At 41.8% G+C, this 122,350-nt stretch overlaps 1 protein-coding gene across 5 annotated transcripts; it reads left to right on the top strand.

Annotated features, from left to right (window-relative positions):
• Window positions 1-3,527: 3,527 nt before the first annotated feature.
• On the top strand, window positions 3,528-91,730 carry Irf2 (interferon regulatory factor 2). 5 transcript variants are annotated; one of them, XM_048330902.1, is made up of 10 exons: window positions 3,528-3,740; window positions 15,708-15,863; window positions 49,028-49,120; window positions 59,580-59,679; window positions 60,375-60,551; window positions 60,861-60,907; window positions 69,418-69,535; window positions 80,955-81,119; window positions 89,221-89,267; window positions 90,687-91,730. In XM_048330902.1, exons 3-10 carry the CDS (start codon window positions 49,034-49,036, stop codon window positions 90,993-90,995), a joined length of 1,050 nt encoding a protein of 349 aa, XP_048186859.1. In that variant the 5' UTR covers window positions 3,528-3,740; window positions 15,708-15,863; window positions 49,028-49,033; the 3' UTR covers window positions 90,996-91,730. The 5 variants fall into 5 exon arrangements, with proteins under 5 accessions (XP_048186859.1, XP_048186858.1, XP_048186856.1 ...); XM_048330901.1 differs by lacking the exon at window positions 15,708-15,863 and adding an exon at window positions 4,151-4,227; XM_048330899.1 differs by lacking the exon at window positions 15,708-15,863.
• The last annotated feature ends 30,620 nt before the right edge of the window (window positions 91,731-122,350 follow it).

Genomic DNA, 122,350 nt, shown 5'->3' with positions numbered 1-122,350 from the left:
GGTCAACCAACAGTCAAAATCTGCAGTATGGTTTCTAGTAAATAAATGTATATGCCCTTTTCACCACTGTGTGATTGGAAAATTGTAAATAGAAGGATTGGAAATTGAGAACTGTTGGTGATGTATTTGAAGCTTTGGGTGTGGAAGAAAGTACCCAAAAAGAAAAGTGCAGAGAATGAGAAAATAAGAGGGTTGAGGAAAGAATGCTTGGAAACACCATAATTTAGGGGGCTGGCAGAAGAAGAAGAATGAGCTAAGAGAGAGAACAGGACACAAGGATATAAAGGCAGGGAGAGCAGAAAGCACAATCAACATTACTACACCGTGTAGAGACACCTTAAAAATTACTAGTAGGAAATACATACAAATAACAGATGGCTACTCTTTGCCCTGCTTTCCTCCTTCGCTCCCTTTCTTCCTACTTTGCTTCCTAAGGGGATTGAGCCCAGGCTTTGTAAGCTATGCAAACACTCTACTACCAAGCTACACCTCCATGCCCAAGTATTGTTTCAGTACTAAGGTTTAAGCTGAAGGCTTCATGCTTGCTAGACAAGTGTTCTACTACTTCAATCATGCCCCTAGCCCTTTGTGCTTTGGTGAATTTTCAGATAGGGATTCATGCTTTTTGCCCAAGCCTACCATCAGCGCCTGATCTTCTACCTATGCCTCTTGCCTCACTGCCACCACATCTGGCATGTTCTTTGAAATAAGGCCTCCATAATTGTCTGGGTTGGTCTCAAGTCTCCCAAATAGCTAGGCTTAGTAAGTGTGAGCTACTATACTCAGCTCAGTCCTTAGTTTTTTGAGATAAGAACTTTGTAAACCAGGCTTGCCTCAAACTAGTGATCCCTCATCTCTGCCTACCAAGCAAAGTGTTTATAGGTGTGTATCACCTAACCATATTTTCTTTTTTTAATTCTTTTTTTTTTTTTCTAGTCCTAGGGCTTGAACTCTGGGCCTGGGTACTGCCTCAGAGCTCCTTTTTGCTCAAGGCTAGCACTCTACCACTTGAGCCACTTCTGGCTTTTTCTGTGCTTAACTAGAGACAAGAGTCTCATGGACTGGATTCAAACCATGAGCCTCAGATCTCAGGCTCCTGAGTAGCTAGGATTACAGGCATGTGCCACTGGCGCTCAACTTAGCCATAGTTTCTTCTTCAACTTTTCTATATTTTCTGAGTTCTGCCCAATAAATATTAGCTACATTTATATTGAAACATTGTTGAAATATAAAACAAATTCTAATATAAATATATTAAAACAAAGTGTATATATAAAACAAAGTCTAAAATATTTTACAAGCAGTTAAATAAATGAGCAATGTTCACAAATACTTAAGTACCTATGTGCTGCTAAGTGTCAGGGTAAGGATCAGACAGGGACTGAAGATGCCTCTGATCTCCTACAGTAAGAAGGCAACTAGTTTGGAAAGGGAGAGATGTAGGGCTTGCCAGGCATGAAGCTAGAAAAGCAATCTGCCAACAAATTACAATGGACTTTAGGCATCTTGTCAAATAATATGGCCTTTATTCTGAAAGCTACGGAGAGGTTTTGACCTTCCTAACTTGGCTAACAGTCTGGTCACTAGCTTGCAGGAGTCCAAGGGCATGGATTGGAAGCAAGATTCCCAATAGTTACAATAAGGGAAGGCAGAGTTCTAGATATAGACCAGGTCCAGAGACTATGCACGTGGTATCACAAAGCAATAGGACAGGACTGACTAGATGTGTATTGTGGGCAGGAAGATAGCAAAAACAAAGACTGACTTTGGATTCAATCCTCAGCACTGCAAAATCAGTCTTAGAGAAGTGCAGATACTGTCTAGGAGGTCAACTATGGTAATGTACCCAGCAAGTCAGCTTCTAGCACTATCCTTTCTGCATGGTAATAGGAAGTTATGATGCAGGGTAGATTTCTATAGGCATGGCCTTATCCTAAATTCATTCCAGAGGCACCTACCTGTCACAGACTTCAGAAAGCCATTATGAGCTGGCCAGCACTTGCACCCAGAGGCTCCTCAAGTGAAATTAGAGTCTCATGCATGCAATGAGCAAGAAAAAATAATAACAATAAAAAAGATCACCTTGAATCCCTCACCTTTCTCCATCTCCTTCCCCCTCCAAGGAAAACAAGTGCTTTCTCTGTCTTGTCCAGGACTGGGGATCAAACATAAGGCCTCAAGCTTTCTAGGCTAGTGCCTTACCACTTGAGCTCTGCCTCCTTGCATATAATTATGGTTACTGATGTATGAGCTATGAATGCAACTGTTATTAAAGAATAAAGAATAATGTGTGAAATGTGATCTATTTTGAGATAGCCACAAGATAGTGTCATAAACCTTCAGCTATTTCCTTGCCACTTGCATAACTTAGATACTTTTCATTTTCTGGTCAGTAGAATTCAGCATTTCCATGACAGAGGTGTTGGTGGAGATTTTTTTTTTTTAGGAAATGTTTACATTATAGCTTGCTTTGGTCTCCTGGGAAAGATTTTCTCTAGTTTGTAGACAAATTAGTATAGAAAGCTGATGAAACTGTAAATCAGGATACAATAGCTAGAACTAAGTGTCAACCTATACTTTCAAACCAAGTGATCTAAAAAGGAGTAGACCCCAAGCGAGCTGTGCTAGTTGGGATAACAGGTGACAGTGGTAGCACCTGCCTATCTGCTGTACGGTATCATGTATTCTCTCGAATGTGTTTCCATTGGACAGAGTGGAAAACTGGTCAAGAATGCCCAGCTAGTAAATTAAGAAGGCCAAATTTGAACTTGGCCTTCATCCTGCAGTAAGGGTCCTGGTGTGGCACAGTGGACGGTCACTCTGGACAGTGACTGACAAGAGGCAGGCCTTTCCTAAGTCCGAGGGTGGGAGTATGGGATGTCAGACAAGGCTGGCCTCTCAAACAGGGGACAAGGGCCCTTGCCAGTAACGCAGAGACACCAGGAATGCTGCCATTTCATCAACTTACTACTTGATTCCTTGGAGGCAGGCTGCGTTCCAAAAAACTGAGTTCCTGTTCACCGAGCACGGACGCTGTAAGCACCCCTTAACTACCCGCTGTATGGCAAGTGCCCCTGGGCTTACCCGGGTACCCTCCGAGCGCACTTTTCTCCATGCAGGTGGCTCTTAGGATGGAGAATCCTTTATTCCCTTCCCGCCTGCCACAAGCTCCAAGGCCCACACCCATTGCCTGTGCCCGCCACCCCAGGACCCCCAGCCAGGGCGAGGGGGCGGGAGGGGGCGCCGGGAGGAAGAGGGGCGGGAGGAGGGAGAGCTCCAAACTCACGCGCGGCTGCTCGCTGCTCACGGACGAGGGGAAGTGAAAATGAAATTGACTTTTCCGAGAAAGGATGACAGCGACGCGGCCGGCCAATGAGCGGCGGCGGCGAACTTCCGCACCCCCGCGGCCTCCACCTCCCGGTTGCACAAGCTTGAAACAAACACTGGGGAGGAAGGGCGGCGGGAGGCGGGCGGGGGAGGGGGAGGCGGGGGAGGGAGGGAGGGAGGAGGGCGGGGGGCGGGGGGATTTCCAGCCGCCGCTCCTCGCAGTTTCCTCTCCTTGTTTTGCTTTCGATCTGGACCGTTCTCAGGCGGCTCGGGGACTAACTTTTAGTTTTGCTCCTGCGATTATTCAACTGACGGGCTTTCATTTCCATTTCACACACCCTAGCAACACTTAAACCTTGCGGGATTGTATTGGTAGCGTGAAAACAAACAAAAACAAAGCAGCACACTGAGAGGTAACATTTTTTTTTTTTAAGATAATAGTTGTGACTGTGCGTGTTGTTTCTCTCCTGGGCATGTTTCCGAGGAGCTTGTGTATGTCTGCGCGTGCTGATGTTTTGACACGGTGTTCTGCAGAAGTGTGTAGGGGGGATATATATATATATGTATATATATTACATAGCATAGGTATATGCATGTACGTATATACGCCGGGGTTTATAAATAATCAATACTGGTTTTTGGAGGAAACTGTCGGCGCAATTCTGGATCCTCAGATTTTAGGGGAAGCTGCTTCTGTTGCCGTGGCTGCTCTTGGGGCTGCTGAGGCTGCAAGGAGGAGGAGGAGAAGGAAGAGGAGGAGGAGGAGGAGGTTGAGCGGGAGGAGGAGGTTGGTGGAGGTTTGATTTCACTTTTGGATTTGCAGATGCGGGGAGGTGGCTCCGTGGACCCAGAGACCTGCTGTGTGATCATGCGCCCTAGGAACAGACAGTGCGGGTGCAGGTCTGCTGGACTCGGGCCTCATTTAAAACAAAACTGTCGCGTGTTTACAGTCACTGTGGCCACCCGATAGGAAGGACGGGCGCGGGTCTTTCTCGGTGGCCCGCTGGCGGCGCCGGTCTGCGGGCAGTTTCCGGTGTCAATAAGCCAGCCCACGCCGTCCCCGGCTGCCGGCGCCCCGGCCCCGGGAGAGGCGCCTCCAGCCGCGGCGAAAGGGAACTTGATGGCGCTCGAGGCGTCCTCTAAGACCGCGCTCTTGACTGGCCCGCGAAGGACCGTGGGTGTCGGGTGCCGGCGATCGGAGCCAGCGGGCAGGCTCCGAGCGGTGCTGGGCACGGGGCCTGGTCACCGCGCCCGGCTTCCCCGGGGCCGCGGCCGCTGCGGGCTGGGTCGTTACACTTGTCGGGACGCGCGTGGGCTTTAGGGGGCGCGTCCCCAGTGGAGGTCGCGCCGGGGGCGGGGGTCCTCGGCACCCAGCGCGGCCTAGCGCCTCCGGGTCCCCGCCGGCGTCCCCCGGCCGGCCTGGCGCGCGCTGGGCCTGACCCGCCCCGGCTACGGAGCGGGCGAGGTGGGGGCGGGGAGCCTCCGGGGACCGAGCGGCGCCCTGCGGGCCGGCTCGGGGCCCCGCGGGGTCCCGGGGGCGCGGGCGGCGGCGCGGAGCGGACGCCAGTGCCCGCCCCGTGCCCTCCGACCCGGCTCGGGGCGCCGGGCGGCTCTCGCCCGCCGGCCGAACATGGTTGGTGCAAAGCTGCGGCCGCCACTTCCTTTCCGCCCCGCCGGCCGGGCTCGCCCACCGAGCGATGCCGGCCGCGGCCAATCGGGGCGCCCGCCCGCCCGCTCCCCGCTCCCCGCGGCGCGGCCTGGGGGCCGGCGCCCGAGAGCCGCCCGGGAAGCTTTCCCTAGTGCCCGGGTTCTCGGGTGTCACTCATCCGCTCACCCCGACGCCCCGGCCTCCCACTTCGGCCTCGGGTCGTGGCCCGTGGGGCGCCCTCACCCCTTTAAGGGAGGAAAGGGAAGGAGGCTGGCCCGAGCCGAGCGCCAGGATTGCGTTCGGGCACCAGGTGAGAAGCCCAGGTCCCCCGGTGTGAGGCTGGACCCTCGCGGCTCGGCCGCGTGCGACCCCGGGGCGGGCGAGAGAGGTTGTCATCTCTCAGCGGGGGAGTGTTTATAACTTGGGGTCCGGTTCTCCGCCCGCCCGTCCCCCTCGGAGCCGGGGTCCACGTCCCGCCTCCCCACCGCCTCGTCCGGGCTCAGGAAGTAAGATAATGCTGGCGTTTGTCTCCTGCCATTGGCCTCCCTGAGGCCGTGACTCCGTCTGCTTTTGATGAATGTTTCGGGAGGGTGGAGGACAGTTAACATTTCCTGTTGTGGATTTTCAGGAATCTCCAAGGTTGCCATCAAGTCTGCAGTCTTTATTAGTTTTGTGGATGGACCGCCAGGCGCAGTGGAAGTGAGTAGCCTGCACTGACGGGCGCTTCAGGCCAGGTGCAGGCAGGTCCAAGCACAGACCGAGAAGCTGGATGGGCTGGACACAAGGCCGGCAGGCTGTCCTGCCCGGGTCCCACGGGGGGCTGTTTAATCTCTCTCTCTCTCTCTCTCTCTCTCTCTCTCTCTCTCTCTCTCTCTCTCTCTGTTTTCTCTCTCTTCTCTCCTCTCTCTCCTCTGTCTCTCTCTCTCTCTCTCTCTCTCTCTCTCTCTCTCTCTCTCTCTCTCTCTCTCTCTCTCTCTCTCTCTCTCTCCTCTCCTCTCTCTCCTCTCTCTCCTGCTCTTCTCTCTTCTGCTTTCCAGAAGGGGCAAAAAACTAAAATCTAAAAAAAAAATTTTTTTCTAAGCCAACTTCAGCAGATGGAATAGTTAGAACATAAACCATTATCTAGGGTAGCCTCAAACCATTATCTATTGATTGATGTGACAAAGTCCGGAATTTCATTCTTAGTGAATGATAATAATTTATGACTGCCTGTTGTGTAAAATGTTAGATTTTGGCCTCTTAGATCCAGGAATTATTGTCTGTTATGATTTGCGACTGCTTCAAATTCAGCATTTACGTGTTTCTTTCTCACTGAGTTTTTGGTCGTTGTTGACCTTCAAAAGTCAGAAATAATTCCACGTTTTTGAAATGTCCCTTGAAGCAAAAGTAAGGATTCATGGTTAAATTGGAAGCAAATGATGGCCAACAAGTAGTTTGCTCCCGGCCCTGATGCACTATGAACTATAGTCCTACTTGTCTTTTCCACACTTCCTGAAATACTTAAGTAGGCAAAGATTTAATAGACCAGAGCTAGATGAAGCTGTTCAAACTTAGTATGGAAGATCTGAAACTTTGGATAGTCAATATTTTGATGTGCATCCTTTTTCTCTTGCAGTAGTTGATATGAGCACTGTTGGGTTTAGAGCTCTTTTACATAATTTCCTTCTGATAAGTAAGCAGACCACTGAACTCTGGCTGGGTATCTAGGTCACAGTTCCTTTATCTGCCTCCTGCCAAAAAGGGCTTAAAAGCAGTCCAGGGGAATTTATGTGTTCATTTTGTAAATATTTAGAATATCAGCTGTCCAGGCACAGTGCTAGGCTCTGTGGATTCAAACGGAAACAAGGAAGTCTTTACAGTCCACAGAGATTACATTCTAGTTGGTGAGCTGGCAGTCTATAACAACCAAAAGTAAGTTGAATTACCTTGTGGGGTTAGTTCCGAGAGAGGTAATAAAAATACTTGAATGTATTTGTAGGGCTGCTTTTGGTAGCAATTGAAATACTATTTATGATAGAACATTGTGTAAGTTATAGTAGTCAACAAATGTGTCAAGTATTTAACTTTTCAGAATTCTATCAGATTATTGTAATTTTGCCAGTGTTGGGGTTTGAACTCAGGGCCTTGGGCTTGTTCTGCCATTAGAGACACGTCCTTGTTTTTTTGTTTTTTTTTAAACTTGTTATTCCGATAGGATCCCAACCTTTGGCCTCAGCTTGGTGTTCTTTCATCTTCCTCCTGTGTAGCTGGTATTACAGGTATGAAACACCATGCCTGGCTTGTTTGTGAAGATACAGGCCTGCCTGCTAACTTTTTTTTTTTTTTTTTGCTTAGGCTGTTCTCAAACTTCTGTGCTGTCATCTCTACCCTACTAAGTAGTTGGGATTACAGGTATGAACCATTGTGGTTAGGCCTATATCAGATTATTATTAAGGGAAAGAAAAAAACCCAGAGAATCACAACTGGATCAGACTTTGTTTTTCCTCATGTAGAATTTCCAGCAGAAGGAATTTTACTTCTGAGAGGATATAAATAATGATGAGGAATTAAACATAGAATAACTAATATGTACAGCATCAAGAAAATAATAATGTAATACAATGTTACCAATGAATTTTTTTTCCAGCAACAGAAATGTTAGGTGGTATCCATGGGACGCTAGATGACGTGGCAATAACTGATTCAACCAGTGTATTTTCCCTTTTTAGATCATATTAAACATCTTCCCAGGCCCTCACTGTGCTTTGGTCTTAATTTCCTTCACTGTTGTGCCTGAGTCTTGTCTGTCATTACAGATGTCTCCTCTACTGAATTCAGTATGTTGCTATGCTCCCTACAACTTGGATAACTTGCATTTATTGCGTACTTATATGTGGGGAAATAATATGTGATGTAACATAGGAAAATAGATGTTAGTAATATAAACTTCTATAAATATACGTACGATCTGGGTGTGGTGGGGCAGACCAATGGAGGTAGGAAGGTGTTGAACAAAAGCATGAGATCCTATCTGAAAAGCTTAAAAGCAGGACTGGGAGTGTGGTATAGAAGAGCACACTGTCAAAACAATAACAACAACAAAGTCCCCAAACATAAAAACAATACAATTGATTACTATAAAAGAACAAGTATTGGGGGCTGGGAATATGGCCTAGTGGCAAAATTGCTTACCTTGTATACATCAAACCCTGGGTTTGATTCCTTAGCACCACATATATACAAAAAGGTCAGAAGTGGCGCTGTAGCTCAAGCCAGGGACAGTGCTCAGGCCCTGAGTCCAAGACCCAGGACTGGCCAAAACAACAAGAACAACAAAAAAAGAACAATTATTAATAAAAAATCTTTTTTTTTTTTTTTCGGCCAGTCCTGGGCCTTGGACTCAGGGCCTGAGCACTGTCCCTGGCTTCTTTTGCTCAAGGCTAGCACTCTGCCACTTGAGCCACAGCGCCACTTCTGGCCATTTTCTGTATATGTGGTGCTGGGGAATCGAACCCAGGGCCTCATGAATACGAGGCAATCACTCTTGCCACTAGGCCATATCCCCAGCCCCAATAAAAAATCTTAATCTGTATGAGACCACAGATTCCTTGCTTGCACATGTCAGGACTTTGTGCTTCTGCTCTGCTTGTTCCCTGCTTTTAGTGTGCATGAATCAATGTATACTGTAGAATGTCAGCTTAATGCAAAGTGGGCTGAACCGAAAACTGGCACTTAGGGTGAGGGTGGCTCATGGAATATGGGGTGAAGAGGTTTGGTTAAACTTCCATTTAGCCACAAAGAATGATAAACTATCTATAGGGACCAGATTTAAACCCAAAGCCAATATGTTTAAATAAAATACTTAGAAATAGACACAATCCAGAAATCCATCCCCCAAGTAATAGATGCAGGGCCCATAGCTTCTCCTGTCCTATGGCTCCCCTTAGGATGCAGAGCAAAGCAGCAAAACTGTAATTTTCAGCTTTTATTACACAGGTCCCTGTATACCCATCCTCTCTCTCTGTCTTCTAACAAACTAGCTTTTGACAGACTGCCTCTGAAACATTGTGTTTATCTAGTAGGCTTTCCTATGCCTTCTTTTTTCCCCTAGAGCTGGGCCTTGCTCTCAGGGCCTGAGCACTGTCCCTGGCTTCTTTTGCTCAAGGCTAGCACTCTACCACTTGAGCCACAGTGCCATTTCTGGCTTTTTGTGTATATATGCTGTTCTGAGGAATTGAACCCAGGGCTTGGTGCATGTTAGTCAAGCACTCTGCCACTAAGCCACATTTCCAGCTCCATATGCCTATTTTAAAAAATGACTTTTAGGGGTTACTCTGACTTGAATTTAGTAGTCCTGGTGTTAGCTTGAAAAAACTAGTCATATCTTTTTTTTTTTTTCTTTTTTGCCAGTTCTGGGGTTTGGACTCAGGAGACAAGCACTCTTGCCACTAGGCCATATTACCAGCCCCAAATTTTTCATTTTTAAAAGACAAGACAGACTTTGTTTTATTTGTTCACCTCTTTGACCAGGAAGGTCATAGAGAATTATTACTGGATTTTTTTTTTCTGCTTTGTTTCGGTTCTGGTTTATAGTTGCTTTTGTCTGCTTAATATTTAGCCCCAGCAATCAAATAAAAAGTATTAGACTTGAGCAAAGAATATCTCTCTGGGAGAGATAGAAGTCTTATGGATGGGGCTGAGGATATGGCCTAGTGGCAAGAGTGCTTCCCTCGTATACATGAAGCCCTGGGTTCGATTCCCCAGCACCATTTATACAGAAAACAGCCAGAAGTGGCGCTGTGACTCAAGTGGCAGAGTGCTAGCCTTGAGCAAAAAGAAGCCAGGGACAGTGCTCAGGCCCTGAGTCCAAGGCCCAGGACTGGCCAAAAAAACAAAAACAAAAAACAAAAAACAAAACAACAAAAAAAAGAAGTCTTATGGACGTCTTTCTGGTGATGGGGGTCGAAGTACTTTGGTCCCAAGGGCAAGAACAATTTAGTTCAATAAAGATCGTAATTTAGGATTTTGTGTGATAAAAGCCTGTCCGGTTTCTATTCAACAAACAGTTTTGAGAGTTCACCACTTGCTATGTAATTTTCATACACAATTTATTTTCAAACTTACTTAGCATTCTATTGCTATCTGTAAAGCAGCATTTGATATAGCACATTTTAATATGATATAATATATTTAATATAATATAATATATAAATATTTATATTATTAATTTACAATCACATTTATAATAATATTATTATAATACAATATAATGGATATTATAATATAATAAATTAATTAATAATATAATATAATTAATATAATAACGTTTATATTATTAATTTAATATTATATATGAATATAATATGAGCTTACATGTTAACTTGTGCTCATTGAAATTATGAATGTCAGTTTATGGGAGGATGCAAAGAAGGACTTAATAGATAGATCTTTTCTTGGCTCCATAGTTTTAAATCCTTCAGACGTTCCCATTTCATGAAGTTGACATTTTGAGCAGGAAGGAACTACATAAAATACTTTATTTCAAATAAAATCGAACATCATCAACATTACTTTAGTAGTACTAGGGTTTTAAAGCTTCATGCTTACTAGGCAAGCACTTTACCTCTTGGGCCATGCTTCTAGCCTTTTTGTTGCATAAATTATTTTGTTGGGTCTGTTACATTTGGCCAGGCTAGTCTGGACCATGAATCTTCATTATTTACCTTCTGTGGGGAGCTTGAGATGGCAGGTGTGTACCACCATGCCCAGCTTTATTGGCTGAGATGGACTCTCAAGAACTTTTAGTTTGGAGTGGCCTTGAGCCCCATCCTCCTGATAGCCATCCATCCTTTGGTTGCTGAGATTACAGGTTACTTTGAAAAAGGTTTCCCTCCCTCCCTCCCTCCCTCCCTCCCTCCCTCCCTCTTGCCTTCCTTCTTTCTTTCTTTCCTCTTCCCTCCCTCCTTCCCTTCCTTTCTGTGCTTGTTCTTCTTGCCTTACACTTACTGTAGAAGATAAGAAAAGCTTTATAGAAGAGAAGGGAGTGTCCTAACACCTAGATATAAGGTGTTAGTGGTGTGGTAGAATAGGTGTGGAACGTGAAAGTCGGAGAGTGAAGTGACTAAAAAAAAAGGAAAGTAGGTAAAGAGAAGAGGGGCTGGGAATATGGCCTAGTGGCAAGAGTGCTTGCCTCATATACATGAAGCCCTGGATTCGATTCCCCAACACCACATATATAGACAGTGTCCATAAGTGGTGCAGTGGCTCAGGTGGCAGAGTGCTAGCCTTGAGCAAAAAGAAGCCAGGGGCAGTGATCAGGCCCTGAGTCTAGGGCCCAGGACTGGCAAAAAAAAATAAAAGAAAAGAAAAAAGAGAAGAGACAGGCGATTTTTCTGACTTTGAACATGTGTCATTGAAAGAGCTTCTGGAGATGAGACGAGTAAGTTGGTATTTCTTTGTAACTGACTGGGGTGTTCCAGTACCAGTAGCTGCACTGGATGGTTCTTGCTCTTGACTTTGGGCATCACCTTTTTCTTCAGAGGATGATTAAGTTTGGTGGGAAGACTGAAGGCATCAGCTGACTTTCTACAAGTAAACATGAAGTTGTGGGTAGTCGTCACTTGGGCCAGGTGGAGGTCACCTTCAAGTAGTAGCGTTGGGGTACTGTTTGGAAGTTAATATCCACCAGTAAGGCCCCAAATTCAATCTGAAATTGCCTTTGGAGGCCACCATGGGCCCCAAGGAAGATGCCTGTCAATACGAGTAACCAGAAATATACTAATTACTCTCTCAGTCTCTACCTTTCCTCCCTGCTGGTCTTTCTTAGTCTTATTTATTTTTGTCCAGTTATAAGAGATACATATGGAATCTGGAAACAAGAATGGCTGATACTGGCCTCCTCTCTCTTTCTTTCTTTCTTTTTTTTTTTAACCAGTCCTGGGGCTTAAACTTGGCCTGAGCACTGTCCCTGGCTTCTTTTTGCTCAAGGCTAGCACTCTTATCACTTGAGCCACAGCACCACTTCTGGCTTTTTCTATATATTTGGTGCTGAGGAATTGAACCCAGGGCTTCATGTATTTGAGGCAAGCACTCTACCACTAGGCCACATTCCCAGCTCAATGCGGGGCTTTTCTAAACAGGAATCATGGCTTAACTTGGGTTCAACTGAGGGCCATAACTGGATACTGCAGGTCATTTCATAATAGAGTTGAGATTATATATAGAAGGAAACTTGCCTTAAAGTCTTTACAGTGTTAAATTTTCTGAGCAGTAGGTGTGGTGGTACACACCTGTAGTAATCTCAGGGCCTAGGAGGTAGAGGCAGGAGGATCTCAAGTTGGAGACCAGCCTGGGCTACATAGTGATATTTGTGTTGTAAACCAAAGCTCTTGCCTAGCATGTACAAAAAGCCTTGGGTTCCATCCTTGGTTAAACAAAAAAAGTGAGTCTCTGTTCCATTGATTCTGCTTCAAAGAAGTAAAAACCTATTTAGCTGAAGACACCAGGGATAGGAATAAATATTGAATTCTTTTCTGTCAGATGAGAAATTGGAAACACTTGAATATCTAATAGTAGAAACAAATAAATGAATCACGACACATCTGGAGAATTTAACAAAGTTCATGTTTTTGAATAGGATCTAGTAATGGGAAAATTTACAATGTATTAAGTTTCCCTAATTATGTTTTAAATTGTATATTTGTGTATAAAATATCAATTAAAATTCTGGAAGAAATCATGTCATTTAATGCAGATTGTGGGTACTTGGTCTTTTTTTTAACCCCCTTGAGATGCTTTTGTGTTTTTCAAGTTAAAACAGAAGGCATAGTTACTCTTGTGACAGAAAAAAAATGTTCTTGAGATAATATGAAAGTGTTCTCTCTGACCATGTCTGGCACAGGTAAGATTAGGAAGGCCAAATTTTGTTGAAAGGATATGAAATTTGAGAGGACTTCACCATTGCCCAGCTCCCTTTTCCATCATGTGCAGATTGAGGCTCTAGAATCAGGGCTTTCCAAAAGTATCATTGCACCATACAGTTCTTGCTACTTGAAATGGCCGGTAGTTCCAAGGGTGATCGGGACATGCATTTTTTGTAAGGTCTGTAAAGGTCCTGAGATGTTACAGCACATCATGGTCTGTTGTTTAGATATGAAGCTAAAAAAACACAGATTGCCTGAGTAGGAGGAAAGAACTCCTTGCTGATATTTATCACCTGGTCAACCAATTAGTGATACTGCAAGGCAGGTTAGTCCCTCATTCCCAGACTCTCAGGAGATGCTGTGGTGCTGTGAAACCTCATTAGAATGAGGGTGTGGTTTTCACTATGCAGATAGGGACTGAGCAACTGTGTCTCTCCCATCCTAAAGAATGTGTGTGTGTGTGTGTGCATGTATGTGGGCATCTCCAAACTTTGAGGCTGTATAACTTCTGCAATCTAGGCTTGTCTCCAAAGTCTAGCTTTCATCCTTTTTTTGAGTTAAAAATTGCCATGAACTCTGATTTTTCACAACTGAAAAACTCTAAATACTTAGTTTTTAAAATCTAAATTAAAAATATAGAACCATTTCACTGCCTTTATGAATATGGAGATATTTGGGGATTGTTAGGAAAGTAGGGTTGAGTTGAGTTCAGAATCCAAGTACCAAAGCACAGTGAAAGGTTTAAAGAAAAAACTTGATTAGGTTGTGATTCTGTACAAATACAACATGAGACATGTGTACATCCTCAATTTTCCAGTTGCCATAGTTGAAAACAGTAAGAGGAGACAGGTGAAATTAACCTTAATAACAAAATTTTCTGCTCAGGAAGCAAAGTCCCTATGAGACTCTTCATCTCCAGTTAACCACTCAAAAACTGGAAGAGGAACTATGGCTCAAAGTGGCAGAGGGCTAGCCTTGAGCAAAAGAGCTGCGAGATAGCACCACCAGGACCTTACTTAAAGCCCCATGTGATGGACAAAAAATAATTTTTTTCAATGTTACCAATGCAACATTAGATCATTAACATTCTCTTTTCATAATGAGTCTTCAAATCCAATGTATGGTTTTTTAATGTCCATTGTTTTTTATATTATTAATTAAATTTTATTGACAAGGTGTTGTGCAAAGGGGGTACAGTTACATAATAAGGTAGTGAGTACATTTCATGTGATATCTGTTAAACCCTCATTTTTCTTTCCCTTCCCTAGTTCAGGTAGGCATATATACAATATGTAGTGTACCAAAATCATATACAGTAACCACGTAGGGTACGCCAAGGGAAATTCACCTAGAACATTAAACATAACGACAACAATAGAATCCTCCTGTGTCCTTCTCTTGGAGTTCTTTTTGCTTATCCTTGTCTTATATAATCATGTGTATATAGCTGTTGAGCTATTGTGATCCACTGATAGGTCTATCCTAGACTTTTTTATGTTTGTTTAGTAGTTGTTTGGTTTTAGATACAGAATGTAAAGTTGATGACCCAAACATGTGGAAATACCATCTGAAAAGAAGTTTGTTATTTGTGCATTGTGTTTTAATTCAGCTTCCATATTCCAAGTACTCACTAGGCACATTGTGCATAGTGGCCGCTATATTGGATGGTGCAGAATTAGAAAATGAACCAAAATGTGAAGAAAACTATAAATACAGGGACTAAAAGAACAGAAGGAAAGCAGTTCAAGGGGTTATTTTAGTAATAGTCTCACTAATTTCCTTTGGTTACTTGGGCTTTCCCTATCTGTGACCTGCAAGTTAGTACATTACTTGAGAACTAAGATCATATTGTGTTTCTTTGCATTCCCCTATAGTACTTGATAGGCGGTAAGAACTGGGTACAGATTTGTGGCTTTGATTTTTCAGTTGTAAAGCAAAGGTTAGCACAGAAGGCCGAGTTCCAGCTCATAAGGCTTAGGCTCAGATTTGCCAAAATGTTGGAAACCTAATGGCATATATATATTTAGTATACAAATATATGCATTGAGACTTGTCATTTTGTGTGAGGATTTGTCACTGTGTATGAGGAGTTCAACATCCAGAAGGTGAAAACTTTTATTCTAGCTGTTGTACTCAGACCTTTAAAAGTATCTCATCAATTCTTTCCAAAGACATTTCTGTCCTTGTGATTACACTTACACCTTCTTATACAAAGAAGATATGATTGATATCTGAGATAATATATTTGCTAGTTGTTCCTTTCTCTACAGGTTCCGTATTAACAATATTAACAAATACTATTAACAGATATTTTAAGTCCTTAACACGTAAGTAATGAAATTCTTTGAAAACCAAGTGCTGTGTTGCACAGTTATCTTGATTTGCTCTCTTTGTAATTGTTGGTTGAAGCAGCAGCTGTGTCCACAGAGCTAACGCAATTTATTTTTACTGAAGCCTACCTAAGAAGTGCTTAGGTAGCATTCCTCTGCAAGATTAAATGCAACCTTTATGGAATCCTGTAAGCAGAGCGAGCCAGCAGCTAGAAAAATAAAGACCAGACCGAACCTTTGGCAACAAAATTCCCAGCTGCTCAGTGGGTCTGAGTTTTTCTGATTACTTGATTCCAATACAAACACTGTAAATTAGTTTTAAGTGAATTCTAGTTGGTTTGGGGGATTTGCAACTGACAGAAGAACAGGAAAGTGTAATCTCACTTTGAAATAATAATCCTGCAGGCACCAAGTCTAATTATTGACTCTTCTTGGTATATTGGAAATTTGCTCCGATGGGAAAATTTACACTCACATACACTCGTTAGCCAGTCTTTCCAGGTAAGGACCTCAAAATAGGAAAAGGAGAGCAGCGAAGTCAGACCTCAGACTGTCATCCCAAGAGGACACATCTGGGAGTTTGGAGTATCCCCAAGAACCCAGTACAATGTGACTGTTCCTCTTTCTTTTACATTGTAGAGTGAAGGTAGAAACTTGGTGAGTCCAAAAGGGAGGCCTTAGTAGGGAATGTAGATGAACGTCTCTTTCCACTTTTGGGGTGTGGTCATACTGATGACTTATGAATTCAGAGTGAGTTGAAAATATCATAGGGGAGTAATTGCTTCTCTTGGAGATGACTTAAATCACCCTTTGTAATGTGAAAATCGGTATAGTTTGGGACATGGGGTAAAGGAGGGTGATGAACAGAAACAGTTGGCTGTTTTGATTACTTAGTCATCTAGTTAATGGACTTTATTCTGACCTACTTACGTTGAGGGAGAAAGACAAAGACGAAAAGTAGCCAAGAAGAAAGGTGATCAATCACATTAGTTAGGTAGGTGGATGATTTAAATTCTCATAATTATCCATATAGAGAAAAATGTGATCAAGCTATCAGTCAGTCACTACAGATTATCTGTGAATCCCTGTTAGAGTTCCTCTTCTGTGGGCCACAGGAGGCCCATACAGAAGAAGCCACAATACTAAGAGGACAGATTTTTTTTTTTTTGCTAGTCGTGGGTCTTGAACTCAGGGCCTGAGCACTGTTCCTGGCTTCTTTTGTTCCTGGCTAGCACTCTACCACTTGAGCCACAGTGCTACTTCCTGGTGCTGAGGAATCAAACCCAGGGCTTCATGTATATGCAGCAAGCACTCTACCACTAGAACATATTGCAGCCCAAAGGGACAGATTTTTTTGTTTGTTTTTGAAACAGTCTCTCCATAGCTCATCTGGCCTTGAACTCATGAACCTTCTGCTTCTGCCTTCTGAGCAGAAGCTACCTTGTCTGGCTGCTAATGGGACAGATTATTGACCAAGTACGAGCTCACTCGCTCTCCCTCTGTCTCTGACTCTTTCTCTTTCTCTCTCTCTGTCTCTCCCTCTTCTCTCTCTCTCTCTCTCTCTCTCTCTGTCTCACTGTCTCTGTCTCTCTCCCTCTTCCTTTCTCTCCTTCTCTCCCCTTCCTCCCTCCCTCCCCCCGCCCTTTCTGTCTCTCTCTCTGGCAAGACCAGGGTTTGTATTAGGGCTTGGGCAATGCTCAGCTTGCTTGCTTAGCTGGCACCTTACCACTTGAGACACACCCTCAGCACTCATTTTTTAAAAACAGATTTTTAGTAGATTGTAAAATGCACATGAAACAGCATACATTATTTGCCGGTACTGGTGTTTTCCTACCATTCTTTGTGTCTGCTGGGAATTTGGTATCTAAAGCCTTTGGTGTCTTTTGTCATTAAGGGAAAGTGACTAACCAAAGTCTTGATTGGTCTTCTCCATGCTCTACTTCCCTCTCCCTCAAAGTAGAAACTGTTTCTAGCCTGGCTGCTAAATAAATGCCCCTGCCTTAAGTCCTTCCCTGTGGGTTTATGTGGGGAGAATCTAGCTCTTTGCATGAAAGCACTAAGGGAGAAATTTAAAAGATGCTTTATATAAATGTGTGTGTGTGTGCGTGCACGCGTGTACGTGCAGGGAGATCTGTAATGAATACTTCATTACACCTGAATTAAAGCATAATTACTGTAAGAAAATAGCAGCAAGTAATGAATTATAAATGCATTTTCAATCATCCTTTTTTTTTTTTTTTTTGGCCAGACCTGGGGGCTTGAACTCAGGGCCTGAGCACTGTCCCTGGCTTCTTTTTGCTCAAGGCTAGGCTAGCACTCTACCACTTGAGCCACAATGCCACTTCCAGCTTTTCCTGTATGTGTGGTACTGAGGAATTGAACCCAGAGCTTCATGCATGGCTAGGCAAGCACTCTACCACTAGGCCACATTCCCAGCCCCCTCAGTCATCCTTTTTCATTGAAGTAAAATTTAGACCACAAAATTTTCCCTTATGATCTTCAAGTGTTGAGTTTAGTGGTATCGAGGATGATTATAGTGTTGAGCAGCATTTCCCCCAGCCACTGCCAGACCTTTGTCATCATCGCAACCAGAAACTCCATTCACACTTAATAGTGACTGTTTTCCTCAGCCACTGGCAAATGCAGTTCTACTTTGTGTCTCCGTGTCTTTGACTGACTATTCATGTATGTGGAATCATACAGTGTTTCAGATCTGTTTCACTTAGCAGAATGTTTCCAGGTTCATGTACACTGTAGTGTGTGTCAGAACTTCGTATCACTTTAAGATTGATTAATGCCCTCATCTGTTGATGACCCAGGCTTGTTGTTGTTATTCCCTTTGGGCTGTTGTGAGCCATGCTGCTATGTACTTTGTGGAAAATGGGTTGGAGTCCTAGTGTTCTCTTCTTTCAATGCAGTGAAATTGCTGGGTCATATAAATATATTCAACATTTGGATGAACCAAACTGTTTTCCCTAGCTACTGTATCATTTTACATTCCAACCAGTACTTCACAAAAGAGACTGTTTCCAACATTTGATATGTGTGTATGTGTTCATGTATATGTGTGTAATGTATGTAATATATACATACATAATACACATATATGTGTGTATACATATATGTGTGTATACACAGACACAGACACACAGACACACCCACACACACACAGATGAGCCCTCCTAATGGATATGAAAGTTATCTGCTGGTTTTGGGGTTGCATTTTCCTGATGACTTATGACACAGGTAATCTTTTTTGAGGGGAGAAGCTTCTCTTCAAATTCTTTGTCATATTTTGCATATTGAGCTGTTGGATCAAGTCATTTTGTATATGTGTAGGTTTCAAAATGATATGTTAGCATGATCTGGAAAAAGAGCTCCAAATATCTTTCTGTATAGTCTGTGTAGCATGTGGCACAAATCATTATCACAATTTTGAGTTTTTTAAAGCTGATAAAATGCACTGTGGGGAATGAAGTTGTGCTGGAATGGACTAACACAGAGTACACTTGGAAATTGAAAACTGGATGAAAGTATCTAACCTTCTCCTATAATCCTGGAATTGGAAGTCTCCTTGCTTTCTTGTAGGAATCATGTGGCTTGCCCAGGGTCTTGTGGCTACATTGTTAGTTTTGTTCAACTGTGTGGTACATACTTTTTTTCTATTGTGTTTTATAATTCTTCAATTTCTAGAGTGAGGAAAAGCAGCAGGGCTTAAATGTGGTAATGATTCATTGTAGATACTAACTGCCTCGAATGGTGAGAAAAAGACCCTTGACCCCTGAGACTCAACTTTTATAGGAGCTCGGGATAAAGGTGAGTCAGAGAGACTGCAGAATAACAATTAAGGGCTTAAGAATTTCAACATAATTTATTCAATAATGATTCAATACTACTACCTGAGTGGATGGGAAATTTTTCCCATTCTAAAATAACAAGTCTCTATTAAGTAGAATGCATAAAAGCATTTGAGTATTTAAAGCAAACTATCAGCAGAACTAATATAGTTGATGAAGTAATTGAGTGACATTATCAGCCATATGGAAGCAGAGCTCTTGCTGGCTTCCTCATATGGTCTGCACAGATATTTTCATTTCACTCAATCCTGAAATGTTGGTTTTTATTGGCTAACATTGAATGGCAGACTAACATATGGATTATAACTAAGTGAGTTGTAAATAATTGCGAAGAAGCTATGCAGTGTCTGTGTTTGTCATGAGTCATAAAGTAAGGAGACTTGCAACATTTTTATTCCCTTTAGGCTTGGGACAAAGGTTTAAAAGAAATTCCTCATTGTGAAAACAAATATGATAGTGATGACAGTAACTTGAAGACTTGTCTGTGAATAAATAAGCAAAACTCTCAGAGGAATGATTAATTTCTTTTAACAGTTTTGAACAGCTGTGTGAAGCACTCTGCTATGAAGATGTAAAATTGAAAATTTCTGACCCATGTTCTGAGTCTTAGTTTAGTTAATGAGACAAGCGAGTAAACAACCACCTTTAGCTTAAATACAACACACACACACACACACACACACACACACACACACACACACACCCCCAAAAAACAAAATAGAGGTTTCTAGTGGTATCGTAGCAAGCAAAAGGCTAAGGGAGTGAACAAGAAGGAACTGAGATTGGGAATCCCTCAATCTGGACTTTTGGAAAGAGCAAGACAATTCCAGGTGGCATAGCAAATAGGACAGTGAAACATATTTGGTTGAAATAATAGCACGAGCAAAAGAGAAAGAAAGCTAGAAAGAAAAAGAAAAGGGGAAAATCTCCTAGTGCCTCGAGAGCCCTTGAGTAGGGCTGAAGCATGGGCAGAGAACGCCCAGCCCCAGCCCTGAGTAGCCACAAGAGTCTGATTTCAGATCTGCATCCCTGTATGTGCTTCCCACTAAGGAAAGGCTTTTTAAGACAAATTGGCATGTTTGGAGTTTGGAACATTTTGCCACTTTTCATTTCAGAAAATGATACATTTTAGTAGCTGAGTGTGTCAAACAGCTATGCGCCCGCAATGTATGTGAGAAGGTATCAGGGCCTGGGTTTGTGGTCCATGGGTAAAAAGGGCATCACAAAAAGAACTAGCTTCTGCTTCTCATCAGCTTGTCTTTGAGGTGCTTCCTTTCTTCATGTGCTTAGGGTGTGTGTGTGTGTGTGTGTGTGTGTTTTGCTTAGGGTGTGTGTGTGTGTGTGTGTGTGTGTGTGTGTGTTTTGCTGGGGCTGGAAAGGATGGTTTAGAACCCAACAGTCAGCCCCGAACTCCTGAGGTGTAGAGCTAGACTTTCACCCATTTCTAAGAAGTGGTAACACTGATGCAAAATACTGTTTTGGTATTTATTTACTTAGTAACTTTTTTGCTTTCTTGTGGTGCTGATTGAACTCATAGCCTTCTATGCCTTGTGCATGCTAGGCAAGCTCTCTACCATAGAGCGACACTCCAGTCCTTGTATTCTCCTTAGTTGGTTTTGATTTGGTGTAAGAAGAGATGGAAGTGATTCTGTATAGGTTTAGAATATTCAAGTCAGAGAACACTTAACCTACAATTAGGATCAGAAACCCAAGTTAGAGAGCAAGAGAATTGCAGGGTGCCACAAATGAGTCTGTTGGAGGGCCAAAAAGTTTGCAGACCTGGGCTTACTGGGAGAGCCGTTCACCCCTGCTCCTCAGCAGAAGTTGCTCTTCCTGAGCTTCTCTTCAGAGGCTGGGCCCATGGAAAGCTTTAGGAGAACTTGGCTTATTTATGTTCAGGTCTAAACTAGAAGGGACGCTGGCAGACAGGAGATGGCTCTCTGTTGTCTATGCCTCCTTGAGGCTTTTTCCTGGTTGCTTTCCCAGTGTGTGTGTGGGGTGTGAGGGGGGAGGCCTTTGGGGGTGTGTGTGGAGGCTCTGACACCTGGGATTGCCCTGAGATTATTCATTATAGATGTGCTGGACTCTTACTTCACTGTGGAATAAGGTTTGGAGGTCTTACCTAAGACACTAAATAACTGCCTTTTAAAACCAGATGTGCAGTTTGAAGTGCAGTGAAAGTGTTTCCACAGGGCTGAGCAAGGTGACTCATCTGTACACAATACTATAATACTTGTTGGTAGAATTCAGATGGAACAATTGACTTAGTTCTCGTTGGGTTTCCAGTCCAGACAGAGACCTGTCCTTAGCACAGTAGACATAATGGGGATCATGAGCTGTGTTTTCAAGTAAGGAACAAGGACCAGACAGCAGGTGGAAAACACAGCAGCCATGTTTTCCAAGCCTCGGGTAAACTGTGTCTCTCTCTTCAGTCAACAGGGATCCTTGTTAACCTGCTTAGACAATGGAGCCTTTGTTAAATTCCGCAACCCCCCCCCCCCCATGGTTGTGGGGCTTGAACTAAGGGTCATGGTGCTGTCCCTGAACTCTTTAGCTCAAGGCTAGTGTTCTACCACTTTGAGCCACAGTGCCACTTCTGGTTTTCTGATGGTTAATTGGAGATTAGAGTCTCATGGACTGTCTAGCCTTCCAGCCTGGGCTGGTTTTGAAGCCTCAGATTCAGCCTCCTGAGTAGCTAGGATTACAGGTGTGAGCCACCAGTTCCCAGCTTCTTTGTTAACTCTTCATTAGCCTCAGTCAAGCTTTTTCCCAGCTGTTTCTCTGCCACACCCCTCCATTTTCTCTGTGTTAATAATCATTCATATGCATCATTATATTTCCTCCCTCTTATCAACTTGCTTTTTATTCAGAATTTTTTTTCCTTCCTTTCCACTCAGGACCTTGCCTTCCAGGTCCAATTCAGTTCTTTTTCTCTTCTTTGAGGCCCCTCAGAGACCTTCCCGACACAAATTTCCACCTGTCTAAAATGCAGGATCATGTTATTGTGAAATGATGGAGATGAGTCTAATGCCGCGATTGCGCTTGGAGCTAGCTGTGTTAAATGTTCCTGCTTAGTTTCCAGCACATGCATGGCATCAGGCTGATGCATGGGCACAAGCTTATCTCCAGTATCGCTTTCATGACTTGGCTTTGTGTTGATGTTTTCGTGCCTGCACCAGTGCAGTGTGCACTCACTCTTTGGGGTCAGAGGCCATGTCTTCATCTTCTTTTTGTCTCCATGGAGCTCTTCATAATGCTTGGTGCATAATGTTCTTCATGTACTTGGCTCAGCAACTTCTTGGGGGATGAGATGTTTTTTGAATGAATAGTTGTAATTCAAGAGTTTGTTAACATAGCTTGATTTCCGTGGAACGCATCATGGAAATAGGAAAATGATCCTTTTTCAGTTTTGCATGCTTTTGCAATCATTATGCTGCCCTTCGTTTATTGTAAGTTTATCCATCATAATATTAGAGTTAGCAATCATCTACTTCTCCTTCCCTTTTACCGTCACTTCTCCCAGAGAGATTCATCTGCTTCCTTGTCAGTAATAATTGTTGCATATTATTATTATGTGCAAGGTGCTGTGGTTGATGACTTGGGAAGTTCAAAGATGTATAAGATGGGGCTCTTGCTCATGTGGACTTCATACAGAGATAAGGCTGTTTTGAAGTACAGGAAGTTATGAACTTTGGTTGGATTAAAAGGTGGAAGGAGGGCTGGGGATATGGCCTAGTGGCAAGAGTGCTTGCCTCGTATACATGAGGCCCTGGGTTCGATTCCCCAGCACCACATATACAGAAAATGGCCAGAAGGGGTGCTGTGGCTCAAGTGGCAGAGTGCTAGCCTTGAGCAAAAAAGAAGCCAGGGGCAGTGCTCAGGCCCTGAGTCCAAGCCCCAGGACTGGCCAAAAAAAAAAAGGTGGAAGGAATCATTGGGAGAGAAAGATTGGAATGGTGAGATGAAGGTTAAGTATAGTGGTGTCAGGAATCCACATTTTTTTTCCAGTAGGTATTGTGGAGCCATTAAAGAATTTTGAGCAAAATGATGAGATAATTGGGGAGATTCAGTTGGCACACACTTTGCAGGGGAGGAAAATATTTCTACCTAGACAATGGACCCTGGATGCCTTCTTCCTCCTTGTAATATAGTCTGGTTCTGTCCTCTCTGCTATTGGAAAAAGCATTGGCCCCTCCATTTGAAGTTTCTTTGGAGAAATGAGATCATTCCATACTTTTCTTCCTAATGGAAATGACGCATTTTTTCTTCTAATGGTAGCTCTTCCAAGTTCTATTAATATCCTTAGTTGTGGGAGAGGAGACTCTACTTAGAGAAATTATAGGGTGTAAGTGATAAAGGTCAAGTCCAGGCGTGTTCAGCCTCAAAACTGAATTTTCTCCACCATATAATGTTTCAATAAAGAGAAGGAATGAAACTACTGTGGTTTAAAAAGGTGTTGGCAAAGTAGAGGAAGTGGGACCATTACAATGGTGTCAAACTTTCCAGAACCATTTGGAAATTGTTGACAGGCAAGGAATATATCCTAAAATATTTGAAGACAATTCTGGCTCACAGGGGAAAGATGTGTTCTTGCTTCACAGATATTACTGTGCTTTGAATGGGTAGCAATTTTGGCTCTTTTCTAGTTTGGATGAACTGGTTATCTGGAAGGTTTATCCCAGGAATGATCAACCTAGTGAACACTGTAGCACATTAATTTATGGTTTGTATGTTGAATATTAACTTGATTTCTCCATGAAGAATTGAGTCTCACTGTAACAATTACACAATAATAATTACAATCATAAATGGATAACCTTTATGAAGAGTTTAACTGGCAAAAGTACAACTCAAAGGAAATCCTCAAAGGAAAACTGACAGCAAGAAGGAGGTGGTCTTAGATATGGACAGAGAAGAAATCAAATTCTCATCTTATTCGAGGGAGAAAACAGGGAGTTGCCTTAGGCAATTGTCTTTTGGGGGATGACTTTGCTTTTCAAGGTGGTCTGCAAGTTATAGGCTTAAAATCACATGGAAGTGAATAATTTTGTTGCTTTAAGCAGATGGTTTTCTTTGATTTCAGTAGGCCAGCCCTTCCTAGAGTTCTGGGTATCTGTCCTTTCCAACAAGTAACTTGGCACATTACTATCTCCTCTCTTCTCACTCCTCTGTCCTTTCTGGGAGCCTAGTAGGGAAACACACTGTTTATAAATCTGTTAAGTATAAAGAGCAAGTGAAATGTAAGAAACTTAGAGAAACTGTAGGTCTTCTCCATTTCCCACCATGCCTTCTTCTTTCAATCCAGGATTATGATTCTCCTTACACTGTCCCCGAGTTTTTGTTTGTTTGTTTCCTGGTAGTACTGAGATTTGAAACCCAGGGCCTGTCCTTAGCCTCTTTGTGCTCTTCTTTTACTTATGGCTAGTGTTCTACCACTTGAGCCACAGTGCCACTACCGGCTTTTTTTTTTTTTTTTTTTTTTTTTGCTTATGTGACTGATGAATGGAACCCAGGGCTTCATGTATGCTAGGCAAGCACTCTACCACCAAGCCACATTCCCAGCCCAGCCTTAGTTGATTTTTAGATAGATTTTGTGCTTTTTGTCTGGGACCAGCCTTGGACAGAGATCCTTCTACCTATGCTTTTCCTGCTTAGCTGGGATTGTACCACCATGCCTGGAATGGATGATGAAGGACTTATCTTTTTCTTGGGCCAGTGCTATGTGGCAGATGATGATGGGCAGATGATATGTAGTGATGCTGGCAGTGCAGTTAGCCTCTGCTCCCAATCAGCCATATGACCACAGAGGAAACCACTCATATCTATAGTATGCTGTGTTGGTTGGTGAGGTGTATTACATGCATTCTCAGCTTCCCGTGGGTTTGTTGGGATGTAGCCCTGTTGTAAGTTGAGGAGTATCTTGTTGATACTTTCCTGGTATGTGTGAGGACAAGGGAGTCTTTTCTGGGCTTGGGTACTGCTGACTTTAGTTGGATAGAGCCAGGACACCAACCTTTTAGGAAAGAGTGGCAATCTCAATCCACTTACTATTTAATTCCTACTAAGGAGAAGCCGTGCTCGAGGTTGCTTTCCTTTTCCTGTACTCTAAGACAGCAATCCTGGGACGTGATGGTTCACTTTTTTTCTCGTCATTTTTATATGGAAGGAATGTTAGGAGATATCTAGAATGAGCTTGAGCCTGCATGCTTGGATGTCTATTGGATTCTTGCTTTGCTGAATTGAAAAAGTTGGGGTCATCTGTATGCTGGGAGCAGGGTTCGAATGCACCCAGTGGCCCTAGCATGAGTTTAATTTCTAGGATATTTTCAGACATCAGTCTTTCCTTTTTGGTCTCAATTGCCTTCTATCTTCCATCACTTGTTCTGAAAATACTTCTTTAAAACATGATTTAAATAAAGCTCATAGATTTTTGTAAATTAGAAATATACATCTAGGAAGTAATTTATTTGTATAGCTTCACACAGCTTTTTTTTTTTTACTATTTTTAAATATATATATATATGCAACAGATTAAATAATTGTATTTTTTTAAGTATGCTTTTTAGGAAGCTGATAGACGGGCCCTGAATTTGAGGCAAGCCTGGGTTATATAGCAAGACCCTGTTCAAAAAGAACAAAACAAAAACCCTAAACTAAAACTCAATGAAAATGTTCCAGATATGATTCAATTTCTTGGGAAACATTCCTAGAATGGGCATGTCTCAGTTCTAGGGTGTTTATTTAAAATGGTTGATACCTATGGCCACAAGCTACTGTCTGGAAATTTTGTACTTATTTATATTCCAACTCATAATGTGTCTGAAAATGTAAATCCTTATTACAGCTATTTTGTTTTGCTTTTTGTTCTCTGAGATAGGGTCTTTCTCTCTACCCTAGCTTGGCCTCAAACTTACCATTCTGTGGGAAGGTTTTACAGAGTGAAGTTAAAGATTTCAGGCTTTAAACTGAACTTTATCATTGTTGCTTTATTTGTTAGGATGGACTGCAAAAACTGTGTTTGTTTTTTATCAGCAGAGCTCTGGGGTCATAAAGGGTCAAAAGACTTCCTCTTTTAGGAAAAGCCCCAGGACTACAGGCTTATCTTCTTGTTCCACCTGTTCACTGGGTGATTTTTATTGTTCATTGTTGCTCTGAACAAAGACTGAACCAAAAAAATGTATTGGAAAATTGTACAATGAACAGTTTTGGCTTTGTGGGCCTGGGGCCTTTTTGGAGTTCCTGACACTAAAGATTTAAAGACTTAAAGATTGAAGCTCAGTTTTGAATGATAATGCTCAATATCCAAGAATCAGTTTGAGCATGGGCCTGAGCTTTAGCATCCTCTTAAAATGAAGGCGGAGGGTGATTGTGAGGCTCTGTGAGAAAATGCTGAGTTAAAGCCAAATGAATTCTGTCCTGTAAGCCCCGCCTCTCTTTATTGCCTGAGAGTGTTTTGTTTTGAGACAAATTTTGACGTGTGTGTGTGTGTGTGTGTGTGTGTGTGTGTGTGTTTGTAAACAGTTCAGAACTAATACATGTAAAAGCTGGGTTAAGTATTTGGTCCTTAAAGTAGGAAGGTATCTGGGAGTCTCCTCCTTCTATACTAGTGGTATATTTTCTTTCCAAAAAATATAATTTGTTAATATTATTGTTAATATGGTTAACATTAAGGTGTTGTACAAGGGGTTGCCATTTCATAAGTCAGGTAATGAGTACGATTCTTTTTTGGACAATGTCGTTCCTTCCTTCACTTTCGCCTAGTTTCCTCCTTCCAACACTGTCCCCGTGTTCTAGAGTTCATTTTCCACATAGTATCTACTGGATAGCATGATTACATTTGTTCATTCTTCCTCCTTTCCTTTCTGTGCTCCTTCTTTTGCCCCCCCCCCCCAAAAAAAAAGGAAAAGAAAAACAAACACTGCTACCACAAACATAAAAAACTCATGTCCGTTTCCTGGAATTTGTTTTGTTTTTTCTTTCTTTATGTATAGACTGCTAGGAGAAAGAAGGTCCCCAGAGATTTCTGAACTGAATTGCTACTCAACTCTCATTGAACCAAGTATATTTTTCTAGTCATATTACAGTGATGCATTTGCCCTTTCAAAATTAAGTGCTCAAAATGCTAGAGGAGCTAGATGTGTTGAGGTCTGCCTGTAAACCCAGCACTTGGATACTGAGGGAAGAGGATCATGAGTTCAAGGCCAGCCTGGGCTACACAGGGAGATCCTGTCTAAAATAAAAAAGATTCCGCAAATAAACAGACTTCAGTTTTGGGGGGATACAGTTGTGCTCTTTCCACTATATGTATTTTGTTTTCTTATTTTATATCATGGCTTCCACAGAGGAGTAGGCTTATATTAATGGAACAGTAGCTCCAGCACTAATCTCAGTAAAAACAATGTGGACTGCATTTATATTGCATATATAAACAAAGAATGAACTCAATTTAATTGGATACTCAGTGATATTCTTCACAGTAAGTTCAATTTTTGGAATCAAGTATATAAATTACACAGTAAAGCCAGGCCCTGGTGGCTCACTCCTGTAATCCTAGCTACTGAGGAGGCTGAGATCTGAAGATTGCAGTTCAAAGCTAGCCTGGGCAGGAAAGTCCATGAGACTTCTTATCTCTAATAAACTACTCAGAAAAGCGGTGCAGTGGCACAAAATAGTAGAACACTAGCCCGGAGCGAAAAGAGCTTAGGGACAGTGCCTAGGCCCTCAGTTCAAGCTCCATGACTGAAAAAAATAAAATAAAATAAAATCACATTGGAAAAAGGACAGCAGCACAACAAATGCCATTGTAAAGAAAACATCATATTTTAAAGATGTTTTGAATCTTACTTAAATCTTTCCTTACAATTAGATTGGTAAAGTAGGGCAGTTACTCCAATGGTAATTAAGTCTTTAAAGATAGTAGTCATTTAAGTGACTACTTAAGATTTCAGGTTTTATAAAAAATACCCCAGAAACGTATTTACCCACCTTCTAATAGGTAGAAGCAATTTTTATTAAACTTTTCTATTTCAGAACTAAAACATACTGTTCACTAAATTAAGCCTACTATGTGCCAGGTTAATTTGTTTTATAAGCATAATTAAGGAACAAGATTCTGATTTTCCTGTGTAGGCTAGAAATAGCAGGTCCCAGAACCCTTATTGGCAATCCAAACAGTTCTGAAAGTTGAAAGTTATTATCCTGGCTCATTTGGCAGTGTAGTCTGTCCTGAACTGACATAAGCTATTCATAGCTTTTATTCATTCCCATCACTGTGAATGTACATGTTCTGCTGCAGTATATTACTGTGTTAAATTAATAGGTTCTGCCCTAGATACTGCTGGGAATGTTTATGTTCCATTTGGTATAGGCACCATTTTGAATTCAGAAACATCCGTGGCCCAAGATTTTGAATAAAAGTTGGCAAGCTTGTTCCAGTGCCAGTAGCTTCTACAATGAGAGGACTTCACATTCCTGAATTTTCCAAGGATAGCCCTGCTACATATTACCTATTTAGTTTTGAGACAGGATCTTCCCATGTAGTGTAGACTGGCCTTGAGCTCTCTATCCTCTGGAGATCAGTGCCTCTTTCCCATCTGTTTCCAGGACAGCCATAAATAAGTCCCTGTCTACCCTCAGAAGTGTCCTAACTTGAGCCAACAAATTATATGCTCACTGTATTAACCACTGATAGTCCTTGGCAATGGGCATGGTAGTATTGGTGAGTATTGATAAGTTTCTTGTGGATTCTTACATCCTAAAACTTGGAAATTTTTCAAACAAGATTTAAGACTATACTTTGCAAACTTAAAATAATAAGGCACCATTTATATTTGTAAAGAAAAATTTCAAAATGTATTTCTCATTGCATTCCTAGAGTAAATACCCCTAAAGAATGTATGTATGTTTATATCTATGTATGTTTGTATGTTTTTTGTGTGAGTGTGAGTGTGTGTGTATGTGTGTGAGTTTGTGTGAGTATGTGCTCATTGCCATTGCCAGTATAGAGGCTTTCCCTCGCTAGGCTGCAATCTCCCTTAGCTTGATGCTGCTGCTAAGATGTGTGTGTGTGTGTGTGTGTGTGTGTGTGTGTATGTACATACCCACATATATATGTATATGTAATGTATAATATATAACGCACACATATGTAATGCACACATGTATATACAATATATAGTATATATAATACATGTATTTAATATATATTATATATAACATAATATGTATGTATATGCATACATATGTGTGTATATATGTATATACATGTGTATATGTCTTCACACATTGCCCCGGGGTTACCAGTGGATTCCTCCAGTGCCACATAGTACCGAGCCCTGTACACACTAATTTTTCCTGTGAATGTACAACTCTCACAAAAGTTAATATATTTAGGCACAGTTAGAGATTGATAGTAGCAGTAATAAAATAGAACAATTGTAACAATATACTGTTAAAGGCTATTTAAAACTTTTTGTTTGTTTCTGGAACTTTCCATTTCACAGACCATATTGACCTCAGGTAATAGAAATAATAAAAAGTAAAACTGAGGATAAGAGGGGGACTTATTTATTAAAATTTTTTGTAGCCAGATAGTGATGTATACCTATAAGTCCATCAGTTCGGTGGCTAAGGCAGGAGGATTGTGGGTTTGAGGTAAGCCTGGAGTATAGGTGAAGACTTGTCTAAAACAAAGTGATTATACACACACACACACACACAACCACACCACACCACACCACACATACATATGTATATATAAATATGTATATATATGCATAACACACATTTGGGTCTTTTCCATTCTCTAGGCAATGGGAACAGAATTAACTTTAGTTTTCATGGAGATTCTTGTCTAGTGGGACAGATAAAGTTGCGACCTGGCCCGAACAGTGGCTTGTGGTGTGGTGAGGGAGGGATAGATTTTTGAATCTAAATATGAACTGTGAGTAAATTAGCCAGTGAATGGAGACACTCTTGAGGCCTCCAGACAACAGAGGCTCTGAGTAGACATCCTTCTGCCCCTGTGGATGTTTGGGGAGTAGTTAGAGCACAGGAAATGAAAGGGAGCCTGTACATATGATATCAGTGGGCTTTTAGCAGCAGAATGGCGCTCTTATTTGTGCCTTGCAGGGTGTGCTGGCTGCAGGGCGAGTGCTGGATCGGGGGTGGAGGCCGCAGATGGCAGGCAGAGTGGCTGCTTGGTACAGCCTTTGTAGAAGGAAGCAGTTGTTCTGACCCACGGCTTCACTTTCATTCTCACAGTGTCTCGGCTGTTCTCTTGGACAATGGTTTACATGTACTCTGAGGCCAAGGCAGTGAATGTAATTTCCAGTCTGGCTGGGGCAAGTAAAAGGCATGCTTTACACAGGCTGCAAATGGGGAAATGTTGCAAATGCAGAACAAAAAGCAAAACCCCTTATTCATGGTGGGTGGGAACACTGGCATGCCCCACCTGCCAGGCTCATGATGAGCCTTTTTTGAGTTAAGTGGCTGAAAGGCTTTGGGATTGTAAACTACAGTCTTGCCATGAAACCATGCTGGCTGCCTGCTGTTGGGGCCTAGTGAAAACTTGGAGCTATTTGGAAAAAGTCCTGCAGAGAACTCAGGTGTGGGACCTCTAAGGGCAAATAGCTAGAGTCAGAGAGCAGTGGCAGCATGGGGATGGGTGGGTGCTCTGAGGTTTTTGCTTTATTGACAGCTTAATGTATGAGGTGAAATGATTGATGCTGCTGAGAAACAAACCCTGTGTTTTAAATAACCTCACTTAACTGTTAGTATAGAAGTTAGCCTGGTGAGAAGTCTTTGATGCCTAAATTTGAGAGTATACAGTATACATTCGAGCTTTTGCTCTTCTTATTTTTAGGTTTCCCCACAACTTAACAGTTTAAAATCAGTGATGGACTATCATTGCCCATCTATCCCAGGAAATGAAGATCAGAGGCTCCTTGTTAGGATAATTGTTGTTTGATGAGTTGGCTCTTATGTGTCAATGGATAAAATGGTTGTTATATGTGCTTAATAGAGTCCTGGTGCCTGGATTAGGAATAAATGGACAGCAGTTTAATTTAAGCTCCACAAAGGGAGTTTCCTAGAGTTTGTTGCACTTTCAGAAATGCTTTCATCCTCTACTACCACTGTAAATCAGTTACTTACATTGCTATTGTCTTTCTAGCCAAGTTTTTCTTTTGAGCTAATTTCAGACTTACAGTGAGGTTGCAAGAATAGTACAAAGGGTTGTTGGTTTTTTGGGTTGTTTTTTAACCTGTGGGAGTAGCTTGCCAACAATGATGTCCTGTCTTTCCTGAATACTGAGTATCTTACCTACAACCAAGGACACTCTCCAACATGATCACAACGTGACCATCAGAACCAGGAAAGTAACAACTGTGTGGTGGTTAGCATTAACCCATAGACTCATTCAAGTTTGCCAGATGTCTCCATAATGTCCCTTCAAGCAGGAGTCTGACCCCAAAGCCAGGCATTGATTTTAGGTATCTTGCTTCTTTAACCTTTCCTTGGCTTGCATTAACTTGAAATTTTTGACAATGACAGGTCATTATTTAATAGAATGTCTATCTGTTTGGGCTTGTTAGACATTTTCTCATAATGAGAGTCCTGCCACCTCTTACCCCCCCACACCCCCGCCAGGAGTATCAGGCATGATGACTTGTTCTTACATTCTTGCAGGTGACATAGAACCTGTGTCCCCCTTCATTGATTTTGATCATTTTGTTAATGCCATATCTATTGGGTTTCTCTGTCATAAAGTTACTTTGTCCCATTGTCAAAGATATTTTCTAAGTGGTAATTTATGATGATGTAAGTAAATATCCCATTTTTCTCAGCCTTTCACTCAGCACTTAGTGTCTGTTGATACTTGTTGATTGAATAATTACCACTTTGATAGCCACCCCATATTGATTTTCTGATTCCATCATTCTTTCTTGTTTATTAACTGGTTTCTACATTAGGGAAAAATATTCTTGTGGGCTGGGAATATGGCCTAGTGGCAAGAGAGCTTGCCATGAAGCCCTGGGTTGGATTCCCCAGCACACATATATAGAAAATGGCCAGAAGTGGCGCTGTGGCTCAAGTGGTAGAGTGCTAGCCTTGAGCAAAAGGAAGCCAGGGACAGTGCTCAGGCCCTGAGTCCAAGGCCCAGACTGGCAGAAAAAAAATAAAAATAAAAAATTTTTGTGTTATATATGTGTACAATATCTGAGAAGCCACATATTGAGGATCAAATCTTGGAGTTTTTATTAGAGTATTATCAGTCTCCAGGCAGTCAGTTGCTACAAAGACCTGAAGTCCAGAAATACACTTAACACTAGCAGAAAAAGGCAAGAGAGGGAAGAAAGAACAAAAACCATACCAACAAACCAATCCAGCTCCAGTGGAGAGCTGACTTGGGACACCATGATGACTGGAGACAAGCCAAGAGACAGGACACAGGACACAAACCAGGAGACATGGCGCCTTTGCTACCCTGACCCTAAATAGGGTCAGATCAGGGGGCTGGGTCACAGGAAGCTCCCAGACCCAGGCACTTGACTGACAGGTTCAGTAACCTATAGGCCAAGTGCCCACTCCTGTCTCAAGGGACTCAGGAACACCCATCACCTGGGTGATGGGACTTTTCCTTCTAGGATTTCAGGCACACCCATCAAGACAAGATGCCAGATAGTACAACTCACCATGTGGCCAATGATGGTGCTAGCCAGATCTGACCTCCATATTACACTTGCACCTCTGTTTCTGTACTTGTAGATTTCTACATTTTTAACATTATTAATTTTGATGTTTAAAGTCTCCAGATTTGGCTAGTATGAGTTCCTTCAAGTTCAAGTTGAATTTTTCTGTATGCTCTATCATCTTTTGAGGACCTCCTTGCTTTCTGACCCCAGAATACTAAGTGTAGACATTCAGGTTTAGGCTTATCTTTTACTTTCCCTGTCCCAGACTTGGAATCAGCCCTCTCTCTAGGAACATGGAATTATTCTCCCTGGAAAATGGTACTGAGAAAATTAGATTTTGCTGTTATATATGCTCTATGTCATACATGGTACTCCCAGGTCCTTTCCATGGAAACAGCTAGAGAATATGTGTGTTTTCGACAGAAATATAAATATATAATATATCTCATACACATTTACATGATTTTTATGTCTATATGTTTTCAGATTAATAGAAAACTTTGAATTCACACTTAATTCCTTCTACTCTAATCCACAGTCTGGCTTCTTTGAGCTCCCTCCTTCCCTCCCTCCCTGTACTTGTAACTTCCTTCCCTTTTAATCACAGTATATGCTTTACTCTGTTGCCTGTGCATGTCCATTGGCAGGTTTCCATGGCTGTCCCACTGCAGTGAGGACACTCTCCTCCTACCTCCTGCTCCTAGCCCTGTACATGGCTGCTGTCCTCTAGCACAGGAGCCCTTCTGCCCCTCTGTGCACTGCTGCTCTGTCCTGCATCTCCTCACTAGCCCAGTGGACTTCATCACAGGAAGTGAGGCAGCTGCCGCCTTCTCTCCCAGTGGGTGTGTCTTGTGTGTCTTTAGGCAAGTCCCCTGCAGTGTCTCCAGCATTTGTTTCCTATGGCTGCAGAAATAAGTGGCCGTAAGCAAGGCAGTGTAACACAACAGTAATATAATCTGTCACAGTTCTAAGGCCCAGAAGTCTAGATAAAAGTGTCGGCCAAGCTCTGAGAGACAATCTGCTTGCCCCTCCTAACTCCTGGGGGTTGCTAGCAGTCCATAGCATTCTTTGGATGGATCACTCCAATTTCTGGCTCTGTTTTCAAATGTCTTTCTATGTGTGACAGTGTCCAAACCTCTCTCTTCTTTGAAAAAGAGCAGTTAGATTGGACTTGGGACCTATTGGGGTTCAAGCCAGCCCATCTCTGTATGACTGAAGACTGAATATGCCACACCAAAATAATTTTTGGGGTTTATTTTTTTTTTCAGGCAGGAGAGAAAGTTTATTACCGAACTGCTGGCCTGTGGCCAAGATGATCCATGGCCAGAGAGAAGGGAGAGAAGGGAGAAAAGGGACGACCCCCACCCAGCCCATCTAGGGCAGGGGCAGGGGGTATGGCCAGGTGGATTAGGATGTGACCTCAGGGAAAGGGGAGGTAACTGCCTCCAGGTCTGCTGGTTACCCAGGTAACCGGGTAGAGACTTAATGAGGTGGGGGCATCTACATGGAGTCTTCCAGGGACGGACCTTACATTCCAGCCTTTTAATAGTTATGAAAAAGGACGAAGACTCTCTCTGGCTGCTTCCTGCTGGCAAGGGGGCATCAGCATTTGGGGTAAAAGGCAGATATGTGGCCCCTCCTGGAGAAGGCAAGCAGCAGGGTCCCTTGGTGGTAGATGCCAGTCCTTGAATGAAGCCTGGAAGAAGTCTCATGAGGCAGGGGCTGGACAAAAAAAAAAAAAAAAAATTAAGGTAAAAGGAAGGGTTTAGGGCACAAAATTAAAAATTGGATGACTTGGATAGTTCTTTTTTTTTTCCCCCTCTTTCTCTTTTTTTTTTGGCCAGTCCTGGGCCTTGGACTCTGGGCCTGAGCACTGTCCCTGGCTTCTTTTTTGCTCAAGGCTAGCACTCTGCCACTTGAGCCACAGCGCCACTTCTGGCCATTTTCTGTATATGTGGTTTTGGGGAATCGAACCCAGGGCCTCATGTATATGAGGCAGGCACTCTTGCCACTAGGCCATATCCCCAGCCCAACTTGGATAGTTCTTATACTCAGGTATGGACATTAGATGGACAAGCTACTATCTCTTGATCCCCGCTCTGATTAACTTTGATAGGGCTAGACAAAGTGACTCCATTTAGGATGTAATCCACTCCATGATCCTTGGTCCCTTAACTGGCTGAGTCCCAGGGGTCTAGGTGCTTGTTGCTGGGATGGCTTGCCCCCCCGTTGCTGGTGGTGCCTGTTAAACCCAATATCCACCACGTGGTCAATGGTAGAGAAAATAACTTTTAGATATCTTTGCTGACAAAGCACATTGGTGGTCAAGCCTGATTCGGAGGTCTGTGGAAAGAGGCAGCTTTGTGAACAAGGCACATAAGGATGGTACGACTTGGGAATTTTATAAAGTAAGCAAGCAAGCAGGCTTGCTTGAGAGAGAGGGAGAAAAAGGAAGAGAAAGAGAGGAAAAGAAAAAGAGAGAGCCTGAATATAAGTGACTTCTGACCATTTACCATTGCAGTGGCAAAAACTGTATCTGTGCGAGTATTTCGAGCAGGCCCCATTGCACTGTCAAGAGGCGTGCTAGCAGTTTCCCTGCTCAGGTGTTGACTGTGATGCAAAAACCCAAAAAGCACGGGAAGGAGATGCCTGATGAGTGGATGAGAGCTTACCGGGCGGAAGCGGCGGACGGAGCGGCAGAGAACCAGAGCAGCAGCGGTTTCACTCACCAGGGTAGACAAGTGGTGTGGAGGTGGAGGTGGAGGTGGAGGCCAGCAATGGGATTAGTGAAAAGTGCCACGTGGTGACTCGCAGCAGTTCGGTTCGCAGAAAAAGGGCCGTCAGGACTGGGGATACTCCCAGAAAAAGGTGGAAAATAGAGGGGAATTCCGCCTGTCCTGACTCTTAAGCCCCTCTCGAGTCACGGCACCATATATGTTAGGTTTTTAAAGTAGGTAGCTGGTAAAGGAGAACACCACTCGGTATTCAGGCAGGAGAGAAAGTTTATTACCGAACTGCTGGCCTGTGGCCGAGGTGATCCATGGCCGGAGAGAAGGGAGAGAAGGGAGAAAAGGCAGCTTATTTTGAGATGATTATTCTGAGAAACTACATCTAGCTCTAGAATACTGAGATTTTGTTATAAAAGAATTATCTCTATAAAGGAAATCATACTAGTGAGACTAATTTGTATTATGAAGAACATTGCCTCAGAAAACTTTTGTTACCTGAGAGACCTTACCTAAGATACAGCTTTTCCTCACATGGGATTCCTCCCACACCCACCCATAAATTATACCCCCCAGAACTGGAAAGTTCCATGCTTCCCATAACTCAGGATGCTGTATCAACTTCAGTCATCTGCTTCTTCCACTCTCACATTCTGTAGGACACTTTGCATATATAAGAAATCCAGTGTCAATCTATTTTATGTCACCTAAATTCATAGCCCAGTCAAAGAACCTAGAAGTATGGAAATGATTTTTCCTTCTGTAGAGTAAATCTGTTCTAATCAAAGTGACTTCTTTTTAGCTTGATCATATCTGCAGAGATTCTCTCAAGGAAAGTCACACCCACAGTTCTTGGGTCAGGGCAGACACTGTTGTACCCATGCATCTGCTCTGTGTGGTGGGAATTCAGATCAGACCATTCACATAGGCAAGGGAGAGAAGAGGACCAGGTAGAGGGATGCTCTTCTACTTCTTTTAAGGAGAATGTTTTTATTACCCTTTTGTTTTTATTTATTTGTTTGTTTATTATCTAAAATTAGGACACTTTGCTGACCTCACAACTGTCTTAGAAAACTTGGGACTCGGAATGAGCATGTGCTGGCCATCATGGTTCTGGTTTCCCCTTTCAGTGGGGGTGGGGAACCTTTGTATGCCAAGAACAATTGCCTGTAGATAAATAGATATATACACATATGTGTGTATATATATATATGTGTGTGTGTGTATATATATATATATATATATATATATATATATATATATATATAAAACATCATTCACAGGCAATTCAAAATTACCAATACAAGGTTGTCTATAGCTGATAAGAAGCCTATGAGTCTTTCCCATCAGGTACCAAATGATCTTGAGGTCCTTGTATGACCTGCAACCTAAATGTTTCCCACTCCTGCTAGTGTGGCCACCTCCATTTCAGGTGGTCAGGAAATACCTTTGCCTTCTATATAGGCTGCCTAGGATTTGAATATGATGTCCTCCCCATTCCCCGCCCCCCAAGCCTAGTTCTAGGCCAAAAGCTGTCTCTTGGTGCTGTTGGCAGCTAAAGGTATACCTTGTGCTTTGCAAGCATTGTCCAGCTTGAGCACTTGTTGGAGAAGATAACTGTCACCATGTCTCCACCGCCCCTGGGGCAGTCACCTACACAACAGGCCAAGCATCCCCTGATAGTTTTTGCTTGGTCCTTATTGGTTCAATGGTTTTCAAAACCATCCCTTCCTCCACTTTTTTTTAAAGTTTATGTATATATATATATATATATATTTTATTATCAAACTGAATTACAGAGAGGTTACAGTTTCATACATAAGGCACTGGATACATTTCTTGTACTGTTTGTTACCTCGTCCCTCATTCCCCCCTCCCCTTTTTTTACTTTTTGTTCTGAGCATTTGTATACAGAATAAATGTTCTTCTACAATCCAAATATTTCATTATTTGACCATACCACATTTTATTTAAACGTTTTCCTCCTGTCTGGATGTTTTGATATAAAGTCTGCTATTATAAATAATGTCTCTTCAGGAGTCTTAATCATAATTTTTTTTGAGCCACAGTGCCACTTCCAGTTTTCTGGTGTTAGTTAATTGGAGATGAGAGTCTCAGGGACTTTCCTGCCCAGGCTGGCTTTGTTTGTTTGTTTGTTTGTTTTTTTGGCCAGTGCTGGGCCTTGGACTCAGGGCCTGAGCACTGTCCCTGGCTTCTTCCTGCTCAAGGCTAGCACTCTGCCACTTGAGCCACAGCGCCGCTTCTGGCCGTTTTCTGTATATGTGGTGCAGGGGAATCGAACCTAGGGCCTCGTGTATCCGAGGCAGGCACTCTTGCCACTAGGCTATATCCCCAGCCCCCAGGCTGGCTTTGAACTGTGATCCTCACATCTCATCTTCCTGAGATTACAGCTATGAGCCACTGTTGCCTGGCTTGACCACAAATTTTGAATCTGCAGCAACTGTTAGTTATTATCTATCAACTATTTTGATCAGATAGTAGACTAAGCACTTACAACAAAGTCTGAGGCAGTTATTCCCAATTTTTAGAGGAGAAAATCAAGGCCTAAAGATCTTGTGTTCTGTTGCTCTCTAATCTCCTATCCCATTTCTATAGTTGTGGAGGAAACTAAGAAAGTTTGATTTTTTTTTTTTAAGGATATAGCAGGTTGCTTGGTCCTTTAAGGTCTCAAATTCTACCATACAGGGCATAGCAATCAAGTCAGAGTGTGAGGCATAGCTTGTTTCCTGCCTACGTATGGAGGATACAGGAGCCCTGGAGGTCTTCCTTTGTCACTGTCCTGCCCACGGGTGGCTGTACTATCCTGGAGGCATGCTGGCTGGCAGACTATGAGGATCATCTGTGCCCTGCATTGTGGTTGCCATCCTACTCCATGATAAGTAGGGGCAGTGATGGACCCTGTGGAGGTCATAATGACTCAAGAAGGTCCACATTGCTAGGTATGGAGGTGCACCCTTGTAATCTCAGCACTTGGGAGTCTGGCAGAAGTATTAAGAGTTTGAGGCCAGCCTGAGCAACATGGACAGACCTTGTTTCTCCATACAGAACAAAACAGACATCTTGCATTGTATATTCTGTGAATTAAAAGTTGTGATTGGTGCCAAACACAGGAGGGAAGTATTTAAGACTTGGGTTCATGGCAAGAAATTTAAGAGAATGGTTGCTGCTCATGGGGAATAGAGAATCTCCCATAACTCTTTTTGCAATTTCATGTATTCGTCCATTCTGTGTCTGGAGGTGAGGAGGGGCCACTTTTCTGGAAGTTGAGACACAAAATTCTTCATGTGCAGTATTGTGTGCAGTATTCAGGAGGCTACTTTAAACCTTTCAAAAAGCTATGTAGTTTTTTTTGGAAATATAGAACTTTTTCCTGAAGTTTGACTATTTTAGAAATAGATTTCACCCAAATGAGTGTTTATGTTGTAAATGTCATCCTGTATATTATATATTAAGTGGTTCACTTAAGGTGTTAAAAAAAAAGAACAAAACAAAACAAAAAAATTCCAAATTGTCCAATTAAAAGCGATGAAAATTTGCTTATTATTAACATTCAAATTATCTAAGGGCCAGATGAATTTGATTGTTGTTAACATTCACGTATTTATCACTGTGACGTTAAGAGTTATGGCACCAGTTGAATCACCATTGATGTAGGAAAGCTTTCTTGGAATGGGAAGGTCAGAACTGTCCCTCCTAGGCCAAGAGAGAGAGGTGCAGTGGTATTGGACAAATAGGATGTTGAGACAAAGGTTGGAATAGATTTTTTGGGCATGGTAATTTGAGACTAAAGAGGTCTTGATGTTAAAAATGGAAATTATTTTGAGTGGGAAGCAAAATGACCACATCGCCATGCTTTTCATATACACTGAAATGGCAGGGGTGGAGATGGTCAAATACTACAAGTACGTTGTCTGTCCTGTAGTGGTTTTCAGAGCATTGAATAAATGTGAATGTGAGATTAACCGTTGGGTAGTGGAACATTAGCTTTCTGTGGGACTTATTTATGTTTGTGAAATAGTTCCCCAGGTTAATCAGTAACAAGCTGGGCAGGGCACACTTCCTCCTCTGCTTTCGACAGACCTTTCAAGGAGCAGGTGGCCTGTGCATCTAGCCAGCTGACCCTGCTTCATGAGGCAGAAACTAAAATGAAGCAACTGGAAAATACACCCAAGTGATGCAACAGGAAATCCCCTCTGGTTCTTTCCTGGTACCTCTTAAAGAGTGGAGGGAGGGAAAGAGTACAATAAGATAGTTTTATTTTGGAGTGTGACAGTGGGGAGATACTGTTACTGGTGCAAACTACAAGCAGAAAGCCCTGACTAGGCTATGCAATAGGTACTGCTGATTTCCACTTCAGGAATGCATTGAAGGGGCTGGAAATGAGGATTTAAAGGGCAGGAAGTGAGGGTTTAAAGGGCAGGAAGTGAGGGTTTAAAGGGCAGGAAGTGAAGGTTTAAAGGGTAGCTGGGTAAAGGAGGTTAAGTAACTGCATCCTATTCATCAGGTACAGCTATTGGAGTTGGTTGTGCTTTGATGGCCCTGCCTGTGGCCCCTGACAGCTAGGAAGTTTTTGAATCCAGGCCATCTTTGCTTTCTAATGTGAACCCTAACTTGGCTTGAAGGTGTGTGTTTCTTGTAGAGTCTACATAAGGGTCCAAGATGCCTGTTCAAACCCAAGCTCGCCCCTTACTTAGCAACTCTGTGATACTGAACAAGTTATTTAATCATAAATGTCTCAGTTTCCTCATCTATCAAATGAGGTCTATTTCAGGACCTACCTTATAATACTGTGAAAAAAGTGCGATAGTTCTCCTAATGTGCCTGGAAGTCACCTAACCCTGCTAGGCACTTCACTCTCATTAGCTTCTATTAATATCCTAAGGGCACAGCATGGACAGAGGCTGCCCTTGAAGCATATTATATTGTGTTCACTTGTGAAGTTCCCCCTTTGCTTCTTCCAAAAAGTGATTAAGCTAGCAGAATATGAGGAGACATTTGAAAACAAAGCTTTTCTCAAGAGAGTATAGTTTTTGTGTCACAGGTCTAACCTCGCCTCTTCAGAAACTCTAGCAGGGTGTCTGGTATAGGTATTTGTTTCCACCAGCTATCTCAACAGGTAACTGATTTGGGAGATTAGAGCTGGCCTTCACATTGTCTTGTCATTGTTGGTGACAGAGGTTTCCTTATTCATGTTGGCTACCTTGTTAGACCATTCACATAAAGAATAAGTGCAAAAATCCACTAGATAGCACTGGTCAGTATTTCTTGGGCTCCTGCTGGGTGCAAAGTATACTCTAGTCCTTCATTAACACTAGTAACAATGTTAACGTAGATGCTAGCTTCACAGGGACATTTCTTTCAGTGGATTATAACACATGAAAATAAAAATCAAGACTGAGGGCCCTTGTAAGGTTGATGTTAATTAACCTTTAGAGGCAGTGTGCTTTATAAATTCAAGGGCGGGGGGGGGGGGGGATGCATGTGACCTGAGGTGTGAAGATAGTTGCTGTAGAAGAGCTGGCATTTGAACAGTCTTAGTTCTAGCTGCTTTTCTAGTAGGGTGCTGGAAGTGGGCTTCTTAAATTAAGTAGGAACTACCCATGTGAGATCTTTGTGGTGGGGTGGGTGCTGTCTCACAAAGCGCAAGTTTGCAGGAACGGGATGTGTTATATATGTATTTAGGACTTATTCTTTGCGGCTAGGGATGGGAAGGGTAAAAAATCTAGAAGAAAAATGGAAAAGGTGACATTGATCAAGATATATTGTATCTATAACCTCACTGCTAGAATTGTCACTTCTTTGTACAACTGCTTAAGAATGGTAATGAATACATTTTAAAAAGACTTACTCTTTGAATAAAGAACTCCTGTTCATGTGAGGCTGCATTGAGACTGTTCATGTCCGGAATGACCACTTGGCAGTATGCTTGTCAGCACTATTCTTTACTGGGAGCACACAGGTGGAGGCCTGCATCAATTTCTGTCTCTGCTCCTGGGTGTGAGTTAGTGGTGCGTGTTATTGTGGGAGGCTAAATTATACTGCTTCGAGGAACAGGAGGCTGTTGATATTCCTAGTTTTTTAAAGTAGATATGGTAATGTTTTCCAAACAGACATAAAATGTGCCGTATTGTGGATAAAATCATAACAATGCTAAACTATAGTCTGAAAAATTTTTTGCATAAGGAAATTGTTTTCATGACAAGACACTTTAGGATTTTAATTTCCTATGCACAAATTATGAAATCTTTTCACCATTTGCCTCCTTCTTTCCTCATGATTCATTGGGAGATGATGATTAGATATCTGGGATCTAGAAGGTCACTGGGCTACAGGGTACTAAACAGCAGTGATTCTTATCTATCAATATTACTCCAGGATAATAGAAAGATCCCTGTGTCTAAATCCTTAGAGATTCTGATTAGGTTGAGGCTAAGGATTTTTTTTAAGTGGTTGGGTACTAATGTTACATAGTAATTTTGAGCTATTGACATAAATAGAAAAGAAAAGTATGACAGTAGGTTATTGTGTTTGGGGTGGTCTTGTAGCAATCCTGTCACATCATTCACCCTGAACAATCCACCTCATAGGAGAATTCAGGGTTGAATTCCTTGACGCCTTTTAAAAAAATATCTGGGGGCTGGGAATGTGGCTTAGTGGTAGAATGCTTGCCTAGCATGCGTGAAACCCTGGGTTCAATTCCTCAGTACCACATAAACAGAAAAAGGCAGAAGTGGTGCTGTGGCTCAAGTGAGTATTAGCCTTGAGTCAACAGAAGGTCGGGGACAGTGCCCAGGCCCTGAGATCAAGCCCCAGGACTGGCAAAAAAAAAAAAAAAATGTGTTTTGAAACAAATTCTTTAGCAAATCTATGAACATGTATTATATTATAAATTCAACAAAACAAAACAAATACAAGAAATAAGGGTTATAGCAGTGATACATCTAGTTTCTGTTGCTTAATGACTTTCCTGAAGTTCAATACCATTTTTAAAAATGAGGTACTAGGTACACTAAGAGCCCTATTTTCTTCTTGTGTCTGCCATTCCATATAAATGTCAAAGCAGCTCTCTGCTTTCCTGACTGGCAGTTGTTGACTCAGCCTCCAGGGTCCCAGCGTATGAAGAGTGATGCAGAGAAATACTAAGCATAGCCAAATGGGTAGGTCCCACACGTCTCCTCTGCAATACTCCGTCACATTGTCTGCTTTGAACAGGATGTGTTCATGCCAACCATATGCCGTGAATGCTTCTCTTGTACATTTATTCATACTGTACATTTTATTTTTATCTCCCAATAGTCAGTACAGTACTAAGGGTGAGTTTTCTTCTGATCTTCCTGTATCCTCATGTTCTGCTTTGCTTCTCATTCCCATTCTCTCCCTCTACCTGCCATCCATATGTGCACACACATTTGTGCACACACATCTGTGCATATTCCCTTGGGAAGCAGTTCAGCATAGTGCAATGGTTCATACATTCTTTTGACAATAGTACTACACGTAGAACTTTGAGACAGAACTTTCTTTTTTTTTTGCCTTCTAGACTTTTTATTTTATTATTTTTTGTAATTTATTTATTAATTAAACAAAAAATTTTTGACAAGGTGTTGTGCAAAAAGTGTACAGTTACATGGTAGGGCAGTGTGTACATTTCTTGTGATATCTTACACCTGTTTTTCTTTCCCTTCCCTAGGTCAGGTAGACATATATACAATACACAATGTACCAAGAACATAAACAGTAGCCACGTGGTCTACACCAAAGGAAATTTGCCTGGGGCTTTAAATGTAATGTCGACATTAGACAATATGTCGACAGTAGAGACAGAACTTTCACTAAACAGTTCTGACTTGTTTGTGGTACTATCTCATGTTTTCTACCCTATTATTTTGATATATTAATATTAAATAAAAAGTGCTGCTCTTAATCCAGAAGTGCTAAACTGAATCTACAAAGTAGATATTTATTGCCATCTAATAGATCATTCCCATAGGTTTGGTAAAAACAAAACAAAACTGTTTTCTCATGTCTTCTAGAGGCAGGCTTATCAGGATTTGAATTTGAGCTTTACCTTTGAAACAGATGCTGAGCTTTATAAGTAGCTTCATACCCCATTTGCAGAGTTGGAGATAAGACCTAGTACTTCATGGAACTTGCTGGAAGATTAAATGAAATACTGCACAGGAATTGCTTGGTATGTGGGCCTTGGGGAGGTGTTGAACAAACAGTGATGACCTTCTGTTGCCCAACTCACTTCATACAATTTGCATGCAAAATCTTACTTTAGCGGAGAATATACACAATAAATAATGTGAGAGGGATAGAATTTTAGGCATAAAGAACTTGTATTTGCAGGATTATTGTTTGACAAGAAAAAGTACTACTAAAATTATCATTCTACAAGTGTATAGTGACTTAAAAATAAAAACTTTTCTTGTACATTTTTTGTGTCAGTTGTGGGGCTTGAACTCTGGGCATGGGCGCTGCCCCTTAGCTCTTCAGATCAAGGCTAGTGCTCTACCACTTGAATAACAGCACCACTTCCAGTTTTCTGGTGGATAATTTGAAATAAGAGTCTCACAGACCTTTCTGCCTGTGCTGGCTTTGAACCACAATCCCCATATCTCAGCCTCCTGAGTAGCTAGGATTACAGGTGTGAGGCACCAGCGCCCTACTCCTGCCCGGTCTTATGGTTCCATCTTGAAGCAGAATCTGTAGTTTTTGGCTTACTTTTACATCAGTTTGGCTCTGGATATAGTGCTGCTTGGTTCATGATATTGAAATGTGGCTTTTCTCAAAAGATTCACTCAGCATTAGCTTGCATTGACAAATGTGAATTTTAACCAGGTATGTGAGATACTTCTGGAAGACCTAGGTTCAAATTCTTTCTCTTATCTAGAAGCTTGGTGACTTGTCCATCTTCTCTTCCTTCTCTTGCTTCCCCCCCTTTATTATTATTATTATTATTATTATTATTATTATCATCAGTAGTAGTAGTAGTAGTATTTAGGATGGGAGACACTTTTAGCTCTACCTTTTTCTCTACTTTTTTCTCATCTTTAAATGGGAATAATAGGGGCTGGGAATATGGCCTAGTGGCAAGAGTGCTTGCCTCCTACACATGAAGCTCTCGGTTCGATTCCCCAGCACCACGTATATGGAAAATGGCCAGAAGGGGCGCTGTGGCTCAGGTGGCAGAGTGCTGGCCTTGAGCGGGAAGAAGCCAGGGACAGTGCTCAGGCCCTGAGTCCAAGGCCCAGGACTGGCCAAAAAAAATGGGAATAATAGTATCTAACTGGCTAGTTGAGAAATATTGGTGTTAAATGTCTTTTAAGACTTGCTTCTCAGATGCTATGTGACTCAGGAAGTCCCACCTACACTGGTACATAAGTCTTTTGCTCTGTACACACCAGTAAATACATCTTCCTCAATCCTGCCCTGACCATGAATACCAACTTCATATCTTACCTGGCTTGCCTGCTACCTTCTCTCAGCCTCCTCATCTAATAAAGCTTCCTTTACCACAAAGCATTTCCTTACAAACCCAATTAATAATGATTTATGTATTTCTTATGAACTACTTAAGTTAGTTGGCAGTTAGTCTTATACTACCTCCTGATCTCCATTGCATAGTTTTGTTATTATAATTACAGTGTTATTAGTTAGCTTTATGTGATTTATGTCTCATATCCCCAGCTAACTGATTAGTTTCCTGAGGGTGGTGATCACATCTCACACATCTTCCAGTCCACCGCAGCTCTTATTTTAGCACAGTTCCCCAGAATACTATATATTTTAAGAAGTACTTGTGAATATACTTGGTGACAGCATATGCCAAAAGAAAGGAGAGTTAGAGTGGTTAGCATCCTGAGAGTGGGTTTAGTGAATAAAAACTGATTTAAGGTAGCTTTTGTTAGAAGAGAAAAATATCAAGATTGATAAGAGGAGTGGGCTTGTGGCTGGCTGTGTAGAGAAGGCTAATGGGTGATAAGAGTCCTCACCGGCACAGAGAAAGGATATAGCTGCAAAAGCTCCAGGGCAGGATGCTGCTTGCTCCATTTCTATGACAGATTCAAACCTAAGCCCTGTTCTTAGCAAATTAGTCCCCACCCCAGTCTTCACTGGTGCCCAGTTTTGACCATCACACTGTTCTGTTACTGAGTTAATGACCATTTCACATAGGCTAAGTTTTTTTTCCCGTAGAAACTTGCCTTACAGAAGAACAGGTATCACTTTGTTCTCTGGCATCCTTGCTGTTGCTGATTGATGTGGGTTGCTTGTTCTCCTGCCTCCAGGCATTTGCCTTGTCTGCTCCCCCTTCTCTGTTAGTGTGTTAGGGCTACTATAGCAAAGCACCATAAACTGTGTGGCTTAAGCAATAAAAATTTATTCTTTCATAGTTCTTAAAAAAATACAAAAACAAAAAAACAGAGTCCCAGCTGTCACAGGGCCATGCTATTTCTGATTACTCTAAGAGGAGGATCTGTCCTTGTCTCCTCCAGCTTCTGGAAGTTCCTGCCCTTCTTTGACTTGTGATATCTTGACCCTAATCCCCATTTCCAGTTTTCCATGTCCATCCGCCTCCTGTGTCTGTGCCTTCACATAAGGTTCATTTTTGTGAGTGTGTGTCAACAATTCCCTCTTTATAAGGCCAGTAGGTTCCTGTAAGTCTCTGGTCACAGCATTTTCATGAACCCATCAGTATTTATCTTTGGTTTTTGTGTTTTCTATTTTAAAAATACCATATTTAATATTCACCATTGACTGGTTGATACTGAATTCATACCTGAGTGTACCTTGTTTTCCTGCATGTGTTTTCTCTATAAGACACAAGGCAGCCTTATTGTGCATAGAAATAGTATGTAACACTCAACACCACTCTTGGGTGACATTTTAAGTGCCAAAATGACCAAGATAAAGCACAGATGTGTGAGAACTATCGGACTAAATTGGCCATGAAAAAGACATTTGTTTGACCTAAGCTGGGAATGTGTGCACCAGGTGTCTCTCATTTTCTCCCTCTCTGCCTGTCTGTGCTGAACACAAAAGCACCAGGAATATTGATTTTATTGAATTTTTTTCTTTTGCAGTTTCAAATAAGCTTTTATGAGCAGGCAAATTCACCTGTGCAGGACTTATAAATGATTTACATCAATGGTAGCTTCTCTCACAGAAAGCTTTTGGAAATATGTCTGGGGATGATTATTTTTTCAAATGAGTTACTTTTGGAAAAAGTATGGGAGGAAATAATATTTTTGTGATTATGAGCTGGAAACAGGGCCCACTCATGTGCCCCCACCTTCCCTGTTATCCATATACGAGCGGCAGCAGTACTGCTATAGGTTATATCCCCTCAGAAGAACTGGACTCTCACTTTCTACTCGTGACTCCTGCAATTGTCCCTGCTTCTGTTGTTTCCTCTGTTCTCACTCTCCTTCCAGTCTTCTTCCATGGGAGGATCTGACTGTGCTGATGGCCGCCACCAGGGTAGAGTCTTTGCATGGTTGCTATACGTAGTCTATGTGCATGCAGCCTTGCCCCATGCTCCAAGAGCTTTTCTCTAACTCTTACCAGCTGCACAAAGGACTCTTCAGTTTGGTAATTCCCTTCTTTCCTGTGTACTGTTTTAGCCTGGGAAGCAGGAAGGAAGGAAATGTTGTTTTGTTTTTGTTTTTTTCATCTTTTCCAGTTCTGGAGCCTCTTTCTCACTCCATGATCCTTGAATAGGTAGATGAGTAAATGAAGAGTGGATGTAACAGTTTGAGACCATGAACAGAGAGCAGCTGTACTGAGGCTTTCTCAAGGCCATTCCATGCCTTTTGTGTGTGTGTCCTGTTACCACCTCAAAGAATGGGGGCCTGAAGCCTGAAGATGATTAGCAGAGCATCCCTGCCTGGGGTGAACTTCAGAACTGGCATGGTCCTTGTACTGAACATTTCCTGTATCAAAAACCACATTTGGCTTTGTAGGATTATGTACGAAGTTCTACTCTTAAAGAATTTAAAATTCACATAGGAAGAGAGTTGAAAGGTTGAAACAACAGAAAAGTTCATGGGTAGATTAAGAGGCAAGATTAAAGATTTATAATAGTGCCCCTAAAGCACTGTTTGATTTCCAAGTGAGTAATGTCAGTTCTGGGTAGCATACGAGTTGGAGGAGGCCTTACTTCAGCCTGGTGTGGTCTGGGAAGGCTTTGTTGAGAAGGAGGGTGGACGCTGGGTCTTGGCAGATGGATAAGGATTGGCAGGTTGCGGGAAAGGTGTACAGAGCTTGCCATAAGCAAAAGCAAGAGGTGTCTGCAACAGTGAGTGTACTAGAACTGTGAGAGGAATGCACTAGAACAAAGAAAAGGCTCTCTCCTATGGGCAAAAGTGAGGCCTGTTGTGATTGATATAACAGTGTTTGTATGCTGGCACTAACTCAGGGCAGGACACAGAGGAGAACTTAGCACACTCAGGGAGAATTATGAGACATTGACCATATCAGGCCATGTTCATCTGAACAGAACTCTCAGTCATTTTTGTAGGAAATGAGTGGCAGAAACAAGAGACAACTTGGGGTTGAAAAGAAGATTGTAATGTTCCGTTGTCTACAAAGGCCCATAGAGTGGAGGCTTGAGTCACCACTGTTTTTGTTTTCATATTCTAGATTCAAAGTAAATTTAGGCACAAATAGAGTTAAAGACAAGAGGGGACCCTACTGTGACTACTTTGGTGAGCAAGGGAAAGACTGTCTTAGGAATCTGGAAGGAGTGGGGAAAGGCACATGTGGATTGCCGGAGTAAAATGGATGGACAAAGCAAATGATTTTCAAAGAAGTAGGGGAAAAGGATACTGTCAGGTGGGAAGGGTTGGTGTGGAAGAAAATATGTGAGGGAGTAAAAAGATAGATTTGGGTAAAAGCCATGGCAAAGATGAAGAAAGTGCAAAGTGCACTTAGCTCTGAAAATAGATTTTTGTCAGGAGAAAAATATTGAGAGAACCAGATTAATTGATTCCTTTGTAACTTTAAGTGACAGTTGCTGGGAGTTAAATCACTTCTATCACTCAAATGTCCAAAAGGAACAAATTGATCACTCTAACTCATTTTCACTAGAGTGTTTCTCTTTGGCTGTGCTTAGCTATTGAAAGGAAAAAGATTTGTAATACCAAAGTTACTGGTCTTCAGACTGCTAGTTATGTTTGTTATAAATGCAGCCAGGAGAGAAGGCGTTCAAGCTTAGCATAAGTTAAAGTCACAGGGTGGTATATGGGTCCTCTATCTGGCTAGCTGTCAGGCCTACCATGTGTATAGGCTCCTTCAGCTGGAAGCCAGCTCACCTATAACAAGCCTGGTCCTTTCCACCACTCTCTGGAATGGGTAAACAGGGTGGCTAAGCAGGTGGCTGGAAGGCAGTACCCCCTGAGTGTCTTCACTTACCCTCTGCTCGCACCAATGAAGGGTCACAGAAGCCTGTAGAACTTGGCAGTACAAACAGGACAGTCAGTAGCAAAAAAACCTAATGTTGCTTTTCTCTTTTGTCAAAGGGTACCATGCCAGTGGAAAGGATGAGAATGCGCCCATGGCTGGAGGAACAGATAAATTCAAATATGATACCAGGGCTAAAGTGGCTTAACAAGGTAAGTTGTGTGTGTGTGTGTGTGTGTGTGTGTGTGTGTGTGTGTGTGTGTGTGTGTGTGTGTGATGTAAATGGGACATTGTTGCCCTTCCTGAAAAAAGTATGGCCACAGGATCAACCAAAAGTAAAATTATTATTAGTGTTTACAATCTTATACTTGCTCAATACAAAAACCACATAACCAACAATGATCATAAAGCATCATACTATCCTATCAGAAGGGTTTGTGTCATTTTCCCCAGGGGGGCTCCAGATTGGCATTGACTTTGAATGACTAGGAAGCTCCTTGCTGGGCTCTTGTGATGACCCTTGCCCTCTTTCTTTTCCCAAGTTCCTTCCTTGCTCTTCCTGGCTGTCCAAAATGGAAACCATACTATCAATTCAGAGTAGAATACACTGATTTTCTTTTGAAAGTGTTCTATGTAAAGAACTTTTGTTTCTGTGTATAAGAAAAGTCTTAGCCGGATACCAGTGGCTCACTCCTGTAATGCTAGCTACTCAGGAGACTGAAATCTGAGGATCTCAGTTCAAAGCCTACCCATGGCAGGAAAGTCTGTGTGGCTCTTATCTCCAATACTGAAAGTAGAACTATGGCTCAAAGTGTAACCTTGAGTGATAAAGCTCAAGGACAGTTCCCATTGGCCCTGAGTTCAAGCCCCATGACCAACAAAAGAAAAGTCTCTTTATCTTTTTGTGAAACTCTGTATGTCTACTGTCCTAAAAGAAAGCAGTAGTTGTTTGTCTTTCTACTGCCCTCTAACACCTAGATACTATGTATACATACTACCCTGGCTAACCTCAGAACTCCCAGTTCACTTGAACCTTGCTGTTGGGGTGAATCAGGAAAAGATACATGTAAAAACATATATGTCTAGAAAAGCAACTAAATATAACACATCAGGCCTTTCTAAGGAGGCCCAGTGGAAAAGGTTCTCTTTTACTACCAAGCATCCTTGCCATGCTTCTGAGCAAATGTCTTTGTCCATTTGTTCACCTCCTCCTCCCTTCCTCTTTGAATCTCAAAAGATGAGTAATTTAGCTGGTCAGGCTTTATGTTGGGACAGAGTGCCAGAGCCAAGAGCCAGCTTGCAGGCTGGGGCCTGCTTCTGATGAGAGAAGAAGATAATGTCACATTTTTTAACCTTTTCCCAATTTTCACTCCTGGCTCCATTTTATGTATAGCAATATTTCTCAAATCTTACATTTTTTTTGCTCTCATCCATTTGTTTTGAATTTAATGTCACTGTGTTTGAATATGTATTTAAGTGAGTTCTTTCTAAAATGAATGAGGTATAAACAAATAACCGTGTGCTTATTTGAGGTGGCATCTGGTTCACCTTAAGGTTGATGACAAGCCATTTATCCTTTCCAGGCTTGTGATAGCTAGAGTGATGTAGATTTAGATATGCAATTAGCCTTTTCCAAAGGAACCATAAAGAAATCAGGTGACTTCTTTGCTTGTTCAGTTAGCAGGCATGTATATGGAGCTACAAGGGCAGTTAGAGAGGTACAGAGCACTAAATGATAACAAAAGCTTAGGTGCTATATACTATGTAGCCATATGCATATGTATCTGTTCACATAATCTCTACTTTGAGAAAGCATTGTTACTTTCCATTTTCCACGTGAGTAAAGTGCAAGAGAAGTGAATTTATGTGGAATTATCCTTTAACAAACAAGATAACATTGGTTTGCTGTTGTTATTTTTGTGCCAGTCCTGGGGCTTGAACTCAGAGTGTGGGTGCTTGCTGTCCCCTGAGCTTTTTTGCTCAAGGCTGCTCTACGACTTGAGTCATAGCTTCAATTCTGGCTTTCTGGTGGTTATTTGGAGATATGACAAGAAATGTACTCACTACCTTATTATGTAATTGTAACCCCTCTGTACATCACCTTGACAAAATTTTAAAAAATAGTAAGAGTCTCACAGACGGACTTGAACCATGAGCCTCAGATCTCAACCTCCTAAGTAGCTAGGATTAAAGGTATGAACCATCAGTAGCTGTCATTACCTGTTCAGGGAGAGTGTGAGTTTAAACAGATTTTTCCTTAATTCTGAAGCAAGCCATTTCCCCCCAAAAAAACTCATGGATAAGTGAAAAACATACAGCATCATCAGGTCTCCTGTATATATCATGTATCATATATATATGATATATCACATATGATAGCATATATATTCATATCCTGCATATCTCCCTTTATATCCTAGCTGTCTGGTACAGTAGCGGCTCAGAAAATATATACCATATAACTTCTGGAGCCCGTGAATGTGACTTTATTTGGAAAAAGAGTTTTTGCAGATTCAGTTAAGGACTTCAGGATGATACTTGGATTATCTACCTGGCCCCTAAGTCCAATTCCATGTGTCCTTTTAGAAGAAACAGAAGAGAGCCAGGCACGTGGGGCGCATGCCTGTAATCCTAGCTACACAGGAGGCTGAGATCTAAAGATACTCAAGCCAGCCCAGGCAGCAAAGTCCCTAAGTCTAATTAACCACCAGAAGGGGAGTTGTGGCTCAAGTGGTAGAGCTAACCTTGAGCAAAATCGCTCAGGAACAGCACTCAGGCCCTGAGTTCAAGCCCAGGACCAACATACACCAACCAAAAATAAAATACAGAGGAGACCACACAGAGAGAGAAGACACACACACAGAGAAAAGACACAGTTGTGACTGGAGTGATGTGGCCACAAGCCCTAGGGATTGATGGGCATGAGCACCTGGAAGAGACTCTGCTAGAGTTTTGGCTTCCAGAGCTGTGAAATTACACTGTTAGTGTAATTTGTTTTAGGAATTTATTTTAGTGTGAGTCTCCATTGACATCACTCTATGTATTTTTTCTTCTTCCCTTCTCTCATTTCAGTGTTTAGCCCAAGGCCTTAAAGCATGTGAGGCAAGTATTCTAATACTAAGCCACAACACCAACCTTGTATTTCTCTAATCTAGGACCAGAAGGCAAATAACTAAACCCTTAGTCCCTTATAAGGGACTGTTCCCTGCTGAGCTTCCTTCTTCCAATTTGTGGTACAAGAATTCTCTTACTGAGGAAGACCAAGGAAAGGGACTCTCCCATCTCTACAGGCTCCTCTGCTAGGGCTAGGCATGAGTTTGGCTGATGGAAGGCAGTGGACCACTGGCTGCCAACCCTGCTCCCTCTCAGGACAGTGCCAGTACTGTAGTCCTGGGGCTGCTGAATGGCCTGAGCGTCTTCACCAGGCAGGCCTGGCGTATAGGTGTGTTATGAACTCAGGTACTGCTGTGCTGTCACTGTCATGGAAGGCCTTTGAAGGGGACAGGATGTTTTCTTTGCTTACCTACAACAGCGGGCATTTTTTGCTTCTAATTATAGACTTCCTCTAACTTAGGCTTGTTGGCACAGTAGCAGGGTCTCCAGGGTCCATATTTTTAAGTAGTAAACCTTAGATTGTGGATGTACACTTTGTTTCCAGAAAATTCTATAAAATCAGTTCTTTTTACTTGTAGTTTCTTTTATGGGAACATCAACAACTGCATCAAGCAGTTTTGTTCTCTGGTTTTCTTTCTTTCTTTTTTTTTTTCAAATTTTTATTATCAAACTGACATACAGACAGGCTACAGTTTCATACGTTAGGCATTGGATACATTACTTGTACTGTTTGTTACCTTGTCCTTCATACCCCCTCCCCCCTCCCCCTTTCCCTTTCCCCTCCTGAGGTGTTCAGTTCACTTACACCAAATAGTTTCGCAGGTATTGCTTTTGTGGTTGTTTGTCTTTTTTTACCCTGTGTCTCTCAATTTTGGTATTCCCTTTCAATTTCCTAGTTCCAATACCAGTATACAAGGTTTCCAATATACTCAGATAAGATTACAGAGATAGTGTAGGTACAACCACGGGAAGGTGATACAAGAACATCAACAATAATAGAAGCTACAGATACACAGGGGATGTTGAAAGTAGTTACACCTGTGATATAACAATTGTCTCCATAACATGGAGTTCATTTCACTTAGCATCATCTTATGTGTTCATAAGGGTGTAGCTATTGGACCTTGTGGTGCTCTGCTATGTCTTGCCTAAACCTGTACTAATTATTCCCAATAAGGGAGACCATAGAGTCCATGTTTCTTTGGGTCTGGCTCACTTCACTTAGTATAATTTTTTCCAAGTCCTTCCATTTCCTTACAAATGGGCCAATGTCATTCTTTCTGATAGAGGCATAAAATTCCATTGTGTATATGTACCACGTTTTCCTGATCCATTCATCTACTGAGGGGCATCTGAGATTCTCGCTATGACAAATTGTGCTGCGATGAACATTGTTGTGCTGGTGGCATTACTGTGATTTTGTTTGTGGTCTTTTGGATAGATACCCAAAAGTGGGGCTGCTGGGTCATAGGGGAGTTCTATATTTAGCCTTCTGAGGAATCGCCATACTGCTTGCCATAGTGACTGAACCAGTTTACATTCCCACCAACAGTGAAGTAGGGTTCCCTTTTGGCCACAACCCCTCCAACAATTGTTATTGTTAGTTTTCTTGATATATGACATTCTTACTGGGGTGAGATGGAATCTCAATGTTGTTTTGATTTGCATTTCTTATATGGCCAGTGATGTAGAGCACTTTTTCATATGTCTCTTGGCCATTCTCAATTCCTCATCAGAGAGTCTCTTTGTAAGTCTTTAGCCCACTTGATGAGGGGGCTATTGGTTCTTTGCGGTTTTGTTTTGGAAGAAGGTAATTTTTTTAGTTCTGCATATATTTTAGATATGAGGCTTTTGTCCGTTGAATGGCCAGTAAAGATCTTCTCCCAGTCTATGGGCTTTCTGTTTATCTTGCGAGCTATGTCCTTTGCTGTGCAGAAGCTCTGCAGTTTGATGCAGTCCCATTTGTCCAACCTTTCTTTGATTTGTAGCCTTTCTGGGTCATTGTTAAGGAAGTTCCGTCCTGCGCCAAGGAGCCCAAGTGTTTCTCCTACTCCTTCCTTTAGTGTTTTCAGGGTGTCTGTTTTGATTTCGAGGTCTTTAATCCATTTGGAATTGATTTTGGTGCAGGGTGATATATAAGGATCTAGTTTTAGTTTGTTGCATGTGTTGAGCCACTTTTGCCAGCACCATTTGTTAAAGAGGCTATCTTTCTTCCAAACTATTGTTTTAGTTCCTTTATCAAAGATTAAGTAGGCATAGTTCTGTGGGATCATTTCTGGGTCTTCAGTTCTGTTCCATTGGTCTTCAGGCCTGTTCCGGTGCCAATACCAAGCTGTTTTTATTACTATAGCTTTATAATACAACGTGAAGTTGGGTATTGTAATTCCTCCAGCACTATTCTTTCTGCTTAGGATTGTTTTTGCTATTCTAGGTCTTTTATTGTTCCATATGAATTTCTGGATTGCTTCCTCTATTTCATAAAAAATTGTGTTGGGATATTAATGGGTATTGCATTGAATTTGTAGATAGCCTTTGGCAATATTGCCATTTTGATTATATTAATCCTCCCAATCCAGGAGCATGGGAGGTTTTTCCATTTCCTTAGTTCTGACTTAATTTCATTTTTCAAGGTTTTAAAGTTCTCCTCAAAGAGGTCTTTCACTTCTTTGGTTAAGATTATTCCTAGGTATTTTATGTTTTGGGGGGCTATTGCAAAGGGAGTTGCTTTCCTGATTTCAGCCTCGGTCTTCAGGTCGTTAGCATAGAGAAAGGCCGTTGATTTTTGAAGGTTTATTTTATATCCTGCAACTTTGCCAAAGTTTTGGATCAGCTCTAGTAGCTTGGGGGTAGAATCTATGGGATTCTTTAGGTATAGGATCATGTCATCTGCGAAGAGAGAAAGTTCAACTTCATCTTTTCCTATTTGGATCCCCTTTAGATTTTCTTCTTGTCTGATTGCTCTGGCTAGGAATCCTAGTACTATGTTGAAGAGCAGGGGAGAGAGTGGACATCCCTGCCTTGTTCCTGATTTTTTTTGGCCAGTCCTGGGCCTTGGACTCAGGGCCTGAGCACTGTCCCTGGCTTCTTCCCACTCAAGGCTAGCACTCTGCCACTTGAGCCACAGCGCCGCTTCTGGCCGTTTTCTGTATATGTGGTGCTGGGGAATCGAACCTAGGGCCTCGTGTATCCGAGGCAGGCACTCTTGCCACTAGGCTATATCCCCAGCCCCTTGTTCCTGATTTTAAAGGGAATGGCTTTAGTTTTTCACCATTTAGAGTTATGCTTTCTGTTGGTTTGTCATAAACTGCCTTGATTATATTCAGGAATGTTCCCTGGAATCCCAGTTTTTCCAGGGCTTTTAGCATAAATGGGTGCTGGATTTTGTCAAACGCTTTTTCCGCATCCAGAGATAAAACCGTGTGGTTCTTTACCTTGCTCCGGCTGATGTGGTGGATTACATTAATTGACTTGCGTATATTAAACCAACTTTGCATCCCTGGGATGAATCCAGTCTGATCGTGGTGTATGATTTTTTTTGATGACCTGTTGAAGTCGATTGGCCAGAATTTTGTTGAGAATTTTTGTGTATATGTTCATCAGGGAGATCGGTCTATAGTCCTCTTTCCGTGATGAGTCCCTGCCTGGTTTTGGGATGAGGGTTATACTGGCTTCATAGAATGAGTCTGGAAGTGAACGTTCTCTTTCAATTTCATTGAAGAGTTTGAGAAATATTGGTGAGTTCTGTTTTGAAGGCCTTGTAGAATTCTGCAGTGAATCCATCTGGACCTGGGCTTTTCTTGGATGGGAGATCATTTATTGCCATTTCTATTTCAATACTGGATATGGGTCTGTTTAGAAGGTTTAAATCTTTATGGTTGAGTTTGGGGATATGAATTTTTTCTAGGAGATCATCCATTTCTTCCAAGTTCTCGAATTTGTTGGCATAAAGGTTTGCGAAATAGTCCCTTACTATTTTCTGAATTTCGGTTATTTCTGTGGGATGTTACCTGTTTCATCTCTTATCTTGTTTATTTGAGTGTGCTGCCTTCGTATTTTGGTCAGGTTTGCCAGGGGTCTGTCTTATCTTGTTGATTTTTTCAAAGAACCAACTCTTTGTTTTGTTGATTTTTTCGATGGGCTTTTTCATCTCTAATTGATTTAATTCTGATTTGATTTTAATTGTTTGCTTCCATCTATTGACTTGGGGTTTGGCTTGTTCTCTCTCAAGGAAATTAAGGTGCTTCCTTAAATTATTGAGTTGCTGTCTCTCCAGTTTGTTGATGTATGCACTCAGAGATATAAATTTTCCTCTGAGTACTGCCTTTGCTGTGTCCCAAAGGAGCTGGTTCTTTGTGTCCTCAACTTGGTTGAATTCCATAAACATTTGAATTTCCGTTTTAATTTCTTCAATGACCCTCTGATGGTTCAGCAGTGTGTTGTTTAGTCTCCATGAATTGTAGCATTTTCTGTGGTGGCTGTTTGAGTTGAGCTCTAATTTTATTCCATTGTGGTCTGAGAGAATGCAGGGAATGGTTTTGATACTTCTGAATTTGTACAGATTTTCTTTGTGTCCTAAGATGTGATCTATTTTGGAGAATGTTCCATGTGCTGCTGAAAAGAATGTGTATTCTGTCGTTGCTGGGTGGAATATTCTGTAGATGTTGGTTAAGTCTAGTTGGTCTATGCAATTGTTTAGTTCTGTGGTTTCTTTGTTCAGTTTTTGGCATGTTGATCTGTCCAGAGGTGATAGTGGAGTGTTAACGTCCCCAACTATCTGTTCTCTGGTTTTCATGTACCTTAAAAAAATAACATTTCACTCAGCTCTTTTTGATCCCTTGATCTTTGGCCCACCTGAAGAAAGACTCTGTGGATGGTGCAGAAGGAATGAAGAGGAAACTATGGAAAAGTCTCTCAGTTTTAAGTTCCTTACAAACTGGCTTGTAAAAATATGGGAGAATTTCCCCTGCTAACAGTTTTTGGAAAACTCTCTAACTTTCTGAAATATTTTCTGTCTAGCTGTTATGATTGATTTTGTATGGGGTACCAAATGCTTTGGGGGACAGTAGGAAGAGCCCTTTCTAGATTTTACTGTGTGAGAGCAGAGGGGTGGGGAATCCTTGCTGATATTTCCTGTTTCCCCAGAGTGCAATGCTGACATTTCCCCCACTTCCCTGTTGAGTAGAGCAGAGGTTTCCTCCACCCAGCAATCTCTACAGGTCTGTCAGGATAGAGAATCTGCTACATCTGGTACCCCAGAGATAAAAGTATAAAAAAGTGTGAATATAGGATCCCATGACCTTTCATTTGGACTTAGATATGTTCGACTGTAAGTTCCATCAATTAAAATCATGTTTACTCTTGTGATCCTCTGCTGTGACTAGCCTAAACCTGTGCTAATTATTCCCTATGAGAAGACCATAGAGTCCATGTTTCTTTGGGTCTGGCTCACTTCACTTAGTATAATTTTTTCCAAGTCCTTCCATTTCCTTACGAATGGGGCAATGTCATTCTTTCTGATAGAGGCATAAAATTCCATTATGAATATGTACCACATTTTCCTGATCCATTTGTCTACTGAGGGGCATCTGGATTGGTTGTTGTGCTGGTGGCTTTAGTGTGTTCTTGTTTGTGGTCTTTGGGTAGATGACCAAAAGTGGGGCTGCTGGGTCATAGGGGAGCTCCATGTTTAGCCTAAGTGAAAGGAACTCCATGTTATGGAGTGATATATCACTGCTGTAATTACTTTCAACATGCCATGGGAAACCGTAGCTTCTATTGTTGATGATCCTCTTGTATCCCCTTCCTGTGATTGTACCTGTACTATCAATGTATCTTATCTGAGTACATTGCAAACTGTATATACTTGTATTAGAACTAGGAAAGTGAAAGGGAATGCCAAAATTGAGAGACACAGGATAAAAAGACAAATGACTATAAAAGCAGTACTTGCAAAACTGTTTGGAGTAAACCAACTGAACAACTCATGGAGGGAGAGGGAAAGGGGGAGAAGGGAGATAGGAATGAGGGAGGAGGTAACAAACAGTACAAGAAATGTATCCAGTGCCTAATGTATGAAACTGTAACCTCTGTGTACATCACTTTGACAATAAATAAGAAAAAATGCATTAAAAAATAAAGTTTCACTGAAGATAGTATGTAGTCACAATAGTTAAAAAAACACACACAAAAAACCATGTTTACTTCTGTGCTTCAGTTTCCTGGGCCATAGAAGGAATTTCTAACATATATTCAGTGAAGTCCCATGTAACTTTGAACTTTTGATGGTTAAAGAAATTAAAGGGATCTTAGTCAAGTTATTGACTTTGAACCTTAGGACTATACAAAGGGCTGGCCGATCCTCCTTGCTTTTCTTTTCACACATGTAGTTTCACCCTGAAGGTGACCTTGTTTCTGAAAGTGTTTCTCTTTAGACATTTCTCAGGGTTGATTAAAGCATTGTAAGTTAGCCTTAGACAGTAAGGATGACAGAAATGGAGTCTGATCCAAGGATTGCAATGAGTAGCATTTCACTAAAGAATATACAGAATGTTGCCTTCTTGCTAGTTCATGCAGGGTATGGACCTAATATCCTATTGGGCCCAGAATCCTCTATTTTTGTGAACACATAGGCACATAGTGATCCTTAATATTATCTGTGGCAGTAGCCTCAGATAGACCTGACTGTGCTTTAGCAGAGTAAAGAGAGTAAAGGGGGTCTAGATTATTTTGGAGACGAATTTAACTTTTCACTTACCCAAGGCAGCTGGAGTAACTGTTTACCAAGTGATGAGAAGAAATAAGAATAAGCATTAGAGGTTTTTGCAGGTGGCCAGTTGTCTGTTGTGGCTATAGTAGAGGGTGCTGGTGGCTTATGTCTATAACCTTAGCTACTTAGGAGGCTGAGATCTGGGGATCGAAGTTTGAAGCCAGCCCAGACAGGAAAGTCTGTGAGACTCTTATCACTAATAAACTACTCAGAAGAAGCCAGAATTGGTGCTGTGGCTCAAGTAGTAGAGTACTAGCCTTGAACAAAAGTAGCCTAGGGACAGAGCCCAGGCCCAGAGTTCAAGCCCCAGGACCTAAAAAAAAAAAAAAAAAAAAAAAAGAGCAGTAGGGCTAAACATGGAGCATATTGGTATACATTTCTGCTCTGGCACTGTCAGGGAGACTTTTTTTTAGCCAGTCCTGGGTCTTAAAGGCAGGGCCTGGACACTGTACCTTAGCTTCTTTTGTTCAAGGCTAGCACTCTTCCACCTGAGCCACAGTGCTACTTCCAGATTTTTCTCTTTATGTGGTCCTGAGGAATTGAACCCAGGGTTTCATGCATGCTAGGCAAGCACTCTACCACTAAGCCACAATCCCAGCCTTAGGGGAGACTTGACTGTCCTCCAAAACTTAGGATTTGGGACTCAGCCAGCAGGTGTGTTTGTTTTACAGTTGTTTTTATCAGACACTAGCAAACTCAATGGCATTTAGGGGGAAATCTTACAAGTAGAATGGAAAAACCCATTCATGGTTACAAACACTGAACTTGAAGTCCTTTGCCTTTCATTCCAGGAGAAGAAGATTTTCCAGATCCCCTGGATGCACGCAGCTAGACACGGGTGGGATGTGGAAAAAGATGCACCCCTCTTCAGAAACTGGGCAATCCACACAGGTAGTAACCCAGCACAGTGCACCGGAGCAGGTGCTTCACTTCACTGCTGCTTTCATTACATATGGAAAATATCCTGCCTGATGGCCTCATAAGTACAGTTCTGGAAATCTCATCACTTATCCCAAAGTACATCTAGAATAGAGTCCCTCCCATCCCATAGTTCCTTAGTCCTACAATTCCCCTTCAGTGTGGTATTCTGTGAAGTCTCTACGGGTGACATGGGGAATATAAATTCATCTGCTCTGGAGCTATCAACTGGGGTTGAGTTTATCTCCACCAAAGGTAGTAAAGAAGATATTTATTCATTACAAAAAAATAAGTAGGTTGCTGTTTTCACAGATGGATTTTTTCTTAGTATTTGAAAGTCAGAAGTTAGTTCCACCTATTGGACTTCCAGCCTTTAATTCTTAGGGTCTGCATTGATGATCTGTTTTCCATTCTAAACTATTTGGTAGAATCAAGATGAATAGCTTGTTCTCTTGTGTCCTAAACTCTCTAAGTTTTAAAAATAAAATTCTAACATCCTAAGAGCCTTCTCTATCCCAGAGTAACCATGGTGGCTAGTCTTTGTAGGTAGAATCTGAAATGTAAAGACGTTTCTGTTTTCTTCGCCAACAATATCATGTTGCTAGAATTTTACAAATTCTGTACTTAACATTTTTCCCCTTTTTCTTAACCTTTGGCTATTTTGTTAGGAAAGCATCAACCAGGAGTAGATAAACCTGATCCAAAAACTTGGAAAGCCAATTTTCGATGTGCCATGAATTCCTTACCTGACATTGAAGAAGTTAAGGATAAAAGTATAAAGAAAGGAAACAATGCCTTCAGAGTGTATAGAATATTGCCCTTATCTGAACGACCTGCTAAGAAAGGTAAAGATACTTATTGACTAGAGAAATAATTGCTTTGTATATACCACAGGCCCATTGTGGTTTATTTCTGTGTTTGTAGTCACTTCAGGGTAAAACACTTGTTTATTTGGTAGTTGGGAATTCTGCCCTTACTCAGCCTAGAAAAATGACTTGCAGGGGACTAAAGGAAGTATAAAAAATACATTTGGAGTTTTGATCATGACAAAAGTAACAGGTTTATTGAGAGTTTCAGAAAGAATTGAATGGAAGGCAGTGTTCCTCTCTACATCCTTCATTAATTAATCCCAAACTACTTTTTTGTCACTACAGGAAAGAAACCAAAGATAGACAAAGAAGACAGAGTTAAGCACATCAAGGTAATCTTTGGTTCTTCGGAGAGAAATTACAAAGTTGTGAGCCTATTAATGATTCATGTTCTGTTTCATAAAAACAAATTCTATGATTTCTGTAAAGGGCTAGTCTTTCTTCTTTTGCTATTGTGTTTTCTGTGCTCTATATGTCTCCTCTTTGACACGTATCCACTTGCAGACATGAGTGTACATGTCCCCCGCTTAGTCCAAAATCTCTGAGAAATGTGTGAATACAGCCACAAATTCACACAGAGCTTAGCAGTCTGAAGCCTCTATTTTTTGTTCCAAAGATGCTGCAGCAATCAGCTTATGCCCAGTACTATGAAGTATATTTCCAGATTCAAATATATTTTAATATATAGTACATGTCATATTGTACTTCTATTAAAAGGTCTTTACTATATTTATACACACACACGTATGTTTCTCCATTGGCCGTTAGCTTGAGGACACAGTAGTCAGCTCAAGCACTGTGCTGGTGAGGTTTCAAAAGGGTTGGTTTCTATAAGGATGAGGATGTGTGCAATGAATTTCTCAGTAGGCTAGGTAGTCAGGATTGCACCAATGTGACATACTCAGTGCATGGATCAGGTAGCCCTAGTTAAATAAGAGAGGGAAGAGCCACATATCTCATGCACAGTGAGGGCCAGCTTCCGTTGCTAACCAAAGAGCAGAAAGTGCAACTACAGCCCCATAGACTACCTAAGAGAGGATATCGTCACCAGCTTCCCTTTGCAGAAGAAACTGAGGTTCAGTTGAGTTGCACTGTCCAAGGTCACATGATTGTTTAGAGCTGAACTTGAAGTAATATTCTGACTTCTAATCCAGAATAACAGTGGAAGAGAATAACCCAAATTATCCAGATTTTTAAAAAATAAGCCATGTAAGGGAAGCCACATGTAGAAAGCTCAAAGTAGACCCTAGCCTATCACCATGCACCAAGATCAACTCAAAATGGACCATAGACCTCAACATCAGACCTGAAACGCTGAAACTAATGAAGGACAGAGTAAGAAAGACACTAGAACTTATAGGCACAGGTAGGAACTTCCTGAACAGAGTCCCAGGGGCACAACAGGGGAGAGACTACTACAAAATAAAAAGTTTCTGTACAGCTAAAGACATAGCCACTAAACTAGAAAGACAGCCAACCATATGGGAAAGTATCTTCACCAGCACAGCAACAAAGGCCTAATATCCATCATCTACAGAGAACTCAAGAAACTAACCCCCTCCAAATCCAGGAAACCAATTATTAAATGGGCAAAGGAGCTAAAGAGAGACTTCATAGGTGAAGAAATAAAAATGGCAAAGAAACATATGAGGAAATGTTCAACATCCCTGGCAGTAAAGGAAATGCAAATCAAAACAACTCTGAGATATCACCTCACCCCAGTTAGAATGGCCTACACTCTGAACTCAGGGGATGGAGGGGATGCAGGGAAAGAGGAACCCTTCTCCACTGTTGGTGGGGGTGCAAACTAGTACAACCACTTTGGAGAGCAGTATGGAGGTTCTCAGCATAGGGGCGGGGAATATGGCTTAGCGGTAGAGTGTTCGCCTTGCATGCATGAAGCCCTGGGTTTGATTCCTCAGCACGACATAAAAAGAAAAAGCTGGAAATGGCGCTGTGGCTCAAGTGGTAGAGTGCTAGCCTTAAGCAAAAAAAAAAAAAAAACAAAAAGCCAGGAACAGTGCTCAGGCCTTGACTCCAAGCCCTAGGACTGGTCAAAAAAAAAAAAAAAAAAAAGCTCAGCATAGATAAACCCTATGACCCAGCCATACCACTCCTAGGCATCTATCCTGAACAACAGGTCTCAGGATACCATAAAGACATCTGTACTTCCATGTTTATCACTGCACAATTCACAATAGCCAAAATATGGAAACAACCCAGATGCCCTACTATAGATGAATGGATCAAAAAAAAATGTAGTGCCTATACACAATGGAATACTACATAGCAATCAGAAATGATTAAATATTGGTATTCGCAGGGAAATGGTCAGAGCTTGAACAAATAATGTTGAGCGAGACAAACCTAGAACACAGAGAACAAAGGCGCATAGTCTCCTTGATATATTACTGTTAGGGTTGGGGGGGGGGAACAGTAGAGACCAGGTCTGCAAAATAACAAACTTCTTGTCAAATGGTATTTCCACATGTTTGAGTCAGCAACTTTACATTATGTATCTAAAACCAAACAACTACTAAACAAACATAGAATGGTCTAGGATAGACCTATCAGTGGATCCCAATAGCTCAACAGCTATGTATACATGATTATATAAGACGAGGATAAGCAAAAAGAACCCCAAGAGAAGGACACAGGAAGATTCTATTGTTGTTATTACGTTTAATGTTCTAGGTGAATTTCCTTTGGCATACCCTATGTGGTTACTGTATATGATTTTGGTACACTGGATATTGTATATATGCCTACCTGAACTAGGGAAGGGAAAGAAAAATGAGGGTGTAACAAATATGACAAGAGATGTACTCACTACCTTATTATGTACTTTACCTCCTTTGCACATCACCTTGTCAATAAAAGTTAATTAAAAAAAATGAAAATTAGCAGGAACTCGGTGACATGAGAAAATGCACATCCTGATTTTTTAAAAAAGCCAGTAAGATGAAATTGTTAAAAACAAATAAAAACAAAAAACAGTTTAATGCAGACATATCATTAGACTTGTTAAGGTAGCATTCTGTTATAATCAGAGGACCACCACAGACAGCAAAGTCAATAGGTGTGCAGACCTATCTCATAAGACAGCATAATGTTGGTGTAACATCTATGCACACCCTTCTATTTGCTTTAAATCATCTCTACATATGGTATTTAATACAAAAGAATACAATGTGAATAGATGTTTTGCACATTGTTTTGAGAATCATGACAGAAATAAAAAGTCTGTGTGTATTCTGTGCAAACAAGATTTGCTTCCTAATATTTTTGATCTGTGGTTGGTTGAATATACAGACATAGAAGCTATGTCTGGCTCTCGTTAGAGTTTGAGGGGTAAACTTAGGTTGTTCCGGGGTCAGCGCTGTTGGCCTCCACTGTAGAAAGCACTTTAGGTGGAGGGACTGAGCAATGGTAGTTCCAGTTGCACTTTGGCTGTTTTCAATTTGTGGCTTATTTTAAATATAGTACAATGTGAAGGCTTCATTAGGTTTTACCTTTTTATGGTGGAAAAATATTATGCACTAAGAAAGGAGGTAAATGACTAAAACTTAGGCCATATACCAGCCCCCAATTTCAGGATTCCAGTTTCTGAACGATTTCATTAGTTATTCCCACCCACTTCCTGACTCCTAATAAGAAATTGTAGATATTCAACCCATTTTGACTTGAAAAATCAATTGTTTAGTGTTTTGAAAGAAATTCCAAACATCACAATTGTTTCTTCCATAAGTATTTCCGTTTCTGTCTTTAACATACCATAGTATTATTATTGTACTTAAGATATGATAGTAATTCCTCAGTATTATCAAATATCTTACCAGTGCTCAGATTTCCATTTGTTTCCTCACTGTTACTACAGCTTTTTCCAGTTTGTTTATCTAAATTAAGATCCATATTAAAAGCTAAGTGTGGTAGTGCATGTCTGTAAGCCAAGCATGTGGGAGGCCCAGGCAAGAGAGTCACCAGTTTGAGGGCAGCCTGGGCCACAGAGCAAACCTTATTATTTTTTAAGTTCTGTACAACATCCACATGTAATTTTTGAAGATGTCTTGTCTGTTTTGTTTTTAACATAGGCTTTTCCTTCTCTCAGTTTAAAAATTTTTACTTTTCCTTGCATATATAAAACAAAACTCATTAACCATATTAGGTTTTTCAGGGTTAATTTAATTAAGCTCCCTTTTGATTAGTTTTGTTTAGTCGTAAGTGAGTAACTTTTCTATGAATAAGTGATTTTTGAAGGATTTTACCCTGATTTTAAGTATGATTGGAACATTTAATTACTGATTTCAGAGTCTAACTCAGTGACTGGCACAGGAGAAATAGTACATACTTGAAAGCTGAACCTGTGTGTGTGTATCTGTTTAATAAACATGCATAAACAAATATATGTGTGGTGGGAGTAGGGCTTGATATTAGGATGCAAATTTGATTTTGTGATTACAAGTAATAGGAAAGTAAGAATGGACTACCAAGTTCGCCATTCAACATATTTTGCCCAGATATAACCATCACAGTCCACTGAATGTCAGATGTTAATGGCTGTAAGATGCATCTTTCTCTCTCTCTCTCTCTCTCTCTCTCTCTCTCTCTCTCTCTCTCTCTCTCTCTCTCTCTCTCTCTCTCTCTCCCCTATCATAAGGCTTGAACTTAGGGCCTGAGCACTGTCCCTGAACTCTTTCACCCAAGGCTAGGAACCACAACTCTATTTTCAGATTTGGGGTGGTTAATTAGAGATAAGAGTCTCATGGGCTTTCCTGCCTGGGCTGGCTTTAAACTTCAAACCTTAGATCTCAGTCTCCTGAGTAGCTAGAATTACAGATATGATCCACCAGCCCCTAGCTATCTTATGTACCTCTAAGAAAGAAAACGTGAAATCATGGTACAGAGATGCTAATATGGTGCATCCTATTTCAGGATTTGGGAGTGTATGTCCTAGAATGGATGGCATAAGGTGCTCTTATCAGTAAAAGACCTTTGCAATCTCAGCCTTGCAGTGCCTTCCACATGGCCACTAACACGAGGAAGCTGTGGAAGGCACGGCTCTGAGTAGAGACTACCCGTGTTGGTCTAAGAAGTAAAAGATTCCTTGTAGGTACAACCTTGTGGTTGGTCAGGTTCCATTTCCACAAAGTGGGATGTTATGAAATCCTTGTGTGATGAAGGTATGGCTAATGTGTCTCTCAGGCAGAAGGCAGGTGATGCGTCCGACACAGTGCAGCCTGACTGCTCACACATATCTTACAGTTGTAACAGTGGGGCATGGATCAGGCCATGAAATTAGGATATGAACATCAGTCCATCAACTCCAGGGTTTGTGTTCTTTCACTTATGCAGTGTTCTTCAGCCTTGTAAAAGTTGTAGGTCTTGAGCAGGGTCTTAGAATGTGGACAGGAACAAACTGATCTTTCTCCAGCTCAAGGAGCTTCGTGAATGGAAGCCTAGAGATGGGAGTGTTGTTTGGTCTACTCTGGATGGATCAGGAAGGTGATTTAATTAGAACAAGATTTGGGTGAGAGAAAATGATGGGAAGGCAGGGTAGATATGAATAAGTAGAATACTTCATGTCTCAGAGAAAGCTTTGTACATGAAATGCATGTGCTTCCAGAGCAAAGCACCATTGTGAAGATGGAAGTACAATCTAGAAAGGTCTAAATTAATCACTTGGTAAAGGGTCAGCTGCTCTGTGTTAGTTCTGAATGCAGACCTGTGGGTAGAAGTTACAAAAAGCGGATCTAGTTCAGAACTCTCTCATATACCTTTGGCTCCACAGAGACATAAACTGGATTAAAAACTCAGTGTCACTCAGTGTCACTTGCTGTCACTCTTCAGAGACATGCAGATGACCACAAACTGGGCCTTTTACTTTGGCTGTCCCTTCACTGGCTTAAAGAAGGCTTTGGTTTTTAAACTTTCATCAGATGAAAACTTATGCCATAGATAGAATAGGTAAAATTAGATCTACTCTGGACAAAACAGGTTTATCAGGCTTATTAACCTGCTTGCTCTGGCTCCTCCTTTCTCTGACAGGTGGCTTTGAAAGCTGGTGGACTAAATTACCTTTATGGATAATTGTAAGGAATTAGGCACTCCTAACTCCTTGAAACAGATTTTTTGAGGACAAGGAAGTTGTTATATTGGGGAAGTCTTTCTCCATGGTGACTGGAAGGGATGGAGAAAAGAGAGTTCAGTAGCAAAAGTACACGAAGATGGAGAAGGGGACATTTCTCTGGAGTATGGAGGATGATATGGGGAATAAAGACAGAAGTACATTAGAGAGGAAGCCACATAGAGAGTGTTGAGAACAGAGCTTGATATGGAAAATAAGGAGAGTTTAACCTTGAATGTGCTTGCTATAATACATTCACAACTAATAAATAATAATAACATGATGGCAGAAAGAAAACACTCACAAATTTCTACAGCTAGTTGTACATAGTTTCCTTTTAGAGAATTGAGGAAGTTACAGTAGAACAAGCAAATGTGGGACAGCAGGATTTGACAAGGAACCACCAACCAAGGAAGGTGCCATGGCTGGGAATTGCAGCAGTGTGCAGGCCATTAAGTCATCAAGAAAAGAGGGTACAGTCTCCGTACTAATGTCAAAGTAGGTGGTTGAGGGGAAATGAACTTGAGAAAAGGCCATGGGTTAGGGAGAACAGAGTTTAATTGGCAACCAGTCATGGTAGTAAGCATTTGTTTAGTAAATATACATATTGATCTCATTTTATCTTTATATCAGCTCTGTGGCCTGGATCCTCTAAGAATCCTCAGTTGACAACTGTACCCTACAAGAGGCTTGGAGAGAGGGTAAATGAAGTCTTGCAGCCAGGGGAAAGTGGAGCAGCCAGGCTGTGTTGCCTGGTTGGTCTGATTCCCTTGCTCACAACCCTTTCACCCTGGTGGTGCAGCTAGGTTCTACAGGTGGGGTGGAAGCAAGACTAGAGGTGCTTGCAAGAGAAGAGGTGAGGTTAGGAAGGGCAGACATGCCTTCTGAAGTTCAATTGTGAAGGGAGGGAAGAACCAGTGCCTCAAGTCACAGGCAAGTTAGGTTTCTTGGAATGTAGAGAGAAAAGTACAAGATGCTGGGAGAAAAGGGGACAACAGTTCCGCCCAAAGTGGCTGTCTGGGCCCTTCCTGATGTTCGGCTTTTGTATCTATGTATAAAGATATCTAGCGAGATAGGAAGTTGGGTGGGTGGATGGGTGGATGGATGGATGGGTGGGTGGATGGGTGGATGGATGACAATCAACTTAACCTGAGCTGAGCAGTGAGCTGTGATGCCTTTGAAGCCATGGTTTCACGATGGGAGTTTGTAAGATGAAATCATGAAGGAGGAAAGTACTTCCCTTTCTTGCCCTTGCCCGTATTACTTCTCTAAGATTTGGGGGTGGGGTGCCAAGGATTCTAAGTAGTGCATAATTGATGAGATGATCCACCATGCCTTAGGTTGTCCCCTAATCTTGAATTTTCAAGGCACAATTTTTTGTTTTTGTGCCAGTACTAGGGTTGTATTCAGGCCCTGACACTCTTCTTACTTGTTTAAGACTGGTGCTTTACCTCTTTAGCCACACCTCCACTTGCAGGTTTTTGCTCATTAATTGAAAATTGAGTCTCCTAGACTCATCTCCACGGACTTTACTAAAAGTGCTTGCTTTGAACCTCAGCCCCCAGATTTCAGCCTCAAAAGTAGCTATGATTTCAGAAGTGAGCCACCAGCACTTGACAAGGCACCGTTTTTTTCTGCCTCCATGGTCTCTACTCACAGTCCTAAGTTCTTTCTACCTCTCCACCCTCTTCTTCCATTTTGGATTCCTTAGGATTTGTACTGTGTGGGTTTTGTCTAATTTATTGCCAGCATTGAGGCAAACGCTATCTTAACTATGAGGACACATTCCCATCAAATGATTCAAGCAGATTTGCACCTCAGCCCCAGCTTTTGTGGAGTTGGTTGGTACTCAGTGAGAGGGGTTCAAGTACCCTTGAGTAAAGTAGGAATTCAGAGCTATAATAAGAAAAGAAATGGATTGCACTTCATTAGTATTAATGTGCAGCCTCTTGGGCTGGATGGGCTATTCAGGCACAAGTGCATTTATGTGTGGAGCTGTGGGTGTGGCATTGCCCATCTGGACCTGGGCCAGAAAGAAGCAGGCTCCAGCAGTGGTATGACCGTGTTATCAGCCAGCCAGACAGTGTAGGATGGTCAAGTGGCCAGAGTCTCTTGCAAACTGTATCTGAGAAAAGTCATACACACCTTCTTCTGGGACCCTGTTCTTGGCCAGGGAGGATTTTCCTAGGAAGTAATTGTGAAAGCAGTGAGTGGCATTTCTCCCTCCTGAGAGGGGAATTCAGTAGTTTGGTTTTTTTTTTTCCCTTTTTCTTTTAGGTCTGAGATCAGGACTTGAACTGGGTACCTGCTGCTTTCCCTCATTATTGGCTAGCAGTCTATCGACTGAGCCACGCCTCTAACCCTGAGTTCTTTCTTTTGAGTGTTCTCTCAGAGAATGACTTGTGATCTAAGCAGTGCAATACTTCACAGGACGCTCTGCTCTCTGCTTAACCCTAGAGCTATTGTCAGCAGCTGCAAGCATTCCCTAGAGGCAAGCCAGATGTGCTGGTGCCATTACCTTGAAAGAAAATGAAAGACACAGAACACCTACCTTCTTTAACTGCAGGCTAATTTAAAGAGATAAGGGGTGCATTTGGTTGATGACATGAATTACTAACCCTAGCATTAAAGAAATTAGACAGAGGGTAGAATTTAAGCTAAGAAAAGGGAGAGGAAAGGAAGTGTTCTCAATTCTTTTTTTTCTTTTCTTCTTCCTAGCAAGAACCAGTTGAGTCATCTTTGGGGCTTAGTAATGGACTAAGTGATCTTTCTCCTGAGTATGCGGTCCTGACTTCAGCTATAAAAAATGAAGTGGATAGTACGGTGAACATCATAGGTAAACTGTTTTGACATCTTATTTTTTTTATGTACAGGAGCTGCCCTTCTGAGGTCTAAAATTTGTAAAATCAGCAATCTTTAAATAACAGAGTCAGTAAGGAATTTGGAAACAAATCCAAATTCCAGTCCCCAGATTTCAGCGCTAAAAAACCCCCAACAATCAGGTAAAGGAACTTGGATGGGTTTGCCCAAGAAAAGAAAGCCAAGAAGGAGAAATGCCTCTCCCTCCCTGGCTTATGCTTAGCAGCTCTAAATGACTCCCTATTCAGTCACATGGATGAAAGTGTAATGTATCTAACTTGGGGACAAGATTATCCTTGAGAGTGCTTGCCATATATACTTGCCACAGAGGTTGAGTTAATTTTGCAGTCATAAAGACTCACAGTCAGACCCAGCTGAAACTGTAAAGCACCTTCCACATCCAGACTGTGCACTCCCAAGGAGGAAGTGAATGGGGGAACAAGGCAGGCCCAATTCCTCTTCTCATGGAGGGATCCAGATAGTAAACATAAACCACAGATGACTACAGCATCCTGCTAGTGGAGAATATGGCAAAGGAAGAGAACTGAGAGACAAGAAAGAATAACCCAGAACCAGAATGAATAACCCAGAACCAGAGTGCCCTTCCTGTAGCCAGGTACCATGTCAAGAAAGGTGGATTCTGGGGCTGGGGATGTAGCCTAGTGGCAAGAGTGCCTGCCTCGGATACACGAGGCCCTAGGTTCGATTCCCCAGCACCACATATACAGAAAACGGCCAGAAGCGGTGCTGTGGCTCAAGTGGCAGAGTGCTAGCCTTGAGCGGGAAGAAGCCAGGGACAGTGTTCAGGCCCTGAGTCCAAGGCCCAGGACTGGCCAAAAAAAAAAAAAAAAAAGAAAGGTGGATTCTGGGTAGGAGATACCAAAGGGGACCATGGGTAGCAACATACCTGGAGGAACAGAAAAGAGGCCAAAGAGGAAGTATGATACACTCAAGCTGTATCACTACTCCTAGCTTATTGATTGAGATAGCATTTTATTAACTTTTTGCTAAGGTTAGCCTTGAGCCGTGACTCTCTTAATTTTCACCTTTGGAGTAGCTGGAATTGTAGGCATGAATCAAGGCACCTGTCTACAAATATTCTTTTTTTTTTTTTTTTTTGGCCAGTCCTGGGCCTTGGACTCAGGGCCTGAGCACTGTCCCTGGCTTCTTCCCGCTCAAGGCTAGCACTCTGCCACTTGAGCCACAGCGCCGCTTCTGGCCGTTTTCTGCATATGTGGTGCTGGGGAATCGAACCTAGGGCCTCGTGTATCCGAGGCAGGCACTCTTGCCACTAGGCTATATCCCCAGCCCTACAAATATTCTTTTAATCGAGATATAATATGGACAGTATACATACATAATGTAATTACTGCCCGTTGGAAGGTTCTAAGCAAGGGAATGATCAGTCCTGAATTATTTCTCAGTAGAGCCCCACTGAGATGCTGTGGGAGGCAGAAGGGAGGGGCTATGTAGCACTGGAGGTCCTGCAGCGAACCTGGCTTGACTCGACTCAAAACCCAAAGCTGGGAGCTCTGTGGCCTTTAGGTACCTTTTGGTCAGTGGACCTTTGCTCTCATACGGGCTCCTGGTATTAATCAAAACCACAGAGATCAGCTGTAAAATCAAGCCTTTTGGCTGGTTACTTACATTAGTGGATTCTCAGTGGAACACTGCCACACGTGTCAGTATGTGCCCTTTGGGCTTGGGGTTTTGTTTTTTTCTTAGGAGATTCATGTATGCAAGTACCACCTTGAACATTGAAAATTGTGTTCTAATACCAAGTTGTCTTTAGTATTTGTTTATCTTGAAAAAAAACATACAATAAACATTCTTACCCAGAAAAAAATGAATATTGAGATATTGGCAGAATGCAGTATGAGAAAGCATGAGGCAAGGTATATACAATCTGGCTTTTCTCCCAGGGCCAACACCCAAGCCCTATGGATTTTAAAGTGAGGCGTGCCAGAGAACAAGTATTCTCCTCACTTCCTGGGGAGGAAGCTGAGGCCTTCCGCAGAAGGTGACTCCACTCTCCCACCCAGAAGTGCAAGTGATACCTGCCCCTCAGGTGGAATCTGTACTTCCTCCATATATTTTCTATGAGTCGGTTGGTTTCTGGAGTTTCCCTTCAGGGTCGAGGTGAAGTCAGCCCCAGATATTATGCCCAGAAAAATCTAGAGTTGCATCATGATTTTCTTACCTCTTTTTAATATTTATTTTTAGTTTGCAAATAATAATATAGGATACATTGTGATGTTTTGATCTATGCACACATGGTAGGAAAATTATTCAAGCTAATGAGTGAATCTGTCATCTCACCCTTACTTTAATAATCTACTCTTTTAACAAACAGTCTTGAAATAGACATTATATTACTATTACTTCTAGATACATCATGTATGTAGTACAGTAGCTCATTAAAATTTATTCCTCAGATCTAAGTGTGAGTTTACACTTAAATCAATATCTTTCCTTCCCTACCCTTATCCTAGTAACTACCTTTTTTCTCTCTGTTTTCCTGAGATGGACATTTTTAGAGTCCATGTATAGGTGAGAACATAAAGTATTTGTATTTTGGAGCCTGGCTGTCTCACTTAGCATAGTGTCTTCCAGTTGCACCCTGCCATTAAAAAATTCATTTGGTTGAGTGTTGTATATAAATTCTCTGTTGGGAGCTGGCACCAGTGATACAGGCTTATAAATCTTAGCTACTCAGGAGACTATGATCTGAGGATTGTGGTTCTAAGCCAGCCAGAACAGAAAAGTCTATGAGACTCCTATCTCCAACTAAGCAAAAGGGAGAAGTAGAGCTGTGGCTCAAGTGGTAAAGCACTGGCCTTGAGGAAAAAGAAAAAAATACTTCAGGGACAGAGCCCAGGCCCTGAGTTAAAGACCTGGGCCCCAGCACCCAACAAAACCAACATTTCTCTGTTGGGTCTATTGGTCACCCTTTTTCTATGATTGGTGCTACCCAGTGCTAGAGCAAGTTTAATGAGTCAGAACTCTCTTTGGGGACAAAGATAATGGCTGGGGTTTGCTTAGAGAATCACCTGTTGGATGGCATGCTCCTCTTTCTGATCTTTATAATAAATTAATAATAATCAGCAACAAAATGAGCTAGAATGCATCTTTCTCATCGGTGGCCCTATGAGGTATATGATTATATAAGAATAGATTCACAAGCTATTTCAAAGAGAAGGGTAACTTGTGACCATGGCTCACAATAGTCCTATCTCAGACCTTACACCTTTTCCAGGCACAGCCTCCCAAGTAATTACGGTCATCGTGGTCTTTGTGGCTTGTGGGTAAAGGTGAGATACACAGGGATTTTGTATCTCATGGCCACTGTGGCATTTCAGTCTCTCTCTCTCTCTCTCTCTCTCTCTCTCTTTCTCCCCCCCCCCCCGGGCCCCCCACAAAGTGCTTTATTTTAAAAGTACATTATTTTGTGCTTTCTGTTCACTTGATTCTAAACCTAGGTTCCATTTTAATTTTGTGTTCAGGCCCCAAGATAAAAGCTAGCAATCTTTTCATCCTACTTTGATGTTTCCAAGATTTAAATTGGGGGCTGAAATGAATACTTAATATGATAGCATTCTGTATGTTGTCTGGAGGCCCTTTAGCTAGGAAACTGGATTAAAAAATCAATAACCGCCTGCAGTGGAAGCCCGCTACTGGTCCATTTTTATTCTGCATATGCCAGGCTGTTCGCATAAGCATAAAACAGTGAGTGCAAAACATGAACTACACCTGACAAACTACCCTGACCATGAACTACCCTGACAAACAGACCTGGGCTTGCCTGCTGCAATAGCTTCCTTTTATTTTTACCAGAGTTTAGAGTACATACACACACACACACACACACACACACACACACACACACACACACACATTAGCCCACTGTGTCCTGCTCTTTATACTTTCTCCCTAACCACTGGATGTACCAGTCATCTGTGCACACCATAAAGATGTGGGGTGTCTCCATGCTGAAATATGTCCTCCAAAGTTCTCATGCTCCTGGTTAAGTCAGGACTTAGCACACAAAATCTACCCATACTTTTCCTTTAAGTGGTGGTGGGAAGAAGAAACCCTCTTTATTTTTATTTTCACTTATGCACCGCATTTTTGTTGGGTGTGTGGTGGCTTCTGTGTTTGGGGAAGAAAAGAAAACAGCCTTGTGTTGAATGATGCTGGTGCTGGCCAGCTGGCCTCCTACTGGGCAGCAGTGCTTTTGCTGAGCTGCATGAAAACCACATCAGGCAAGGGTAGGAAGGATGCAGGTGCGAACAGTCTGTCTGACTTGCCCAGGCAGGTCTCTGCAGCCCCATTGTGTTCCTTGATAAAAGGGAACCCCACCCTTCAATAAAGCAAAGATCACTTGGAAACAAGGGAGACTATTCAGCGCGCTGGAGTAGTACAGAAAGCCATCCAAACTGATGAGCCATGTAGCAATTACGAAGCAATGTCTTTGGGATTTTGTATTAATGTTGCCCAATGTACGTTTTTGACAATTGCTTTTAAGTTTAACTGACACTCCAAAGCTGTAGTAACTTACTTTGGGCACATCTACCAACATAAGACATTTAGGGAACCAGCAACATAGAAACCAACTGTGATGCAGGGGCGGGAGTCCTATGAGGGCCTGTGGTGAGAACTGAAGGCTTGCAGAAGAATTCATGTGTCTGAGGATGGCCAATGGGTGATGATGGTGCTGGGCTCTGGGGTGTCTCTCTGTCTTGTCCCACTTTCATTTTTCGCTGTCATCTGGTGCTATTTTCTTTGTGCTTAAGATGTGAATACCTATCTCCAAGATAAGAAGTCGCTTTGGGTTAGGTCTTGAAATAGAGGCTATCCCTCTGAGGAGATCTCCTGTTCCTGTGTGTGGTGGGGTTAGCAGCTATGCCCGTTAAAACTAGGAGCAAAAGACAAGGGTGCCCAGTTTCCTCAGGACCCCATAAAGGTCTTAGCAACGTGACATTTCATGTAAGGGGTGGACCAAGATACCATGATAGCCTCAAACACTGAAGTGATCGTATATTTTATTTTCTCTAGCAGAGTGGGTTTCAGAAAGCTAGTCCCACAGGCAGGGAAGTCTCTACCTGATAGCTCTGAGATCTGGGCCGTGAAGTTGGTCTTTTGTGTTTTACAACCTTACAATTTTTTTCACTTACTCAAGAAATCTGCCATCTTTTTCTGAGGATTATATTTTTTTTCTGGTCCTGGGGCTTGAATTCAGAACCTGGGTGCTGTCCCTGAGCTTTCTTGCTCATGGGTAGCGTATATTCTGTCACTTGAGCCGTGACTCTATTTCCATCTGATTGTCTCACCCACTTTCCTTCCTGAGCTGGCTTCTAACCACAGTATTCAGAGCTTATCCTCCTGTGTGGCAAGGATTACAGGCATGAGCTACTGGCACCCAACCCAGTAAGACTATATATATTTTCTTCTTTCCTATTCCTTGCCATCCTTACCCTTATTGATAATTAACTAGGAAAACCTCTTATCTTTTTTAACCGTATTTCTCAAATTCACCTTCTAGTTCTGATAGTTTCTGATTCTATCTGGGCTCTCCTGTGGGCTCTGCTTTCATTCCGCCTTCTCCCTGTTCATTTCTTAACCACACAGAGGGATTCCCTGAAAATGCCATTATTACTGTCACCATTGCCCCCAAAGCAAAGAGTGTCCTTCTCATGTCTGGTGTCACCTGGTCCCCACCTACCACTTTTATACCTAGCTTGGAACTTGACTTATTCTGAACAGTCTAACCTCCATGTGGAAAAGTTTGAAAAGGTGAGTTGGCGGTGGTTTTCGTTAATTGTGCAGCAACTGCTAAGGCCCTGGCATTTCCTTTGCTAAAGTGCCAGCCCTCCATGTCTCACACTGATTTCTGCGGTCACATTGTTGACCCTTGAGCTTCTGATGAGCTCTGTCCCCTGGATTTTCTGGGACACAGTAGCACACGATGCTGTGTTCTCTTGGGGGGGAAGAGTCCCCACTGTGCCAGCCACATTCTCTTGCTTGCTCATATACCTAGATCAGCCTGTAGAGGTAGGGGCTCCCCTGCAGCTAGCCCAGCCAGGGACAGACCCCTGTCCCTAAGGTTCCTCACTCGGTGCTCAAAACCAGGGGTAGTTGCATTTTATGAAACACAAACCATGTTGTCTTTTATAAAGATCAGAGCATTAAAAAGACCTGGGTACTAAACGTGCTTTTTAAGTTTTCTGTTTACCATGTGATCTTGGACAAATTCACTTTTTTGAACTTCAGTTTACAGACAAATTTGAAACAATACATATATCTTATTTATAAAATGGAAATGTTTAAAATTAAATGAAACATGGACATACTTGTCCTACCTCATAGAGTTGTGGTGAGTTATCAAATGAGACATATGGATAAATTAATCTCCAGTTAATATGTGGTAAAATAGCATTATTAGGATCATGCCCAAATCAAATTTGAGCCATTTGAATAGGAAAAATAGCCTCGCTGTCTGCAGTGTAGTCGGGCTGGTGTTACATTTCAATATTCAACTGCTCAAGGTCGAGGATGAATTTTTCCCTATGGTGAGGTGCTAATGGCTCTATCTTTTTCTCTCTTTTAAAACAAATGTATATGAATTGTACAAAGGGTTTTGTTGAGATATGCCCATACTTGTTCCTCTGTTACTTTATCATTACCCTCTCTTTTAAAGCAATTTTAATGTGCTGGTTGCTTGACCATCACCTAAGTGACCACTTTCTGCATTTTAGCCTTTCATCTGTAAAATGGCAAGAGGAGCCACTTCAAAGGCCTCTCTGTTTCTAACAGTCTCTGCTTTTAAGCACTTTTGGTAGAGCCAGGAACAAGCTTGAGGCCCTACACTAAAATCAACAGTTGTTAATAAAGTTGGAATGACCTTTTAGGCATTCAGACCCGTCCATCAGTAACAAGCCATGCATAATATTTTAATTCTCAGTGACTAGATTCAGATAGAATTACACTCCTGTGCATGACTTGCCCTGGTTTGCTGGCCTGAAGAAGCTGGAGGATCTTGGTGAATTGCTAACTCGTCTAAGCATTTGAGAATTTCCCTGGCACCCAACAAAGAACTGTTGAAAAGAAATGATCCTGTTGGTTATGAGCCCAAAGATTCATTATGGTGAGACTCAAAAGTTTTTACCCTAAGAGGAGCTTTGAGTGCCAAGGGTAGCTCACTTTGAATTCCATGAATGCTTTCATTTGGGGACACTGTCACAAAAGAGTTGAAACTTGAGGTCAGGTAAAACTGTTCTTGAATCCTGTTTCTGCCGTGTACTTGACTTACTTTGATCTCTCCTGATGATGTTTCGCTCTGTCTAAAATGATGATTATGGTTGTGCCTTTCTCAAAGGTCTGGGAGGACTAGGGATAGAGATGGAGAGGCAAAAGAATGTGCTTGGGGAAAAAAACAAAAAACCTCTTTCCGGTGTACAGTTCTCTATGTTTTGACAAATGCAGTTATATAACTAACACCATACTCAGGACAGAATGTTTTCATCGCCCCCAAACCTTTTCTTCCCAACTCCCATAGCAACAGTACATGCTGCTGCATCTTGGTCTAAAAGAACCCACTTGGTGGAATTTTTAACATTTTCTAGAAAGCACTCATTGTCATGCGCTGTCCTTGGAAGCTGTCGTGAACTACAGGACTCTGGCTCCAGTCAGGGAATCTGAATCACTCATTAATCATTAAGCAGAGATATGTGGAGCTCCTCAAGCCAGCCCTAGGCATGGGCCATGATGGGGACAGAAAGTTCTGATGCTGGTTCTCAGCTCCCAGGAGCCATAATTGTGTGATGTATATACAAATAAGCCCAGTGAGAATATACAAAGTCGACAACAAACACAAAGTAGAAAGTCAAGAATTGCCAAAAGGTTGTATCAACTGTTCTGTTTGGGCTGAGTTCCAAGCCAGGGAGAGGCTTCAGAAGAAAACCGCATCAGGCTGTGCTACAGGGGTCACTAAGGACTCAGAAAACCTCTCACCGCTGTGGTGACCATTTGAAACCTTCACTTCCCCTCAGCTGGAAGAATTACTTCTCTTCAACTTCCTTCTTGTGGCTCCTCCTTCTTGCCTTGTCCCTCCTTCTTTGTTTTCTTTTCACTTTTTTACTACCTTCAGCTTACTCCCTAGGTTATTATGGACTGACCTCTTGCCACTAGATTTCTTACAAACCCATCCCTGACTCCACTGATTGTCCCCTGCTCCTCGTCATACTCGGTAACCGTGTTGAGCTAAGCAGGTGTTCCATAAACCTGTTTGCCCAATAACTGAGCTGAGCATTGTGGGGGAAAAGAAGTGTGAGAAAGAATCCCTGGGCAGAACAAAGCAGACACCTGAGCTGCCACCATTGTTTATAGCCCTAGTGAGCTCCATATCTTGCTGTCAGGAGGGACAGTGCAAAGGAGAAAAGTTTTGGAGTATTGGAATTTAAACTGGCCTTAAGTTTGTGTACAATCTTCATCATACCTCAAGTATGAAGTATTTCTTGGATCCCTGCCTCCAAACAATGCTTTTGGTTCTGTCTCCACCACCAAGTGCCTCCTAGAATATGGGATACAATAGGATTTTGTCTTGTTTTTTCTGTTGTTTTATTTACTTGGGAGGGACAGAAGAAACTTGAAAGAGGTAAATTCCGGCACTCAGTCTGAGTCAAGTGAACTGCATAATTGATAGCTTTATCCTCAAATAGGATAGTCCAAAGGATGAAATAAGAATTTGGGAGTCTGCCTGCCATATATAGCAAGCCTTCTTTCTCTTTAATTACATCTGTGCCAGGAAAATATAAACAAGATCCAATTTCTCTTCCATTCTGTGTGTTGTGGTTTTGTGAACTTTTAAAAAAGTCACATCCCCAACCTCCTTTCTCACCTCTTCTGTGCCTCCCTTTCTTTATGAAATATTCTACTCCTGTTCAAAACTTTTCCTAATTAGAAACCAGATAGAATCCTGATCATCCTCTAGAAACATTTAAAGTAGGAGCTTGCTTATAAACAAAAGTATTTCAGCAAATGAGATACATTAAGTGACTAACAGAAGAGGCCACTCATGTTAGCTGACCAGTCAAGAAAACAGGAAAATATACACATTCCCTATTATGTCACTGTACCCCTTTTGCACAACACCGTGTCAAAAAATTTAATTAATAAATAAAATTTTTTTAAAAAGATGGGGGGCTGGGGATATGGCCTAGTGGCAAGAGAGCTTGCCTCCTATACATGAGGCCCTGGGTTCTATTGCCCAGCACCACATATACAGAAAACGGCCAGAAGTGGCGCTGTGGCTCAAGTGGCAGAGTGCTATCCTTGAGCAAAAAGGAAGCCAGGGACAGTGCTCAGGCCCTGAGTCCAAGGCCCAGGACTGGCCAAAAAAAAAAAAAAAAAAAAAAAAAGATGGGGCTAGGAATATGGCCTAGTGGCAAGAGTGCTTGACTCGTATACATGAGGCCCTGGGTTCGATTCCTCAGCACCACATATACAGAAAATGGCCAGAAGTGGTGCTGTGGCTCAAGTGGCAGAGTGCTAGCCTTGAGCAAAAAAGAAGCCAGGGACAGTGCTCAGGCCCTGAGTTCATGGCCTAGGACTGGCAAAAACAAAAAACAAAAAACATGAATAGGGTCAGATAAATAGAAGAACACAGAGCATGCCTAGAACTCATGCTGTGCAAGTGCAGATAAATCATCTTACCTCTGTTGTGGAGTTTCTTTACTGATATCAGGATAAGGATGGTGTCCCTGTCTTTCTCAAGACTTGAAATATTAAAATAACTTACACATGTATGTATGGCTGTAGCATGAGGACCTCATTATTACTATGCTGTTGTGCTCTCTTTTATTAGCTGGAGCCAGTTTTGAGGGATGTTTCTTCCAATCAACTGTGCCAAGTTAGTTCTGTTTGAAATTAGGACAGTGCGTTAGGGACATTGCAATTGAAAACACAATGAAATAACATTTCTTACCTAAAAGATTGGCTAAAATAAAAAATAGTGACCACACCAAATGCAAGAAGATGCAGGCATTCGATCCTCTGGGCTAGAATACAAACTATATAGCCACTCCAGTAAACAATTTGACAGGCTTCTTGTAAAAGTAAACATGTAATTCCAATACAAGCTAGCAGTTTCACTCTTGGGTGTTTTTCCCTGAGAAACAGAAACTTAAATTCACCCAAAACATAAACACAAACATTCACAGCATTCTTTGTAATAGAGGAAGACTTTGACAACCCCAAATATCCTTCAACTGATGAATAAATAGATGGAGGTACCTCCGCACCATGGAATACTGCTCAACAATTTAAATAAAGAGCTATTGATGCACACAACTTGGGTGACTCTCTAGGGAACTATATGAAACCATTTATGTAACTTTCAGAAATTACAAGTTATAGAAGCAAGGAACAGGTGGATGGTTATCCGGGGCTAAGAACAAAGAGGTGGGTTTGTGGATGTGGTTATTTAAGGTGATGAAACTACTCTGTAGTTTGACTGTGGTGATAAGTCCATGAAACAGTGTGATGAAATTGCAAAGAAGTGCACACAGGCCCAAAATTCAAGTACAAGTAAAACCGAGGAACTCTATATAAGGTAGCAGATTGTTGTCAATTTCAGTATTGGACTCTAGTTTTGTAAGATGTTAGAGGAAACTGAGTAAAGACCACATTCATCTATTCTTACAACACTGAGATTATATATAATTGTCTTAAAATAAAAAGGTTTAATTAAAAAACATGACCACTTCAAAGTCAGATTGATCAAAATTCATGTGCTTGAGCACTTACTACTACTACTGATTGTTAGAAGTGGATTGCATTGTTCTGATGTTCTGGACAATTGACAGTATTCAGAGCAGGAAGAGGACTATGACTAGAGCCCCTCCCATGTGAGCAGTGACACGGTGGAGTGGCTTTTTATGTCTTTTCCTTCACATTAAGCTTTGATAAAATCTCCTGGACGGCATAACTAAGAAAATAAGTATAACACCTTCCTTCAGAGCAGGAGACAGAAATAGGTAAAGTTTGAAGCACTGACATCTGCAGCCTGAGGCTAGGAACATTGCAGCCTGTAGCCATCAGCTGTGACTGGGTTGAGTTTGGAACTTTTTGAGCAGAGCAGGACATTGCCACGTGGACATGCCTTTGGCAGGCATGCCGGGACACACCCGGCGAGCCAGGCTATTCACAGGCTGCTTCTTTGGAGACATGAATCCAGATTTCAGGTTTGTTTTTCAGCTTCCTGGCAGGTAATGTGTGACCACAGGAAATCTGATTCCTGAATGTCAACTTATCTCTGTTGGCGATGGTTTTTCCTGAGAGTATAGGCTGGCATTGTGAAGTCAGTTCTTGTGGGCATAATGGCCTACTTTTCTTTCTAGTTGTAGGACAGTCCCACCTGGACAGCAGCATTGAGGATCCAGTGATTGTCACTAACCCGCCAGATATTTGCCAAGTTGTGGAGGTGACCACTGAGAGCGATGATCAGCCAGTCAGCATGAGTGAGCTCTACCCTCTGCAGATCTCCCCTGTGTCTTCCTATGCGGGTAAGTGGGCAGGAGGGTGGTGTGGGGACTCAGTGGGGAATGGGCTAGTACAGTCCTTTAATCTAGCATCTCCTTGTTTCTCCATACAACAGAAAATCTCTCCTGTCTCAGGAATTATTCTTGCTGGAGTTGTTCTGGTTTTTAGTGTGTAGGCTTTGTCTCTGGAGTTGCTAAGATTACAGATGTGAGCCATCAGCACTTGCTAGCATCATTTTTAACTCTTGGTTGTATTTAGTTTTGGTTTTGGTTTCTGGTGTGGAGCTTACACCCAGGGCCTGGGCACTGTCCATGTGCTCTTTTGCTCAAGGCTACCACTGCACCACTTTGAGCCACAGTACCACTTCTGGTTTCCTGGTGGTTAATGAGAGAGAAGAGTCTCACAGACTTTTCTGCCCAGGCTGGCTTCGAGCCAGAATCCTCAGATCTCACCCTCCTGAGTAGTTAGGATTAAGACATGAGCCACCAGTACCCAACACCTCTTGTTTTCTTAGCCAACATTTTTATTTTTAACACTTTTTTTTTTAGAGGACATGGTCACAGCATTTATTTACTTGAGCACTCATAGCATTTTAACTCATGACTAGAAGAAGTAGCTCATTTGAATTGAGTTTATTTGTGTGAGTTGGCACAGTTTTGAGCAGTAAATATTCAATGGAATTTCAGGGTGCTTAAGGTAAACGGAACTTTAGAAATCATCTCTTCCAGAGCATTCACTTTTAGAAAGGAAGGGTTTTTGCTCAAGGTCATACAGCCAGGAAATTTATAGTGCAGAACCTTCTGCCCTCAGGATCGTGGCTTAGATCTGTTGATTTCACTCTACTGGGGTCATATGTCACCTCCATGTGTTTTCTCCTTTCCTTTCTATTTAGTGCAGCTTTTAAGTGGGCCAGCCAGCCTGCTGAGCCCATTTCTAATTCCCCAAGGAATTTGTCCAGCCAGTGCTACAAAGGATTAAAAACATTCTGAAAATGATGACTCCTTGCTTCACTTCATTTACATCACCTATACTCTCTTTTGGATGATCTCCATTTAATTTTGGGAGCTCAGCTATAATTAGGAAAGTCAAATTCTGAGTCTGTATTCATGCTTGCAGATATTCAAACTAAAAGGCCGATGCCCTCACACAGGCACTACAGCTCACTCTAGTCAGCGGCTCAGGGATTCTTCCTGTGTTCCACACATAGTGCCAAACAGAGTGTCCTCCCTGAGGCTCACGCCTGCTGCTGGCACGGAATCCACGTAGCCATTAAAGTTGATCCAAATGAATGGGTGGTTGCAGGTTATCAGCTGCTAAATTAATCTCAAAGCCCTCAATGCCATCTTGCTTTTCTTTTTTTTTTAACTGGGATTTAAAAAAACCTACCACATTCAACATAAAAATTGTTGTCTTTAAGTGTTATTAAGTACATCTTGTGTTGCTCTGCAGCCATAACTATCATCCATCTCCAAAATACTTTTCATCTTATAAAACTGAAACTCTGTCCATTAGAAACTACATCTCCATTTCCCTCTCCACCCCAGCCCTTGGCCGTCACTGGTGTACTTTCTGTCTCGATGAACTTGGTTTCTCCAGGTAGCTTTTGTGAGTAGGAGCATACATTTGGCTTATGTCACTTAGCATATATCCTAACATAAAAGGAGTGTGAGAACAAACCTTGGCTACAGGACACTTATAATCAATCAAGCCGGACAACCTTGTCATCAGACTGATATGTTCCAGTCTGGTTTTGATCTTAGCCAGTTCTTAATACTATTTGTTTCTTGTGCCTTGGCAATTGTACTAAATGCCTAGTATGGATTGACTTGCTTTATTATCAAGAGATTATTCATCTCAGCAGGGGTATCATCAATGCCACCTCTTTTTAAAGATGAGGATGCTGCTGAATGTTGGTGGCTCATACCTGTAATCCTAGCTACCCAAGAGGGTGAGACCTGAGGATCATGGTTCTAAGCCAGCATGGGCAATAAAATCTGTGAGACTCTTAACACCAATAAACTACTCAGAAAAAGCCAGAAGTGGCTCAAGTGGTAGAGTGGTAGCCTTGGGAAAAAAAAAAAAGAATCTCATGGGGCTGGGAATGTGGCTTAGTGGTAGGGTACTTGCCTAGCATAGATGAAGCCCTGGGTATGATTCCTCAATACCACCTAAATAGAAAAGGCTGAAAGTGGTGCTGTGGCTCAGGTGGCAGAGTTCTAGCCTTGAATTCAAAAGAAGCTCAGGGACATTGCCCAGGCCCTGAGTTCAAGCCTCAGGACTGGCCAAAAAAAGAAGGAGAAGAATCTCAGGGATAGCACCTAAGCCCTGAGTTCAAGCACCAGGACTGGAACCAAAATGAGTGAATGAATGAATGAGGAAGCTGAGGCTGATGTGAATGAAATGATTTGCCCAAGTATGTAGAACTGACAGCACAGGTAGAATTTGTTGATGCTGATATCAAAGGTCTGTTTTTAACTATCATGGCAGTGCTGCCTGGCCACACACATCCATGTTTTGTGTCTCATTTACTTTTCACAAAGATCTACCCAAGGAGGAAGAGCAGAAAGTTCATGTTGTAACCTTCTATTGGAGATAACTAGAGGAAGAAACACTAAACTGTTTTGCTTCCATTACATTAGCCATAGCTAAAAGTTAGTTGCTTTCTTCTATGTCTTGTTACATGTTACAGTGTTATAATGCTGTCATTATCACACTCTGTGGGCTCAGGGGCATTAGGGCAATGCTTTAGAGTCAGCTTTTTTTTTTTTTTTAGATTTATTTGTCAAAGTGATGTACAGAGAGGTTACAGTTTCATACGTTAGGCATTGGATACATTTCTTATACTGTTTGTTACCTCCTCCATCATTCCCCTCTCCTCCTTCCCCCTTTCTCTCTCCCCCCACGAGTTGTGTTCATCTATTTAGAAAAACTTTCTCAAAGTCTTCTTGGTGATTCTGTACAGATCTCTTCTTTCTGTTTTGCCAGCAGTGGCGTTTTTCTGTAGTAGAGGAATCCCAAGAACAGCAGATCCATGCAGAGAGAAATGAAAACTTTATTACTCTTTTCAGGACATCTGCATAGATTCCAAAAAAGGGATTTCAGTGCCTAAATGGCAGGCAGCAGGAGGTTTTTGTTGGAGGTTGGCTTTGTAGCCTGACTTTTGGTTCTTTTCATTGTTTTCATTATATAAATTCTCCAGAATCTTGGACAGGTGTCATGGAAATTGAGCTGAGGTATTCTATCACTGCTGCTTTTCTAGAGCTAACAGACACATAGAAATTTGTTTCTGCCCAAGGCTAGTGTTTCAGTAAGGAATTTTGTAACATTCTGTTAAGAAGGACAGCTTTCTGTAGTCATGTTTCTTGTTTTATGTTTCTCAGTGTAATAGGTTGTTTGTTGGTTCACGACAGAGCTCCTTTGTTCAGTTTTATTCACTCCTTCGAGCCACCTTCATTCACTTGCTCAAGAAACTGCCATTTGAAAGCTGTTGTTTGCTATCATTTCCCCCTTCCTATTTATTGAATTATAATCCCAGTAGTATTACAAAACCACATTCACTTTTTCAAATCTAAATATCATGGTGAGAAAAAGAGACAATTTCTTTTTTAAAATTTTTTATTGTTATTACAAAGGTGATGTACAGAGGGATTATAGTATGTAAGTCAGGTAAAGAGTACATTTCCTTTTGGACAATGTCACCATTTCTCTTGCTTTCTCCCAGTTTTTCTCTTCCCAATTCCACTCACAAGTTATATAGTCCCATTTTCAACATAGAATCTAGTGAGTACCATTGCTGCATTTATTCACCCTTTGTCCCACCATTTCTGTGCCTCCCTTTACACTCCCAAAGACATATAAAGGAACAAACAGAAGGAACAGACCATTTGTTTGGGTTGAATGTTTTAAAACAATATCAAATTCTAGTTAGACTTGTAAGATTTTTGTATTGGAGAGGAATATATCAAGGCTTAACCTGGGGAAGCACCAGGGAGTAGTCATTTTGATTAATTTCTTTTTGCAGTGTTTAGGGTGGGTTGAATTCTTGCATACTAGACAAGTACTGCCACTAAGCTATACTGTCAGCCTTCATTTTGTTTGTCAAGGTCTACCATGAAGCAGCTGCTTGCCTGATTGTTGATGGCTTACTAAAAACAAACAAAACAAAAAAAACCCACAGTTGTATTTCTAGGAAGAGGAGGTAGACAAAGATTTTGAGAAGGAAGCATAATGCATAAGTCAGTCAAGAGAGTGGAGACTGCCTACTAACCAGCAGTGAAGACTTTGACTTCTTTACTGAAATTGTAACAGGTATGCATGTGTTGGAGTAGAACAAAGAGATATTATCCATGAGTGAACATAATTGAGGGAACGATTGCTAGAAAGTAATGCCTGATGATCTTGTTTTGTTAAACAAGAGGCTTCCAGAAAATACACCAAACATGTAGTACAAAAAAGCCATACATAAAATACATCATCTCCCTCCCACAACAATAGAGTGGGCACTATATATCCACAAGGAATTATTTTAAAAACCGAGCTGAGATGGATTGTGAAGCTAAAACCAGCACATCCTAGGATCTAGCCTCTGTGGAAGGATCTGTGATTCCATCTGACCCAAATCACTCCCTCCCCTCACCCCAGTTGCTTGCAGGAGAACAGATAAGAAAGACTAACTAAATTACTCATCTACTGTTACATGAGTAACAGTTAAGTGTCTAAATATTTTCAGCTTATCCAAAACATGCTTGCAAAGCAGCTCCCTTTTTTTCCCTTTTTCATTGCACAATATCCAAAGTTAGCTGGAAAAAAAATACAAGCTAATCAGAAGGGAAAATGAAATAAGAACACAGATCAATATTTGAGCAATAGCATTGATCTGAAAGCAGCATCTGCAGTGAACTCGTTAATCATGTAACGAGTACAACCAAAGTATAGGAATGGAGCTCCGAGCCAACCATTCGGAAGAGAATGGCTATGAGAACATCCGTTTGTCTACTCCGGAGAGTGGTCTTGGTCCTCGAGGGGAGCCTTGGGCATCTCCATCTTCCAGGCTAAAGGTTGTAAAGGCCACTGAAAAAATTATAAAATCAGATAATAGTGTATTAGCCAACTTTCCATTTTGGTGACAAAATATTGGAAATAAAGAGAAAAAGATGTACTTAGACTCATGGTTTCATAGGCTTTGTTTGTGGTTGCTTGGCCCCATCCCTTTGGGCCTGTGACAAGGATGAACATCATAGTGAGAACAATGATGTTCATATCATGGCAGCCCAAAAGCAAAAAGAAAGAGGAAGGATCCTGGGGGTCCCATTATCCCCTGCAAAGGTATGACCCCTAGTGGCTTCACTTCCTTTTACTAAGCCTCACCTCCCAAAGTTTCCAATCCCCCACTTCATCTGGAAGCCTAGTGGTCAGCATGCATCTCTGGAAGACATCTAAGGACCAAACCCGTTGCACGTGTGTGGTCTTCGTAAGTCTTTCGGAAACAATTATCTTCATTTAGAGATGTTGTTCCTCCGTAACATTTGTGTCAGCTGGAAACCTAGGTTCAGCATGTGTGTCTTATTTATTTTTTCCTTAAGTTGAAAACTGGTACTTAGAGGAAATACCATTCTTACCACCTTTGTGGGCTGTGAAAGGTCTTCCCCCAGAGGCTGACTTCCAAACCTACCAAGCAAGTACCACTTGGGTTTAGTGGAATCTTAGAATCTTGATGTCAATGGCTCCTTTTCCTGAATCTGCGGCACCCCAAATCCTGCCTGGTGGCAGCTGCTCACAGGTGGCCGTGGTATTTATAGAAGGCCCATTAGGAGTGGATGAGCCCTGCCATGTGCAGAAGGAAGAGAAACTTGGCTTCAGAGCACAAACAAAGCTAATACAAACGGAAAGGAGATCTTGAAGTTTTGCCAGTGGCAGAGCCAGCAGGTCCCCAGAATCAGAAGAAGAGTTTTGTTTTTTTCTCCTTTGTGCTGACTCAGAATGTGGCTGTGGCAAGTTTCTCAACATCTCTGTTCCTCATTTTTTTTTTCCTTCTTGGAAGTGGCAGTCCCGCTTCCTGCCTTCCTTGGGAGACTGAGCTAGAGTTGGGGTTTGATTTACAGAGATGTTTCCTTTTCTGTTTTTTTTTATTATTATTATTGTTTTCTGTATGGAAACATGGATGTACCTAGCATTATCACTTGGTCTTCAGCCCTTGGCTTGCCAGCAGCTTTAAGCCACGGCCTTTCTTGGGCATCCGTGGCTCCCTGCCGGGCATGCTATGGTGAAACACACTTGGCAAGAGGAGTGTCCTTTGGCTGCTGTGGCCAGTCCTCCCTGACCACCCACTGCGTGAAGCCCCTGGAGAAGAGTGGCTAAGGAGCCCGTGGCGTCCACATGCTTGTGGGGTGTTTAAGGAACACACACTCTTTCCATTTGTCTTTTTGCCTTTAATGTATAAGGAGCTCTGGGTGGAGGAAAGGACTCTGTCTGGCCTGTGAGCATCCCATCTCAGTTCTGCCACCAGGAAGATGTGACACTGGCAGCCAGTCGCTCATCAGGGGCAGGGTAGGAGACAATAGATGGCTCTAGAACATACTAGCCTTGCTGCCTAGGGAGGGTAACAACATTTGCTTTCCAACTTAACATCCTTGTGAGGGCTAAACAAAGACCTGTGTACAAAGGCTGTGAGTCAGCCTAGCTCACAGAGCACCACAAATGTCCACAATTCCAATCTCTCTTTAGGCTTTGTCTCTAAAATAAATGACCCAGATGAAATGAGCTCCAAGAGTCTGCGTACTTTAGAATTTCTCTCTTCTAGGAATTCATTTTGCAATGACTATGAACACTGAAAAACTGTGTCCCTTCCATTTTCTTATTTTAAAAGTTAAATTTCTACTTAGAAAAAACCTTTTATTGTCGGTACAGATGAAATATAACCACTATTGATTTTGAACCATTAATCCAGCCTGTCATGCAAGTCCAGTGTCCAAGAATGATGATTACTTTGTATGCTCTGTGCTAAACCCCATGCAGGACTTTCCAAACACCCTCTAACTTATACATCATATCACCCCCTCTAAAAGATGATAATTAACCCCCCCACTTTCCTGATGGGAAAAGTGTAGCTAGTGTAGTTAAGAAACATACTCGGTCTTGACTGGCAGGCAGAGTCAGGATGGTAACTGATTAGCTGTTTATTGCTGCCTAAGGATGGAGCCACAGTTAATGGCTTAACATAGTATGCATTTATTTATTCTAACCCACATAGCTTCTGGGGGGTTGGAGTCCAGCTGCCAAAGTCTCCCTAACTTCTAATCTAAGTGTTGTCTAGGGCTGCATTTCATTTGAGGCTCCACCGGGGAAAGACCCAGTTCCAAGCTCACATAGTTTTGGTCAGAAATTAGTTCCTTACAAGTTGTTAAATTGAGATCATAAATTTCTTGTTGGCTTTTGCCTGAAATCAGCCCTCAGTTCTTTGCTATATGGGCCTTCCTAATATGACCAGCCAACAAGAGAGTCTTGAAAAGGCAGGTTCCATCTTATGTGACATGATGGTAGACATGTAACATTTATATCCCAGCATCCCATGATCCTTGCCGTATTCTCTTGACCAAAGGAATGTCACAGGTCTTGCCCCCTTTAAGAGGAGGGGTTTCCAGAGGAAGTGAGCCTTAGGTGAGGTCTTTGGAAGCCCCCATGGAACCTTGGCCACCCATAGCATCCCAGATAGAAGATGCAACTCTCAGGTACGAATAGTAAAGAAGTAAAGGAAAGTTCCTGGCATTGGAATAATTGAGGAAGACTTCTTGGAAAATGTTTTTCCATACAGTGGTTGTCATAGACCGAAAGCGTTATGAGTGTGGGCACTGTGAACAGAGCTGAGGGAGGTCAAGACTGGAAGGTCATGACTAAACATGGCCTTGAAATGCCAGCCTACCTAAAATCTTTCAGGGGGCGGAGGCAGGTGTTAACCACAGAATTCAAAATCACTCTAGCTTCTTTCATGTACAAATTTGACCTTACAAGGAAGGGGAGTTGATGTGCTTAGTTACCCATTTGAGAAGTGTGGATATAGCTTCCTAAAATGCTGTGTGCATCCCAGATCAGCGGGAATGATGGCCCTGTCTTCTTCTCTCTGAACAGAAAGTGAAACTACGGACAGTGTGCCCAGTGACGAGGAGAGCGCAGAGGTAAGCCTGCTCGCTTCCTTACCTGCCTTGGCTTTTGATTGTAAGTTGTACTTTTAGATTTCTTTGTGTATAATAAAATGTCCGTAACCTAAAAGTTTTCACACTTCTGGATTTTGAATTATAAAAAGTTAAGTGTTGAGCATTGACTAGCAGGAACGTGAATAAATGGTTATGCTCAGAAAGAAAGGCTATGACAGCAGGAAGAGGAAACTGAAGTCTGGGCCAGGAAATGCTGCTGTCTTACCGCTGTAAACATCCTAATTCAGTAGCAGAAATAGAACGTCCTGCATGAGCAAGAGTGATGACCAGAAGTAAACATGACAAAGTGCTGAAGAGAATTATCTCCACATATACACAGTCCCCCTTCCTCTGTAATCCTGCCCAGGGGCTGATATGTATGTCTAATCTCAGTTTTCAGTCTGCCTTCTTCTAGCTTCCCTCCTGTAGGCTACCACAGTAGTAGAAAATGGCTGTGTAATGGTGATGGGAATAGGAAAATGAAAGAGGGAGGGAGGGAGGGGGGGAGAGAGAGAGAGAGAGAGAGAGAGAGAGAGAGAGAGAGAGAGAGAAGCTGATGGTAGTCTGAGATGATGGGGCCTCAGTGTACTCATCACTTAGGAGTGAAGAGTGGGAATTCTGGAAAGGCTCTAGGGGCCCGTGCTTATGTGCATTGCAGGCTGGATTCTTCCAGGTCAGAAATCTAGCTCTTTCTCTGAATGGCTACCCTTGAGGATCCTTAAGCCACACCTGTGTAAAAGCAATCAAGGGCCATTCATGGTTCCTAAAGCCCCTCAGTTTCCTTCCTTTAAAAATGCAGAAGAAGCAAATCAGTAGTCCAGAAGCAAGTCACTAGGCTGGGAATGTGGCTTAGTGGTAAAGTGTTTGCCTAGCATGCATGAAGCCCTGAGTTCGATTCCTCAGTACCACATAAACAGAAAAGGCCAGAAGTGGCATGCGCTCAAGTGCCTCAAGTGGTAGAGTGCTAGCATTAAGCAAAAGAAGCTCGGGAATAGTGCCCAGGCCCTGAGTTCAAATCCCAGGAGTTAAAAAAAAAAAAAAAAACAAAAACCAAAAAACCAAAAAACACAAAACCAAGTCACCATGACAGATTATCTGCCATTGCTGGAAACCTACATTGGGCCAGCGGGGCAGCCAGGCAATGGTGGAGCCAGAATCTAAACTAATACCTTCTTTCCTTGCCATATTTCTGGGAGGTAGTATATGAGAATTTTTTTTTTTTTAATGGAAGAGAAACCACCGCTTAGGATGTGACTAGGTGGGTGTAGATTTCAGTTGAAGGATGTAGAAATGTGAAACTTGTTTATTTCATGATTATTGCTGAATTGAGTTCAAAAAACCACATGCTAGAACAGTTATTGCATTTCCAAAAATCCATTCAGTGCTTCTTTTCCTTGAAAGGGGAGACCACACTGGCGGAAGAGGAACATTGAAGGCAAACAGTACCTCAGCAACATGGGGACAAGGAGTACTTACCTGCTGCCCGGTATGGCGACCTTTGTCACTTCCAACAAGCCAGATCTGCAGGTCACCATCAAGGAGGAGAGTTGTCCGGTGCCTTACAACAGCTCCTGGCCTCCATTTACAGACCTCCCTATCTCTGCCTCTGTGTCCCCTGCACCTAGCAGCAGTCGGCCTGACCGGGAGACCCGGGCCAGTGTCATCAAGAAGACATCGGATATCACCCAGGCCCGAGTCAAGAGCTGTTAATTAAGCCTTGGACTGCCCCTGGTGGTTGTTGCAATTTCTTGGCTTTGTGTTGTTGTTTGTTTGTGTTTTATTTTTCTCTTTGACACCTATTTTAGACAAATCTAAGGGGAAAAAAAAAACCTTGACAATAGAACATTGATTGCTGTGTCCAACTCCAGTACTGGAGCTTCTTTTTAACTCAGGACTCCAGCCCTTTGGTAGACACACATCTCTAGAACCTGCTGGATCGCCCAGGGCTACTCCCTCAAGTTCAAGGACCAACAGCCACACGGGCAGTGAAGGTGCTGCATTGCCTACGGTCAGGGCCAGCATGGTGGAGTGGATGGCCTCAGAATGGACGAGAAAATGTGAACTAGCTGGAATTTTTTATTCTTGTGAATATGTATATAGGGCAGTACTAGCAACATTGCAGTCTGCTTCTGCACCTTATCTTAAAGCACTTATGATAGGCCTTCTTGTGATCTTGCTCTATTTCACAGCACATTCAGCGGTCCCCTTCTGTGCCCATTGTCCCACCTCCCAACCTACCTACCCAGTCCCTTCCCCATTTCCACCCCTCAAAGCTGTGTTGCATATCCTGGAGGAGGGGAAGAAGAAAACTTCTCCACAGATGTCCCATTTTTAAGACTGCTTTAAAAAAAAATCTCTCTAATCTGCTATGCTTGAATGCCACGCGGTACAAAGGAAAACTATCATGGAAATATTGTGCAAATTCCCAGATTTTCAAGACAAAAATACTCTAATTCTAACCAGAGCAAGCGTTTTTTATTTTTTATACAGGGGGATATTTTATTCAAGGTAAAAAAAATCTAAATAAAATATAATTGTTTTTTATCTTTTCTACAGCAAATTTATAATTTTAAGATTCCTTTTCTTGTTTATCAGCAGTTGTTATTACATCCTTGTGGCACATTTTTTTTAATTTTGTAAAGGTGAAAAAAAAAGCTTTTATGAGCTCATGTAGCAATCAAATTATCCTGTGGATTGATAATAAATGAATATGATATATAGTTAAATTTTTAATGGGCATCACTGTCTGTGTCTACATAGGGTAGAGTGGTAGGACAGGGCTACCAAAGTATCATCTGTGCTTGAGACCAAAATATTTTCCCTCGTTGGCCACAAGAAAGCCTCCTGCTATGAGGCTATAAGATCTTCTAGCATATGACCACTTGTGTTATAAGCTCCCATTGGCTCTGTGCTGCCTATCTTACTTGAGTTAACATCTTTGCTCATCATTTGTGCTCTGAAAGGGGATTTGTTTCTATGACACCTTTCTTCAGGTCACAGGAGTGGTAAAGGTCAAGGGTATGAGTGGAGCTGGGTCTGGTATGACCTTGGAGCACATCTGTTTATCCTCTCCATGGTTTTCTACTGTGAACAGATTCCACTCACATCTGTTTTTCCTGTTCTCATCCATAGGCATCTGTGGATTACTGATGTGTGGTGTTGATGGCACATTCCAGAAGCCCAATAACAAGAAAGAGTTGGATTCAGACTCCCTGTCAGTCACTCTTAGACTCAGGCCTTGCTCTCAAAACATACACCGTGTCTTTTAAAGTGACCGATGTGACTTAAAGAATACTGTCTCTATCACTTACTTGGTATCAAGGTATAGCTTTGACCTTGAGAAAGCCACCACCCTTAATTAACCTTCATGCTTCTTCAGAATACTAGAACACTAGCTACTACCTCCCACCTATGAACAATTGTAAACAGGTTGCTAAGTTAATGTTTGAAAAGGTCCCTTTGATTTATAAAAGGACAAAGGCCTGTTTTTATGACTATCTCCACGTCTGGCTGTAGATGTAATTGGTGGTCATAAAATTATCCACTCTGAACAGAAGTCAACTGCTGTGTGTTACTGCTTGGTGTGTTGTGTGATAATATGCCTCATTAAGATGGTTGACTGCTGTAGAAGATGCCCTATTGATTCCTTAGTGAAAGGAGGAGTTCTGCCGCCTCAGGTAGACAGGAGGAAGGAAAATGAGATAGACTCAAGCCCCGGAATATGCTGTCACTTAGAAGCACTTAGGGTGCTCTGGGAATACATGCTTCCCTGCTTGGCATCTGTGTGAGCTGATAGGGTTTTATGATGGGTTTGGGTGTGTGTGTTTTAAATAGCAAGTTCAGCGTAACTGCCCTTGGTACAATCGTTCCATTCTCTGCAAGTAGTTGACCAGTCCCTAGGCCACTCCCTTGATAAGAAGGCTGGCTACAACTGTGTCAGTTGTACATTGTGTCCACGGTGACTTCTGCTCAGCCTTAAGGTTGGAAGGATCCAGCACACCTTGATGCCCCCTAGCTTCCAGAACTCCGTTTGCAAGTCTAAATAAATCCGTACTCAAACACATTATCTTTTTTTCATGCCTAGATGGGAGTTCCTGCCGAAGGTGGTGCTAAATCTCTTTAAATGTATTTTAGAGGAGAAATGTGCATGGATATATACAAATTCTGTAGATAGCAAGACCCTTAAAGTAATACCTTCTTTGTTCATCCAAGTATAAAGACTATTACACTTACAGAGTGACTAGGACCGAGATAGAAATTTTAGGGTTGAAAAAGATTAGTGATCTGGCTTTATGATTTTCTAACTTGTGCTTTGTGAAGTATTTTGCATGTAGGTGAAAAAAAATATTGAGCCCCTACAAGGCCTCCCATTTCTAAATCCAAAAAATGAAGCATTAGCCCCTCCCATTTGCTTAAGGCTACAGTCTCAAGAGTTGAATTCATTAGGTTTCAAAAACTCCCTGTTATTACAGCTTTGAACAAACTGACCCAGATAAAGGTGAAAATAAGAACTCCAGTCTTCTGCCAATTTTTTACTGAAGACAGACAAAAAGCTGCGAGAAAGGTTGACAAACTGAGAGCCGAGGTGGCTATTTGGCATGCATAGTAGGTGGGGGGGAGGGGAGGCAGAGGGAGAGGACAGCCGATGTCTCAGTTTCAGTTTGGAAAAGAATGGAGACAGAAACTGGTTTGGTCAGTGATGTCCAGCCAACTACCTCATCCTGAAACTCCCATCCTGTGGCACACCCAGGGCCAGGAAGATCAGAGCCACTGGACAGGAACCTGAGCTGCCAGAGGATCTAGGAGCAGTTCCCCACTGTGTCTAGGCTGCAGAAGATCTCTCCCCGCAGTTCACACTGGCAAGCTCCTAATCCATTGATATCCCCACAAGCGCAGCAAGCTGAAGTAACTATAGGAAATCATCTCCTGACTCCCCTCCTCCCTAAACCAGCCTATCCCCAACAGTAAGAGAACCAGGCTGCAAGCCCACGCTATGCCCTTAGCAGTGCAGACCTAGGAAAGAGTGGGGTGGAAGGATGGGCCTAATCAGGCTGTGAGAAGCTTTGGGTTAGGAAATTCAGCAGGGTCATGGATGGGATGGTCTTTTCCTGAGGCTTCCAGGCCTCAGTTGCCCCCATCATAACTGAACACTGGAGCCATCCCCCTCCAGAGCCTGGCCTTGCAGTGAGGACCAATGAGGGTTCTGTAGGGGTTTTCTCCTCTGACCACACTAATAACAGGTGCAGAGGCACTATCTCTCTGCTTCTGAAAATAGTTCAGGAAAGGAAGGAAGTGGTCAGACCTAATAGCCAGTTTTAGCAGTGTTAGTCTTTCCAAGGCTCTGGGTCAAGCTGTGAAAAGATCAAGATGCAGGACAATTCAGAGTTCACAAAATCTAGCTACAGCGGGTTCTAGAGTCCTCTGACCCAAGTTCTTCAGGAGAAAGGCAGCTTGTGTGCTTAGTACTTCCAGGCAAGCTGCATTTTGGAGGTTTGGTCAGTTTCTCCATGTCTGCTTTATAAACATGTTCAGACAGACAGATTGCTGGCTCTGTGGGTTGTGTTGTACTGGGATTGTGCAAGCGCTGCCTCATTAACCCTTTGCACTCATTGCTGAAGAAACATCATTGCCACATGCAGTGGCCAGAGCCACAAAAACAGTGGCTTTTAGTAACATAACTCTATGTGCAGGTGCAAAAGTTTCCAGGACTATGGCTGAAGTTTCAGTTTTGATTGAGAAGAACATTTTAAAATTTCCCACCACCCAATCATCCATCATATGAACCCTCTAGGAAAGAGGGCACCTAAAGTGTCCATCTGCTGGAAGCTTGGGTCCTTCTAGCTGAGAATGTCCTTGTCCTCCAGATTCACTCTTAAGGTCAGTTCAGAGGCCCTGACATTTTGGATACATGCATGTGTTATCCTGGGCCCTATGCCTAGAGTTTAGGAATAATATTAGAAGTGAGGTGGAGGCAATTCCTCCCAGAGATGAGCAAAGCTTTTATTCATTCCTAGAATTAAAATTGACAAACATGCCCTACAGAGTTCACCCTCTGTCTCCCATCCATACCCCAGCCCCACTGCTGTCAATCTAGAGCTCATCTTGATTTTTTTTTTTAGCATCTTTTCTCTGGGAAGCTCATTTATCATAGTTTTAATGTGACTGTAAAATATGAGAGAGATTTCACAGCCTCTGCTCTAAAATATTCAGTGTGTAGGCAAATTCAAGTTTTAGTGTTAAAAAAAAAGAACAGCCTAAAGTCATTGCTCAAATTTTACCAGGTGTTTTTGATGATCACCTACAACCTGGCAGGGATTGAGAGGGAAGCCACAAACTGGCTTAGTATTTCATGTTTTCAAGCTTTTATTTGCAGGATAGATTTAAGCCAATACATAATCCCAAGGGTCTTTCTTTAGCAGCATAGGAATTTAATTCAAGCAAACAATTATGTTGATTAGTCCAGGACTGAGAAGTCCCAAGGACGTGAGACTTCAGGGTTATAAAACTGAGAACAGTTTAGGCAAACTGGAAGGGATTGGTTGGTTGCTGTAAATAAAACACTGAGATCAGAGGATGTATGTCATTTTGTGTTCTTCTCAGGATGCAAAAGCTAAATGAAAGCTTTATGGGCAGGTGTTCTTGAGGGTATATTGTTGATAAATCTATTACTAACCTGTTAATTTAACCGAAGTGTTTGGTGACGAATAGATTGCATTTGTTCCACACTGTTGAAATCTCATTATTGGCTAGTACTGGTTCTAGTATGAGAGAAGTGTGCAGTAGGGAACAGTGCCTTTTTAATGGAGTTTAAATTCTATTAGTGGGGTAGGGAGAGTGCATGCCCTCCACCAATAAATAAAAATAATCTCTGGATGACATTAAAAGCTCTGGAGGAAAATGAATAGGGATGAGGGAGCGCTGGAGATACTCAGAGCTTCCATTTTAGTGTCGACAGGATCATTTGCAAAGGTTGGCAGTTGAGAAACCCGGCAGTTATAAGGAAAGAAGGAAAATGATGTGTATCAGCAGAACTCAGTTGCAGGAAACAAAAACCACGGTGGCTATTTTAAGCAGGAAGGCATCGAATAAAGAGAAGCAGGTGTTTATGTTGCTAGGAGAGGAGAGGGAGCTGGGCCTAGAGCTGCTTCTACTCTGCCCCTGTCACTACCAGCAAGGTAGGAAAGCAGAAACTATCATTGGAAACACTGACTGAAAATACATTACTTCTGTAGAGACCTATTCATCAGAAAGATTTCTACTGCAACTGTTACCCCACCTTAACTATATCTCAGCATTTATAACGTTAGTGACTGGACACTGAGCAAGCCCCAGTGTCCCCACCTTTGGTCAAAGGCTGCAGCTAAATCATCAGGAGGATAGCTTCTGCCTCTGTCCTGACTTCCAGATCTATCACATATCTTTGGCAGAAGCTAATTTTCAGTCAAAAGCCGATCCATCAGAATTGGGAAATGTGGCTGTAGACAGCCTCTGTGTGTACCCAAGGGGACATGGGTGCTAGGAAATATTCAGGACATTTATCACACCTCAAGAAATCATTCCGTCAAGAGACCAAAGAAGTAAAAAGTCTAAGGTAAGAATAAGCAGAGAATGGCGCCTTCCCTCCTCACCCTGTGCTGTGTGGACAGACAGCATCGCAGAGGGAACAGAGCAGACTTTGAAAATCAGATCAGCCTGTGTTTAGCTCTCACTGAATTGCTAATGACTTTAGGCAGGTAAGTCATATTTTTGAGAAGCAGTTTCTAAATCTATATAACATTGGTTATTAATGGCTTAAGAATTAAGTAGAACAGTTAATAAAGTATGATGTGCATACATTTTGAGCACTCAATTATATCAGCTGTTTATCAGCTAAGATCCATAATTTGAAGGGCTGGCTCCAAATTATCCATCATTTTCCAAATTGGTATTGATTTATGAGTTTACCAATGAAAATCCCGGACCTCAAACATGTGACCCTAATTTCTATGTAGCTAAAATTAGTCTTCATCTCCTTTTCTATACTGGGCTGGCCTTAACAAAATTATATTCTGGAAGAGGTTTAAAAGGAGCAAAGAATTAACTCATCTCTGGTACAAGTATGGGAAATATAAACTCTGGTTAGTGACTTTTAACTTTCAATAACACAGATTCAAAGTTTTTAAGTGCCTTACAAAACTACCAGGTGGAATTCTATTAATTTCTGATGACTAGAGTGATTCTAATTAGTTTCATCCTGGGTCAGCAACACACGTTCCATTCTGGATGACTTTGATCATTCTCACTAGATTCCTGGGAAGCAGGACATTTTGACTGGGTGATTTTGAAAGTAGAAATATATCAACATATTTATAAAACAGCACCAAATGACTAACCTTCTGTGTTTTCCTAGTATCTTCCCATTATACTATATTAGTTATATATTTTTTGTTGTTGTTGGTGGTGGTGGTCGTGGGGTTTGAACTTAGTGCTTGGGTGCTGTCCCTGAGCGTTTTTGCTCACAGCTAACACTTTACCACTTTGAGGCACAGTTCCACTTCCGATTTTTAAGTGGTTAATTGCATATAAGAGTCTCAGGGCTTGAAGCCACAAACTTCAGATCTCAACCTCCTGAGTAGCTGGGATGATAGGCATGAGCCACAAGCAACCAGCTTATAAGAGATCTGTATCCTAGCTTGTGTTTGATGCTTTGTCAGAGCCTAAGCCCATGACTGATGTGTATAAGGACAGGAGTATTCCTTACCAGGACCTCAATTCACATGAACAGATTATTGTAAAAAGATGAGGAGCTTCATGAGATGAGAAAAGACCTGTGTCAGGAACTGAACCCGGGTGTAGAGGGAAGAAGTGGCCAGCTGGGGACAATTAGACCCTGAAGATGGGAAGCAGCTGTTCTTCATTAAGTGTTGAGATGATTGCCCAGAAGATACCTGCTCATGGCCATGTGTGCATGCCTTGGAGAATGGCTGTTACACTCCAGTCATTTAAGTGGAGGTTTCCATAACTATTTCTTGGAGGTCTGAGATTGGGTGGCCAGTCAAGTAGAATGATGAGAACTACCCTGAAGATGACAGAGGTAGGCAAGACAATAGGCAAGATATTGAAGAGGATAATGTCAGTATATCTGAATTTTTTGTCCTTCGCCTCCCCCTCAAAAAAACCCCAACAAAACCCAATTTCTATGTTGAAGCACAATCTCTAATGCAGTAGTACTAAAAAGAGGAGAGTTTAGGAGATGACTGCATCATAAGGATGGAACCCTGAAGAATGAGATTCATGCCCTTGTAGAAACAGTTCGAGGAAATTCCTTGACCCTTTTATCGTGCGTGGACCCAGAAGGTGCAATCTAAAGAAACAGGACCTGAGCAGACACCGAATCCTCTGGTGCCTGAATCTTGAACTTGGCCTTCAGAACTGTGAGCAATAAATTTCTATTATTTAAAAAACTCCAATCCTAAGGTATATTTTGTTACAGCATCCCAAAATGACTAAGCAGAGTAAATAAGTCTTGGCAAAAGAATGAGAATGGGACTACACACAGCATGGCAGTGGGTGGGGAAGGCAGCCAGCTCAGGACAGCAGCAATCCCCAAACTAAGGATGCAGGCATGTGCACAATGGAGTCCTGCACAGAGCAGAGAAGACACTGCAGGTGAGAGCAGGGGGTGGTATTGTCAGGAAGGCATGAATGGAGCCCTTAGGTGGCACAGGTTGGGTTTTCAGATTTAGGACAGCTTCATGTGTTCCTACAGATCAGGAAAATACTGGGACATTCCTATTAAAAGTGGAAAATAAAATTAGAGGTTTTCCATTATTGTGAGAGTACTGTGATATTAGAAATGTAGCTCTTCCATCTCTTCAAGAAATGTTTTCTTCCACTTTCTCCTCACTGCCAGTTCTGCAAGGAACACCAGCTCTTTTCTGTGCATCAGGTAGATAAGACTTGGAATAGGTATTTCTTGAAGAAGAAAAATTGTATGTGCAACATGCAGTTGTATTTTGTTCTGTGTTGTGGTCTGTTAACTACACGATGTCACAATGCCACTTAGCAAACTCTGGGGAAAGATGGTGAGTGCTATATCCATCCATATATGGAGAGAAATAAAAGCTGAGAGCAAAGTCCTTCCTCAGCACATAGACCAGGTACAGAATGCTTGCGGTACCATTTGTTGTTGTTGTTGTTGTTTTTCAAATTTTTATTATCAAACTGATGTACAGAGAGGTTACAGTTTCATACGTTAGGCATTGGATACATTTCTTGTACTGTTTGTTACCTTGTCCCTCATACCCCCTCCCTCCTCCCACTTTCCCTTTCCCCCCTTGAGGTGTTCAGTTCACTTACACCAAACAATTTTGCAAGTATTGCTTTTGTAGTTGTTTGCCTTTTTTTACCCTGTGTCTCTCAATTTTGGTATTCCCTTTCAATTTCCTACTTCTAATACCAGTATACACGGTTTCCAATATACTCAGATAAGATTAGAGACATGGTGTAGGTACAACCACAGGAAGGTGATACAAGAACATCATCAATAATAGAAGCTACAGATACAGATGGGACGTTGAAAGTAGTTACAACTGTGATATAACAATCGTTTCCACAACATGGAGTTCATTTCACTTAGCTTCATCTTATGTGTTCATAAGGGTATAGCTATTGGGCTCTTGTGATGCTCTGCTATGACTTGCCTAAACCTGTACTAATTATTCCCAATAAGGGAGACCATAGAGTCCATGTTTCTTTGGGTCTGGCTCACTTCACTTAGTATAATTTGTTCCAAGTCCTTCCATTTCCTTACAAATGGGGCAATATCATTCTTTCTGATAGAGGCATAAAATTCCATTGTGTATATGTACCACATTTTCCTGATCCATTCGTCTACTGAGGGGCATCTGGGTTGGTTCCAGATTCTAGCTATGACAAATTGTGCTGCGATGAACATTGTAGTGCTGGTGGCATTACTGTGATTTTGTTTGTGGTCTTTTGGATAGATACCCAAAAGTGGGGCTGCTGGGTAATAGGGGAGTTCTATATTTAGCCTTCTGAGGAATCTCCATACTGCTTGCCAGAGTGGCTGAACCAGTTTACATTCCCACCAACAGTGAAGTAGGGTTCCCTTTTGGCCACATCCCCTCCAACAATTGTTATTGTTAGTTTTCTTGATATATGACATTCTTACTGGGGTGAGATGGAATCTCAATGTTGTTTTGATTTGCACTTCTTTTATGGCCAGTGAAGTAGAGCATTTTTTCATATGTCTCTTGGCCATTCTCATTTCCTCATCAGAGAAGTCTCTTTGTAAGTCTTTAGCCCACTTGATGAGGGGGCTATTGGTACTTTGCGGTTTTGTTTTGGAAGAAGGTAATTTTTTTAGTTCTGCATATATTTTAGAGATGAGGCCTTTGTCTGTTGAATGGCCAGTAAAGATCTTCTCCCAGTCTATGGGCTTTCTGTTTATCTTGCGAGCTATGTCCTTTTCCGGTATCATTTGTCATTTCTTGTAAAGTGTGCATCCATAACTATCATTTTGCTGTTTAATAGTTCTTTCTGCTATGATTTGGATATAACATGATGCAAAAGGCCCACAGATTGGAGAATTGGTCCCTAACCAGTGAGGAGAAGTGATTGGATCATGAGGATGCTGACCTCATCAGTGGATTATCCATTGATGATGAGTTGGTAGCTGACTGGCTCTTAGAGGGTGAGACCTAACTGGAGGAAGTAGGGCCTGGGGGTGGACATTTGAAGGGCCTATCTTGTTTCCCTACTTTGCTTCCCAACTGTGCTAAGGTGAGCAGCTTTGCTCCACCACAAGCAGTCTGCCACTATGATCTGCTTCTTCACAGATGCAAAAATGGTGCTCCAAGGGACCACAGATTGAAACCTCTCCTTTAGCACCCGAGTATTTCATCATCAAACAAATCTTGGCACGAGTAGGCTTTAAAAAACTAAAAACGCTAAAGTACATACTTGGAAAAATAATTAACAGCTGTTTGTTTTCCAAGGAGATTGACAATAATCAGGTAATTTGCACAAAATACTGGTAAACATTGGTCGCCATTTCCCTCTAGGGTGGCATCATTGGCCCTAGGAGAATCCATGGATCAAATTTGCCAGTGTCTATATTGAAAGTCAAGAGTTACCTTAAGAAGGTTCTCCTAAAGAATGACTAATGCAAGCCAATACAGAGATGAATACCTTGCTATCTACATCAAACACTTGTCCTTCTGAATGCATTTATTGTATTTGAAGTAGTAGCTCCCCAAGTAAGGCCATTGGTACTGGCAAGACTACATTGGGTGGCCATGTCCAGCTTTTCACCATGCCCCACGGCCTATCAGTAATGTTGAAAATTAACCTTTTTGCTATGAAGCAAACCAGTGTGAATATATGAGGTATCTCTAAAGACCAGTACAATGAAACTAGAGAAGTTGGTGGCAGAAACAAGGGGAGCTGATTTCTAGTTGTCACAGTACAGACATATCTTTTTACTGGCCAACAATCAAGTGCATCAGAGGTAGGGCAGTGTAGCTGAGGTGACAGCATGGCTAAGATGAGGGCTGAGGACAGTGGCCTGGGGACCTGCATGCTTATCTTGTGGTTCAAGTGCAAGAGGAAGAGGAAGAGGAAGTGGCTGCACAGGACATATAGCATGTGTTCCTGGCTTCATCCAGGGCTAGCTTTGAGGAAGAGAAGCAATGAGCTCTCACAAGGTAACTTTTCCATAGCTCTATAAATCCCACCAGAGACACCATCCGTTGGCTTCATTAGGCTTTGCCTTCCAGTATAGATTCTTACACATATTTCCAGGCTTCTCTTTTAGAGGAAGAGCTGATTGTTATAGAAGCTCTAAGGCAAAGCTTTTTACTGGCAACGCAGGAAGGGAGGGGCTTGTGTGGGGAAAACTTTTGACCCTCATGAAAAGGTTTGACTGCTTTATAACTTTATTATAAAGAAGGAGAAAATAAGCCCTACCACAAGCAAAAATAACCACATGCATAAGGACACAATACGGTTGAATACTTTTATAGGATTAATTCCTAGTTCCCTTATTAGATTTTGGTTGGTGTTTCACAATAGCTGTATATCATTACTAATTCAGATGAAGTTCAGGGCCCTAGAAAAAACAAGCCTTCATTTCTTAGCACAGCTTTTGCTTACAAGCCTTCAGGAAATGAAGTCTGATATTGAAGAAATTAGCTTAATGGCAACAATAGCAGCTCAGGCAGGAAGCATACAATAAGCTTAACTATTGTCTTCCTTTTTTTTTTTTTTTTCTTGCTTTTCTCACCAAGCTGTGGCTTGAACTCTGATCTCCAGGATTAGAGACGGGAAAAGAAGAGGTGGACACAACTTTTGAACTTAAGGGCACAGTTCCATCTTTGCAGGTTGAAGGGAACCTCAAAGCTCTGTGAATTTTGACAGCTGTCCTATTTCCTCTGGTTTAAGTCTCACTTTATTTTCCACAGGTTAACATTTATAAAACTGGGATGTGAAAAGAATTTTTCCACCTGCTGAGCAGAAGAGGAAGGTGTTAACATGGCTGGTGCCTATGGGCACACACTGTGAACTGCCACTTAGGTTTTATTTTCATCAATAGCACAACATACTTTTAGTTGAGGTTCATGTCCTTAATTGTCACTGAAAATGTCTTTACAAAGATCTCATCTTGCTTTACCATATTGAAACAAATGGTACCATAGTGCACTCCTGCTGTAATCCACAAGTACTCAGGAGACAAATCAGAGACTATGTCCAACAAACTAATGAAAACAAAACAAAACACAAGTGAAGGTGTGGCTGAAATGTTAGCAGAGCACCAGCCTTGAGGTGAAAAGGCTAAGCAAGACTCTGAGGCCCTGAGTTGAAGCCCCAGTACTAACACACACACACACACACACACACACACACACACACACACACACACACATCACCATGTGTGCATCAGATCACATGGCATAGGCCGGGCACAACGCATTGCTCTATCACACAGAGGAAACGACACTATTGCCAAAGCTGGAGGAAATTGATGTGACCACTTCATTCATCACAAAAAAATCACACAAATTCATCACAAAAATGCCGAAGTCTATGAAAAGTCTCTAGTGCTGTTTCAAATGAAGCTTCCTATTGATTTCTTTAAAAGGGAAGACAAAATTGTAAGTTTAACCAAAGCACTACCAAAAACTCCAGAAGGCCCCATGGTGCCCTCCAATGGTGATGGTCCATGGTGATGGGTTGATAAAACGTCAGTCTCCTCTGACTAACTGGAGGCACAGGGCTTTAGCGGGGAAATCTAGTGTAACTGAAGACGCCTAGCAAATTATAAGCAGATTGAGTGCCAAGGAGGCCAAGTTTGCAAGCAGGCTGGACAAGTGGGATGTCTCTACCAGCCTATGGGAATCTAAAATGATTTGGAAGAACACTTAGTATCTGATGACAACTTGTCTGTGGGTCATATTTGTAATCCTAGCTACTCAGAAGGCTGAGATCTGAAGATCATGGCTCAAAGCCAGTCTGGGCAGGAAAGTCCAGGAGACTCTTACCTCCAATTAACTACTAAAAAGCTGGAAGTGGCACTGTGATTCAAAGGGGTAGAGCACTAGCCTTAAACACAAAAGCTCAGGCCCAGAGTTCAAGTCCCAGGACTGGCATGAAAAAAAAGCAAAATGGCCCTAGGATAAACTGTGGTAACAAAAAGAATATAAAACTGTATGGATAAAGGAATATTAAGGTCATTTTAAAATCTGCACAGTAAGTTTATCTCTGTTCTTTCTCTCTCTCTCTCAGTCTCTCTACCTCTTGCCCCATTCCTTCCTTTCTGTATAATGTCTTTCTTCTTTCCTTCTTTTTCTCTCCCACTAATACCTTCAATAGAAGGTATTGAATTTGCAGAGCATTTTATAGGAACCTTAGAACTTAGGAAATAAAATATTTGTCAGGCTGCTCGAGTGAACCATTGAGGGATGAGGGGACAAGGAGGGTTTCATTAAGCACAATCATGGGGGGTCTCCTTGGCGAGGCTAATGATGCAGTAGAATCCCCAGCAGAGTGCTTGTCAGGGGCAGATAAAACATCAGCCAAGGCCAAATTTTTTCCAATCTATTTGAATTGGATTTTAAAAAAGAGTAAGGTTTGGGTTATGAACATGGCAAATAGCAGTTTCCAAAACAGACAAGGCAGTAACATTTGCGTATTTGGAATCTAAGAGTCAAGATAGACGAGATCACTGCCACATCATTACCCAATGCCTTCACTTAACAATGAGAAGGTTGGCTTGCCTGGCAGAAATAATCTGCAGAATGGAGATGAGATCCCAGTGTCCACCTAGGAGTTTTTCACTAGGTAGACACCTGCCTTAGGACTTTTACTTATCCTTTTCTCTAGACAATTCTTCTCCTTCTTAGCCATATGACTTTCTTCCTCATTGCCTTCATGTTTTTGCTTAAATTTCATGATTTCTATAAAGCTTTCTGTGACCACTGCAGGAAGTCGGAACATACCAAGATATACTTGCTTAGGGATAGTAAGGATTATTTCAGGCTGATTATTTTTAGAAATAGCAGGCACAGGAAAAGCTCCAAAAGCAGATCTGAACTTACTTTTGGTAAGTGGAATTTATGTCTGAAAGAAAATATGGATGTATAGGAGCATCTCTTTCCCCATGCTACAGCAAAATGAACAACAAAATAATTAGATATTCATATTGGTGGAACAGCACTGTTGAAAAAAATGGGCGCAAGAACTCCCCCTCCCCCTTTGCCATGATGCCCCTGGTGCAGAGCTATATCTCCTCTTGGTCCTTCTCTCGGTTTCAGCTGAAGACGGTGTTTTAGTCTGAAGTCAGTAACCATTTTATTTTGAGATTTACTCATTTTCTTTTGGTGCCTCCCATGTGTATATGAAATAGACATGTTCATCAATTTCCATCTGTTTCTCTCTGGTGAATCTGTCTAGGGTTCATCCCAGCTAAGAATTCAAAAGAGTAGAGGAAAAAAATGACTTTTCCCTTTCTTACTCTACCTCATTAATAATCATTTTATAATAATAAATGTTTAGCAACTATAATTATAAATCACAATAACTATAATCTCCAACTCCTGACATGTCCTGCTCCCCTCTCCTCACTTTTCTCTTTAGCATCTATCACTGCCTGGACACTATATAGATTCACTGCTTTTTTATGGCCTCTTTTCATCCTCATCACTTAATGCCTTGAATACAAGCACTATAAGGGTGGGCCTTTTCTCCTTTGTTTACTGCTGGTGTCTGCTGGGGAAATAAACTGTGGCTCAAGTGGTAGAGTGCTTTGAATGAAAAAGCTAAAGGATAGCAGCCAGGCCCTAAGTTCAAGCCTCTGTACCAGCACGAGAGCACACTCAGACACAGACACACATACACACAACCCCCCCCCCACCCCATATTGCCTGTCAGGGGCTCTTAGGTAGAAGTTCAAAGAAACATAAACAGGGATATCATTTGTGAGCCCTAATACCAATAAAGACACTGCAATGACAGAAACCTTACCCTTTTGTATAGCTAAGTGGGCACACACCATTCATTACATGGGCAATTTTGGCACTGTGGAATCAATTGGCATTTCCTCTACTCATCCTGAGTATTACATTTCAAATAGATGACACAGGTCCAAGAGAAACCTCCTGAGCTGTGAGATTGGCAAGAAGCCTATTTGCCATTAAAAAGACATAAATATATTTGAAAAGAACACTGAAATTCTCAAGAGGTAGGGGGAAGAGAGTCTCTTTCCTTTCAACATGGAAAGTTAAGCCACTTATTCCCAATTTCTATTTGTTCTGTCATATGTCCCAACATCTAGAGTAGCCTGTATGTGCATAGTCACTAAATACTGTGAATAATAAATGAATGTACAAGTGGTAGATCTTGGTATGGGATTGTGGGTGCTAAATCTGATTTTGAACTGGTTCACAAACTCAGAGCCTCACATTTGCTTGGGTTGGCTTGTTGGTGCTATACTGCTTGAGCCACACCTCTACTGCTGGCTTTTTCCTGGTTAATTAGATAAGAGACTCAAGGACTTTTCTGTCTAAACTGGCTTCAAGTCTCAATCCTAGGATCTCAGCCTCCTGAGTAGCTAGAATTACAGGAGTGAGTTTTAAACCAATGTAAAGATACCTTATTAGCCAGGCACCTGTAGCTGAAGCTTGTAATCCTAGCTACTCAGGAGGCTGAGATCTGAGAATCACGTTTAGAAGCCAGCTCAGGCAGAAAACTCTGTGAGACTCTTATCTCCAATAAAACTACTCAAAAAAGCCAGAAGTGGCACTATGGTACAAGTGGTAGAGTGCAAAAGAAGGTCAGAGACAGTGTCCAGGACAAGAGTTCAAGTCCCAGGACTGGCAAAAAGAATACTCTAAAAAAAAAAAAAAAAGATACCTGTATTGCAGAACTAGTCAGTTTAAACTGTACATGAAATACCTCCCTTATGGGCAGATAGAATGTGACCTTTTTCCCTTCAACAAGGAAAGATTAAAGATTATATACAGTAAGAATTCCAGGTAGGACCTTTGGACAAGTACTGACTTAAATGATTGAAGGTTTCAGAATATGATATCCTAAAATGTTCCACTTTGGTATGGAAGGTTTGTAGGGGGGTCTGAAAGCAAATTGAAATAAGCAGATACAGGAAAATTTCTTTTTTGCCTGAAAACAAGGCCTAGAATTTTCTTTATGAAAGTAACCCCCCTCCCCCAGTCCATATCAGGAAGAGGAAAACAACTTGTATCACCAGAATTGTAAAGTCAGCCCTGAGGTGACATTGCACAAGCGAACCTCATTAAAGTGACATGAATCTTCCAGGGCTGGGAACATGGCCTAGTGGCAAAAGTGCTTGCCTCGTAAACATGAAGCCCTGGGTTTGGTTCCCCAGTACCACATATATAGAAAACAGCCAGAAGGGGCGCTGTGGCTCAAGTGGCAGAGTGCTAGCCTTGAGCAAAGAGAAGCCAGGGACAGTGCTCAGGCCCCTGAGCTCAAGGCCCAGGACTGAAAAAAAAAAAGACATGAATCTTCCATTTGTTTCTACCAGATACTTCCTCATCACTTTCCCACAATTCCTGAAATCCTTTTCCTTTATTAAAATGATCTATTAAGTCCTGTGGCCTAGCCTTTTTTATTTCTCTTCTCTTCTGTGATCTCTTTTGTACATGTAGTATTAATCAGATTTATATTCCCTTTCTCTTTTTAATGTTTTATGTCAGTTATATTCACAGATCCCCAGACATTGGATGTATAGAATAGAGGAAAAGGCTTTCCTTCCTGACAGTCTATGCAGGGCTTTCCGTCTGCTTCTAGTCAACTCACTTGGAATTGCCTTCTGTAGGTGCTTATTCCTAACAGAAACATTGTTGGACGGCCCCCAACGCTGCTTCCATGCCTTTGCTCTTGCCACTACTCCTGCTCAGAATGCCTTCTGCTTCCCCTTCTCCTATAACCTGCACAGCTTCTGCAGTCGGCCTCTTTGATTTTCTGTGATCTTTTTCTGACTTCTTCAATGACTAGGCCACTCACAGCATGTATTCAGATCCAGCCTAACTTTCCTTTGTGTTTTTCTGAAATGGCTCTATTTTATACAACTAGACATGGAATGCCTTGCTATCCTTGCATCTCTTGATGCATTGAGCTTTGTGCATAGCCACTGCTTACATGGTTGATGACTACACTTGAGAAACTTGAGTTATAAACCTGATGAATTCATATAAACTAGATCAACAGGCACTGATGTCCACCCACTTCCATATTACTCAACACTTAGCCAGCCTTGAGAACAAATGTTTGAAAGAAGAGAACTTTATGATTCCTTGCAAAATGAAGAGCAAATATTTAATTGAAAATATGGTGTTCATGGTTGAGCCACCTAGAACTTACAGAGGAAACTAGAAAGGGATTATGGCCAAACCCACCCACAAAACCCCCAAGCCCCTTCTCCTTTAATGCATTGCTTATGAGATCAAGGAACTGGAAACAAGATCATCTAGTGCATACTAGCTGCATCATCTAGTGCACCCATGACTGGAAGAAATTAAAGTAACCCATAGCAATCAGGTTCTGTGCCCCCCCTCAGCTATCATTTGGTCCTCCCATCTGCCTCAACAAACTTCCCATGCCTTGCTCCTTAACTAAAGGGATTAAGTGGGGAAGGCAGATGATGGGCCAAGAGCACTTAGGTGATCTAGAGATACAGTCAAGACAGGAGCAAGATCAAGGGAAGTAACCCTTGCTCTCCCATACCTTAGATTTCTTTCTTTCTTTCTTTCTTTTTTTTTTTTTTGGCCAGTCCTGGGCCTTGGACTCAGGGCCTGAGCACTGTCCCTGGCTTCTTCCTGCTCAAGGCTAGCACTCTGCCACCTGAGCCACAGCGCCCCTTCTGGCCGTTTTCCATATATGTGGTGCTGGGGAATCGAACCGAGAGCTTCATGTGTAGGAGGCAAGCACTCTTGCCACTAGGCCATATTCCCAGCCCCTACCTTAGATTTCTTTAAGAAACTCACTCCTGCAGTAGCATCAGATTGAATGGGATAAACAAGACTATAGCCAGAATCAATCAGTGAATGGTACACCAAGTTTTGCAGTGACTGTGTTTTGTAGCCTCTTGTTCTTTCAAAAAATATAGACTGAATATCTACTATGTGTCAGGCACTCTAGGAATTCCTGGTGGATACAGATATGAAGATTACCTGAGCTTAACACATGGAATTTGTCATCCTAATAGGCGACATGAATGTGGACAAGACTTTGCAACTATGCTGTGTTTTTTGGATTATGCCATTGATGACAGTTGTGGAGTAAAAAAAAGAATTTTAATCAAATGATATAACAAAAAGTCTATTATATGTCTGTCTTCTCCATTGAAAACAATATTATAAAATAAGTACCTAATAAAGGAAGAAAGAGGAAGTTTAAGAAGTTAATTAATGAAAACATGGACTTCATGATATTTCTATTGGCAATTAAAATATGTATATTGTCTTATATTCTTTTGTCTTTCTAAATATTGAGACATATAGCTAATTTACATTTATTATCTTACATTCTTTCCTTTAAAGAGAGTACACCAAATTATATAGTTTGGGGGAAGGAGTATCACAAATCCTAAATCCAGTTCTGTCTCTCTAAATTGTCCAAATCTATCTGGAATGTCTTACTAGTTCAGCTTCTGCCGCCCCATATGAAGGACCTCATCTGAGACGCTATCTGCTTTATCTATGCTCTTTTTAAACTGTTGACCAATGCAGAAATTTCATATGCGCTTTAATTCCCAATTATAATCTGCTTAAAAATGAGTTTGTATGTGCAAAGAAGTTAGTCATTCCTTCATTCATGGGGTAAAAGGACAAGTAAGTGGAGAGAACAAGAGGGAGACAGTGAATGTGGATCTTAGATTTTTAACAAAGACAACAGTAGCCCCGATCATACTGTTGCAGAAAATACTCCAGGAAGAAGCAAGCAGCACTTAGAAAGCTGGAGAACAGCTATTTTACAGGTATTACTATGCTGGCAGGCCCAGAGGAGTTCCTATTCCAAAGACTGAGCCCCAGACAGGCATGCAATCCTTTTATACTTGGGTTCTGGCTTTTGTTTCAGGCACAGCACAGGTATAACCTGAATGGTTACAGTTTCTTAAAAATTAGTAGACTTTTCTTTATCAAGTTGAACTAGTTCTGATAATGGCATGGTGGAGCTAGTTCTCTGATAACGGCAGGTTTTCCCTATCAATACCTCAAGAGCAAAGAAATAATGATAATGAAGTCTCTTGAGAATGCGAGCCATCTGACTGGGGTTTTCTTCTTTTAATTTTTTTATTGTTATTGTAAAGGTGATGTACAGAGGGGTTACAGTTACCTGTGTCAGGTGAAGAGTACATTTCTTTTTGGACAATGTTATCTTTTCTCCTTTCTCTCACTTTCTCCCAGTTTTTCTCTCTTGATTGGTTTTTTAAAAACATTTTCATGAATAACTAGGAATAGGATTGGGTGACTTTTCTAAGTCTATGGTATAACCATAATCTTTCTACAATTGAAAGATGATAAGCCCCAGGAAGACTTTTGAGATCCTGAGAATAAGTGGAATGGTGTTAGATCACCTCCCCTAGAGCCACTGAAGGAGTAACAACAGAGGAAATGGGGATACATGGTGGGGCAGTGAAAAGGAGGGAGGGAAGAGGATGATGAGGGGAGGTGAATATGATCTAAGAATATTGTATGTCCTTATGAAAATGGCATAAATGAACCTATTTCTCATCTGTACCATAGACATTAGAATTGTTTTCTTCACCAACTCACATGGTCTTGTCAAGATTAAATAAGATAGGGCTGGGAGTATGGCCTAGTGGCAAGAATGCTTGCCTCCTACACATGAAGCTCTCAGTTCCATTCCCCAGCACCACATATATGGAAAACGGCCAGAGGGGGCGCTGTGGCTCAAGTGGCAGAGTGCTAGCCTTGAGCAAAAAGAAGCCAGGGACAGTGCTCAGGCCCTGAGTCCAAGGCCCAGGACTGGCCAAAAAAAAAAAAAAAAGATTAAATAAGATAGACCTGACAGGTTGACAACAGGGCTCATCTTAACTGATTTTCATTGTTACGTTATTAAATCCTTGTTATAAGTAAAATATTATAAAAGATGAAGGCATTTCTGCGTATGTTTTTATTTGAAGAAATACACCCACTGCTAGGGAATTTTTGACATTTTGTTGGTTTATTTCTTTATTATCTTTAAGTAGTTGCACAAAGTGTTTCAATCCAACATATCAGTTTGTGAGTACAATGCATCTTGATCAAAGTCACCCCTTTTATCCTTCTCCTCATCTCTATCCCACCCATCCCCTCCATTTTCACATATGTACATTTAGTATTATGACAGCATTTATCCACCCCACCTCTCTTACTGCATCTACCTCCCTCCACTTGACTTCGAAGCCTATCAAAGCCACATACACACACACTCACACACACACACACACACACACACACACACACACAGAGTCCCTGATTCCTAGTATTCATTTTGCTAAACTGTTAGTTGTTCAAAGGAGTTACACCATTGGAATCCTCCCCTGCAACTCCTGTACTTCAGTTGATATGTTTTCATATATATGCATATGATCCTGTATATGTTTACATATATATTTATAATTTAGGTCTAATGTCTACATAGGAAAGAAAATGTGTGTCCTTTTGTCTCTCTGTGATTGACTTACTTCACTTGACATGATTTTTGTCCCCCAGGTTTATTTAGCTATTATGTTGGAAGGGAAGTGCAGGTAGACATTTGCCCCATGGCTGCCTGTGTAATTGATTGCACATTTTAAATAGACGGCATGAAGATCCTCTGGGAAGAACAAAGATCATCTTATCAAACTTCTAAAATTACTTTTATCAACAAGTTTCAGGCTTCTTTGTAATTCTTAAGTAGCTCAGTGAGTATTTAAAAGCTAATATAATGGGAAATAGTGAGAGAAAGGGTGACAGTGTCCAAAAAGAAATGTACTCTTTACCTGATCTGTGTAATTATAACCCCTCTGTACATCACCTTTATAATAACAAGAAATAAAAGAAAGAGAGAAGGCGGAGGAGGATAAAGGCAACAGGGGAGGAGGTTCTAAAAATGACTAAAAAATGTTGTATGAGGGCCTGTTTCACCACCTATAACTGTGAATCACAATAAAAAAAATCCTCTGTGAAAAAATGAAAAATGCCAATATAAGCATGGAAACTTTTTGTTCAGGAAGACATAAAACACCTTAAATGCATATACTCATGAAACAATCATTGCTCTTCCCCTTTTAGCAGGCCAAGCTACCACCTGAAATACTGTACAAAAGGCATGTGCTGAAATTAATCTCCAGCAAGGGATTAGCATTAATTCTGAGACATTCAGTTTGTTCTGTTTACAGTCCTTGTGTAATTTCAGAACACTGTGTTCCCTTTCTTGAAACTACAACTATAGCAACCCTGAGTTTTAACACTGTACAGTCTTCCTGCTCCAAGCCAGAGATTCCTTCTGGCTGACATGCCTTGCAAAGGGCTCTGAGAACTCTAGGTGAGCTGAGACAGAGAAAAGAAGTAGACAAATCTGGGCTCAAGTTCTGCTGTCATTTGCTATATGCTTACTTAATCTGACTCAAGGTCTTTTTGTTGTTGTTATTGTTCTGTTCAATGGAACTGGTAACATTATAGTCTTTGTAGGATCAATATGAAGATCAAATTTTTTTTTTTTTTTTTTGGCCAGTCCTGGGCCTTGGACTCAGGGCCTGAGCACTGTCCCTGGCTTCTTCCCGCTCAAGGCTAGCACTCTGCCACTTGAGCCACAGCGCCGCTTCTGGCCGTTTTCTGTATATGTGGTGCTGGGGAATCGAACCTAGGGCCTCGTGTATCCGAGGCAGGCACTCTTGCCACTAGGCTATATCCCCAGCCCTGAAGATCAAATTTGACAGTAAGTAAAATATGTAGGATTGTTTGTCTTACAATATTAAGTACTCCACTAAATAAGTAAAGGGAGGCCTAGTGTGCTTTTCTTGGGTATTATCTATAACACTGAAGTACTCATTTGTATGAAGTCTTTAAAGACACACAGAGATGTTTTGCCAGAGAGTATATTAAGCACCATGGCTTCTTGGCTGTAGCAATTACCCTGAACTTTTTCTATGGTTTGGCCAAAAAGGATGTCATGGTGACAACTGGTCCCCCTACATCAGTACTGCTCTTCTAACATCTCTGGAGGGGCATAAGGTGTATGCAGTAGTGTGAGAAGAAGTGTATTGATGAGGACAGTAACACTTTGGGTCAGTCAGTTATCTGCTTCTATGACAAAATACCCAAGATACAACTAAAATAAAGTAAGATTTCTATTGGTTCAGTTTCATAAATCACAGTCCATGGTTTCTTGGCACTGTTGTTTTCAGAGGCAATATTGAGGCAGGAAGCATATATGGGAGCAAAGAAGCCCACCTTAGGAAGCAGAGAGAGGCACAGGAATGTGGGAGACCAGTATAGTTTTCCAGGACAGGGCTCTATTCTACTAACTCATCTCTACCTCCTGTTTCCACCACCTCCCAAAATTGCACCACTTAGTTGGAGCCATTGAGGAGGAATATTTCATATTCAAACCATATCAGACTTCGAAGAGTCCAAGACACTTGTAGCTTATCTTTGGCATGGCTGAAGATGAGTGAGTGCCATAGATGATGTTGATGCACACAGAGATGATGAATTCTCACCCTTCAGTGAATCTAACTTTCTGCACATGGGAGCCTCTCAAGGTGAATGTGTCACATGGCTCTGAGCATTCTGAGAAGACTTACTTGGATGTGTTTCTCCAGGGAGGAATTCATGGGTTGGTGTTTGTCTTGTATGTGCTCAGAATTTGCTCTAGAAAGCTGAGCTACTCAAAATGAGGAGGGCAGATTTTGGAGTGACATAGATTAAGATCCAATTTTCAACTCAGTGATCACTCACCTTGATTGAGCTTCTGAACTTTGCTGAGGTTCCTCATTTAAAAATGATAATAATAATGTCTATCTTACAGAGCTGTGGTTACTATTACAAGAAAAAAAGTACTAGTGTTCTTCACAGTACCCAAATAGGATAACATCAAATGATATTTTATATTGTCACCACTGAAATCCAATCTAAATTTGCAGAGAAGTTGAGAGAAGGGATCACAAAGCAGGCAAATTCATTATATAAACAGGTCTCGAACAAGTCTTACTTTTTCTTCATGTGGAATACTATCATTAGTCAGCTATTCACTGGAGGGGAAAAAAAGATGTCTAGAGTTGATTACTAAGTTAAATCATGGCTGGGGGCTAGTCCCATACCAAATCTTTATGTCTGGAGCTGCTTCTCAGGTTGCCCCATGCATATTGCACATCAGTGTATTCATCTCATACTGAGAGCAGAGGAATCTCCTCCTCCATAAAGTCCTCCCACATTCAGTACACCTCCTGAGGTGAAGAAGCACCGGAAACAGGAAGAATTACTCTGGTATGAGCCTGAGCCAGGCTCACATTCCCTTGGGAGGTACCATCTCCCAACTCTCCAGTACTATTCCAAACTAAATGTAACACAGACCAAAGCAAATTGGCTTTGGTGGTATTTAGCTTAATTTGATCACATGTGGCACTATTTCAAGGGTTGTCATGGATGGACAGAATGAATAAAGTAAGTCGTATTTGTGACTCAAGAATTGTTGGCTGTTTACCAAAGAATCTGCTGCTTGGTGTCTGTGACACCAAGGAGTGGCCTCTCAGCCAGGGAGGACATACCTAGAAGTGCTTGCATATAATTTAGACCATGTGACTGGGGTCTGTACCTAGTGATGCACAACATTTCTAGGGTTATGCCAAAACATATTATCACATGGTTCTTTATTTTCACTATCTCATCTCTTGGCTGGGCCGTCATGCCCTTCTAGCATCGGAAATGATGCCTTTGACATGGCCTCATCTTTCTCAACTTGGCTCTCAAGAGGGTTGAGTGGAGTGGAGCTTCTTTTATATTCCTCCTTGTGCCAATAGACACTGCTTGAATGGAGAATATATTTAAGTCATCTTGTGCTATTGAGGTTTAGGATGTTATGTGTGATAGCAGCTAATACTACTTTAATAAGATAATTTCTAGTTCACTTTTCTTAGCATGTTAGCTTAGGTATACTGAAGAGTTGACTAGATAGTGACTAGATAATTGATATTGAAAGTGTCTGGTAGGTGATTATAAACTAGGACCAAGAAACCTTAGATATGTTCATGTTTATACACTTCAGGACAGGAGAACAAAGTCCTGATAGTCTAAATTTAAGTATCCTTAAGTTTCTTGAATGCTGAATAGATTTTTAATTCGAAATCAACTGAGTCCCTAGAAGGTCACATCCCTTTATTACAAAGTTTCCTTCTTGTGATTTCTTTTTCCCACTGAATACCTTTGGAGTTAACTGCTTGCTAGATGTTTATTAATAATATAATTGGAGAAGAAATAGCACAGATTTTCTCATCTCAACTGAGAAAAATTGTTCAACTACTCTTAAGCAAATGGAAAAAGCCCAATAATAACCACAAAAAGTCTAAACCATGCCACATGGATTCCTATATGTCCTAAATTATATATATATGATATATCATAATACATAAATGATACATAATATATAAAATATATCATAATATAGATATAGATTGCTTGACTGGTCCGATATCATGACAAATTTGTGGTGCTTTGTTGTTTATGTCATTTGTCCCCATATAAGGAAGTGTGCCCTGGGTTGGGACTGCTTACTGTAGAAACTCTGGTGGGGATTTTTCTCCTTTCTTTATCAGTATGTACTGTAGATATCTTGAGAAATTTGTCAAGTTCCTCTCATTTGGACTTCATAAGGCAGAACTCACCAGAAACATGTATTTCTCTTTTCTTCCCAGAAACAGTCACCAGGAAGTTCAGTCCCACTGTCAGATGTGCTGTTTGTGTATACACGTATGCACATGCATGCACACATGTGCACATAATACGCTGAGATATAAAATGACATACCAATGAAACAACAGAAAAAGATTTTCATGCAAGTGGCTGTGTAGTGCATCTGGTAGAACACTAGCCTGAGCACAAGAGCTCAGGGATAGCAGCTAGGCCCCAAGTTCAAGTCCTACAAAAATGTATATATAACTATAAATGTGTGTGTGTGTGTGTGGGTGTGTGTGTGTGGGTGTGGGTGTGGGTGTGTGTTAGAGTGCTTTGCCTACCATGCCTTGGGGTTTGATTCTTCAGTACTACAAAAACAAGAAATAATTTTTAAAAATAGAAAAGGCTTTTCATACAACTGTCTGGAGATTCCTAACCTCCCTGATAAGATTTTTTTTTTATAGTTTCTTCCTGCAAGAAATAAACTTGCCAAAACTCCATCACCTGGGCCCTGACAAACAATTTTTTAAAAATTTCCCCAAATTGACTGACTTAAAACCATCTTATTTATGTTTATGGAGCTTCTGGTTTAGGAATTTAGGCTACAGAAATGACTTCTGTTTGCTCTATATCTGTCATATATTTGGTGCGTGGCTAGAACAGTGGAAGATGAAGGCTGCTGACTGGAGCTCCTATCCAGGGCCTGTTCCATGTGTATTGCCTCCTATCACCAAGATGGCCCGGGCACCAGGACTTCCAACATAAAGGCTCAGGGCACCAAATGCAAATGCTCCAGTAAGAAGTCCAAGACAGAGAAGTTCATTCTCATTGTATGACCTAGAAGTTACACAGCATCATTTCTAGTACATGTCATTGGGTGTTAAGCAAGTCAGAGACCTGCCCTGAAACCAGGAAAGAGAATTGTATGTGTGTTTGGAGCAGTGCTCAAGTTCTAGGACAGCAGGGATACTGGTAGGATCTTTATGTCTTTGGAAATGACAATCTGCCACATCTGAATCTCTTTGCAGACTTGCTACAAAACTGGAGGCACAGGTCATTGATCCTTTGGGCCTCATAAGCAAAGTACTTGAGGGTTTGGGATAATGCCCAGAGTGGAGGCAATTCTCATCTAAAAATCTAGAAAGATGAGGCAGATGCAAGGGAGTACTGGGACATAGGGAAACTATGTCCTATGATACATGGAGGGAGGAAGTATGGGGAGATGTCTCATGGCCACAGGGGAGGGAGCAAAGAAGAAGTAGATGAGTTTGGTAATATGTTACAGAAGCATTAGGAAAACAGCACAGCAAAATGAGACAGTAACTCATTGAACAATTGTCAGAGGTCAATAAGGCAGAAATTGCCAAATAGTGGTTTTTTTTTTATAACCACACATATTAATCCACTCCCTCTGTTTTCACTTCTACAAAATCAAGTATGAAAAAAAAATTGGGTTTATGAGAAAATTAAAGGTTAAAGGAAGTCATTCAGAACTTAGGCAATTTACAGCTACAGCATGAGGAAAAACAACAACAATGCTGGTAATAATGCTAGTGCAGTAACTCTCCAGTGGCTTTCAATGTCCATTAGGTAGTTTATTCTTTGTAGCTTTCTGCCCTGGGCTTTCTCCTTAAGGATGAACAATTCTTTGGAGCCATGGTATCTTATCAGGACCTGCTTCATTAAATTAAAATTACAGTCTTAGATAACCTGCTTAATCATTATTTTACGCTGGGGAAAGCATCTTTGCAGATTCTTTACCTTTACTTACATCTTCGTAGTGGAAAGTCAACCTCCTTGAAATCATAAAGGATTTCTATTTGCGCCAATGGAAGATACTTCTGCAAGTCAAGATTTGGGGCTGAAGGCCTGGCTCAAGTTATAGAGTGTTGGCTGAACAAGCAAGCAAGGACTGAATTCAAACTCCAGTACAAAAGAAACAAAATCAAACAAAAACCCCAGGTGCTGCTGGCTCATGCCTATAATCCTAACTACTCAAAAGGCTGAGGGTGAGGGTCTTGGTTCAAAGCCAGCCCAAACAGAAAAGTGTGTGTGACTCTTTATCTCCAATTAACAAGTAAAAAGCCAGAATTAAGGTGTGACTCAGGAAGTAGAATGTCAGTATTGAGTAAAAAAGCTAAGAAAATAAGAAAACAAACAAACAAAAATAAATAAAGTAACTCAAAACTGATAACCATAAAAAAGAAAAAAGAAAAAAAAGCTAAGCAAGAGTGTGAAGCCTTTAGGTTCAAGGACTGGGTGCTAGACATATCTTGGGATATTGGGATGTCACACGGAATAATTAATTATTATAATTAATAATTAATTTGAAAGGAACTCAGGGCACATACCTTCTGCAGAAGGGTATACTCCTAGCAGATAGGAAGCCAAGTAAAAAAGCACATTAAGTGGGCATTCCACCCAGGTTTTGTCCATTATACATTAGTTTCCTTTGGGCTGATTGGTCAGGGCTTAGTTTCATAATCTTGTATGATTGGCTAGTTTGACAGGGGTTAAAAGGTTATGTAAGTGATCAACCAAAACACCTGGCCAAAACTTTTCAGAAAAACAATTTTTGCTCAGCCAATACTCTACTACTTGAGCCATGACTCTAGCTCCCAGAAAAACAATTGTTTTAACAGGATGTGGCTTGATTAGAATAGCTTATATAAGTAGTAGCTACCCTTAAAGTGATAGTGCTTATGTCAAGAAACCACTTTGACAGAAAAGATCCTAACTCCTATATTTGTATTGGAAAAGGTTTTAAGAAGCTCTTTTAGAATGACTGTCATAGGAATTCCGAATGGTTTGTTACAGGCATTCAGAGATTAAGTCTGGATCAAGCCAAAGAAGGGGAAAAAGAACTATTTGAAACTCAACTGGCATAGGGGTCTTGAAATTTTATTATTTACAAATGTACAAATTTGTTTTTTAATAAATATATTCATAATAATAAATGTGTTTAAATGTGTTAAATGTTTTTAATAAATGTGTTTAATCATTATTGTACAGAAAAATATTAAGGTCATTCTTAAGTAAAATAAAATACTCTATATCCTGGAAGAAAAACAATGTTATCTAAATTCAAATGTTTTATAAAAATTATTTCCAAGTATGATATTTTTTAAAGGGACACAAGAAACTGGGGAAAAGGAAGGAAAAAAAATCGAATACCTAGGATGGTGGGCGACAAATTAATAATAAAGAAGGAAATGGTCAAATCCTATTAAGTATGACTGCTTGAACCAGATAGACTACCAAAATCAAAATAAGACCAAACTGAATCTATGAGCTGCTTTGAAACAGGTGATAAACTTTTTGTGGACAGTTTTTCCAAAGTAACTGAGGAAGACATAATGGATATTCAATAATAGATGGAAAACACTGAGCATGGTTGAGTCAGGATGACTAAAAAGTATTGAAAATGACCTTCAGCAGGCTGCACCTGTGGCGACTTCTCACTTAATTGGTCAGCTTCAACATGCTAACTAGTAATAAGCCATGTAGGGCCAACAGCAAAGGGAAAGGTACTGTCTATCTACAAGAAGATTATCCTAAGGAAGACCTCAGGCCTAAGGCAGAAGGCCTAAAAAAAGCCTAAGGTGGAAGGCCTAAGGCCTAAAGCCTAAGGCATTTGGTAGAAGGCCTAATGATTAAAGCGTGGGGGGGTCTATGGAAAGCCTAAAGCAGAAGGCTTAAAAAAAAAAAAAAAAGCCTAAGGCCTAAAGTCTAAGGCCTAGGGTGGAAGGCCTAAAGAAGGCCCTAAATGGAAGGCCTACAGCTAAGAGTTTAAGTGTTAGCATTTCCCTAGCCTCAGGTCCTCAGCTCCTCCCACTAGCCCCCAGATCCACCCATGATCCACTAATGAGCCACTCCTACTCACTGTAAGCTTATAGATGCCCCCCACCCCCCCCATAAGCTCTGCCATTTGGCAACATGACCCCGCCCTCAGCTGATGATACCTGAGGGGCAGGCGGAGCACCTCCCATCTTAGTTGCTTGAAGGTATAAAGACACACCAGAGAGAGAAGCTGCCACCTGGATAAGGTGCAGATGCCAGGTAGCTCCCTCTCCCGTGGGAACCATAGCCCCACTAATAAACCTCCTTGTGAACCTTCTTCTCCTGCCTGTGATTATCTCCGCATGGTCCTCTGGGATGGCTGATACCAATGCTTTCATTGGTGACGAACCCAGGATAGGTTCCCCGGTGGATTTGCTCCCCCATTTCTGGGGAGTCCAAGCTGCCTCTGGGACCTATTCTGCTGTCCTAAGCCCACTCAGAGGACCACCGAGGTCACTTCTCCTGACTGAGTGCTCTACTTCCATCCACCACGACAATCTACAAATTCGTCCTCACACCCAAGGTAAGTGATCATCTAAACGAGGGCTCGGATCCAATTTTCCGCTTTACCGTAGGGCCACAGGGCCGTGGCTTCAGGGCCACACCAAAAATCTTGGCGCCAAGTTCCGAGGCCCACTCAATGACTGTAGCATAGGGCCACAGGGCCGCGGCCACAGGGCCACACTCCGCACTCAGTCCGAGACACAGTGATTGGGGTGACGATATCACTTACCATGGGAGGGGCACAATCATCCACCACAACAGATTTGAAACTCCCACCAGGGTGAGTGACCATTAGCCGGGAGCTTGGATTTTCCATAAGGCCACTCACTGGGCCACCTCAAATCTTGGCTCCAACTTCTGAGCCCCACTCCCAGGGAAGGCCACTGGGCCACCGACCTTAAGCCACTGGGCTAGGTCAAGGGAATCAGCAATTGTGGGTGTTTGGAGTCAACTGATCTCTAGGTCAGCTCCGCTGGTCACTCATCAAGTGGGGAACAGTCTAAAGCTGCTCACACTCTTACAAATTTGGACTCACATAACTTCTATGAGCGCTCAGGCAGATGGAGTTCTCTCTCTTCTCTCTCTCTCTTTCTGCCTCTCTAAACTCTGCCTGCCTGCCTGTGATGGGCTGGTACTAGCTTCCAAATGTACCAATATTTGTTTAACATCTGCTTTGATTGATGTCTGTTAAGCTTGGAGATCGGTTAAGTTCTGCTTGTTGTTGGCTAAATCCTGTTTTCTCTAGCATTAACCACGTGGACAATAAAATTGGTCTTAGCGAGCGCCATCATGGTTCCATCAAGGTTCCAATAACTCTTGGAGGTGGAGCCCACCCATCCCCCAGGTAATGGGCATGCCAAATTCCTCAAATTCCTCCAGGCAGAGCAGGGATGTGGAGACTTGAGCTCCCCATAACCCTAACTGTGGCCTTCAATTCAAATGTACCTTGTCAAATGCTGTAAGGTGAATGTGTCTTGCTATGAGCCTGCTAAGGATCTGACCAGCTCCGCCACCATTATGCCACCGTGCCACATGTCTGTGTTAGAGTTCGGCTTATAGCAGGCCTATCATGACAGAGTTACAACCAAGACTTACTCCAAGGTTAAAACATCTGAGTTGTGTTTGATGGCCACAGGGTTGCATTGGGGTAGCATTGGTGTCTTCCCCCTCCATGTCTCAGAAACTGTTGTGGCTGCTGCAGAGAGCAGACCTGGTTGGCCTTTGGTCTGTGTGGATTTTATGACTAGGAAGATGGTTAAAGGCCCAAGCCTTCTAAAACCTTTTAAAGTTGTCACCCTGCTTAAGACAGTAGGGCACCAGCCTACAAAAGCCATAGTAAATGTCTTTAATAAGTCTGTGTAGAAATTTGCAGGCAACCCAGCAATGACAATCTATCCAGGGGACTCTGAGAGATGCCACTACAGCCTTGCCCAGATCCAACCCATCTCTCTTGCCTGCCTCCATCACACACGACTAAAGAGGCCTGATGATTTGAGATGGAAGACACAGCCACTTCGGATCCGCTGAAGCTGAGACTTTTACCTTGTCTTAACCCTTTGCCCTCTTAATTGTTATTCATTTGTGCTCTCTTCCACCTGCCAGTAAGGTTAAATGATATGATTTGATTTGATGGCTCATGGATCTCATTCAGTCTGCTGTTCTCTAAGTATTACATCAGAACTCTGGCAAGTACTTGTTGGTCAATTCTCAACAAGTTACAGGTAAGCTCTACTCCTATTGTTCTCCTGTTGCTTTAATTGGAAATAAAAAGGGCTTTTATGGCTAAGACTCCTTGGATTGCAGTTCGAAGCCAGCCCGGGCAGAGAAAAAAATCCCTCTAAAACTCGTCTCCCAACTAACCAGCAAAGAGCCAGACTGGAAGCTTGGCTCAAGAGAACCAGCCAAATGCTGAAAGCGACACCGTGGCTCAAGTGGTAGAGCACTAGCCTCCAGCAGAAGTGCTCAGGGACAGTGCCCAGCCCTTGAGTTCAAACCCTGTGAATGCCACCTGGGACCAGCTATCAAGCAATGAGCACCTAGACCTTCAGGACAATGTCTATTTGGCAACAAGGAACTATGGAGAGGAGTAAGAGGAGATAAAGTCTCATCTTAAATGGAGTCAATTAAAACTTGCTCTTCCAAAAATTAATCAGAGCCGGGAGATCAAGAGGAATAGTTGTTTACCCACCTAATGTCCATACCTGTCCATTTTCCAACTGGACAGACACTTGCATTCTTGCCTTTGTTACTTGCTATTTGTACATATATATATTAGCCTCTGACTGGTTACTCCCAAGTAGTCCA

The sequence above is a fragment of the Perognathus longimembris genome, chromosome 21 (assembly GCF_023159225.1).
Source record: "Perognathus longimembris pacificus isolate PPM17 chromosome 21, ASM2315922v1, whole genome shotgun sequence".
NCBI classification, from domain to species: Eukaryota; Metazoa; Chordata; class Mammalia; order Rodentia; family Heteromyidae; genus Perognathus; species Perognathus longimembris.
The sequence above is the reverse complement of the archived record's forward strand: the minus strand, read 5'-3'. Positions and strand labels throughout refer to the sequence as shown.

What these genes read in the sequence shown, in the direction of transcription:
- Irf2 (XM_048330898.1), top strand. Translation starts at nt 5,025, where the DNA reads ATGCCGGCCGCGGCCAATCGGGGCGCCCGCCCGCCCGCTCCCCGCTCC. An exon ending in AAACTGGGCAATCCACACAG is followed by an intron (nt 59,680 to 60,374) that starts GTAGTAACCCAG and finishes CTATTTTGTTAG; the next exon opens with GAAAGCATCAACCAGGAGTA. An exon ending in CCCTGTGTCTTCCTATGCGG is followed by an intron (nt 81,120 to 89,220) that starts GTAAGTGGGCAG and finishes CTCTCTGAACAG; the next exon opens with AAAGTGAAACTACGGACAGT.